We start from the raw sequence: 144,179 nt of genomic DNA, 5'->3' as shown, positions 1-144,179 counted from the left end.
GCTTGGCAATGGTGTTTGCCTTGGAGAAGTTCCGACACTACCTACTATTGATGCACTTCAAATTCTGCATGGATCATGAAGCCGTGTCCTTCTTGATGATGAACAATGTGGATGTGAAGGGAAGAATGATGAGATGGCTCCTTTTGTTCCAAGAGTTTGACTTTGAGGTAGTTACTAAACCCGGTCGCTCCCATGTCCTAGATGATCATTTGTTGCGAATCCCTCAGAGCGATGAAGAAGAGTAGGATGATCTAGACATTCCTGATGCTTCCATTTTTCTAGTCAAAATTTTTACCCCATGGTACATAGAAGCCAACCTCTTGGCAACCCAATAATATCCCCCTAGTATCTTGAGCCGTGAAAAGAAGAAGCTTTTGTTGGAATCAGCCCCCTACACCCTGTTAGGTGGTGCTTTGTAAGAAAGGCAAAGATGAAGTATTGTGTAGATGTGTTACAAGAGAAGAGATTAGAATCATGTTGAAAGCATGCCACGATGAGCCCTATAGCAATGGACACTTTGTAGAAGAAGTGACAGCTAGAAAGGCCTTGCTTGCAGGATATTGGTGGCCGACCCTCCGTAAGGATGCCTATGACTACTGCAAACGTTGTGATGCTTCTCAACGAATGGAAAAGCCTACCAAATCTAGCGCCATGCCACTGTAACCTATCCTTCCCCTAAAGCTGTTTGAGAAATGGAGAATTGACTTCGTGGGCCTCATCGATCCACCAACCAGAAGGAAACAGAATAGATATATTTTTGTCTGTACGGACTATATGTGACAAAGTGATGTGAAGCCAAAGCTCTGAAGTGAGATGATGGCAACAACATGGCCCTATTTCTGTATGAGAATATCATCACCCATTTTGGCAGTCCCCTCGAGCTCTTAAGTGATAGAGGTACTTACTTTCTTAACAAGATTATGGAAGAATTGACAGAGCTGTACAAGACACGCCATCGTAAGTCCACACCCTATTACCCCAGAGCCAACGGCCAAGTTGAAGTTACCAATCGTATCCTTTATTCAATTCTGATGAGAACGAATTCTGTACATCATTGTGATTGGGATGATCGACTTATAGAGGCCCTCTAGGTGTACATAACCTCCCATAAGACTGCTATAGAACAGACCCCTTTCTAGTTGGTGTATGGTACTAAAGCTGTCTTCCCTGTTGAACTCGAGCTACCCTCTTTGCAGGTGGCTATCAAAGAACACTTGGGAGATGACGAGTCCCTACAACTCCATCTCTTGCACCTAAAATGTCTAGATGAGACTGGCAAGATAGCCCTACAATGTATGAAAGCCATGCAAGCTCACAGGAAGGCCTATCATGATAGCTTCATCAAGCAGAAGAAGTTCAATGAAGGTGACTTAGTCTTAGTCTATGATTCCTAATTTGGTAAGTTTCTAGGCAAGCTTCAACAATGATGGATGGACCCCTATAAGGTACTTGCTGTCAACCCTAATGGCTCTATCCAAGTTCAAACAGTTGATGCTTCTAATGATCCCTTCCTAATAATGGCTATCACCTCAAGAAGTATTACCCTCCCTGGGGATCTTGACAATTACCGCCAATATTTCTTTCATTCCTTGCGTGTTGGTCAATAAGGCTTTACCTATTGCTCTTGATAGCCCTCCTGCTTATCTTGATGAGGTGGTCTTGTTCTCCTAACCCCTCATAGCCACCTTCCATCCTAACGTGGCTTCCCTTCCATCTAATCCAATAGAGGTTGTGAGGATGGTTCTGATACATGGTGTTCCTACAATTCTCCTCTTTCAAAAGAAAAAATAAAATAAATAAACATATATCGGTTATGGGAGAAAAGGACTTTGGTCCCTGTCATGCCGCGAGAAAAGGTGGAAATACCCTTGGGAGTAGGGCAAAAGAATAGAAAAATAAAAAGAAAAAAACAATTAAAATCAAAACTGTTATGGGAGAAAATGACAAATTTCCACGTCATAACAGGTCTTGTTCCAAGAAAAGGTGACAAACACCCTTGGACGGGAAGTTGGTTGTGGAAAAGGTGGTAATACCTTGCAGTCCAAGACAGCTGAATTACTAGCAAACCTCTTCTATAAGCAATTCCAAAGCCACCTCCCTTGGTGCATTGAATCCTGCAACTCCGTTATAGTGCTTCTGACTCCTACAACAACAGACGCTATCTTTAAGATGCAATCCAAGTATCGGACTTGTTGGCTACCTCCCTGGATATGCCTCTTCATCAACTAATGCAAATTGACATCATCAACCAGACGAAGCCAATCTTCATCGACAAACATAGAGCAATGTGAGGTTTTATCCTAACTGGATGGGGATGTGAGTATGGGCTACCCTCTGTAATCATCAATAGAGCGAGAGATAGAGGGTGGGGTGAGTGACCACTCCTTGCCCTTTATATCCAATAGAGAGGTGAGATGTGTCAATGTAGTGTTGCATGCAGCACGGGATGGGCCCCTCAATGTATAGAGCCAAAATTTGTTCCTGTGCATGGCACTATAAGGCTCCTTAGCCTCCCTTCTCGTACCGTATACTAGCATAGGGCAGGATGCACTATTACACTATCAATTGCGCACAAGGCATACAACCTTTGCACAAGTGGTAGTAAAGGATTTAATCCACGGGATGTGAGTAACTCGATTGCTCTCCTGTAATGATCAAGAGAGCATGAGACAGAGGGGGGGCTGAGCGTGAATGATTTTTCCTTCATCAACTAAGAGGTGCAAATTGAGGGGCATTACAACAATTGGAGATATGTACGTTCTCATTTTCCTATACATGCATGGGACAAGCCTCCTCCGCCATCACTGTACACCTCATTCTGTTTGGTGCACTACACTACAAGGCTCCCTGGCCTTCCTTCTTGCACCTATGCCAAATGGGTTGGGTCGCACTGATGCACCATCAACTATGCACATTGGCATACTTCCTTTGAATCATTCCTCTTACCGATCTCTCAACCAGATGTGAGTTATGGGTTTCCAACATTCTTTCTCGAGTGATATGTATCATTGGGCAAGTGACCGCCGATCTATCATTTCAACATGAGTGACTGTCGAGACCAAGTGATAGATACCTTGCCACCGACAAACTAACCAATGCTCCATCAACAAAGCTATTGGGTGCTACTTTGTGGCCCTTTCCATGCTAGATGAGTGTGATGTGGCATGCCCCGGTACCTCCTGCCAATGACTACGATCCTTCATGTGACAACGACATTTTCCCTCGACTATCGACAAATCGGGCCAAGTTTTTCTAACCCTACTTCTTTTAATTTCACAAGTCAATCATGCTTTAAGTGTGGGACATACGTGTATGGGTTATGATCAATTGTAGACCCTTGTTGCATCATTAATCTAATCTATTAAGGTCTTAAGTGTGGGGATGTGCCCCTGCGTGTCTATTGTGCATACCCTCACGGACACATCCCTATCAGATGATTTAAGCATACCAAGTCCTGATCTTGCCCTAATGGGGTTCCTTCCGCACCCACCCATCGTCTTTTCAACCTGTCTTGGGGTTGTTCCTTGACCATTTGCCTTTCTCCTTTGTTTTGTCGCTTTTCTATGTGAATGCATCCTACGTTCACCAAAATTACAACCTGACCCTTATAGCCATGTTTATTCCTTTGAACTGGCCACTTTTCCTTTTTAGAATCCTCAGTTCTGAGCCACAATCATGAGTTATTAATTGTTAAAGGGTTTTTTGCCCATTTCACGTGTTTCCATGTGAACATATCTTTTTCACTTTGGAACAACGATATGCTGATTTGCACAAATATTCTCATATTAATTTTTGACTTCGTTTTTGTGTGTGTTTTTGTTGTTTTTCCCATGTGAACGCACACGCACTTTACCACCCCCAGAACTGCATTCTACCTTACCCATCATGTCCAATCCCTCACTGCACACCTTTTTTGTTTTCACCTCGCCGAGTTTCGCCCTATGGATCTCTCCGTATTAATTTTTATTTCCTGCTTCGAATGCGTTTTTTTTGTTCTTCCCATGTGAATAAGTCCTATCCTTGTCGGACCTTACCTCTCAGTCCCCCAGTAACGTAATTTTTTTTACCATCACCTGCACACACGTGGGATGAGGGGGATGAAAATCATTTAAACACAAACAACTAAACAAAATTTTTAAAAAAAACAAAACAAAACAAAAAACCACCTAATTCCTTAATTCATATTTAACAAATAAAAAACAAAACAAACAAATGGACAAAAAAACAAAAAAAACAAACAAACCAACAAACCCCAGCCCGTAACCACCCCTCTACCCCTTTTCCCTCCTCTCTCTTCTCTCTCCCTTTCTTTCTCTCTCCCCATGACCTCCTTCCTTCTTTCCTTCTCCCTCACCCTCCCTTCTTCTTCCCATTCCTCCTCCTTCCCCTTCCCTCTCTCCATCTCCCTCCTCTCCTCCATATTCGCTCCCAACACCATCGTCAGCAGCAGTGTCATTAACATTGTAGCCATCCACGTCATCCTTGTCGCCGCTGTCAACATCACAGTCGGCCATCTACCGGCCATCTACCCGTCGCCTCCCTCTCCTACATCGTTGCCTCCCACTCCTCCACCTCACATCCCCTGCCATTGGCCACCCTACCCTCGGGCCTCCTTCTCCCCACCCCGCCATCCTACCTTGCCACCCTACCCGGCCCCCTACCTACCTACCCACCATTCCCCCCCCCCCCCGGCCCACCATTTCCCCCCACCCACACTGTCCCACCCTACAACCCGCCCACCCCGAACTACCCCCCGCCCACCTTTTCCCCCCACCCACACTCTCCCACCCTACAACCCACTGGGCCACCCCTCGAGATCCCCCACACCCACCCAAACCCCCCCCCCCCTCCAACAGTAACCCCCCTACCCCTTAATTTTTTTTTAAACTTACATTTAAATTATACTTAAATTTTTTTTAAAAACAACAAACAACCAGAAAACACACCTCTATATAAGTCTATACACACACACACACAAACATTCTTAATAACATTATTATTTTAAAAAACCATCTAACACAATATTAGTGAGTTTGGGAATCTCCCGATTCCCATTTTTTAAATACTAAAAAGGTGGCACTGGGATAACATACTCATAAGTTTCTCAAAACTATATGATGTGACCTACCATTGGAAAGCGCTTGAAAAATGGAATCTATTGAGCTATAGAGTGCTCAATTTGGAGTTATAGTGTTTAAGTTATGAAAAATCCAAAGATTTTACCACGTGTCCCAAACTTACGGGAAATTCCCATGTTCCCCAATATGGTTCCTACTAATAATACACACAACAAAATTTCATCTTCCCCCACCTCTTGCTTTACGGCCCCCAGTACATATCATTTCTTCTTCCACGCATGACCACCCCCTTTCCCCACGTCTCATGTGTGTGTGTCCCCTTCCTTAGATTTGTTCGCATGCATGGTTTTGGACCACGTTACACGTGTTCGGGATTGCGATCGTTCATGCGTGAGGACGCACGTGTGGTTTTGTTTATGTGGCGACGAGCTTGCAGCTATTCACGCACAATCCACGTCGTTGGTGATCGGATACTATATTTCTCGCCTTTTTTATTTTCGATAAAAAACCATAAATACATTTATAAATTTGTCTAAAATCCATAGAAATTCAAATAATATGCAAAAAAGTACAAAAAAATCATAGAAAAAATATGTATTTTTTTGAGAAAATTGGAATACTTCATTTTGATGGAAAACGACAATAAAAAATTAAAAAATATTATAATATTAAAAAATACTAAAAAAAACAAAACTTCAATATGCCACATAAATTTCCTAAAAATATGAAAAAATAAAAATAGAAAAAATCAATTCTTCTATAGAAAAGTACAACTAAATTTACATTATGATTATGATCTTTTAAAAATACATAACAATTAACAAACATATTTGAAATGATTTATTGCGAAAATTTCAAAACATGGTTGTTTTCATGCCTTACAATATTCTAACCAAATTATTTTTATGTTCTTAATGCCATGTGGTACTCACATTCATTTATAAGATCTTGTCAGTCTATATCTATTGATGGTCGGAGTCTATGGTGATTTAGTCTTGATTTCTCTATGGTGTCTGGGATACGGTGTGAGAAATGCGGGATCTAGAGCATGGCAAAGACGGAAGCTATGGAGGATGGAAGGAGAAGTGTGGACTCATAATGGAAAAGACATTGTTTGTTACACAAGTGAATTAGGTTCCAAGATTGAGACTTGGACTCATAAACACAATCTTGTGTATGTGGACAATGACACTGACACTTCACTGAAAAGAAAAGAGTTCTATCATTGCATTAAGAAAAGGAAGCAAGTACAATGCTTTATAGGAAAGTAGGAAACTGCAGTAGGCACCATTGTGCATATGGGATAGGTTAGCTTGCATATCCTTGATCCTGAAGCTCCATACAAAGAGGCTGTTTGAGTGAGTGTGATTGCTGATTCTCAACACCCCTCCTCAATCACAACTAGAAAGGCACAAAATGTGTAGAGGCTGTAATGAGAACCACCTGCAAAGTGTGGGCATACCACAAACATGGCAAAACACCAGAGGCTGTCGCAGAAAAGGCTAAGTGTGGGTACCATAACATGGTGGACATCCATAGGCTATAACACGGGCCTCACAAAGTGTACATGGACTATAATGCCAAGTTACATAAGGAATTTTACAAAGCTTATGGCAGGAAGCATTAGGGCAAGGAAGTACAAGGCTTTTTAAAACAGTCTTATCAGAATTATGAGAGTAAAAGGACTGATGAGTCTTGTCCTTCCGATCCTGGTGGTCTTCATCTTCATCTTCATCTTCATCTTTTGGTCCATGGTCTTCTTCTTCTTTCACAGCTGCAAGATAGGCCTTTTGGGACCTCTTTCTAGCATGACAAAACTTCTCAGTATGTCCGGTCCTTTTGCAGAAGTCACAGAAGAGCGGTTCCTTTTTACCTTTGTATCTGTTGTTTACATATAACATTTGTTGATCCTTTGAAGTGATGGGCTCTTCTTTGCTTTTAAGTTTCTTTTCTTCTTCTAACAGTGATTCCTGGATATCAACAAGTTCAGGATTTGGCATGTTGATTAAAGTTGTTGATACATTATTATATTCAGGAGGCAAACTCTTAAGTAGAACACCGATGTAAACATCTTCATCCATTTTAATGTTGATTCCTGCAAGTTGGGTTAGGAGTCCTTCCATGTAATTGAGATGTGTGGCAAGTGATGTGCTGGACTTCATTTCGAGCTTGAAGAACTCAATCAGGAGACCATACTTTGATGATTTAGATTGTGCACCGAACAGGGTGTCAAGTCTTTTCCATGTATCCTGTGAGGTCACACAGTTATCCACATGGTGGATATAACTGTCGTCTAGCTCCAGTTTGATAATGGCCTGGGCTTTGTCATCATTCTTTTGCCAAGTAGTTGCAAGGTCTGCGTCCTGAGATTTCTTCTCTTTGCCATTTGTGATGGCCCAGAGACCCTTTTTCATCAAGATGAGCTTGATGCGGGTTTGCCAGGTGTGAAACCCGACTCCTTTGAATCGAGCATTCGGAGAGTCTTTTCCCATGTTGAGGTTGCAAGATCAGTAGCAAATCAACACCAAAATTCTGAGATTTTATCAGTAGAAGAGCAGAATGCAGTGTGTCAAGAGACATAGTTAGTGACAGTGTGAAAACACACTATGTCAGTGTTGATGTTGAGCTTGATTCTTGATTCTTCTTGTTCGGGATCGTTCGGTCGTTCTTCAATCTTCTCAGGTCCTTCCCCTCCTTGATTTGATGCTAGGTCAATGGATTAGAGTGACAGAGACTTGGGTTGTGTCAGGAGAAAGAAAAACTGAGAAAAAAAAGCTTGAGAAATTTTGGCTATGGTGGAATTAGGGTTTCTGAGACAGGGGCCTGGTTTTTTCAACATTGCAGGAGCTATACTTGATCATTTTCAAAAATTTTTACATGCCTAGGAAGCTGACTTCATGGGCTATCAAAGCCCCATGATAATCATCAAGATCGCTCGCTGTATGAAGCACGCAGAGGATGTGAACAGATTCGGCGTAGTTCAGGACAGGTTTCCACGATTTCTGTAATGCCAGGGTCAGGGTGCAGGAATGTCGTCGATTTACATGCCAGGATGAAGCGCCTTAAGTAGAGGAACAACTCCCTAGAAGAAATCAAGAGCTGAAATGGCCTGGTTGAGAAGTTATTGAAGCTCCAAGTGAGGTAGGTCCTGTCTGGCTATGGCAGACACAGAGCAGAGATTGAGAATTTTCACAATGCTGAGCTCCAGATGGTCAAATGTCTTGGATTGATGTGATACAGGGAGGCTTTGTGAGTTGGGGAATACTTTTCCAGAAGGAAGCTCCAAGAGATTTGACCCGTGGAGTGAGATATAAGCAGCTCAATCTGACAGGGTGCTGCTGGCTATGGCTACCATGGAAGCTTTAGTGAGAGTAGAGTTGGGAGATGAATCATGAGCTAACATTGAGCTAGATTGAGGTTGAAAGGAATCAAGAGAGGCTGGAGAAGCAATGCCATGTCCAGCTGGGCTCTGATACCATGTGAGAAATGCAGGATCTAGAGCATGGCAAAGACGGAAGCTATGGAGGATGGAAGGAGAAGTGTGGACTCATAATGGAAAAGACATTGTTTGTTACACAAGTGAATTAGGTTCCAAGATTGAGACTTGGACTCATAAACACAATCTTGTGTATGTGGACAATGACACTGACACTTCACTGAAAAGAAAAGAGTTCTATCATTGCATTAAGAAAAGGAAGCAAGTACAATGCTTTATAGGAAAGTAGGAAACTGCAGTAGGCACCATTGTGCATATGGGATAGGTTAGCCTGCATATCCTTGACCCTGAAGCTCCATACAAAGAGGCTGTTTGAGTGAGTGTGATTGCTGATTCTCAACATACGGAATGTATGGAATTTTATTTCCTCTTGAGTGAGTGATACGAGGTTTATGGGTGCCTGAATGTATGCATCACATGAAGCTTTTGGTCGCATATGTGCATAGGTCATGTCAAATTTTTCATAGGATGTGAAATGCTTGGGGAGGTCTAGTCGAGTCCAGTCAATGTGTTGTTATTGCTATTTTTTTTCCCCTATTATTTATCTCAATGGTGTTATGTGTGGGTTTTGCAAGAATCATTCCTCTTTTCCTGGTTTTGTGTGTGTGTGGATACTCTAGTGAGGTCTAAATGGTATCTTCTTCCACTCCCCCACTTATTATCCAGCATGTACCATTACCGGTTCATGACTATAGTTCTCTTGTTTTGAATGATGAATGTATCCACAAGGCTGGCCTTCATCTTTTTGTGGCCTTGAAATTCCCTCTAGTGGATGCAAAGCTTTGTCATTCTTTCCTGGAGACTTACAAGAAGCAATCAGGCTTGGTTTATGGCCGCGTCGGTTTTGCCTATCCCCTGTTACTGTCAATGAGGCCTTGTGCCTACCTTTTGTAGCTTTTCCTATGCCTATTGGTAATCAATTATTATCCACTATAGAGATCCTTGCCTTGTTGCAGAAGGAAACCTCTACTCCTTTGGTAGCACATAAAGTTATCACTAGTTGAGGAGTATCCGTGTCACATATTACCTCTTCTTTATGGAAGCAATTATGCCAATTCCTTTGGGACCATGCAAGCCTGCTTCAAAGTGTTTGTCTAGAGAACTCTTCACAGCCTCTATCAAGACCTTGGAAGGGGTTAAACTTAATTGGAAAACCTTTATGTTGGCCAAGATGGATCAACGTTTTCAACGAGTCATGAAAGGTCAACTCAGTAATGTGTCCTATGGAGTTTTTCTACAAAAAATCATTTAGTTGGCACCTCCCCCACGTGGCATTCGAGTGCTTGATCATGTTTCCCTTCCATAGCACTCTCCTCCACCTATTCCTTCTCCTTCTATGGAATTCAATTTTGATTTAGCGGGATGAACCCCCTACCAGATTCATTCGAAAAAAGCACCGCACATAGGGTCCTTCTGATCCTCTACTTGTTCCAACCCCTGTGATACAGATTCTGATCCTCTACCTGTTCCAACCCCTGTGATACAGATTCTGATCCTCTACCTGTTCCAAACCTTGTGATACAGATTCTGATCGTCTACCTGTTCCAACCCCTGTGATACAGATTCCGATCCTCTACCTGTTCCAACCCCTGTGATACAGATTCTGATCCTTGTTCCAACCCCTGTGATACAGATTCCGATCCTCTACCTGTTCCAACCCCTGTGATAAAGATTCTGATCCTCTACTTGTTCCAACCCCTGTGATACAGATTCCAATCCCAGAGTTGTCTGGTAGCTCCCTTCTCTCGTTCTTATCATTCACAAATCTTTTTGTAGCACAAAGGGAAGGCCAAGTGGATCCACATATTCCTTCTTCTTTACAAACAGTATTGTCTGGTCTATGCTATCACGACTAGTTTCAAGTGTTCAGAATGCTTTGGAGACTTCCATGGCTTCATGTCTTCAAACAATTTTTACGGGAGTGTATACTTCATTGCAAGACAAGGTGGATTCTTTGACTAGTTAGCTTAGCAAAGATCTTGCGGATCTAGCTTCAAAAAAGACTACTTTGAGTGATATCCATACCCAAATGGCTGCAGCTATGGCTTTGATGGATTCACATCAAGCCATGATTAAAGAGTTAGAATCTAAGGTTGCTACTTTAGAGGAATTGAATGTGTCCTTAACCAAAGTGAACGATGTCACCCTTGAGGAAATGATTGAATCAGCTCGCAAGCTTGGTGTTTGTGAAGGCCAATTGTAGCATTCTCAAGAGACTATAGAGTCGCAAAAGAAGTTTATTGATGAACTTAATCAAAAAGTTGCCACTCTTTCTGTTCCTCCTCCAGCTCCCATGATGTCTTCTTTGTTGTCTAAGGAAGAACTAGATCATTTGCACCAAAAGGCTAAATTGTAGAAATTTCTGATTTAGCCATCATACAATTTAGCCTTTTGATGATGGATTGTCTAAATTGTGTGAGGCTAATACCCTCACCTACTCCTATTGAAACTACTTCTGTTGTTCAACCTATTCCTTCTGTTTTTCTAGCAAAATCCCTTCAGAAATTTTTACTTTCTTTCCCTTCTTTTCCACCCTCATTATTGTTGAGAGAGAGAGAGAGAGAGAGAGAGAGAAAGAGAAAGAGAGAGAGAGAGAGAGAGAGAGGGGGGGGTTGGAGATAACAGTGAGGAGTTGTATGCTCTCATCTCATTTTATTTATTATTTCATATTACATATAATTGAAGTGAATACAACACTCTAAGGTCTACAGACCATTCACACAGAGCCTAAAGTCACCGACTTATTTAATGTCCCACACTTGTTGATACAGCTAGATATATGACAGAGAGATAGAGTGTTAGTTACACACATACTAAAGATAAAAGAGCTTGAAGTCTTAACACTCCCCCTCAAGCTCAAGACAGCCTCTGTACACCAAGTAGTTGTCGAAAGACACTAAACTTATCTTTACCCAAAGACTTGGTAAAGATATCTGCAACATGTTCATAAGTCTTCACATGCATAAGATCTACTCTCCCTATAAGAACCATCTCCCTGATAAAATGGTAGTGTACCTCAATGTGTTTAGTCCTGGCATGGTATACTAGATTCGTTGCCAGGAGTGCACTACTGAGATTGTCGCATAACAAAGTCACTGGAGCATCCACCTATAAGTCCAAATTAGCCATAAGAGCAGCCATGCAATCTCACATGTGTCCAATGCAGCACCCCTATACTCTACCTCAGTGCTACACAATGCAACAGTTGATTGCTTCTTGCTCCTCCAGCTCATCATTCCACTTCCAAATCCAAAAGCATAACCACTTGTAGATCTACGGTCATATGACATCCTGCCCAATCCACATCTATGTAACCAATGAGTTTCAAAGCCTTATCTTTCACATAAAACAATCCATAATCTACAATGGACTTTACATATCTCATAATCTGCCTAATAGCATCCAAATGTGGCTTTCTGGGCTTTTACATGAACTAACTTATGAGCTCAATAGCATAACTCAAGTCAGGCTTGGTGATGGTCAAGTAGATCAAACTTCCAACCATCTGCTTGTACATAGTCACATCATCAATTTCAGCTCCAGTGCTAATGTCCAACTTGACATTCTGATCAAGAGGTGTATCCAGTGATTTACATTCAGCCATGCCATAATTCTTTAGCATTTCCATAGCATAGTGTTTCTGCATTAGCCATAAATCATTTTCAGCCTTGATCACCTCAATACCCAAGAAATACTTCACTTCACCCAAGTCTTTCATATCAAATTCAGATTTCAACATCCGCATAACATGTTGTATCCCCAAGTCATCATCACCTGTGATTATCAAATCATCAACATAGATAACTAGTACTACCAAACTTTCTGTCTTTTTTGTAAACAGTACTACCAACGTCTTTTTCATAAACAGACTATGATCAACCCTGCCAACAATGATTCCCAAACTCTACAAGTAATTACTTATCCTTGCATTCCAGGCTCTCAGAGCCTTCAGCCCATACAATGCTTTTTTGAGTTTGTATACGCAATGCTGAAAATCAGGGTGTACACACCCTTCAAGCTGATCCATATAAACATCCTCTGCTAAATCACCATTGAGAAATGTTAGAAAATAGGTCAAATAATGTATGCTACATGATGAGGAGACTTGTATCCCATAGGCACAGTGAGGAGAGTGGAGAAGCTAGAAAGCTATAAAGTCATGTACTTGGTTCACTTTTCAATGCAATGCTATTTGTACTTGGTACTACATTCTGTGTCTTTGTCATGGTCAGCTCATGATTGTGTTTATGAATCCAAGCTTACATCTTAGAACTTCATTCACTTGAGCAATAGCTTGTCTTCTTGTCTATGTCATTATGAGTCTTGTTATTGACTTCCGTCCTCCATAGTCAGAGCTATGCTCTAGATCCATGTTCCCTACATGGTATCAGAGCCAGTGGAGCATGGCTTAGTTCTTTTCCCAGCTCCTCATAGCATCTAGTCAATCTAGCTTAAGCATTTAATCCCATCTCTTAGTTTACACTCCTTCTTCCTGTTGTCTTCCATAGCCAAGCTTAACCTACCTACTTTGGAGCTCTTGGATCTCTCTCCACACACCATATTTTTCTGTGATTTCTTCTAGGCAAACATCCTTCTAGTTAGGCCGCACATGTCTGGCATGATAAACTTCGACATTGTCCATCGCAACACCTGGCATTGCTAAAATTCATCGTCATCCATAGATCTACGCATCTCATGGGTCGTACACTCGATTTATGTAGTACGTGAAGCAAAACACTCTATGACGATAGGGCTTTCTTAGCCTATCATATAAGCTACCTTCTCACCGATTCTTGGCATAGATAGACCACTGGTCGTGCAAATACGAGCTGAAGACCAGACGGTTACAGAACCCTAGCAGAGACATCCATAGCTTGTCTCAAATCAAGCTTTCTCTCTCACCTCATTTACTTACTCTTCCTATCCTATTGAAACCTCTGTCATTTAGACCTATATGTTCTCCAGTAAGGGCAATCTTCAAGAAGATTTGGAAGAATCAAGTCAACAATCAAGCTCATCATAACTAGTATCTCTTGATACTCATCTAATGTCAGTTGACAATTATCTTCTTGTGTCTCTTGACACATTGAACCACAACTCTTTTACTGAAGCCGATTAGCATGGTAGAGCTTGAACAAATAGCCAAGTTCAATGGAGAAGGCTTTCATGCTTGGAAGGAGAAGTCCATGTACCACCTCATGCAGAAAGACTTGGGGGACTTGTTTGAAGATGAGAAAGAAGATGCAGATGACAAGAAGGAAGATGCTAAAGATGAAGGTGCTATAGAAGTCCATCCTAAGACAAAGGCATGGAAAAAGATGAACAACAAAGCTCTAGGTATTATCGCATGGGGTCTATCAGATGATGTATTACACCACATCTCTAGCATCAAGGATGCAAAGAAAGCATGGAAAGAGCTTGACAAGATCTTTGGTACACAAGCAAAGAACTCAAAGGTAAAATTACTCATGCATTTTTATAAGTTAGATGTTAAAGAAAGTCTGTCCATGACTATACACATTAATAAGTTCAAGAGCCTTAAAAATGAGCTTGCAACTCTTAAAAAGAACATTGATAAGGATGAGGCAATAGCAATGTTATTTGCTAGTATTAATCATGAACCATATGAGAATCTTATGTCCACACTAAGTAATGTTCCCAGTCTCTCACTCAAAGACATTGAGCACTCACTGGTTGATGGAGAAAGCAAATTTAAAAGCAAGGATGCAAAAGAAACCAGCTCAAGGGATAACCTTTTGTACACTAAGGGTACTTAAATGATGGATGCTTTTGGCAGAAGATAACAAACCTCTTATATCCTTTATAAGTTTTTCATTCTTTTATCTTTCCAAGTTGTGATAATGGATAAACGTGTTTTTCTTTCGTTGCAATTCTTTATTGGATATAGGTTATGAGTTGGGGTCGTGGTTGGATGGTGTTTATTGAAGATGCTAAAGAAGATCGAGATGACCTATATTTTGAACTTATATTCTCTTTTTCCCAGTTCACCAAGACGCTCCCCGATTAAGTGTGGGGATATATGTTGACGATTGAAATTATTGATATTTGGCTGATTTTTGTTGTTTTTGTGGACTGAATGATTGATTTTTTATGGATTTTGAATAATGTTTAGTTGTTTTGGAAGTGTTTTGGATGAGATTCATTAGGTTTGAGAAGATCATGATGTTTTATATGGAGATTTGATGTTCTAACATGTTCTGTTGATGTCGAGTTAGTGTTTAATTGTGTCTGTTTGAGTCTTTTGACCTTCTATTTTGCTCTGTTTTCCTTTTGTATGAGGGGTTAGAGTAAGGATTGATGGAGTTCGAGAGTGTTTGGAAGCTTATTGATTGATTTTTGATGGTTTGGAATGAATTAAGTGAGCTAAAGATGCCTTCTGTTAGCCCTCTATTGAGCATCTATAGAGCCTCTGTTTCTCTTCTGTTCTGTTTTGTATGCCTCTATAAGTGTGATGATGGATGAATGTGTAGCTTGGAAAATTTTTCCAATCTTGGGAAGAGATGAATACAAGTTCAAATTAGCTCAAAGAAGTGGAAGAAGTAGCTGCTAAAGATTTGAAGTAAAGACTGAAGTGACAGTGACAGTAGTGAGCTCTTAAGGGACATTGTAGTGTTCTTGTGGTGACCTTTCTTACTAGTAGACATACCTCTTGGGAGAGGTATCCACGACCTAATAGGAATTATTAATGATTATTCTTAATTATCTCATTGTACAATTGAGAGAGAGTATGTATGAGAGAGAGAGAGAGAGAGACAGAGAGAGAGAGAGAGAGAGAGAGAGAGAGAGAGCCAATTCTATGAAAAACAATGTATCTATATGAGTGAGAGATTGTGAGAGAAAGCAATGGAACTTTTGAAGAAGCATATTATGTGATGATTTCCATTCAAAGTGGTGTATTCTCTTGTGTCTTTGTGGTTTCTTGATGAATTCTATGAAGAATATAAAGAGCATAATCAATTTTGTTCAAGCTAAAGCCGTGGGAGAATTGTTTCTATGAAGCTGCATGAAGATTTCTTGTTCTTGGTATTCAATTCCTTGTTGTGGACATACCAAATATGAAAAATATGTTTGTTGATGATACAAGATAGATTTTGTTTCAGTAGACTCCCCATTTTCTTAGTGTTCCTCTTGGGGCTTCACATATGATTCTTAAACTTCTATATCTACAAAGAAAACCTTGCATGCTTTCACTTTTTAAAGGAATTTCTAGTCTCCTATTCTCATGCACAAGAGATATCTAGTTGGATTGGGAGATGGGCCAAAATCCAAGCAAGCTTGGACTATTGTCTAACACTTGAGGACCCAAACCGTGTATAGATTATGGTGGAATTACCATGTGCATACTCGTTTTCACATAGGCTAGTACATAGTTGGAAGGCATTGCCATTTCGGTTCTTTTTTTTAAATGGTAGTCGATGAAGAAGGGAACTTGGTTGTTGAGGATGGAAAATTTGCTAGACAATGAGGAAAATATATTATTAAATAAAATCATAGAAAGATACCCTTAGCCAAATGGGAAAAAATTAGAGTCAAATGCAAGTAGCTTCTAAAGGGCAAGTAAGTGGGTCAATGACAACTAGTAGTTGAAGTAATTCCTCTCTTTATTCTTTTTAGGACCTTTTCCACCTTTCTTTGATGATGAATATGCTATCACTAGGTTGAAAAGGTGAAAAGGAGAAGAGTGCAAGCGAGTTGGGAAGAATTGGGAGTGTAAGAGACTTTAAGGCTGACAGTAGATTGTAAAATTTTTCTCCCAATATTGGTTTGTGTACCAAAGCTTGTAGAATATTGAATATTGAGGCCAAGAAAATAGAGGTGCAAGCCTCAATATTGATGGAGTTTTTGTTGAAGAAGAACCACATTTATTGGTGAAGCTTTGAGTCACAGATGAAGCAAGTTGCAACTCTTCTTAAGGAAATCAATTGTTATTGAAGTAGAAGAGCGCACCTTGCTTGAAGAAGTTAGGACCTTGATGTTGACGATTCTTGCATTACTTCAAGGATCGTTGAGGTTGGAAGTCTTGTATCTTTGATGCTCCTACCTTTTGGGATGTTTGAGAGGACCTTATTTGTTGATGCGTCCTTTAGGTCAATCTCACATTACTTATCACCTATTCTTAACCTGCCTTCACTTAATCAGAACAATATGCGTTTGCAAAAAAATTCAAATATAAAAATAATTTGAATTTTTTATCACTCTATCTTGCACCATAGCTCGTACCTTGTATCCCCCCCACATAATAAATGTAGCAATGCTTTTGAGCATCGCAAGGGCTAGACTCTTGTGGTGACATGGGTTGTTTCCTATTTTGAAATTTATTTATACACAATTACAAGGATTTCTTATTTTTAACATATGTTGGACTATGGTACATCATCACTCGACTTTGGAACAAGCCATTCATTTGGATTATATTAAAATGTGGCATAGGCATCGTAATTTCTAACATAATATCTAGGAATGTTACATACAAAATCACATCTAATATTATTTCTTAGTCTATTCTTGTTGCAACATGTAGCTCCTCCTCTGTGAGGATTTTTCCAAGTAGAAGGTAGTGTAGGAGTTGTATGGGTAGCTTGAGCCATCCATGAGTACTTGTAAGGAAGTGGAAGCTGCATACATTGGATTATTCACGGAATTCTATATAGCTCATCTTTGCTTTGTGGTAGTCTCATTAGTCAGTTTTCAAACTTGGCTATTGAAGCTTGAATGTTATACCATTCCCTATTGAATAAAGTTTGTTTTTTGCTCTCATTTCTAGTCTTTGCACCTCCTCCATGTTCTTATATTAGTACTCAATTTGGAATGAGAGAATCAAGCAGAGCTTCTTAGGGACATCTTTGAGAAAACGCTCCACAAATTCACCTTCAATCATTGGGTAATGTGTGTAGATGTGGTATTGCTGTTCCCATGTCGCTAGCCATTCTAAAATATTTTTTGCTTAGAATTTTGATGTTGGGTTGAGCATATACTCGAGAAAGTGATGTCAACATTTTGTCAAGTTCTTTAAAGTACTTAGGTACCGAGACATTTTCATTTTGACTTGGACAAAATATGTTCTTAGAAATCCTTTTGATTGTGCTTTTAAATTTGGAGTTCTCTTCTATGTTAATTGTGGTACTAAGGTCTCGTTCCTTGCCTAAGGTGATAGGCTTAGTTTTGATTGGGGGTTGTGAAAATTCGAGTTTCACTTTTGATTTGGAAGTAGCAACTAGCATAGAATCAATGGATTTGGTGGTGTTGGCAGTTAAGGATGACTTCTTACTACTTAGATCCTTGGAGTGATTGGAAAAAATCTTAGGCTTATCGTGCTCTGAGCTGTTGGATGTGGTCATGACAATCCTTTCACATGGTAAGCGGCAATCCTTTGGTGTTTTCTCTTCTTTCCCATTTGGATGCATTTTATTGACTTAGGCAACAACATTATATTGTTGGTATTGCGCTTCATTTCTTTTTTTGTTGATGAAGTTCCTTTGGGTTTGGGAGATTTTAAAACGTTGGGGGATGAAGTAACAAGTACCTTAGACACTTTCTTATTTGTATTGGATGGTTCTATTGCTTCCATTTTTGGATTTTCTCTTTTGGATTGAGTGGCATCTAGGGATGCCACTATTCTGGTCCATTAATGGTTTATTAGATCCCTTCGTTTTCTCTTGTGAAGTAGCAAGCACCTTAGTATTGCACATTGATAATCCTAGGCACTATCTTCCTCTGGTAGGCAAGTACTATCTTTTTGGCAATCAATTTATCTATTTTTGACTCCTCGATTAGATTGGCTTATAGCTTGGATTTGCACTAGGTTTATCTCTCATGCTTCTCATCTTGGATGAAGCATTAGGGATGGTTAGTGGAGATGCTTATACATTTGATTTAGATAAACAAATCCATCAATTTCTTGCATAGTATCCTTGAGCATCTATTATGGGTTTGAAAAGCCATTGTGGCTTCAAGTTAACTCTTCATTTTGGTACCCTCATTAGTAAGCTCTTGGTCTCTCGATTCTTCTTGAAGATACCAAGGGGATACTGTTGGGTTGCCAAGAGGTTGGCTATGTCTGTGTACCATGGGGTAACAATTTTGACTAGAAAAAGGGAAGCATTAGGAAGGTCTAGATAATCTTGCTCTTTTTTTATTGCTCTGAGGGATTCGCGATAGATGATTAGCTAGGACATGGGAGTGACCGGATTTAATAACTACCTCAAAGTCAAAATCCTAGAAAAAAAGGATCCATCTCATCATTCTTCCCTTCACATTGGCCTTATTCATCATGAAGGATAGGGCCTCATGATCTGCATATAATTTGAAGTGTGTCGATAGTAGGTAGTGTCAGAACTTCTCCAAGGCAAACACCATTGCCAAGCACTCAAGCTCAATCATTGTGTAGTTTCATTCTCTATTGGTTACTTGCATAATAGATAGGTTGATCTAACTTCGCGGGACCCTTTTGGCATAAAACTGCACCTAGCCCTTCTACTCATGCATCAATGTGCACATGGAACTCTTTTGTCCAATTAGGAGGTTGCACAATGGGTACTTCAATCAGACATTGGTTCAAGGTGTTGAATGCCTCGTCACAATCAATGGTCTAGTTAAACTCTGCATCTTTTCTTAGGAGCTTATGCAAGGGGGCTATGTTTATTGCAAAGTGTGCAATGAACTTTTTGTAATAGCCCACATGGCTGAGGAATCCCCTCAACTGTTTGAGGTTTGTTGGCATTGTTAAGGTTGCGATCTTCTTAATCTTGGCAGGAACTATTGCTATCTCATGTACAGAGACAATGTGGCCCAAAAGAACTTCTAAAGAGACTCCGAAGACACATTTTTTGGGGTTGGGACAGATCCCATACTCTTGATATCTGTCAAAACACTGCTCTAGGTGTCCCCAATGCTCATGGATTAGGCTATAAACATAGAAGCCATCTAGGTACACCTCAATGAAGTCGTGCAGATGGTTTTGGAAAGTAGCAGGGGCGTTATAGAGCCCAAAATGCATCACTCTGTAAGCATATGTTCTCCGTTCTTTTGTGAAGGTTCTTTTGGGTTGATCTTCTTCTACTATCTAGAATTGATTATATCCACTGAATCCATCCAAGAGGGAATAAAGTTCATGGCATGCCAATGTATCCAACATTTGGTCTGTGAAAGGAATAGGGAAATGATCCTTCTTGGTTTTGGAGTTCAGCTTCGGAGCCTTCTGCATTTTGTTTGAGCTACGGAGCTGGTGGTTGTTGGCACGGTGCATCGTCATCATCTTTTCTTAAGAAGAGTGGATTAGGGTGGCAAGAGCCATTGTTGAAGGAAGGCTTATTCTACTTAATCCATTTCTTATAGAGGTTTTGCATATAACATGACTCATTAGCTAGTCCAAAGGGTATCATAGTCATTCTCTTGAATAGCTTCTGGATTTATACCTTCTCTGAGTAGGATAGACTCTTCTAGCTCACTTTCATAGTCTTTTTCTTCATTGTCATCTTCATCATCTTCAGACTCTATTTTTGCCTCTATGGGAGCTCTATAAGAGAAGAACAGACTCTGCTTCTGCTTCTACATCTGCGTTTGCTTCTATCTCTTTCTCTGCCTCTACGTATATCTCTAGCTCTCCTATCCATATGTTGGTTGGTTTTGATACCCTTGCGGACTATTGTTGTGCTCTTAGTAGCCCAAGTTTTCTCTTTGTCACCACGTGGAGGAAACCTACCGAGTGGTTTTTGTTTTACTCTTGAGATTTGAGTGACTCTTTAAGTACTTTCTTTCCATCCTCACTACCACATGTGATTGATTCTATGATTGGTTTCTTGTCCTTCCCTTAAGAACAACAATATATCAATTTTTTAAGGTTGTGATCATCTTGATGTTGTAAGCTCAAGTATATCCCTTATGCTTCATAATCAACCCTTCTACTTCATAATCGACATTACACTTGGCCACACAATTGAAATTCCTTTTAAGAAGGAATATCTTTGCAATTTAAGAGCATGTAAAACATTATCAGAATGCTTTCAATTTCTACCATTGTGAGAATCTTCCCCTTTCATAGTATAGGGATCCTTAGTAAGGATTGATAGTTGTGCTTGTTGTTACAAGATTAGGCTATCCTCCAACCTTGGTCCCTATGCCATGAGTCAAGGTACTGAAATCCAAATCTTTGTTGATGAGAGCATCTATGATGGGCTCTCTTTGTGGTAGCAACTTGACCATAAGAAATGCTAGTGGTATCAGGCATTAGCTCTTGATTTTTTGGGTCAATATTTGTGTCCTTGTTCTTTAAAATTGAAATATTAGGTCTTGTAGAGAAAAATGAGGTGTTATTGAATTGCTAGACTCTAGCGCACACTCGATCCATATGAGTAATGATGCACTCATTGCATCTTAGGTCTTCTTGGTGAGGTTCCTATTTATTTGGATAGTTTTTGGACATAGGTGCATGTTGATTATAATTCTAGCACTCAATTGTTTCTAATGGTTGCCTCATGCCTCTCCCTTTACTCCTAACATCATCATGATTGGAGTTTGTGTGGTAAACCATGGAAACTACACTACCATAAATTTTATATTAGACATAAGGATTTGTATACTCTTCATTGTATGGTTATTCAATGACGAGGGGTATTGATAGGAGGTTATGTTATGATAGGGCCTAGGGATTTTGGTATTACTAAAGGAATGGTAGGTCCTTGATTAGGTGGGGTTGGCAAGACCAATTGTGGGCTTCTTGGGTAGGAAGAGACTCTATTGGGTTATTCAAACCCAACATCTGCCTTGTGGAGCAGGATGTGGGAGCCTTTTAGGGGCTTGACAATAGGTAGGAACATGGGCAAAGTGGCCAAAATTGGAGCACACTCAAGTGAGTCTAGGACACCTTGAAGGAAAATGGTCTCCATTGTAGTGTATGCAATGTACAAAATATTCTGAAATATCTCTTAGATCGACATAAAAGTTTTTTTGTTTCCTAATTTTGAGGTGACTTAAAAGAATTCCACTTTTAATCATTTACATTAAGATGCTGAAAGTAAGGAAAAGGGAGCCAAAAAAATGTCATTATCAAAGATAGACCTTTTGGCTAGAATTGCCTCGTGAGGATCAATTTAGATATCCCTTTTTATCTTTTTACCAGAGATGAATGAAGTTTGGCCAAATCAGTAGAGTCAAATGTTACATTGGACCACACATGGTAGTATCCTATTGGCCTATTCACTAATCTTGTCAAATCAGTAAATGCTAATTAAAAGGCCCTCTTTTCCTCAAATTTGGTCTTAATAATAGGAGATCATCGTGTGGGAGCAATGGGAGACCCAGGAAATTCAATGGATTTCACTTTCAATTTTCCACGTGGGCTTAGGAAGGTCTTATGACTCAATACAATGCAAAATGTGATTTAAGTGTCCTCATGATTGCGGAAGAGATGGTTTGAGCGAATAACTCAAGTCCTTAGATTGTGGTAGCAAAAGCCAATAGAATACTAGAAGGACAAGGTATTTGAAGTGCCAAGGACAATGAGGGGCTATGAATCTCAATTAGGGTGAAGAATGAACATATTGAATGATAATATGGAAGGTCACATCCTACAATGCTTTACCTTCTAAAAGGGGGAATCCTAATTACATGCCTTATACCAAAAGACAAGAGATTGATTATGATCCTGAAAAGCATGGTAGGTACAACTTCCCTCTTATCTTTATTTAGTATTAACGCTTATAGGCCAGAAGACAACAGTCTTAAGTTTTGTGAAAAGGACTTAATGACCTCTTTCAAGCAATTTGTGAACTACTTTTTAGCTTGCCTTGGCCTTGCTTTCATTACTATTAGCAAGTACTTACAATTACTCCTCTAACTACTTAATCAAAAGAAGGTAGCAGAAGAAGAGGGCTTACATCCACTCCTCTTTGACATAAATGCAGAAATCGATAGATATACCATGGTAAGATTGCTTCTTTGGGTCACCATACTATCAACATATTGTTTAAAGCTACTAGAATATATGAATGCCATCAGGTTCACAAGCTGTAGCCACCCTTTCCTCCTGAATATACCCCTGGTTGCAAGAGCAGTGCCGAAAACTTACATGATGAGCATGTCATGCCTTGAAAGATCATTACAACAACTTCCTTGGGCCAACGCAAAGGAAAAAGAAGAAACCACAATAAAATACCCATTCAAAATAAAATTAAAAAAATAATAGAAAGAAAAAGCTCCACTATAGAATATGTACATCCACATCCACAATCACATCACCTAGGGGCCCTCAAGTTGGGTACCTCTTGTGGCATCCACTTAACGAGCTCCATTTCCAACCCCCTAGCCCTTGTTCACCTCAAAGACTCAGGGCACATCAAGGGCAAAGACATCTCAACAAGGCCATCGACAAACCTATCACCCTAATCTTTGCACCACACCTCCCCTTGCATCAATTGGGTCCTCAACTATGGAACAACACTCCAAGATTGCTTAGGGTCCAACCCATCTCCCAATTGCACTCTCACAACTTAAGGATCCACTCGACCAACCCATTTATACTAACAATCACAACTAAAGGATCTACCTAATCAAGAAGCTAAGCCCATTTATACTAACAATGATCCAAAATTACAATATCTCTATCAATAATCCCCTTCATGATCCACCAACAGTAGCCACACATTAGATTCGAGAGTGCCATGGGATTGTAGGAGGGGGGTAATGTTAACCATTTCTAGAAAGGCAAGACGAAAGCAAGATGTGCAAGAAGAAATGCAAAATTTTAAAACAAAAAGAGAAGCAGAAATGAGAGCATCTCCTCTCGAGCACTTGTAATCCCAGCCAAGTTGTAATATGATTTGAGTGAGACATGAGCATTAAGAGAAGACCAATTGTTTGGGCCAAAGAGATCGAAGGGTGCTCAAAAAGTCAAGGCTATGTATAAGAGCTAACCAAGGAAAGAATAAACTCATGCTTGCGGTGCACAATCTTATGGAGCCCTCTTCTTGCTTATTGCTTGTGTGTTACTAGAAGGCATTAACATAGGATTATAGATTTGAGCCATTGTTTTAATTGATCCAACAAGGAGAATCCAAAAAAAAAGGGGGGGGGGGGGGGGGGGGGGGGGGGGTGGGGTTAAAGAAAAATTGGGGAGATCACATCATTGATACAATAGAACTTTTGATGCGCCACTTAATAATATCAACAATACTACAGGAGAGATTTCGTAAAAAGAAATCTTATTCTTCCAAAAAAAAGAAAAAACTACAAATTAGGTAAATGACATCATTGATACAATAGAACTTTCAGTATACCATTTAGTAATCTCCAAAAAAATAATTGAAGGAAAACATCAAGCAAGTATAACCGCATTAGAATACTTAGAGAAGTAGTGCTTATAAAACACAAGTACAGTGTTTCAAAGAATACTAAATGCAATGCTTGTGAATGAGGGTGGTGCGATTTCATCTATGTTACAGCGATTGGTTTCAACGATTAAGTGGAAGGGAGGGATGGGACCACTTCTGTGTGTGTGTGTGTGTGTGTGTGTAGATGAGAAGGGAGGTAAGCAGTATTAGATGGGTTGGCTAGTAAGTGTATGCGTATTTTGAAATGCTAATAATAAGCTGATAATGATGGAAGTCAGTGAATAACTAAGGGATAGTCATGATGTTGAAGGGTTTCCTAAACAGAGAAACGTGAGCGGGAGAATTCAGTTATGTTAGGGAAATTGTGGTTGAGTATTGGTAAAGGGGTTTAGCCAAGGCTAATCGTACAAACCATTCTGCAAAGTGATTGAGAGTAAGTATGAAAAATTTGGAGTTCTCATTTAATAAAGGATTTAGTTTTTTTTTTTGTTAAGAATTGAGCCCAAGGTATTAAGAGTGTAAGTGGGCAAATTAGATTTCTTTAATAACGTGTTATATGGCAAGAAAAATGAAAAAATGTGTGTAGGGAATTGGCAATGAGTTTTCATTTAACTCATAAAAGGTATAAGCATTTCAATTTTAAGAATTGTGTATCAAGTATGAGTGTAAGCAAGAAGGACTTATAATGTATGTACATGTGTGTGTGTAGATAGCTACATAGCTATATATGCTTGTACGTATATCCTAGGGAAATTATTTGTATTATTAGATGTATTATTTTACAAAGTTAAATAAGGACACTAGTGGTGTCTCACACAAAGACCAACCAATAAAGAGGTGCATGCTTTTACAAGGGGGTCTCAAACTAATCTCAAAAAATGTATAACAAGGATGCTTACATAGGGGTTTGAAAGCACTTGAGACATGTACTTACTTAAATAAATGCCATGTTTATGGTATCTCACATCATATCTACATATCTATAGACAACTCTACATACATGTGGACTAACAAAGGCACATGCACCATTATGCATATATACCCAAGTTTATGCGTGCATGTGCAAATATGTGAATGATTATGTGTGTGTGTGTGTGTATGTTAAGGAAAATGTGTTAAACAAATAAGAACCAAAAACAGAAGAGGCTATTTTAATGGTAAGTGTGGATGTATAAGATGAATGTGTGTGTGTGTGTGTGTGTGTGTGTGTGTGTGTGTGTTATTACTATAAGTTTTAGTTTTTTATAGACATCATTGTTAGTGGCTATCATATTGGATTGTAAAGGATTAAAAATTGTGTTAGTCGTTTTTTCTATTAAAATTAATAACAAGCAATTTTATATAAGATTAAAGAAAAAATGGGGGAAAATAGACTTTATGTGTGAATACAATCTTTTAATCATGATAGCATTATAAGAGCTTAGACAAACCTTAAAGAAGATAACAAGCTTGGTTCACAATTTCATAAGTGTATCTCCAAAAAGGTCCAAACCATAGCTCACATATAATCCACTCGTGGAAAAGAGTGAGTTAGCCCAATAAACAACCAATAAACTTATGAAGTTAGCCCATCGTACATGAGCATGGAGACTTGATAAGGTTGCTTGACCATACATGGGAAAATATTGATTTTTGTCACACTTTAATGTAACATTTAATTCATACTTCAAGGTCTTTTGCAAATATACAACTTGATTTAGAAGCTATATTGTTCAAAGATTCTCAAGCTTGAATTGGTCGAGTGAGCAAGAGCATGAGAAAGAGGAAATGAGTGAAAAATCATGCATGTATGTTTGCACTCCAAAATACCCATTCTCATTTGGACCCAACAATGTGCGTCATGGAAAACTAATATAATATTTAAGGAAACATATATTTTTTAATTGAGATACCTTGAGAAAAGACATCTATGCTTGTTATACTGTTGGAAAATGACAAGCATCCTACCTCCTTGTGAAGCTACACATATTTATCAGATGCTTGATAATATGCACATTAGAGGGGAACTTGAAAATAGTATATGAGAAAGGATCTTAAAAGCTAACAATAAACTATATATATCCTCACTCATCATAAGACTATTATTACCTAAACCTATACTTTAATTTAAGATCCATTGATTTTGATCAATAAAGAAACATAAACTTGAATTCTTCAAATACATCATCATTGATTTCCACCAAGAATGAGGGTTCCCTAAAAAAGAAGAGTATAAGATGAAACTCATCATTAAAATGTAGGACTTTGTATGAATGACTTCCATGATATGCTAGTAGGTGTGCTTTTCATATTCATGTACTAAAGAATCACCTTGATTGGGCCAAAATACCAAAACTGCATATATATAGTTTGTAATCACTTTTTTTGGAAAGCCTTTCGCATTCAATCCGTTAACATATATATCTTACCAAATTAATAATTTACAATGTCAAAATGAAATATATTTAACCATAGAGTCAAATAAGTATGCCTCACAATTATAATACATGTGAATATTATGAGAAGGGATTACATTGTGTACTCTAGATAATAGCAAAAGATATGAGATCCAATTGTCAATCAATCAAGTTTTGTCAATGCTCATCTGCATTCACCAACATATTAGTTCATTAACTCATCATTAGCATGAAAATTAGTCCTTAGTCTAATTTATTTTAACTTGCCTAATAATTACACAACATGGTTGCAATCATTGCTTTGCTCCTTGGAAATGCTTTGCTAGAAAGGGGTCTATTTAGTGTGCCAACACCTCACATCATGTTCAAGGTGTTGATAAATTGGAGCACACCGCATCAAATGGCAATGCATGTACTCTCATTAGTACTTTATGTAGTGGGCATAAAGAACTTATTGTTAGTTCTTGGAATTATCGAAGATAGTTTTAGAGTTATGTTTGTCAACGACAAATATAAGATTCATTATTGCAATAGCAATGAGTTATGTTTGTTGATGGTGGTAGATATAAGATTCATTATTGCAACAACAATGGCATTATTGTTGCTCCATCAACCTTATAACATGAACTTTAGAATATGGAAGCTCATGAGAGGATTGCACATAGTAATGCATGCGTATGTTTTATATATAAGGTCTACTATTCAATGATCTTAGAGAGCTTTCCCATGGTGAATTTGGGAGGCCAAAACTATAAATTTTCTTGAAACTCTCCCTTTCTCATGGTGAGTTTGACAAAGAATTCCATGAAAATAGGAAACTCTATTTCTTTTGTGAAATTTTTGCTAAAGTTATGAAACAAGCATAATAGGTTCACCCTCGTCACTTACAACAGGAGGTTATAAACTTTGTTAAGCATCCCCCTCTCACTCCTACCACACACAAACCACTAGTTGCACTAGTCATCCTAATCACAGAGCAATGTGGTTGTGCTATGTGTTTAAAACTGTCGTGCCCTTTTCATTTCCCTTTTCAAACTCATAGTGGAAAGCCTCTCTTACACTAGAGTAAAATTCATAGAACTATATCTTTGGCTCATTAGCTCTTAATAAATTGGTAGCATTGCAAGTAGAAATTGGCTCTTGACAAATTGGATATTAGAAGCTCTTCCTATCTCTCTCATCATGGGCACATGTGCTGCTTCATTTCTCATCCAATAGAAAAGCTTCTTGTTTGAGCAAATCAAATTTAGGGGCACATATATGGCTTAATTATGCCGAACCCTTCCAACAAGGTATCGGAGAGAGGGGCATATGCCACATAAAGTTTTATTAGGCTAAAAAAAGATGACTTCGAAGAAAACCATTGGCTGTTGGACTTTACTTATCAATTGCTTGATTGTACATGGCAGCATGCTTTGTTAGATGGGGATTATGAGTTCTCTTTCCCTTCTGGGCTGAAAGATACAAGTCAGTGCAACCACATCAATAGCAAGCAGACGGAACAATGTCACACTATACTCATGTGCTCTCTCTCTCTCTCTCTCTCTCTCTCTCTCTCTCTCTCTCTCTCTCTCTCTCTCTCTCTCTCAGCCACATCAGTAGCAAGCAAACGAAACATCTCACACCCTACTCATATGCCAAGCTCTCTCTCTCTCTCTCTCAACCACATTAGTAGCAAGCAAACAGAACATCTCACATCCTACTCATATGCCCAAGCACACACACACACACACACACACACACACACACACACACACACACAGGGAGTACTAATTGATCAAGCCATTCAACTTAGCTCATCCGAGTGGCCTAGGCCTCGACACAAACACCTATGACATCTTCATAGGTGAATACACATTATTATCGCTCTAGGCTCTCCACATCCACATGATATTGTACCATCTAGAGCTCATTGTTACTAGGTAGAGTTCTATGGTTTATACAGCCTTAGTTTCCTTCTTATTTGCTTTGTGCTACATGTTTTGCTCACATAGTTGTCCCATCATACTCATGATTGTGACTCATTGTCTCATAGGCCATTTTGGCCTCTTGTTGCAAATAATATACCATTTCATTTCATTTCTCTCTCCGCCTCGCCCCATCCACCATCACAATTTGTAGCTATGTTTGCTTGTAGCGTCCACCTAGCTTCTCTTCCCTTGAAACCTTATCCCTAAATTTTCATCCCTTATTTTCCAATCATTTGCATCACCTTCACATACAATGGAAGCACGACATCTAATAGAGAGGGTCCACTTACTATAGAGGGTTAGACATGAGCTCTTTCCCTAACAATAGGATATATCCAAAAACTTTCTCAAATGATCCTAATAGCATTGCCCACGCTCCAAGAGCAAGCCCATAGCAAGAATATCTACATCAGTGAGTTCACAACATAGAAGCATCAAATATAGTCTTGAAGGACCCACGTACCAAAGTGCACACATGCGTGACAAAGCTAGAGAAAAAGTTAGTGCGAGAGGAACACGATGTAAAGTGAGTGTAGTGGATAGAGGCAAGACAATCGACACTTGTGAACCTTTTCTTTAGTGTGTTGATGAAGTTGAAAACATGGACCAAGAAAATGCAAGTAGGAGCCTATGAACAAATAAAAAGTGAAAACGATTGCACAGAAGATCAAAATGTCACTATTCAGACAGACTTTTTTAAGCCTTGTATATACTTGCATTAATGCTCCAATCATAAGCCTTGTAACCCTCATGTAACATGTGCACTACAATCTCTGTACACTTAGTGAGGCCTTGTGATAGCCTCTACCTTTATATGATTGGTTTTTCCATGTCTACACTAAGCAAGGTTCTACTCATGACAGCCTATGTATAATCGATGTTTTTTTAATGGTTGTAATTGAGGAGGAGGGGTGTTGAGAAACATTCAATCACACTCCTCATTGTAGGAGGAAAAGTGGTACCATCTTGCAACTATAAAAGAGTGTACTTGACAATCATTATCATCCACCAAAGGAGGCAGCCACCACGGCTACTTTGAGTTGGATACCTTATTTTCTAAATTATAGCATTTGATTTGATGAGAGACTTTTGGATGACATATATCCCATACCAAAATAGCACTCCCTTCCCTTTTTGTTGTGCACCCTAGATATTCATAGGCATCACTTCTAATTTTATTTTTTGTTGTAATTATGTATCACTTGATGAATACATTGACCATAAACATGTATGTAATGCTTTGGGGATCTTTCTTTCTTTGTTTCTAGATGAATTTATTTGAAAAATTAAAGGGACAATTAGGCTATATACGAGAGTCCTTACCTATCTTGGATGCAAGTGATGAGAGAGGAGGCCATAGTCATCGTGGAAGGGCTTGTCAGAGCCTAATGACGGGAGCTCCGTCTGCAGAGCCTCTTTGAGGTTGAGCACCACCTCGCTCATGCAGGGCCTCCGCGAGCTCTCAAACTGAGTGCACTGCATGGCCGCCTCCAGCACGCGCCATACTGACGATGCCTCATAGCTGCTCCCCACCTTCTCATCCACAACATCCTCAATCATGCCTCGCTCGATCAAGGGCCGCGCCTGTCCATTGACACCCCCAACTCTCAGATCAGATCGGCCACAGTAGACTGTTCTAGATAATTTGGTTCATTGATACATAAAGTTAATGCACTGCACATGAATTGATTAACTCTTTGAGGAGATTAATGTGTTACCCATTCTGCTATGTGCACTTGTTTTTCTATATCTCCTGCATTGAGGATCACATTCCGTCCACTTGTCACTTCATACAAGAGCACCCCAAAGCTATAAACATCGACTTTTTCTGTCAGTTTTGTGCTGGATATGTACCTGCATAAAAGGAAGGATTTCCCACATGACAGCTTTATTACATGGATGATCAAAAGTGACATTTCACTAGGATTTGTGCACAGCTATATGTACATACTCTGGATCCATGTAGCCTATGCTCCCCATCATGTTAGTTGTAGGAACATCTTCTGCACTACTCAGACAATTCCTTGAGATGCCAAAATCAGCAATCTTGGCTTCCAAGTTATCATTTAATAGAATGTTTCTGCTTTTGACATCCCTATGAATGATTTGTGGTTTGCATCCATGATGTAAATAATCAAGTCCTGCATTTGTCATTGCCACTTCATAATAAACCAGACCATCATATAATAGAAGAGATGCTTAACTTGAAAAGCCCTCAATCAGCCCCTGAAAGAGTACAAACACTTACTACCTTGCGCAGCATCAACCAATATCATCAATCTTTGTCTCCAAGACAACGGTGTAACTTTTGATATTGGACCTTCATTAGCAATCAAGAGAACTTAATGTACCTTTGACAAAATGGACCAATCAAATGATTTTTTGTAATTGATATTCTTATACCATGGAGGTAGTCGAACAAAGATCCTTTAGGCATTAACTCATAGACAAGCACTAATAGCCCTTGTCTTTCGATACAATACCCCAAGAGTCCTACAAGGTTCTTATGATGCACTCTGGATAGCAGCCCAACCTGAGAAGCAAACACTTGTGATGATTAATCACGAGGTATGCAGAAATAATTCTCATCACGCAGGTGCTCTTGTGGGTCTCACAGAAGAGTGATTCTGTTGAATATGACTTTCAGTTTGAATTACAATCTAATATGAGTACAGAACAAAGACCATACAGGCTCTTTCAAAACTCTTTGCATCATATTCAGTTGAATATTACTTTCGGCTTGAATTTCCACCAATATGCATTAGAACAAAGACCATACACACCTCATTCAAAAACTCTTTGATTCCTTGACTAGAATTCTTGGAAGCTACTTTGACAGCAACACTGCAACCACTAGGAAGCTGTCCTTCATAAACAGGTCCAAAACCACCACGCCCCAGCTCCACTCTGAAATTTTGTGTGGCAGTTACAATGTCCTGGTACGTGAAGGATTCAGCTAAGCTGGAAGCTTTCCTTATTTCAGTGTGTCCCACCACTGCATTAGTATATACAAAGCATTCATGAGAGGACATCATAACTTGAACAGAGCACAAATTACTAAAAGACATGTTGATTGCGGCAACCCTCAGAGCTTCTTTCCATCAGCATTTGTAAATCCTTATTCAGCATGCATTGAAAGCATTAAGGTAATCAGTTGATGTAATTACCAAGCTCTCAATAATTTTACCCACCATAGGTAGGGCTTGTCTGTTGTTGATGCTCTTTCTTGATGAGCTTTCGTCTCTTGGCGAAGATGATCAATCCAATTCCACCAATGGCAAGCAATGCAGCCGCAACCACTCCAATTATCACACCAACATGATTATTCTTGGCCTTTGTGCTAGAATTTGGAAAATAACTATTTGATGGAGATGGGGGAGAATGGCATGGTAAGTTATTATCACGGCAGAGTAATGGATTTCCAGAAAAGCTGCAAGGTAAATAGAGGTTTCTGAGTCAAGCCTTGCTTATCAAATTGCCCCTTTCACACAATTAATAAACAAGCACATACACTAAATGATATACAGAATTTGGGCAACAACTAGTACTGAAGGCAACTTATACACACCCTTATACAGCGGTAAATTCTGGTTCTCAGCCAATTTAGTCATTTGCAGTCCTTGAAGATACATTCCAGCTACTATCAATTTTCATCAGTTGAAGAGGAGTTTGATATATGATGTCACTAGTCTGACTGCATATAGATCTGCTTTGTGCAGTAAAGGTACATTACATGGACCTACTTTGGGTTATGTACTTCCATTTTAGTGTGTTAAAAAGACAATGGACTGATAGCCTATCATTGCTATCTTGCTGCAACCTCTCTTTTTTTTTGTGAAGGATTTTCAATTAAAGAATAGCAAATTAAAATATACACAAAGGGCCTTCTAGGCAACCAGGCAATATAAAAGATAGGGGACAACACCACAAGTAGCCACAACGCTATTGAGTCACTAAAATTAAAGGACTGCATTAACACAAACTAACTACATTTAGTCCTAAATTTTTAGCTCCATAGAAATAGCCCTGAAAATATTCATTACATTAGAAAGGCATTTTATTTGGCAGTAGGATAAATGCCCAAAAATCTCCTATATAAGGACATGTTGTGGGCATTCATCCTGATCCCTATTCATCCGTTATCACATCCACACTATGGCAAGCTCTACATCATCATTCCTAATAATTTGGAGGTTCTGCCCCTGCTGCCATTGCTGCCACCCATCACCCAATGCTGCCGCCAGCCTGTCAATGTTGCTGCCATGTGGCAGTAGATGGTGTGGACTGTGCGATAAAGGCTGGAAACAAGTGCCCAATGGATGTAGACAATGTTGGGAAGCCTCGGCTAAGATGTCCTCCACGAATAGGGTGTGGGCAGCGAAGCTAGAGGGCCTGAAACCTGCAAAAACGAGATTGGGCTGAATGGAGGGCAACTTGCCTATTTATGAAAGTTTTCGGACCTCAAACCTCTCCTCGTTTTAACTCTCTTGAACTACTTCCCATTTTATGGTTTTTCATTACTTAAAAATTTTAGGGGCTGTCCAAGAGGCTATATCAGCATGTAATGCTTAGTTTAGCTCAACAACCACCTCTTGTCATTGTAAAGCTCAAATATGCATGATCCGCTGCTAAACCAATAGGTCTTCTTGAAGAGGTAAAGTCAATTCAATGATATCTGGCAACAAAGAGGGTGACCCTATCAAACAGTCTACAGTACTCAATTCCCCCTTGGGGATCCAACATGTAAGCCCTCCTCAACTTTGCCATCATGACATGCCATTAAAGATGACCATCCCATGTGCATTCCCCAATGGGATGAAATGTCTATCATACTCTGTTATCTCCCTAGTGTCACATGATTATCTTTGCATGTTCATATCCTCTAGGGCAATCTCTCAATACATGGCATCATGTGTGTCATACATCATTGTCTGGGCAGTACCTCTGTATACATAAAAATCTTCGGATAGCTATGTCTCCCACATGATGTGTGGCGCCATTGTCTACTATCCAAACAACCTCATGACCACAAGGATGTGTCGAGTGGGCCTCTACGATAGCCTCATTTGAAGACAACTCGCTCATGGACAAGTATACAACCTCTGATATCCCTCCAAAGATGAGGTGGGCCTCAGGACCTAAGTCCATTGATGGTCCAATCGGCTGGTCAAATATCCCCCTAGATGTTGAACAAGAAGCAGACCGTGATGGTTGTCTTGTAGCGATTTGGCCCAAAGGTCTCTAGTGACATTGTGTGGGTGGATGGTCACCACCCTACCTCCACTAAGGGAGTTACCCACTGCAAGCGGGGCAAGGTCTTGGTTGGGGGATTTAACTTGGGTTTTGTATCTTTGGCCTTTGAGTGACACTTATTGTTGAAATGGCCAACCTTTTTACAATGTTCACAAAACCTATTTTTCTTAGATAAGTTATACCGCCCATTCCAATTGAGATTGGGTGTTCCCTTGTGACTCACTTGACTTTTGATCTTTGTCTTTATCCTTGTTATTGTCTTTCACTTGCTTCCCCTTCTCAAAAGTGGACTACGGCCCACTCTAAAGATGGCAAAGAGGGTTTCTTATGAACTTGATCAAACAGCCATACATAACGCAACAGCTAGCCAACAAACTCATAGAATGTGGACAATCTAGACTATGAGATCACTTGTTCCATAAAATTGAAATACTTCGGTGGCAACTTATTTAAAAACAAAGCGACCTATCGTAATTGAACTTAGGAGGTCTAGTAGTGGCAAACTCAGTTAGTAACCATCCACACTCAAATAACTTGACATTAAGGTAATCCTAATGAGTGATTTTGAACTCTTGGAGCTCATGGTCAAGGTTTATGTGCCACATTCTATCCTAAGCAGCATAGATGAGTATGTGGATAAGTAATACATGAGATGAAAAGTGTTGATGATGTGTTATAGAAGGTGGAGAGGTGGGATTGATGATGATAGTGTCAGAGTGCATAATGAAGAGAAGCACCAACGCAGAGAGAGAGAGAGAGAGAGAGAGAGAGAGAGAGAGAGAGAGAAAAGAAATGTTGTTTAGTACTTAATAAATATAACATCCATTACGAAAAAAAAGAGAGAAAAGAAATCTGCATTGACTGAAAAAGAATGTTGAATACAAAGGAGTGGATTGATCAGTCCCTACATGCAGCCCTAGGTGTCACTGAGGGCATTGGATCAGGCTGAAATGATGACAAATAGGACCGATGATGATGGAGACAAAGACACTGAAGGAGACGAAGAATACCCGGCCTGCTGTCCATGCCAAAGATGGAGGAGACTGCAACTACAACGGATCACTTGCCAAAGGAGAGAAGAAGATAATCTGCCAACCCGGGGAAGGGGGGCTATAAATAGCACAAACCCCCCAAAACTGGCTGACCAGCATTAGAGAGTGACAAAAAATTACACTCTTTCTATTACCCTCAAATCTACCTCTTCTTTGGCCTTCAGCCACATCTAGGATCCGAGAGAGGGTGTTAGTAGTCATGTTTATCATCCCCTGTCATCTCTTGCATGTGAGCCTTAGTTTGAGTCAAACGGGGACATTAGGAGCTTTGACATTTTTGTCATGTGCTTTGATGGAGGAGGTAGCTCATTCTAGAGTCTACATTTCTTCTTTTATTTGGTTTAGAAGAGTTTATGAGTCAGTTTTCAACCACTTTGCTGCCCTTGCCACATTGCGAGTGCTCTAGACTACCACATCAGCATTACTGATGCCACGTGAGCATTTTTAGTATGATCAATTACTATGCAGTTGACCTGATTTTTTGTCACTCTCTAATGCTAGTCAGCCAGTTTTGGGGCTCAAATCCTAGATGTGGCTGAAGGCCAAAGAAGAGGCAGATCTTAGGGTAACAGGAAGAGTGCCAATGCCCATGAAGTCCGTCGATGTAGACCGCCAATGAAGAAGCTCCTCACGATCCTGGAAATCCCCCTCTAAAACAATAGGGGACAAGGAATCCACAGTCGCATCACCAAGACCGAACCCCTCTGAAAGGAATGGGGGGTACAAGGGAACCACCGAAGGAGAGGGTGGGGGATGGGAAAGTACCTATGGAATAGATGGTGCACAAGCAAGAATGGGTGTAGCAATAGACAATTGCCTTGGAGGACCCTACATAAGAGAAGGGGAATGGAGCCTATAGAGCCCACTCTCCTGCCAACCTATTGCTAAAATAGCTCCTAAAGAAGAATCCACAATAAACATGGCCTGCTCGGTGAAGACAACCCGGGTACAAAGTCTAGTAAGACCATAAATGGAGAGGAGTGGAAAGCCCAAGTTTGGAACATATAGGACTTCCAAAATGGAGGGCGACAATAATGGCAAAGTGCCAACACTACTAATAGGCATCGAACAAATGTCACCAACAGTGACAAGACCCTCACATGGACGAAGATGCTGTAGCATATCTCCTCATGGAGTCATATGACTCAAAGCATCACTGTCAATGAGCCAAGGGCTCGCTATAGACAAGTCAAACATTGAAGAAGAATCCTCCAACACATGGATATGAAGGAACACAGACTCATGGGTAACAACTGCTATAGAGAAAGAGGAAGGCTCAGATGATGTAGTTCCATCCTTCGCTCCCAAACGAAGCTGAGGGTACTTCTGCCAACACTTCTTCTCAGGAGGTGTCCCCTTCCCATAATGTGGGCATCGAGGCTTCTCTAAATCTGTGTCAGAGCTTGAAGAATACTCTTATGTCTCCTTCTTGGGCTTGGCCTTTGTTGTCTCCCTCTTCTTCTTTCCCCCTCTTGTACCTACAGTAAAATCTTTCGTGGAGTTGGATCCACTGGCTACCTCTTTCAAATGCTTGTTATGATCCAAGTCAAGTATGGCAAGCTCCTCCCATGAAGAGTTTCGGGTCCTAGATGTAAGAAGGCTAGTGTAGAAGACTATCATATTTCAGAGAGGGTAACTAAGTCAAAAGAATCATGGCCATATCCTCCAAAGAGATGATCTTGCTGAGGAAAGAAAGCTCATCCCTCATATCCTCCAACTTGTTGATGTGATCCTTCATGGAAGGAGAGTCATCAATAGTGACTCTCCAAAGTGATGATCCTGCCGAGGGAAGAAAGCTCATCCCTCATATCCTCCAACTTGTTGATGTGATCCTTCATGGAAGGAGAGTCATCAATAGTGAGCAGCCGTAATTTCTTCTCAAGAGTAATCCAATGGGAAAATGTCTTCTAATTGTACAAAGAAGCAAGCTTTGTCAACGCTTGCGTCGGCTACCGCAACCTACATACATGCACTATGATAAAATCATGTAAGCTCATAAAGAGGAAAGATCAAGCTCTAGAATTGAACCGATCCCATAGGGCCACACGATCCATCGTCGATCCCACTTTGGGATCCTCCACGAGACAAGGAATAGGGAGGGTAACAAACTCCCAAAGATCGAAGGTGTCAAGTATACATTCCACCTTACAAGACCAAAGTGAATAATTTGATCCGCCCAAAGTCTTCTTTGGGAAGAGAAGGAAGAAGAGGAACCTATACTGATGGTGCCATCATACACATCCTGAGGTTAGAAGAACGGGCCCTATGGGAGACATGGAGAGAGAGGGGAGGAGAGGGCTGCTCTGATATGTGTGACTTGTTAGGAGAGGGTTCCTGTTCAGAACGGGGATGGGACCTCCAATCTTCGCGATGATCACACTGCCTTCCAAAGGAGTGACGAGAGACATTCTCGTTAGAGTCATCAAAGCCATTGAACTGGTGATAAGGGATCTTCAACACCTTCAAACACCCACAAAAATCTATGTTTTGCTGCAAATGGTCCCGAACAGTGGAAATCAGCTACACCTTTGCAATAGAATGATTGTAGATGGTCCACTTGTGTCATATGGATCAGTAGAACACAGAAAATCTGCATTCTCAGCAAAGCGCAGATGACTGAAAATCTGTGTTTTCAGCTCGGGGGGTCTCCTCTCAAAGGGGTAAATCTGTGTACTGACTTCGGCGATGATACAATGTGAGAGTACCCAATGGAAGAGAACTACAAACATGGAGAGAGAGAGAGAGAGAGAGAGACAGAGAACAAGAGATGAAGAAAAGAAATTTGCACTGACTGAAAAAGATTGTTGAATACAAAGGAGTGGATTGATCAATCCCTGCATGCAGCCCAAGGAATCAATGAGGGCACCAAATCAGGCTGAAATGATGACAACAGCACCGATGGTGATGGAGGACGGGAATATTCACCCTAGTGTCCATGCCAAAGATAGAGGAGACTGCAGCTACCAATGAACCACCTGCCAAGGGAGAGAGGAAGATAATTTGCCAATTGGGGGTTAGGGGGGAACAAGGGGATGCTGCTATAAATAGCACAAACCCCCAAAAACTGGCCGACCAATATCAGAGAGTGACAAGAAATCAGGCCGGCTTCATTAAATGCATTCAGCAGCAGCTGATCATGCCAAAAATGCTGGCGTTGCATCAGTAATGCTGATGTGGCACTCTTGAACACTCGCAATGCGGCAGTGGCAGCAAAATGACTGGAAACCGACTGACAAATACTCCTAAACCAACTGAAAATTGAAATGCAGACTCTAGAACGAGTTGCCTCCTCTATCAAAGCACATGACAGACATGTTAGAGCTCCTATGTCCCCATCTGACTGAGACTAAGGCTCACACACAAGAGATGATAGTGCATGACAAACATGACTGCTAAGAGATAGAGCAGTTGTAGGTGGGGACATCATAGAGGATGGTAAGTGGCCAGGGAAGCATGGATGACTTATTGATGTTGATGAGAGAGCAGCAACTCTAAGGCTGATGTTGACGAGAAAGCAGCAACTCTTAGGCTGATCAATAGCTTGCAAAAGAGACAAGCACGTGGCAATAGCCTTAGAGGCAGGAACTGGTTTGATGTCAGCTGCTGAGTCAACATGCTGTCTACGAAAGGCAACAGTGTTTGTTGTCTTGAGTGACTTGATGGCACGTGATTGATTGCAGCTGGTGGTCATCCTGCCAATAGCTGATGGTGTTAAAGGTAGTGTTGGAGCGGACTGTGATAATGCAGCAAGACATGACAACAGGAAGATAGGAATTCTAAGACTGCAGTAGTCAAGTAGGAGCCAATCGCTGATGGTGTTAAAGGTAGTGTTGGAGCGGACTGTGATAATGCAGCAAGACATGACAACAGGAAGATAGGAATTCTAAGACTGCAGTAGTCAAGTAGGAGCCACTGTTGCAGAGACAAGACATCTGCAGAAATTACAGCAGCAGGTATGGTATTGCTGATGGCAGGTACAGCAGCATGGATTCGCTGATGGTAGTTGACGTGCTGCTGCTGGAACAAGGTGTTGCAGGCAGACTTAGCAGGTGTCGCAGTCCAGAGCTGGCACGTGCAGCTGACATGGCAATATGGCAGAAGTCTAGAACTGTTCATAAGCTTCTTAGGAGAATAAAGCTAAAATTTTAAGCTATGAAGTATCCCCACCATTAAGTGCTTGATGTAAATCTCTCTCTTTATGATACAAGTTCACATCATGCATTATCTTTCTTTTTGTAAAAAACTTTCCAACAAAGAGTATACTTCAGATTTGTCTCTCTACTATAAAGGCAGCCTACTTTGACATTCTCTTCAATTTGCATCCAATATCAAACTTCCAAACCCTTGTTTGTTCCCAATGGAAATAAATTTGAATTTACGAGACAGATAAACAAAAGAAAAGGGAAATCAATGGATGAAGCTAGATGCAAGCAGCAACTCGACCTACTCAAATTGTAGTGTTGATGCATCTCTTTTTTCCAATAATAGTATTGGTATTTGTCCCGATAGATTATTGTTTTGTAGATACCTGCATAGGATAAGGCATGTAAGGGTTTCTTATCAAGAATCAATTGTGCTCTTTGAGAGAAGGAATGACAAGCTTATGGAAAGAAAAAAATTTGGTTTGCATCATTTCCTCTATTTCCTATGATATCTCCATTCAGTTCATAATAAATTTTTTACAAATAAAAAGTGAGAGAAACAATAAAAAAATCTGCATACCACTTACAAGTATTTCAAATTTGTCAAAGTGGACAATGATTCAGGAAAAGATCCATTGAGCTTGTTGTTGCTTAGATCCCTGTATGAATCATTGGTTTTGTTTTAGTGATATATGGTATAGACATTAGAAAATACTCATTTTACTAAACTTAACATGAGAAAATTTCCATTAACACTACTCTTGTAATTGGCCACAATTGTGGGTATGAGAAACTTTTGTAGCTTAGGCTCTATTTCGATTACTTGAAATAACATGGACCTACAATCTCAAATTTTTGATGTAGCTTTATCGATGATCGAGTGGCCCCTGGCATAGGAGGCCCGCTTCTACCAGTTTACAGAGTCTCACCTCTCAACTTGGTTGATAGATGCCCTGGTGGTACCACCAGGTGCATCCATCAACCCCATGGTCCGAGGGAATGGAGTTCACTGTCCAGGCTGGCAGCGAAGTGTATCCGCATGCCTCATAGCTCCTCTTCCTCTTGTCAGTAGCTTCCACACCAAACAACTGCTTGTTCGATCAGTCACAGGTTTTCCTATGAGTTTACATCTTGCATCCTGGAATGTGAATAGCCTCCACTATAGTGGAGCACGTGGTTCCAGGAAGTTGATTGTTCAGCACGAGCTGCAGCTTGCCCTTGCCAAACGGATCGACATCTTACTTCTACAAGAGCATAAGCTCACTCCTATCTAGGCACAGCGAGTAGGGAAGGTACTCCCGCGCAGTTCACACACCTACCGGAGCATGCCATCGGTGCCCACGGCAGGAGTGGAGGCATATACACCTCTATTGACCCGAGTCTCACTGCCTGTGTACGAGATCACGCGACGATAGTGGCAGGGAAGGTTCTATGGATCAGATTGGATATTGGGGACTCATGCCTTGGAGTCCTCAATGTCTATGCCCCTACTGAGGTTAGGGCATGCACCAGGTTTTGGGTGTGGAGATCGCAGTAGGACTCCCAAAGGTGGACTTTTGGATTATTGAAGGAGACTTCAACAACCTGGAGGCCTTAGAGGACCAGTAGGGCGGAGGAAGAAACTTCCAAGGCATGGCTAGGGAGGAGTAGGAGGCATGGGAGATCTTTCTACTAGCAGTAGGAGCACGTGATGCTTGGAGAGACCCAGCTTCCACAAGAGGGAGAGGTCGCTGGACTTCTCCTGGGAATACAAGCGGCTAGGTGGAGTCCTGTTGGAGCAATTGGACAGGTTCTATGCGGGAGAATGGGGATGCTCTCGCAGAGGCCAGGTAGGGTGGTTGGTGTGCACCACTTTGTCCACTGCCCGATTCTCTTGACACTTGATCCCCCACCATCTACCCTAGACACACGATTCTATCGGATCCCTCACTCAATCGATAGGGGAGGGAGGAGGTGAAGAGACAGATTGAGCAGATTTGGACTAGGGAGTGGGGCAAGAGAGATAGGATCACAGAGGAGGTGGCAGAGGTCCTAGCTGAGTTGAGCAGTATCTACCAGGAGGCAGCCCTACAGATGAGGCAGTAGAGTTGGGAGGAGGAGAGAGCACTCCAATGGGAGCTAGCAGCCACGCAGAGATTGCTACAAGAGGCACCACGGAATCCCATCCTCCACACACAGGAGGTGCACGCGCGAGCTGCCATCATAGGCCTAGAAGAAAGGCGCTTGGAATTCTCATTACGCACCTCAGCAACCTTCTGGACGCGGAAGGGAGACACAATGTGCAGGGAGTTTTTCCAAGTATACCAGCCCCGCACCTCAAGAGAGTAGATACGCAGCCTTTGAGATCAGTATGGGAGGACTCGTTCTAGTCCAGACGAGGTGATGGAGATTGCCACGGACTACTACAAACACCTTTTCCAATAGGAGACAGCCTCAGCTAGAGGACAGCAATGTAGACAGGAGGTCTGGGATCACATCGTGTCCCTTGTCATAGAGGAGATGGGACACTCCCTTCTAGCCCCCTTCACAAAGAAGGAACTAGAGGAGACTTTCCATACACAGGATGAGCAAAAATGCCTGGGAGAGGATGGCCTCTCTAAGGCCTTCTTCACTACCTATTGGGAGGTGGTGAAGGACCCCTTATTGCTCGCCTTCGAGGAGATTTTTACTTCTGGACAGATGCCAGGGAGTTGGTAGGCAACTCCGCCATGTGCTTCCAGACATCATTCATGACACACAGACAGACTTTGTCCAAGATAGGAGCATCCTAGACAATGTCTTTACCTTCTTTGAGGCGACAAAGTGGGCTCAGCACAGTGGTCAGGGACTGGCTGTACTTCTCCTCGACTTTGAGAAAACCTATGACAGGGTGGACTAGGACTTCTTAGAGGGCACCATGGCGAGGTTGCGCTTCCCCTAGACATGGATCCGCGGGGTCTCCGCACTTTACAAATTGGCAACCAATAGGGTTCTTATAGGTGGTAGGTGAGAGTAGTTTCGGCTAGAGAGATCGATCCGGCAGGGCTATCCCCTAGCCCCATACCTGTTCTTACCCTTTGCAAAGGCAATGTCTCACTTCCTCAAATCACATGTGAGCGGATTACATGGCCTCTAACTACCAATGAGAGAGGAGACAGAGCTGTTAGACTCAGAGTATGTAGATGATACAACACTCTGCATAGAGGACGATGAATTGATGCTGGAGAGAGTGAGACTGGCTCTCGAGGTAATCTGTACTGCAGTGGGAGCGAAAATCAACTCGCGAAAGTCGGTTGGTTTCCTTACAGACCTGGACTCTAGCACGAAGTGGAGCGTCCACTTGGGATTTAGATGGGTGAGCAGAGGGCAGACCCCGTCCGTTACCTAGGGTTCCAGGTGGGACTCGACATCACTCCCGCCCAGCAGTTTCTTCGAGTCCTTGACTCTATTCAGAGGAAGCTGACCTATTGGAGTACTGCTTGTCTTTCCCTAGCAGGTTAAGCCCTAGTGGTTAACCAGGTCCTCCTAGCGACGGCATGGCATATCACCTCGTGTTGATGCTTCTCCTCATCCTGTGTAGTTCAACTTCGTCACCTAGTGTGGAATTTCCTTTGGCCAGGTCGGACAGTTCCAAGGATTCCCAGGCCAAGGTGGTGGAACTTCCTTTGGCTGGGTCAGAGAGCTCCAGGGATTTCTAGGCCAAGGTGGCGTGGGCGACTATCATCTGGCATCAGTCATTAGAGGGAGGGCTTGAGATCATAGACCCAAAGTATCAGAGTATGGCCCTCTTAGGCAAGCTAGTAGTCCGCGGCCTCACACTAGGAGGGCGGACCTAGAAGGTCCTAATGTAGGAGGATTATAGATTGAGGCTTGGCGGTGATTGGAGGCCGTCCCTGAGATGGATCTTCATGGCGGCCCAAATCACCCCCCCTCTCCCCCAAAATCCCCCTTCCTACTACACAGCCTGCTTTGTGGACACGCCACATCTTCATCGTGTAGGAGGGGGGGTGTCAGGCCCTTGACAAAGGACAACAGGATGAGGGGATAGCTGTCCTTTCATGGAGGAGGATTGGAGGGGTTGGCCTTCAGGGGAAGACATGGTGGCTGGATCCCTATGTCTTCTAGGAGGAGCTCAAGGAGTGGCGCCTCTGGATTTGGGAGGGCAGGCCACTTGATGAGCTGGAATGGGATTCGGGAGAGTGGATATGGCCGGCCACTACGGTCACCAAGAAGCCACCGAGGTTCCTGGAGTACATAGCTAGGATTGGCAGACACGTACTGACACAAGAGGACATGGATTGGGCGCCGTCACGTAGCAGGTATTGGGCGGAGCACAACATCACAGAGACTTTTTGACGAACCTTCTGGTGCTGTCTATGGGATAGCTGGAGGCTGAGGAGGGTATCGTATTTCTTATGGCTAGTGGCACATGGAGACCTGGCAGTGGAAAATTGGTTGGGCCCAGATGCAAGAGGGTGGTTGTAAACACTACACAGAGCAGCCTTCGGAAACTCCAAAGCACTGCCTTTGGTCGTGTGAGGCGGTGCAACTCGTGTGGAGAGAAGCATGCCGCATCCTCTGTCGTATAGCACCCAACCTTGGATGTATCTCATGGGGAGCTTTCTGCTGCCAGGCAATCAGCTAGGGCCATCACCTTCTATATGACACTGGGATGCAAGACACAATATTCATTATTGAGGCAAGGTCATGCGCAGTGGTCAGTTTGGAGGCTCTACCCATCTGCCAAGTTCTGGAGCCCACAGCAGACCACTCTGAGGTATGGGAGATCATAGGGATTCTTATTGGATGGCATATTTGGAAGGCGCGGTGTCAAGAGGTTTTTGGCGGAGAGAGACTTTCAATACAGGCGACTTAAGCAGAGTTTTAGACCTCCATCATCCACTCCCTATGCGGCCGATGGGACTAGGTGCAGGGCAAGTCTCAAACTCGTCACGAGCTCCGTTTTCATTTCACGTGCTCTTGGGGGGACCAGGACCTGTTTTTCGCAATGCAGGCAAGCAGCCCCAGATGGCGATACACACCCCCCCCCCCCCCCCCAAAACTGCCCTGAGAGGCTTGTACACTTGATATATCTGTGACTTTGTATCAGCTCCAACTATTCTGTTGAGCATGAGCACTTCCTTGTATTCAAGTTTTTTTTTTCTAAAGTAATATAATCAGCCACACTTTATTTGCAAAAAAAAAAAGCATGGCCTACAAATAAAAGTACATTTTGTCAGATATTCAGCCTAATAAACAAAGTTTAGAGGTGCTTTCAATTAAGTGTACTAAAAGTCCTCATCTCACCTCTGGTCTCTAGGAAGGCGTCATCTACACATTCTCTGATACGATCACTTTACAATCTCCAGTTTAGTTTTCACCATAAGTTTCATTTGCACCTTGTCACTCTCCTCTTTCCAGCCCTTGTGGTGGAGTATCACTATCAAATGGAAAACTTCAGATCCCTCTTTGACACCATGCCATTGTCAAAAGTGGATGCAACAATGGAAGCATAAACAAATGCTGAAATAAACAGCTGAACACCAAACAGAAGAGAAAGGAAAGAGAGAATACTGCGAAAAAGGGAACTTAGAAGAATGCTCAGGAAATGAAATCCATATACCAAACATGAGATAGTCTTAGAAGAATGCTCGGGAAATGGAATTCATATGCCAAACATGAGGCAGTCGCATACAACAGTGAGTCATTAGCTGCGTGGGCATTGGCACCAACTCCCTCTCTCCAACAAAACCTCAGGTGATGAATAACTGACTGAGGAGGGAAGCCTAGAATAGATAGGCCAAAATAGTGCCATAAATGATAGTAGGTTGGCCAGCAATAAATGCCTAAATACCCATCATAATGACCACAATAAAATGCCTAGAATACCTAGTAATGTCAAGCATAGCCCAAACTCACCATGAGCTGATTAGGCTGCTAACAGCTACAAGCATGCTTTGTCGGTACAATGATTGGTGCAGGCCGCAACCACTAACATCAAGAGACCATTCACAAAGCTACAAATTGTGTGGCTGAGTAACTCTGCACCGCTTCAAAGCATAGCCCAAACTCACCATGAGTGACTAGGCTGCTAACAGCTACTAGCATGCTTTGTCGGTACAATGACTGGTGCAGGTCGCGACCACTAACATCAAGAGACCATTTACAAAGCTACAAATTGTGTGGCTGAGTAACTCTGCACAGCTTCAAAGCCACGAGTTCAGACATCACACTGCAAAGTATATGTGGTTAGGGGGTAAGTCCACCTAGCAAGAGACCACTTACAAGGCCAAGCCCCGCCTTACAACAAATGATGATGGACTCACAAGAGTCTAACATCGGTGTGGTAGGGCCCAATCATCCCTTGCTGCCCAAGCCAAAAGCAAGAACTTCAGAAGGGGCCATGTCTAGACAGCAGATGCCCTCAAAGCAACAAACCTCTCCTCCTATGAACATCATCCTCTTCTCTGTCCACTCCTTGCCCCATCTCTGCCTTTGAAAACCTGCCCCTCCACCACACAAAGATGACACCCCTACTATGTCCACAGGCTAGTATAGGAGAGTGGAGTTCACCTTCTAATTCGGCATCAAACATCCTTGCATGGCACCCAATTCCCCTCATATTTGACTATGCCAAGCAATAACTTATTTGGTGGACTAAGAGTTTCCGCATGAGCATAAACATTGTATCCTAGAGTGTGAATAGTCTTCAATTTAGTGAAGCACAAGGTTCCAAGAAGCTAATTGTTCCACAGAAGCTCAACCAACCCGTGTTGTATGCATCAACATTTAGTTGCTACAGGACCATAAGCTCTCCTCCTCTCACACCAACAAAGTTGGGAAGGCACTATTGTGAGTCTGTATTCTTGGCATAACTCTCTCCCTCAAGATCCCTTCCATACTTCATCTTCTTTGTATCTCTCTTAAAATGGCTCCTTTAGCTTCTTCTATTGATGACTAGGATGCCGACATTGTTTACTCATCTATGAGTGCTATGTTCGAGACTTGATATGTTCATATTTAGATTTTACTGAGGATACTCTCTCTCAATGCTCTAGATGTTCCAATTTTAGAGAGGGGTGACACGTGGGAAAAGAAGAAGTCTCAATGCTATTATTGTGGCCAGAAGGGACATCTTCGGAAGGACTGCACGACAATAGTAGTTTTGTAGGAGGAGTAGACAAACATACAAGGTGATGACGATGAGTTCCAAGAGCATTGTTCACCTACAGGAAGTACTCAATCGGCACCCATAGTTAGAGTGGGAGTAGTGTGTACTTCCATTGGCTCCATTCTATTGTTCTCTATGAGAAATCACAAGACAATTGTAACAAAGCAAGCCTCAATATCTTTGCACCATCATAGGTTAGATTTTGGTTTGAGGTGGGGCAATGTTGCTTGAGATTGATTCTGAGATTGTTAGAGGAGACTTCAACAATATGGATAGCTTAGAAGATCAACAAGGTAGAGACAGTGCCATAGTCACAAGGAACCACCATTTTTGGGTCCCCAATCCTATGCCCCATGCCTATTCCATGTGATTATATAATCACAAGGAATGGCAATTCATGGCTGTCCTTGTCCCCATTTCCCATTCCACGTGAGTATGAGAGAGACAAATTTCCAAGCCAATGAAAATGGAGAGCAAGAGGTCTGGGAGGCTTTTCTTTTCATAGTTGATGCCAAAGATGTTTCGAGTGACCTAGCATTTCATAGCCAAAACAAATTGCTTGACTTTTCTTAGGGCTATAGCCAATTGGAAGGCTGCTTCTTGGAGTATCTTTAAAGGTTCCATGTGGGTGATTGGGGGCACCTCTCAAGAGGGGAAAATTGGGTAATTACAATGTCCACACAACCAGATCATGCCCTAGTTCTTTTGACTTTGGACATACCCGCTTTGGCTCTATAGCCCTATTCATGTCTGCGACCTATGAGCATGAGGTTGTTGAGAAATGCATTCACTCAATCCATTCAATTCATTTCTCTCCCTTCAGTTTTAGGGTTTCACATAGTGTATAGCCACAAAAAGGGGCTAGGAACCCACATCTAGGGTGCCACCCTAGACTGTCTAGGGAGCCATCCTAGGACCTAGACAATATTTTTCTATTTATGGGCAATCTCTATGATTCTTCCACACACCCATCAAACACTCTCATCACCATCAATCATTCCTCTGAGGCTCTCCATCATTCTTCTCTCTCCTTTCACTATCTCCACCCCTTTCTACTGCCACGTGCCAATCTGCTCCATCTACAGACCTAAGAGTACAAATCTTGCTCACTAAAAGAAGATGATAACCTAAACTCGGCACATAGAGAACTTCTAATGTGTGAGTGTTGGGGGTAAAGGCGCCTCCGCCTAGCTGCCCGTGTATTACTACACTGACAGTCACCACCACCGCACACTGCAGGTGGCGGGCGCCGGCACCATCACTTTATTCTTTATTCTTTTAGTGACAGTTTGAATAAAGGAAGGCCCGGTCACACATTGTGACTGTTGGACTTCCCATTTCTTGTCTCTCTCTTTCTTGCTCTTGCTCCCCCGCCATAGCTCTCGAGTGCAAGCTTCGATCCTTCTCACCTTTCAACCGGTATCAGAGCATGGCTTCCCAACTCTTGAGCTTGGCTCGTGGCATTCTCAGCTTCCCATTGACTCCCCACTCGCATTGGGTCTCCTTCCCAGCAGCCATAGCTCATTCTCTTGAGCTCCCGTCACTTCTCGGCTTCTTGAGTTTCTTCCCGGCCTATTGAGGCACCATCAGGGCATTAACATTGAGGTATTGATTCATTATTTCAAAGATTTATCTCAGTCCACAGGTCTAGGTAAACAGGGTTTTCACAAGTTGTGGGCAGCCATAGCTCACACCTCTTGGAGCTCCCTTCACCTCGATCTTGCTTACAACCTATCAAGGCTTGCTGAGGCTTGGTGTAGGCCTTCTTTAGTCCCAATTTGTGCCCCCTTTGGGCCCATTGTTGACACGTGGGATAGTAGACTCCCCCAGCCAGCTCACGTTTTTTTTTTGCGCCTGTTTAAAAATCTGGCCCAAAAATCACTCTTTCTGTCATATCTCGGGCATTCGGAACCTGATTCAGGCAAGGCAAGAGTCTAAATTGGGGTTTTGGCACGCTCCGGACGTGATGGTGATGTCAAATTTGCCAAATTCTGATGACAGAATATTCTGTAACAGATTTCAGGTCTGAGACAGCATATATTTGTATGTCTATGGCTTATGTGATGCTTCTACTGATGTCTATTGATACCGGATCACTTGTGAATGTTATGCCTCTTATGTGAGATGCATTTGGAGATGATTTAGCTCAGTCATTGACTGTTTTGAACAATCCCAAATCTATCCAAAACAGGGCAACTACCTGTTACTTCAATTTTATGCTTACAGATCTTGGCATTTGATGCCTGATTATGCCCGGTTGGTGCCTATACATACGGAAATGTATGCCTATGGTTTGACTACGGATTTGAGCTTGGATTGAGCACTGATATGCTCAGTTTACAGAGGTTATATGCTGCTGAAAACTTCAGGGCTGAAGCTATTTATACTACAGTTGGGTTATGCCTATTGGTTACGAGGTGCTCCCGGCTACTCGGTATAGTCATGATGTATTTGGACTATGCCACATGTCTTGTTTATGCTCTAGAATGCTTTTGAGCTGAGATTAGAGCTCGATTTGGGTTTGACTGTCACTTCTTCGCAGCTGGCATTTCATCTATGACATGGTTTATGCCTAGGCTACCCAGTACTGGTTATGGTGTCTTGGTGAATGCTTTATGCTTTGACTGTGGATGGCAATTGTTTGAGCTCATCTTGACATTCATTTGAGTATTCCCTTGAGCAGTTGGACATTGACTTGGATTTTTCCGTTATGACTTGGCTTTTTCCATTATGACCTTGGATGCTATTGAGGCATTGTCTTGGTTACTATATTTGGCACTTTGACTTGGTTTGCTTGAGTTGTTGAGCTCGTTTATCCGCCTTTTGAGCTAGTGAGGGTATCTTGTATGCTTGACCGACATTGAGCAGGAGGTTTATACTATTTGAGCATTTTGCAGATACTTGAGACTTTGGGATCTCTTACACTTACATATTGCATGGTTCATACACTGATATCTTGGAATTGCTTTAGACCTGACCTTGGGCTTTGCACTCTTGTGAGCATACACCTACTGGTGTCAGGTCTTGCCAGTGTTATGTATACTTTGCCCTATTGTCCAGGGGGTATGTCTACTCATTGTCGAATGCTTTGGTGACATGTTTGGGTGTTTGCTCAGGGTCTTGATGACTGTTTGGTGCTGATTTATGCCCGTTTATGCCTGGTCATGTCTTGGCTGTCATTTCTTGACTTGGTGCAGTGATTTGGTCAACAATTGACTCTCATAGTACCCTGGTGTCATTTATTACAGCAAGCATATAGCTCCGGACTGACATGGATTTTTCATGCTGAAATATTCTGAAGTGATGTACTTTCACTAGTACTTGGTGGGCAGCAGGTTTGGTTACACTTTTCTCGCCATTTTTCTCTCGATTTTTGGTAAATTTTTGGGCATTTTCTGCAGTAAACAGCAAGCAATTTTAAATTGTCTGCAGTCTTTCAGCCTGCATTATAGCGAGTTTGTCCACTGATCATGCTATTTTCAACATCACTAAGCTTGATGGTACGAATTACTCTTGGAAGAGCCAGATTTGGCAGGTGTTGGTACAGAAATCGTAGATCAAACCTTTGAGGTTGAGCGGGCATCCGCCTGCAACTATGCCAAATGAGGAATGGCTTAAGCTTAATGAGTTATGCAAGTCCAATATTGTATTATCTCTCACAGAAAAGGTTCATTACAATGTATTTGAGGAAGAACAGAGTGCATGGCAGTTGTGGGATAAAATCAAGAATCTCTATGACAAGAAAAGTCTAGCGAGTCAAATGTATTGGCTAAAGCAACTTATGGATCTGCACATGAAGAAGAATGTGACCATGTCTACTCACTTGAGCCAGTTCCATGCTATACTCAAGAACTTGACTTCGCAGAGGATGTCATCCCTCTTTTCTTGCTTGGTACTCTTAATGAGTCATGGGATGTATTTCGCACTGCATTATGTGCCTCTACTGCTACCTTGAAAGTATCTGATGTTAAGAGTGCTCTTCTACAGAAAGAGGCTAACCGTAAGAATTTGGATGCCTCTCGTGTATCGCATACTATGACAGTTAGAGGTAGGAATGATGGATATGGAAAGCATGGCAATGGCAGTGGGCCATGGACAGGATTCTCAGAAATCTTGGTCCAAGTCTCATGGGAAGTCACGTAGCAAATCCCATGGTAGGAATGCAAATGTTACTTATCACCATTGTGAGAAAAAGAGCCATATTAGGCCACAATGCCATGAACTGCACAATGAAAGGCGCAAAGATAAGAGGAAAGACAAAGTGTAGGATAAGTCTTCTGATCGCAACATAGTGCTTGCAAAGTCCAGTGTTAAAATTGACGAGATCAATGTTATGCAGCCTGAGGATGTTGATGATGATGATTATATCCTTGCAGCTTCTTCTAGTGCTTCGTAGATGACAGAGATACACTCTATGTATGCACAGTGTTGGCTCTTGGACTCAGGTGCGTCCTTTCATATGACACCTTGCCGAGAGTGATTTCATTCATACCGTACTGTTTTGGGTTCTGTGCGCTTGGGTGATGACAGCTCTCTTGATATTGTGGGCATTGGTGATGTTAGGCTGCAGTTTTCTTCTGGCAATAGTTTTGTTATGCAGGATGTATGTCATGTACCTGCTTTGACACACAGTCTCCTATCAGCTAGACAGCTTGATGACGTAGGTTATTATGTATCTTTTGGAGACTCTACATGGAAGATCACTCGTGGCAGACTTGAAATTGCGAGAGGTGCCAAGGCTGGCAGCCTCTATCCCTTGATTGTATCCGCTTCTTCCCTTGATCATGTTTTGTCTGTGGGTTCTATTCCACATGTATCTCTTTGGCATGCTCGTTTGGGCCATATGTCTTTGAAAGAAATGAAAATGCTTTCTGATTTGCAGTACTTACCGCCCCTTGATTATGCATGTTTTGATTCATGTGAGCATTGTCTTTATGGCAGGCAGACTAGGTCTACACGTAAGAAGTCTGGTAGGCCATGCATGAGTGAGCCCTTGGCATTGGTACATTCAGATGTCTGTGGGCCCATGCCTTATTAGTCTATGGGTGGTGCCAAGTATTTTGTTACTTTCATAGATGATTTTTCATGGAAAGTTTGGGCATATCCCATTAAGTTGAAATCCGATGTCTTGGCTGTGTTTCACAGATGGCTTGCATTAGTTGAGAACCAGTCTGGGTATAGGCTAAAATACCTAAGAACAGATAATGGGGGTGAGTATGTCTCACGTGTTTTTGAGCAGTTATGTAATGAGAGGGGTATTAAGCGTCAGTTGACCGCCCCCTACACCCTCCCTCCCCCCCTCCCCCCCTCTCCAGAATGGTTTGGCTGAGCGGATGAATAGAACCATCCAGGAGCGTGTACACAGTATGCTTAGCCACGCAGGCCTACCACAAAGCTTTTGGGCTAAGGCAGTTAGTATAGCTGTGCATGTCATAAATAGATCCCCCTCTAGTGGTTTGGATTTCCAGGTTGCAGAGGAGGTATGGACTGGAAAACCTCCCTCTTATACGCATCTCCGTGTCTTTGGATGTGAGGCATTTTGCCATGTGCCCAAGGACAAGAGAAGTAAGCTCGATTCTAAAAGTGTCAAATGCATTTTCCTTGGTTATGGGGATGCAGGCGAGATGGGTTACCGTCTCTGGGATCCGCAGGCGCGGAAAGTCATCCGCAGTCATGATGTAGTCTTCCATGAAGACAAGATGCATCGGTAGCCTGAGAGAGTTGTTGAGATTCGCAAGGTCATATTTCAGGAGGAGGCGAGAGCTCCCGCACAGCCAGTTGGACAACCTACAGCTGCAGCAGATGCTTATGGTCAGGATGTTGGACAGGCAACTGGGCAGGCAGCAAAGCCTACTGTGAGACGGTCTACTAGAGACAGACGTCCACCTGATAGATTTTAGCCCTTGATGCATTATGTCTTGGTTACAGATGCAGGAGAGCCTTTCACTTATGATGAGGCTATGCACAGGGGTGACAGTCATTCCTGGGAGAGGGCTATGCAGTCTGAGATAGACTCCTTGCATAAGAATGACACTTGGGATTTGGTCTCCTTGCCTACGGGCAAAAAGGCTTTGCCATGCAAGTGGGTGTACAAGCTGTAAAGTACCCCTGGATACCCCAAGCCGGCATACAAGGCTAGATTGGTAGCAAAGGATTTTAAGCAGGAGCATGGTGTGGACTTTGATGAGGTCTTTTCTCTTGTGGTTACCATACATCAATTTGAAGGGTGTAAGACCTGTTGTAACCTTATATGCTCTCCTAAAAGCCCACAATGCTGAATCAAGTTTAGCATCCCAATCTTCCCTGTTATCCTCAACAATCTTCTTTAAAATCTGAAGCAAAATCTTATTAGAGCTCTCTGCTTGTCCATTAGCCTGAGGATAATGTGGGGTAGACTTCTTATGTAAAATCAAATGATTGGCAGTCAGTTCGTGAGTAACCTAATTTAAGAAATACTTATCCCTATCACTAATTAACTCAATGAGACATCCAAACCGAGTCTTAATGTTAGAATATAAGAACTTGGCCACATTGGTTGCTTTATTATCCTTCAATGCTTGAGCCGCTACCCATTTGATACAATAATCCGTACAAACCAAAATATATCTGTTACCTGTCCTTTTGGCTACTGTTGGTTTGATTGGCACAACAAAATCAATCCCCCACTTTTAGAATGACTCAAGTGGAAGCACATGATGATCTTGCATTCTCTCCCTTCTTTCAAGCATTGCAAACACTCTTTAGCATGCTCATGTGCATCTTTCAATATAGTAGGCCACCACAAACCTACCTGCAGTATTTTACTACCTGTAATCTAATGAAGAAAATGACCACCTGACAATCTAGAATGGGCTTCATGAAGAATTGTTGACTGCTCATATTCAGGAACACACCTTCTCAAGACATTATCTACTCCCCTTCTATACAAAGTATTCATAATAACCTGAAATGATCTGCTCTTCAATGCCAACTTCCATCTTTGATTAGCTGTAAGGTATGCTGGCGCATAATCCCTTCCTTCAAAAAATGCAACAACTAATCATAATATGAATCAGGATCAAGAACTTGAACTTCAAAGAGTTCAGCATTAGGAAGTTGATCCGGAACTCCTACTTCAGTCTCATTATTCTCCAATCTACTTAAATAATCAACCACTACATGTTCTTTACCAAGAGTGTGAATAACCTTGAAATCAAACTCTTGCAACGACATCCATCTAGCCAACCTACCTATTAACTAAGGTTTGTTAATCAAAAACAAAAGTGCCTGATGATCCAAATGAAAGATTACTTGACTTCCCAACAAATAATGCCTAAATTTTTGCATAGAGAAAACCGTCCCAAGTGCTTCTCTTCCTGTAATTGAATAATTCTTTTCAACAGCACTCAATCTCCTGCTTGCATAATAGATTGATCTATACCAACCAGGTACCTTATCCTACATAAGTATAGCTCCCATAACTAGGTCAAAAGCATCAACAAAGACATAGAAAGGTAAATCCCATGTTGGAGGTTGCAGTATTGGAGCTACAACTAGCATCTTCTTGAGAATATTAAAGGCTCTCTCCTGATCTTCCCTCCGAATAAATTACATCCCTTTCTTGGTTAAAGTTGTAAGAGGAGAACAAATATGCGATAGGTATCTTAAATACCTACTATGCCACTTCACTTGCCCCACAGACCTCATAACTTCCTACACATTAGTTGGAACCTTAGCTTTCTGAACAACTACAATCTTTCTTGGATCTATGCTCATGCCTTCTTCAGACAAGATGTGGCCTAAAAGCACACCACTTTTTGCTGCAAAAACTGACTTGAAAGGGTTCAAGGGCATGCCAAATCTTCTACATCTCTCAAAACATAACCTAAGATGTTTTAAATGCTCTCTCCTGCTACTGCCAAAAACACAAAAGTCATTAATAAATACCCTTATAAAAGTTGTGAGATATGGCTCAAATGTCTTATGAGTAGCTCCTTGAAACTCAAGAGTTCCATTCTTCAGTCCAAAGTTCATGACTATACTAACATATGCTCCCCACTCAATGATAAAGGCTGTCTTATCCATATCTTCTGGATGCATCCTAATTTGATTGTATTCTAAAAACCCATCCAGAAAACTGTACATTTTGTGGCCTGCCACATCATCAAGGAGAGAGCCGGTAAAAGGAATCAATAAGGGATCAGTAATTGTAGCTGCATTTAATTTCCTGTAATCCACACAAACTTTGATCTTCCCATTCTTCTTGGGCACCACCACTATAGGGGGTAACCAAGTAGCTTCATTAACCAATTTGATGAACCCAACCCTGAAAAGTTTGTCAATTTCTTCCTTGACTTGTTTGGCATAGTTAGGATTCATTTTATACCTTTTCTAAATGATTGGCTTAGCATCTTTCTTTAAATTTATCCTGTACTAACACACAGCTGAATCAAAACCTTTCATGTCCGTATAATTCCAAGCAAAAATGTCCTGAAACTCTTTGCACAACTTAATAAAATCTTGCTTTAAGTTTTCTTCCACAAAAATACTGACCTTCATGGGTTTGGCCTCCCCTTCCATATTCAAATTAACCTCTTGAACCTCATCTTCAACCACCCTTGTAGATCTTCTCATTGTGTGATTATATCTCAGCTCAACCTGAATAATGGCTTTCTGTCCTTCTGTATCCAATACATCAGAACTGTCCATAGAATTGTCCATACTAGTTTGCTGATTCTCAGGTGTTTCTTGCTGAGCAAATTTAGGATGACCAATTCCCTAGTCCTGAACCATTTTATATTGCTCATTCCTTGACCTGTCCTGAAAGTCAGACTGATCCCGACCTTCAGGATTCTGTCCAGACTAGTTTTGGACTGCAGTTTAAACAGCTTGGTATTCCAGAACTTCATTTCCTACACTCATAGGATGATCCCAATACTCCTGAATAATATTTTCAACATCTTTTTCAAAGACTGGAACCACATAAGGATTTGCCTGAAAAAATAATTCCTCCTCATCATCTTCCACTTCATCTGCAAGGTTAATAGTTTCAGATACTACAGGTCTAGAGGAACTCTTTAATATTACCTTATTAACTGTTGACAATCTGATCTCCTTGAGTCCTCTGGGGATACATACATAATCATTCCCCCAGCCCTGCTTCAATTTGGCCAATTTAAACCACGGTCTACCCAAGAGCATTGTATAAGAATCCCCAATTTCCAACATTCTTAACACACCAAAACTCACCCTGAATTTTAGGCTAGCCACTCAAATTTGTTGATTCCTAAGAATACCCAAGGGCTGTAACCTCCTTTGATTTGCCATCTTGACCTGAAATGGGGTTGGTAGTAGCTCCTCTTGCTTGGTTGCCAAATATGTATGTTCAGGAAGTATATTAACTCTTGAACCCCCATCCAACAAGACATCATCATGCTTACTTCCTCCATACTCAACTTGAATGGTAGGTACTTGATAATCCACAACTTCTTGTTGGGTTGGTACGAGTGCTTGTCAATCAAGAATTACTTGATCCTAAACTGCTATACATTCAAGAACTTCCTGTTGCTTTTGCTTGATCTTCAACAGCAACTTTTCCTTATCTAGAGCTCCTCATCAACTGTATTTGTTGCCATAACAAACTCCATGGTATATGCATTGTCATGCATACAAGCTTGCCTTCTAGTACGACCAGCCATGGGAGCATCCAAATGACTATCTTTTATAGTCTGTAAATACCATCTAGGCATTTGTCTCGCCTCCTGACTATGCATAAGCTCTTGCTGAATTTCAGATTCAGCATTTTGCTGAATATTCAAATCAGCCATGGGCTGATTTTCTGCATTATCCAATGGACCAATTGGCTGAACATTAAGTTCACTTGCTGAAACTCCAGCTAAATTACCAAATGCAATGGGCAATAGCCCTTCAAATACATCACTTGCAACCTAATATGTGTCAAAACCAGCAAGGGATAATTCTGATTTTTCATCGAAAAGTATATCCCTACTGACAAATACCTTTTAAGAGACAGGATCATATAATCTATATCCTTTGCTCTCATTGCTATACCCCACAAAAATGCATTTGACAGCCTTGTTATCCAACTTTTTTCTAAGTACCTTGGGAATGTGTGCATATGCAAGACACCCAAAGGTACGAAAGTGCCCAACAGAAGGTTTCCAGCTGTTCCAAGCCTCAAAAGGCATGATATTCTTTAATGCTTTGGTGAGGCATCTATTCAGAACATAGCAAGCACACATAGCCGCTTCCATCCAAAAATGTGTGGCAAGCTTTTTGCTTTCAACAGCCATATCCATGAGTGACCGATTCTACCTCTCTGCGACCCCATTTTGCCGTGGAGTATAAGCAATAGTGTACTAATGAACAATGCCCTATATCTTCAAAAAAGAATTCAGCATAGAGGTCATGTCATGAAGTAGATAGACTCTCCGCCATCGCATCGTTGCTGCCCTCCATCCCGGCTCAAATTGCCACCGCGCCAGTCCTCCCCTCCCCCCGCCTGCGCCAATTCCCCCCCCCCCCCCCCCCCGCCCTACGCCAGTCATCCTCCCTCCCATTTGACAACCCTCCCTCCCCTGTTCGACAGTCCCTCTCCCTCCCATTTGCCAGTCCTTCCGTCCTCTCTCGCCAACCCTCCCCCCCGACCTGCGGCCGCCTGCTCGTCCGCCACCTGGCCTGCGCCCCCCCCGCCCGCTCTGTCTGACGTGCCACCCCCAACTGCTCGCCTCTGCCTTGACAGCTCGTGACCGCCCCGTCTAGCCACTACCAGCATGCCCCTCTACCCCGCTCGTCATCCTGGGACACACCTCTTCCATCCGCTGTCAGCGTAACCTGATATCCACAGCGTCCAATATCTCCCCCACCACCAAAACAACTCCCCCCCGCCATTATCCCACCCCCGCCCCCCAGTTGCTCCCTCCATCCGCAACAACTTTCCCCCTCAGGCAGCACCGCAACGTGATTGGTAGCTTTTTAGAAGGGACGCATAATGGAAACCTCTAGTCAGACGCCGGCGCACTCAGCGAGTGTCCCCCAGTCAAACACCTTGTGCGTCGTCCTCTCTAAGGAGCAACTCCTAGCCGTCCGGGCTAAAGAGCTAGAGCTAAAGGAAAGAGCAATTTATGGTCAGGTAGTAGAGCGTTCCCCAACCAAGGCCCAGCTTCAGGACTGGCTTCACTCCACGTTGTGCATTGGCACAGCACAGATCGTGGAGGCGGTTCTAATGGGCCAAGGGATCTTCATGATTCAACTCAGCTCGGCAAACGTAGCTTGGGAGTTACTTGCCAGCTCACCCTATGCGTCCACGAAGGGGGTCATTCACATGGTACCTTGGAACAGTTGCTTCCCTGTGGAGGTATTTGCACTTCACAACAGGTTTCTTCGGCACCCGGTCACCCTTCTCTTTCCCGGCTTGGCGATAGAGTATCGTCAGTTGGGTGGAAGACTTTGGATGGCTCTTTGGCACAGTCCTTCCCACGTCCTTCGCTGACACAATGACTGCCGTAGGAGTCCCCACGATACGGGTGGCAGTAAAAGAGGTTAAGAATATCCCACAGTTCCTAGAGATTGAGGCAGGCGGACACTCCTTTAGGCAGTAGGTCATTGTGACTGGGTAGCCAAGGCAGTACCTGCATTGCCATGACTTTGGGCACCAGGCAACAAAGCGTACGTGCTTCGGTGCTAGGGTGGCTCCACCGACAGGCCCACAAGTGGATGCGGACGATTTCACATGAGTACAAAGACGACAGAGAGGGAGACAGCAGGGGGGAGCAATGCAGGGAGCAAGTGGGCGAGGGATGCCCCCTCGGCAGAGCACTCCACAGCCCCCCTTGCCCGCCCCACCTGGCAGGACTGCAAGCCTCCACATCCACCACCCGTGCCAAAAACTGCCTTGCCTAAGTTCCCACAGCCCCCACACCCACCCCCCTCTACATCCCATGCCCCCCCCCCCACAAACCCTGGCCCACAGCCCCCCCTTTCTAGGGCCACCAATCCCCCCATACACCCGCCATGCTTTCTTGTCCATCCCTCGATCCTCTTCCCCCCCACCACCTTCCCTATCGAGCACCCCCCCGATCCACACCCGGTTCAGGTGGTCCCCCCCAATCCCACCCCCCATCCTCCCACAGGAGGTGATGAGCCACACACACCTACTTCCTCCTCGCACCAGCAGTCTTCCCCCTCCCATACAGCCACCAGCTCATCCACCCCTACCGCCCGTCACACCTTTCCGAGATAGGCACAGTTATTGCCACAGGAGTTCTTCCGCACTGGCCCAAGGTCCTACCTGAGAGTTGCGGAGAGTGGAGAGTTCCCACTACCTCTAGAGGTGGGGTTCCAGGAAGTTGATTGTTCGGCAGGAGCTGCGGCCTGCCCTACTAGGAGTACGCCATAGGTGCCCACGGTAGGAGTGGAGGCGTATGTACCTCTATTGGCCCAAGTCTCACCGCTTGTGTACGAGACCACAAGACGATAGTGGCAGGGAGGGTTCTATGGGTAAGACTAAATATTGGGGACTCGTGCCTTGGAGTCCTCAATGTCTATGCCCCTACAGAGGTTAGGGCATGCAGCAGGTTCTGGGTGGAGATCGTGGATGGATTCCCAGAGGTAGACTCCTGGATCGTTGGAGGAGACTTCAACAATCTGGAGGCTCTGGAGGACCAACAGGGCAGAGGCAGTAACTACCAGGGCATGGCTAGGGAGGGGCAGGAGGCATGGGAGGTCTTTAAAACAGTCTATTTCACATTGGAACTATATTGCATGTACCAATGTCTTCACAAAACCCAAAATCCCCAAAATTCTTGACTTATTTGCCAATAAATTTCTGCATTAATTTTGTCTCAGGCACATATCGACACTGTTTGTGCCTGCCCGGGCAAAAGCCCCTTCCCCAAAGATGAATCTGGAATAAAAAAGTAATGTTTACTTTTAAAATTTTGTACCTGGTGCAGGAACCAGTCAAGCTGGTGACCGGAGCAGCTGGTCGCAGTCGAGCTAGTGGCGGGCGGCACTGGTGCAGGGGAGCTGCACAGGTGGGCAGCACAGGGCAGAGGTGGGCGATGCAAGGCGCAAGGGAGCTGCACAGGCGGGCGGCTCAGGCGCAGAGGAGCTGTGCAGGTGGGCGGCACAAGGCAGAGGCGGGCACAGGAGCAGCGAGCGAGCGCTGGTCAAGGGGCAGCGGCGCAGCACCACAGGAGCAGGCACAGCTCAAGGGCAGCAGTCAGGTGCAGCTGGCAGGGCAGCTGGCGCTGGTGCTGGTACAGGCAGGAGCTGCAGGGTGATGGCTGCTGGCTAGCAGCTCGCTGGCTGTTCCAGTTGAAGGGACGGTTCCAGCTGAGAGGGACAGTTCCAGCTGACAGGGACTGAACTGAGCTGTACTCAGAAAGCAGACTGAGTTGTACTCTGCTCTGATACAAAATGTGAGAGTTGGAGTGGATCGAAGCTCAGCTGAGAGTGGAGTAGATAGTGTTAAGAGTGAAAGCATGACACCCAATGCAATAGACTGAAAGTGTAAGATGAAAGTAGTACCAACCCTTATACTTTAGGGTTGTAAGAAGGTGTTCACACCCGAAGTGTGTGAACCACGATAAGTGCCCAAAACTGTGTAACATAGGCACATAAAATAAAGAGAATAAATCTGGGGGGAAAAACCTCTCATATGGAGAGTAAAAAGTGCCCTGGTGTCCTACTGAAGATCACCGACACTCCTCTGTGAGCATAGGTATGAGTAAAACCCAACAACACAGCTTAGATCCTAGTGTATAGAGATAAAGATTGGGAAGAAAGAAGCAAATCTTGATAATAAGTATACTGCAAAGGTCTGAGTGACTGCAAGCTAGTGGGAACATGCCCATAGAAGTGCTCAAAGAGCTCTCCTCCTGGACCTGGAATATACGGACTTGGTAGGGATATATTGATAGTTATAGTTGCATAGCTGATCCTTCACAGATGCACGGATGCACATAATGCAATCTTACCAGCCTAACTTATTAATGTAACTTTTAATTTATTATATAGAAGTTTGTCCAAATCATCAAGCTTGGAGGGTATTCAAAAGGTGTCTATATACTTAAGATCAAATAGGTAACTTACAATGTTTCCAAGCTACTTAATGCACTTAGATCAGGAATTGAGCCTGTGAGGTTATTTCCAGCTAACCATCTGCAAACAAGAAGTACATGACACATCAATCCAAAAAATGATTTGAAAATCAAAGGAAAAGGATCAAAACATCAAAATTGAATAACAAACAAGAACTTACAGCATTGTGAGTTCACTGAGGGTGCCAATAGTTTCAGGAATGTGGCCATCTAGGCTATGATTAGACAAAGATCTACAAAAGGCATCCACAAGAATCATGAGGTCTATATGAAAGTCTGTGTTAACCTTATGTCTGTACAACTTCATTGGTGTTCCTATATCAAATAAATTATGTAAAATGGAGTCATCAATAGCTCACAAGGATGTTATTCTGACAGGTGCATCTGCAGTACATTGTACCCAAGGGAACCTGTAGTCATCAGGTAGACATGGATCACCTGTATAACTGATCAAACCCATGCTGCTTTTGATGTCATCGATAGCAGAAACTATAAAATCCACACAAACCAACCCACCAATGTAGGTACAATAAGTGTAATGACGTAAACAGACTCCAATGTAAAAACTAAGGGAAATGTGATAGCAACATTCTACCTGTCCAAATGTCCTTTACATGCTACAAGAATGGAGGACAAAAAATTCATTGAGAGACAGTGGTTTGTATTTTCCTCCCTTCAAATTCACAGAGTCATTCATTCACCCTATACTCTTATGTTTGTGTTTTTTGAGTTTTTCTCTAAGTTTAGTTGTTAGTCCTGTTAGTACGCATTTTGTGTTTTCTCTACAAACCTGACAGTGTTCTCTTCACAGGTATCAAAGCCATCATGAGACTAGAGCTTGCACAAGCAAACTACACTAGCTTTTGATGTCTCAGCATGATACTCTAAAACCCTCCTTAGAGCCTTCTCTTCTGAGTCCATCAGTTCAGGCTCTAAGGGAGTCCTCCTCATCTTCAACAATGAACTCGGTCTTTTGAGCTTTGACTTTAACAAACCATCTAGAAGTGCACACAATCGGACAAGACAGTTCAAGAAAATCCAGAATCTTCTTCAGTAAGAAAACAGATCACCATGGACCAAGAAGGATATCCTAGGCCTACTCCAATCTAGTCAGAAATGTTTCCTATACATAACATCTCTTTCATCTTGATTTGATATGTGCAGCCTAAAATGAGTTACCACCAGAAAACTATGTCAACTAGAACAAGGGAGGTGTCCATACTAGACCAGGTATTTCTCTTGATTCACAAGTTACTTCCATCAAATTTTTGTTAATTGATGCATCACATATTGTGAGCACTATACATATTCTCACTACTAGAGTGTATATTGTGGGTGCCAAGACCCACAACCAGTGTGTGCTCTATTTTTATGACAATGCCATTTTGGCTGGCTGATTGCATTTATTGCACCTATGTGTTGGCTGACTGGTCATTTTATGTATTGTTGGGTTTCACTCACGCCTACACTCCCAAAGGACTGTTGATGATTTCAATAGGACATTGGGGCACTTTTTACTCTCCATAAGAGAGGTTTTTTCCCCCAAATTTTTCTCTTTATTTTATGTGCCTATGTTACACATTTTTGGGCACTTATCGTGTTGCACACACTTTGGGTGTGAACACCCTCTTACAACCCTAAGGTTTAAGGGTTGTATCTTGTACTTTCATCTTACACTTTCAGTCTATTGCATTGGGTGTCATGCTTCCACTCTCCACACTGTCTACACCACTCTCAGCTAAGCTTCGATCCACTCCAACTCTCACATTTGGTATCTGAGCAGAGAACAGCTCAGTCTACTCTCTGAGTACAGCTCAGTTCAGTCCCTGTGGAGCCGCCCCTTCAGCTGGAACTGTCAGCTCCCACTAGCCAACAACGTGCAGCTCCAAACAGCGCCAGCGCCTGCAGCTTTGCTCTATGCCAGCTGTGCCAGACTGCCGCCGCCTATGTCCACCGCCGCCCCTGTGCCTGAGAAGTCTGCCTGTGCAGCTTCCCTATGCCTGAACCGCCTCTACCCTACGTTGTGCCCGCTAGCGCCCTATGCCCACCTGTGCTCCTGTGCCTAGCGCCGCCCACTTGTGTCCAGTGCCGCCAATCCCTAGTGCTGCTCCCGCCTGTATAAGCACCACTGCAAGCGCCCGCAGCTGTGAGCTGTGTCGCTACCCCTGACCAGCGCCCGACAACTTCCGCTTGTTCCCTGCGACGCCCAATGCGCCACCTGCCCAGGCAGCCGGCCACCAACTCGATTCATTCCTGCGCCAGGTACAAATTTTTTTCCAGGTTAAACTTACTTTTTTATTCCAGATTCATCTCTAGGAAAGAGGCTTTTGCCCAAGCAGGCACAAGCAATCTTGATACATGTCTAGGATACGATTTATACAGAAATTTCTTGGCAAATAAGTCAAGAATTTTGGGGCTCTTGGGTTTTGTGAAGACATTGCTACATGCAGTACAATTCCAGTGTGAAATAGACTGTTTGTGACCATTTTGGGGCTTTTGCTTCTACAAGGTTGCTGAGCATTTATTGCACCTTCGACAGCATGCATTACAGACAGTTTTAACAAAGTGTGCTTCAGTTCGCTAATTGCAGCAAATTACTTGCTGTAATTTCTGGAAATTTTGAGATTTCCAAGTTTATCCACCTAGGACATTCCTCTTTTGCTCTATTTTTTGGCATTGTTTATCATGGCAAATCGGGGAGGTGATGTATTTACCTATGTATCCAAGGAGGAGAGGTTGGATGGTAACAACTATTCACTCTAGTCCTTCATGATGAAGAATGTGCTGATTGCAAATAATCTTTGGGAATATGTCAACGGTGAAGAAGTTAGGCCCGGAGTTGTGGCTCCTGCTACTCCTCCAGGAGGACGTGGACAACGGGCAACTCAGCTTGTTCAACCTGCTCCACCTCAACCACTTTCACAAAGATCAGCAACACAAAAGACATGGGATACACGAGATGCATAGGCCTTGTCGCTGATTGCATTGGTAGTTCAAGAGTCTATCATCCCTCACATTCGATCTGTAGCTTCTTCACGAGAAGCTTAGCTCACCTTGGAGCAGATGTTTGCTGGTAAGAATGAGACCCACATATCTTTCTTGAAGAAAGAGCTTGAGACACTGAAGATGTATGAGGGTGATTCTATGCAAGATCACCTAAACAAAATTCAGGAGTTGCATGAGTAGCTTATGAATGTTGATGAGTATTACTCAGATGCACACATGATATCTACTACATTGAATTCATTGCCGCCCTCGTACTTAGCCTTTCATACGGCCTTGAACCTCACCATGAGGATTACCCCATAGCCACTTACATTTCTTTAGGTGGTCAGTTTGTCTTAGAGTAGGAGCAGACAAGAAGAAACAGTGGTGGGGATGTTATAGTCTTTGAGCAGGCTTTTATGGCACAACGGAAGGGCAAGGGCAGCCAAGCAAAGAATGCTCCGCAGAGCTCTGGGACTTCAGCCACTTCACAAGGCAATAAGAAACAAGGGGTTATGCAAGCCAAGAAGGGCAAATGCCATTATTGCAAGAAGCCAGGCCACTACATCACTGAGTGTAGAAAGCACATAGCCAAGGAGAAGGAGGAGTCAGGGATATCTGTTTCTAACGCTCCTTCCACTGTTACTGAGTCAGCGTCCTTTGTTGCAGATAGTGACTATTGTTTTTATACATGCAGTTAGGAATCTTATTGGGCTGATAGAGCTCTACCGAGAATGCAAGCACATGGTTTTTTGACAGTGGTGTTTCTACGCACATCACATCTTGCAAAGATTTGTTTGCTTCTATTAGTGTGGCTCCAATTGGCAAGTCTGTACAGTGTACCAACAATGCATCATACCCTTAGGGAGATTGTACTCACAGCCATTGATGGCTCTATTCCCCGCCTACAAGAAACTTTGTTTGTGCCAGGTATAAAGAAGAATTTGTTATCTATTTCTTCTTTGGCACGGTGTGGTTTGTAGGTCACCTTCGATGATGACAGATGTATGGTGCGAGATAAGAAACACATTACTTTGGAATTGATTGGCACTCTATGTCATGGGTTATATGAGTTGGATGCTCTTTCAGTTGATCAATCGGCCTATTTAGCATCCACTTTTACTCCTACTATGTTACAGACGGAGTTATGGCATGCTCGCATGGGGCATATAAACTATAGTAGCTTGATGCTTTTACAACGTACACAGATGCTTGATGGATTACCTCTCTTGGAGAGACCTCCTAAGCACTTATGCGAGGGATGTATTTTGGGAAAAATGCATCAATTTTCATTTCCCCGTGATGTTGCTTTTAGAGCCACAACCAAGTTACAATTAGTGCACTTAAATGTATGTGGCCCTATACAGACAAAGTCATTGGATGGATGTTACTATTTTGTGACTTTTATTGATAAATTTACTCACTTCCGTTGGGTCTATTCTTTAGTGAAAAAGTCAGAAATGTATGATGCATTTTTGGCTTTTGTAGCACTTGTTGAGAACCGATTTGGCTATAGGGTGAAGACTCTCCGTTCAGACCGAGGGGGGGAACATATGTCCTCTATGCTGAATTCCTTTTTGAAGCAGAAGGGCATTTTTCATCAGATCACTACTACTTATACTCCACAGCAAAATGGGGTTGCAGAGAGGTAGAATCGGTCACTCATGGATATGGCCAGGTGTATGTTGAAAGCAAAAATCTTGCCACACATTTTTGGATGGAAGCCATTACCTGTGCTTTCCATGTTCTGAATAGATGCCCCACCAAAGCATTAAAGAATATCACGCCTTTTGAGGCTTGGGACAGCCGGAAATCTTCTGTTGGGCACTTTCCTACCTTTGGGTGTCTTGCATATGCACACATTCCCAAGGTACTTAGAAAAAAGTTGGATAACAAGGCTGTCAAATGCATTTTTGTGGGGTATAGCAATGAGAGCAAAGGATATAGATTATATGATCCTGTCTCTTAAAAGGTATTTGCCAATAGGGGTGTACTTTTCGATGAAAAATCAGAATTATCCCTTGCTGGTTTTAACACATATCAGGTTACAAGTGATGTATTTGAAGGGTTGCTGCCCATTGCATTTGGTGATTTAGCTGGAGTTTCAACAAGTGAACTAATGTTCAGCCAACTGCTCCATTGGATAATGCAGAAAATCAGCCCATGGCTGATCTGAATATTCAGCAAAGTGCTGAATCTGAAATTCAGCAAGAGCTTGTGCACAATCAGGAGGCTAGACAAATGCCTAGATGGTATTTACAGACTATTAAAGATAGTCATTTGGATGCTTACATGGCTAGTTGTACTAGAAGGCAAGCTCGTATGCATAATAATGCGCATACCATGGAGTTTGTTATGGCAATAAATACAATTGATGATAAGGACCCTGAATGTTTTGAGGATGGACAACATAGTGTGCATTCGATGGCAGCAATGCAAGTTGAGTTTGATTCCATCATGAAGAATCAAACATGGAATTTAGTGTCTTTGCCTATTGGGATGGATGGATTGTGCATCAATTAGATATAAAGATTATATTTTTACATGGGAAACTTCATGAAGAAGTATATGTACAGCAGCCCATTGGTTTTCCAGTTGAGGGATCCGAACACTTGGTTTGTAAGCTGGAAAAGGCTTTATATGGCTTGAAACAAGCTCCTTGAGCTTGGTACAGAAAGATTGATGCTTTTTTAGTCAGTCAAGGGTTCATAAACAGCTCATCAAAGTCTACTCTTTATGTATGTAAAGAGGGGGGATCCATGCTGATCATTTGTCTATATGTTGATGACCTTTTGCTTACAGAGACACATGCTGATCAGATTTCAGCATTTAAACAAAATTTGCAGCAAACTTTTAAGATGTTAGACTTGTGGTCTTTGCACTATTACTTGGGCATTCAATTCATTCATGATGCTAGAGGTATCGGTTTATCACAGTCAAGATACATTGGTAAACTTCTTGAGAGGTTTGGCTTATAAGATTGCAAGCCAGTCTCTACACCAATGGAATCTAGACTGCACGGACTGCAGCTCTCATTGCATTATGACAGTGACCTATTTGATATACACACATATACTCCAGCAATTAGATGCCTTATCTACCTATACAACACTAGGCCGGACATACAGTTTGCAGTTTCAGCCCTGAGTAAATATATGCATCAGCCACACATGTCACGTTGACAAGTTGTCAAGCATGTTTTCCGTTACTTGCAGGATACTAAATCTCTTGGCTTGCTTTATGCCAAGGGGGGACCACTGCGCTTATATGCTTACAGTGATTCTGATTGGGCTGGTGATTATGATTCTCGTCACTCCACTAGTGGCAATTATTTCTTCCTTGGCTCATCTTGCATATCTTGGCTTAGCAAGAAATAATCCACTGTTGCCATATCGTCATGTGAAGTTGAATAGAAGGCTGCTTTCACTATCACAGTTGAATGTGTATGGCTTAGACGCTTGCTAGTTGATCTGGATGTATCTGTCACGGAGCCTACTCATTTGTTCACTGACAGTCAGAGTGCCATTGCAGTGGTACGGAACCCGGTGTTTCATGCACATACGAAACACATTGAGATTTATTATCACTTTGTCAAAGAGAGCCTATGTTGCATTAACGAATATAACTTATGGGGAAACAACACGAGAGATGACTGTCCGGGGGACTTGGGCGCCCGTACGAGGTTCGGGGGGCTTAGGAAGTGAGTTATAAATTAGTATAACTTGCTAGGAATTGACGGCTAGCAAGAGGAGACACGTTGAGTTCTTCCGGCATCTTCCTGAGCGTGGCTGGGTGGCGAATTGAGAGCTCTCGTGCTTCCTTTCTGGGGCGACTGCAGAATGACAGTACCGCAACAGCCTACATGCCGGAGATATCAGCCTTGTCTATCGTCCTACCACCAATAATGTGGCAGACATCTCCACCAAAGCTCTTCCTCGTTACAAATTTGAAGCATTTTGCAATGCTTTAAATTTGATCTCCTTTGGTGGTGGATGACCCTTGTATTTTGATCACTCCACTCCAGGGGGGTTTGTTGGGTTTCACTCAAGCCTACGCTCACAGAGGAGTATCGGTGATCTCATTAGAACATTGGGGCACTTTTTACGCTCCATACGAGAGGTTTTTTCCCACAAATTTATTCTCTTTATTTTATGTGCCTATGTTACACATTTTCGGGCATTTATTGTGTTGCACACACTTCGGATGTGAACACCCTCTTACAACCCTAAGGTTTAAGGGTTCTACCTTGTACTTTCATCTTACACTTTCAGTCTATTGCATTGGGTGTTGTGCTTCCACTCTCCACACTGTCTACTCTACTCTCAGCTGAGCTTCGATCCACTCCAACTCTCACATGTATTTATTCTAGACTATTTATAGACTACTGCTTGTCCACTACTTATCAATCGTCAAGTACTCATCCTACTACACGCCTGCTTCCTGGTGAAGAAAGGGAGTCTACTGCACTCTGCTAGCTGCACACTCAACCCATGCCATTGTATTGTTCTTATCCTTGGTATATGGCTCCATTTACAGTCTATTCTCTCTGAGTTCTTGTATTCTTCTATGTCCTTTGTGTTCATCACAGTTTTTGTCAACACTATGTCTTTGCTTCTATTGCTCCACACTTTTTTGAAATGGTATCAAAGCCTCTGTCTCTTGGTTTTGGTGCTGCCTGCTGTGTTTGACTGCTGTTTTCAGGTCTATTGACACATAGATTACTCCAGCTGCTGATCAGAAGCGGGTAGCTCCAGGTCACAGCATCTCATTGTGTTTGTAGTAGTTTCTATGAGCAATGTCTCTTTGTTTCCATTGCTCCAAACTTTTCTCACATGGTATCAAAGCCTGTATCTCTTGGCTCTGGTGCTTTCTGCTGTGTTTGAATGCTGTTTCAGTTTGCATGTAGACTATTCCAGAAACTTGTCTTTGCTGCTGATCTGATCCAGGTAGCTCCAGCGACAATGTCAACTGCTAGGCAGCAGTCTTTCAGCCCCAAGAGGCCTGTTGCAGCCTGTTTTTTTGCTTCCAGCCTTGCAATTTTGCTGTCCAGCCTGCATTTTTACTAGATCTGCTACCAATTGTGCTTCTACAATTGATGATTTCATTGTTATGTAGTCATTTTTTATTTTCTTTTTCTCAGGCTTGCTCTTCCTCAATCATCTTCAGCCTGTGTTCTCAGCAAGTTTGCATTTTCAGTCTGATCTGGACCCACTCAAAGGACAGATCACACATGTTGATCGTTGTGCTTCTATCATTACACTCTTTCACATCTATTTCCTCTCTTTGTGTTTTATTCTATATTGCTTGAACTATTTAACCCATGGTACTAGGTTGTGCATCAAAAAGTGCCTCTCTCTCTCTCTCTCTCTCTCTCAGAATTGAGACAGGCAGATGGGAGGGTATACAGACAGAGGAATGCATATGCCCACTATGCGAAGAGAGCCAGAGACAGAGGAACATTACATCTGCCGATGCACTATATATTATGATATACGAGGTAGATACCACTGTCTGTTTCGAGAGGGTTTTGGACCCCTGAGATGGATCATGTAGTTTGAGGATCAGAGATGCTTGGGATTCTTCCTCTTGCTCCAGAGGCGCAGAGCAACAATTCTACGGAGTAGGAGGCCCCCACAGCTGGCTCACATAGACAAAAGTCACTGACTTTTTCACTGATACACAACAGAGTATGGCAGATACTACTACTACTGCCACACAAACTACAGGAGTACATCATCATTGGACCTCATCTTCTGTTACTCTCTATTATGACTCCAGCCCCCCTGATATCTTGAAGTCTCTATCTCTATATATGGGTTGGCATCTCTTGAAAGGCAAACAAACCACTCCCCCACTGTAGAAGCTACATGTGCTGAGAACCTCCCCCAAGATAGAAGGGTCATCTCCCCAAGGGTGTGGTCTCTCTCTATCTTGAGTAGCTGATTAAAAAGGAGTGGTTGCCACAATTTCTCTTCAACACTTGCTGGGTCAATCTGATGAAGTCGTGTAGATACTGATCTCCATGCCCATATAATAGATGCAGTAAATCCAACCTCAAAATTATTCACAAGCCCTATAGCTTGGATATGCTGAAATAACCAGTGTGTGCTAGGCTCCCATGGCCTTCCATGAGTGAGAACAATGGTCTCTAATCTCCATAATAGTAGCTTCTTCCATGGCTCCTCACCCAAAAGAAGGCCACACAAGCTACCTTAGCCCTCGCAGGACTACCATCTCCACCTGACCAAATAGAATTCCTAATGAATCACTTCACTTGGCCAATGCATGACCTGCCAACAAGAAGTTATGTATCACATGGTGGCTAACATAACCCAATCTGCAACTACCACCCTACCTGCTAGTGACAGTCTTGTGCTCCAATATAGTAGCTTTTGTCTTATGCTAAGTAATAAGGATGCCAGCTGATGCTCTGAAGAAATATCAATGCCTACATGGCATCCTGAATATCTCACAGAAGTGCCATGGGGGACCCAAGTGAAACTGTCATGTGGTTTCCAATCTATCTGCTTAGTATCGCAAACCCAAAATCCATACGATTTGAGCTAGTTAATAAGAACTCCTGAGGCTCTGCAGAAGACCTCCATCGCAGCTTACAAAGGCCCTAAAATTCTCCGCATCCCCATCCAAGTAAACAGATGTGTCACTTGCAAACTCCACATCCAACAACTCCTCAAACTCTAGAATTTATGACACGTGGTTTATGGTTTACTAGCTTGTAATTCAGTTTAAGGTAATGTCTTTAAATTTAGATTTTTACTTGTTTTTTTAATGCCATTCCTGTCCACCTGTCCCCGTTCCATGGGTTTGGCATCCCCATCGCCATTCCCCACTCCCGTTTCCCATCTCATGTTTCTATGCGTTGTACTGTTCTTGAGCCTTGGTATATGGATTCCGTTTTCTGAGTCTATTCTCTCAGAGTTCTTGTGTTCTTTTCTGTTCCTTATGTTCATTGCAGTGTCTGGCAACAATATCTCAACTCTCTTTGCTTCCATTCCTCTGCACTTTCCTAATGTATATTGCACCCACCTATCCTTCTGCAACCATCTACTCTAATTTTCATGTCCCTCTCTCCCATCCCGTTACCTTGGGATACCCTACTAAGACTATCAATCACACTCTCACAATTCCATTAAACTTTGCACTCGGCCATGTCCCAAGCTCTAACTCTATTAGTCATCCAATTCCTTTGGACACGACTAGAAGCCAAAGTTTCTTATGTTGCATCAAGTGGACGTAACCCCTGTGAATGTGACTTATGGTTCCATTACAAGTCTTCCAATTTCAAGATTTTCCCATTTGTGCCATGCTATAGCTATTGTACCAAGTGAAACAAGGAGTTGTGTGGTAGGAACTCCTTTGACTCAAAGTCCATACACCCTTCTAGCCACATGAGTCCTAGACTCTCTATTCCTACACCTAGCACACTGCCAGTCTCACAAATGGTGAGTTTAGTCAATTACAAATTTTTGGCCCCTGCCCTCTATGCAAACAATCGCTAGACCAAGCATTCATGAAACGCTCAAGATTTCACATGCCGTTCAACCAAGTAATTTCTACCCTTAGGGGGGCTTGTGTCCCTCTATTATGAATATTCCTTCGTGTTAGAAGCATAGCATGAGAACCCTATGTAAGCAAGGGTGTATGGAGCACCAATTGTGGGGCCAATGGGGTATCTACTATCCAAGAATTTTAAGGTATAAAGTGTGCATTTCAATTTGTAATTATTTACTGATTGTTGTAATCAAGTGCTTCATCAAGAATTACCATCCTATCCGAGAAGCAAGGCTAGTTTCCGGACAGGTACAAATAGGAGAGTCCTCCTTCCGATGTTATTCGCAATAATAATCACATCTTCGCTTAGAAGAGTGTCGAGAATGACAATCCCCATTTGAGTCATGAGAGCGTGTAAATGGGAAAGACGTCTTCCTCTTCAACAATCATCCGCTAAAGAAAACTTGCATTTGGCTATGGACAGCCCCAAAACTGAAGGACTCGGCTACAAGATACCAAGATCTCGATGTAGAAGGTCCGCTTGAGGAGAGAAGATTGTCGCTTGCACACAGAAGGATGCACAAGCACAAAGCGCTGATCAATATGTTGTAATCTGCTCCACAAATGTTGCGTTTGACTATGAAGGACTGTCGCCACCACCCAAAGGGTTGCATTTATGCAGAACGCTGATGGAGATGTGTCCCTTATGCCTCGAAGCAGTTGCCTACACCTGGATGATGTTGCTTGGCCTCCTAATGATGTCGCAATCCACCGGATGTTGACGCTTGGCCACTAGATGATGTCGCCCTCACACAAAAGCTAGCATTTTCAGCAAACACAAGGATGTATGCATGCGTTTTGGATGTGGATGGTCTCCTCACCTTTGTGTCTCTCTCTAATAATGATACCATGCTCTGATACCATGTGAGCATGCGCAACACAAAGAAACGGAAACACAGAGACAAAGGAAGAGAGAGAGACTACAAGAAAAGAAGAATGAAATCTACACTAAACAAGGAAGAATGTTGATACAAAACCAAAAAAATCGTGTTCCGCCTACACGTCGCGCTGCTGTCCCCCCGCCCGATACACGCCATCCGACTGCCCGACTGTCTGACTGGCCTGCACGCTGTCCGACTGTCCTGCACGCTGCCCGACTGATCGTGGCAGTCCTAGCACTACTCGTGCCTCTCTGTTCGGCTCGAGCGCCCTCGCCCAAGGTGTGTAACGGCCACCTGTTCCCCCTCTTGCCTAGCTATCCCCCGGGTTGACTGTTTCCGCCCCCCCGCCCCCCCCGCCAGGCCGCTGTCAGTTACTTGTGCGCGCTGTCACCCTTAAACCCCCCCCCCCCCCCCCCGAGTGCCACCTTAACAAGAGGCCTGGCCCGCGATCAGTCTGCAACACCACCGCCATTGAAAAGAGAAACCCCCCCCCCCCTCTTTTCTTCTTCCCTTCCCCTCTAGTTGCTCCCTCCCCCTGTAGCAACTCCCCATTCAGCGACACAGCAGTGCGATAGATAGGTTCTCCCAGTAGGGACGGGCAATGGAAACCTTTGGTCAGACACCGGCGCACTCACCGAGTGCCCCACAGTCGAACACCTTGCGCGTAATCCTCTCTGAGGAGCAACTCTTAGCCGTCTGAGCTAAGGAGCTAGAACTAATGGAAACAACAATCTATGGTCAGGTAGTAGGACATTTCCCAGCCCAGCTTCGGAACTGGCTCCACTCCACGCTGAGCATTGGCTCGGCGCAGATCATGGAGGCGGTCCTGTTGGGCCAAGGGATCTTCATGGTCCGCCTCAGTTCGGCAGACGTAGCTCACGAGCTACTCGCCAGTTCACCTTATGCATCCACGAAGGGGGTCATATACATGGTTCCTTGGTACAGTGGCTTCACGGTGGAGGCGTTTGCACTCCACAACAGGTTTCTTCAGCACCCAGTCACCCTCCTCTTCCCCCGCCTGGCAATTGAGTACCGCCAGTTAGTGGAAGACTTCGGGAGGCTCTTTGGCACTGTCCTTCCAGTGTCCTTCGCGGATGCAGTGACAGCGAGCAGGGGTCCCAAAGGTATGGGTGGCAGTGAAGGAGGTTAAGAATATCCCACAGTTCCTAGAGATTGAGGCAGGCGGGCATTCCTTCAGGCAGCAGGTCATTGTGACTGGGCAACCAGGGCAGTGCTTGCGCTGCGACGACTTTGGGCATCATGTAGCAATTTGCACAGGGTTTGGAGCCAAGGCAGCTCCGCCTACAGGTCCGCAGGTGGATGCCGACGGTTTCACAAGGGTCCAAAGGCGACAGAGAGGGAGACGGCAAGGGCGGGTGTAGCCAGCCCCTCAAGCCCAGCCTTGTCAGCAAGGTGATGGCGGACAAGCGCCCCCCTCTCGGCAGAGCACTCCACAGCCCCCCCTGCCCGCCCCACCCAGCAAGACCTATCCCCCCATTTTATCCACATGAGCCACAGACTGCCTCACCGAAGCCCCCACAAGTCCCTCACCCCCCCCCCCCCCCCACATCCCATCCCCCCCTCCCTCCACTGACCATGGCCCACAGCCCCCCCTTGCCAGGGCTTCCACCCCCTCCCCACACCCACCATGCATCTTTAGCCACTCCACCATAGCGCGATCCAATCCACCCCCATCCCCCCCCCCTACCGAGCACCCCCCCTGATCCGCACCCACGTCAGGTGAGCCCCCCCAGACCCACCCCCCCCCCTCCCCCCACAGGAGGTGATGATCCACACACACCTACCTCCTCTGCACACCAGCAGTCCCCCCCTGTCCACACAACCACCAGCTCATCTGCCCCTGTCACCCGCCTTACTTTCCCGAGACAGGCACAGCTACTGCCACGAGTTTTTTCGTAGTGGCCCATGGTCTTACTTGTGAGTTGCGGAGCGCGGAGAGTTCCCACTACCTCTAGAGGTGGGGATCTTCGTGGTTCGTAAGTCAAGGAGGGGCAAGGTCCACCTACTAGCACCATCGGATGGACCAAACTACACTTTCTTTTTCCACTCATCCTTCTCAGAGAAGTGGACGACTACACAAATTAAGGAGGAATTGAAGAGTCGGGTGGCAGATCACATCTCCCAATGGATGGGAGAGGAAGGACTAGCACTGTTCGCACAACAGTGTCCAGGCTGCATGATGGACATTAACTGGTGGGCTAGCGCTGACATCCCGCATTTGAGCATTATCTTTCAAGCCCCCCCACAGTGGGGAGCACCGAGGGATGTGATTGCGCGGCCCTCGGCAATGGCGGCCCGCTTCTACCAGTGTACAGAGTCACGGCTTTCAGCATGGCTAATAGATGCATTGATAGTACCACCTGGAGCATCTATCACCCCTATGATCCGGCCGAGGGCCACCATGGGGGACTAGAGCTCACCATCCAGACCAATGGCAAAACGTACCTGCACGCCTCGCAGTCTCTCTTCCTCATCTGCAGTTTCCACACCGAATAGATGCGTGTTTGGTCAGTCACAAGTTTCCCCATGAGCCTATACCTTGCATCCTCGAATGTGAACAGTCTCCTCTACAGTGGGACGCGTGGCTCGAGGAAGTTAATTGTCCGACGAGAGCTACAGCCTGCCCTCGCCAGACGGATAGACATCTTGCTACTACTACAGGAGCACAAGCTCACCCTCGCCCAGGCTCAGCGGGTTGGGAAGGTACTACCAGGCAGCTCGCATACTTATTGGGAGCAAGCCATAGGTGCCCACGGCAAGAGCGGAGGCGTATGCACATCTATTGGTCCGAGTCTCACCACCTGTGTACGAGACCAAGGGACAATAGTGGTAGGAAGGGCTCTATGGATCAGACTGGATATTGGGGACTCGTGTGTTGGAGTCCTCAATGTCTATGCCCCTATGGAGGTTAGGGCACGCAGCAGGTTTTGGGGGGAAATTGTAAATGGACTCCCTGAGGTGGACTCCTGGATTGTGGGAGGAGATTTCAACAACCTGGAGGCTTTGGAGGACCAGCAGGGCAAAGGAAGAAACTACCAAGGCATGGCTAGGGAGGGGCAGGAGGCATGGGAGGTCTTTTTGCTTGCAGTCGGAGCACGAGATGCCTGGAAAGACCCTGCCTTCCACACGAGGGAGAGGTCGTTGGACTTTTCTTGGGGATACAGGCGACTAGGCGGAGCCTTGCTGGAGCGGTTGGATAGGTTTTATGTGGGAGAGTAGGGAGGTTCTCGCGGAGGCCAGACTGAGCAGTTGGCAGGTACCACACTATTCACTACCCGGTTCTCCTGGCACTTGATTCCCCAGCATCCGCCCTAGATACACGATCCTGCCGGATCCCTGACTCGATCTATAGGAGGGAGGAGGTGTCGAGACAGATAGAGGAGATCTGGACTAGAGAGTGGGTGAGGAGGGACAGGATAGCAGAGGAGGTCGCAGAGGTCCTAGCCGAGTCAAGTAGAATTTGCCAAGAGGCAGCCCTACAGGCCAGGCAGCAGTGCTGGAAGGAGGAGAAAGCACTCCGGCGAGACTTGGCAGCTACGCAGAGGTTGTTACAGGAGGCACCAAGGGACCCCATTCTCCACGCACACGAGGTGCGCGCTCGTGCAACCATTGCTGACCTAGAGGATAGGGGCTTGGAGTTCTCTTTCCGCAATTTAGCAGCCTTTTGGGCGCGGAAGGGAGACACAATGTGCAAGAAACTCTTCCAGGTGCACCAGCCCCGCACCGCGAGAGAGCAGATACGCAGCCTTAGGAATCAGTATGGGAGGACTCATTCTAGCGCTGATGAGGGGATGGAGATTGCCACCGACTATTATACACGACTCTTCCAACAAGAGACAGCTTCAATTAGAGGAAAGAGATGCAGACAACAGGTATGGGATCACATCCCGTCCCTTGTCACAGAGAGGAGATAGGACACGCCCTCCTAGTCCCCTTCACAGAGAAGGAACTAGAGGAGACGTTCCATACACAGGATGAGCAAAAATGCCCGGGGGAGGATGGCCTCTCTAAGGCCTTCTTCACTACATACTGGGAGGTGGTGAAGGATCCCCTACTGAGGACTTTCCAGGAGATATTCTCCTCAGGACAAATGCCAGGGAGGCTATCGGCAGGTCTTATCAGTCTCCTCCCCAAAGGGGGAGACCGGTTGGAGCTATCCCAGTGGAGACCGATCACCTTATTGTCAGTGGCCTATAAGGCTCTGGCAAAGATGATTGGTAGACGATTACGCCATGTGCTTCCAGACATCATTCATGACACACAGACATGCTTTGTCCAGGATAGGAGCATCCTAGGCAATGTATTTACATTCTTTGAGGCGACAAAGTGGGCTCAACACAGTGGGCAAAGACTGGCAATACTACCATTGGACTTCGAGAAAGCCTACGACAGGGTGGACTGGGATTTCCTAGAGGGTACCATGGTGAAGTTAGGATTTCCCCACGCTTGGATTCGGGGGGTCTCCGGCCTGTACAGATCAGCCACCAGCAGGGTTCTCATAGGCAGAAGGCGAGGGGAGGAGGTCCGAATGGAGAGATCAGTCCGACAAGGCTGCCCCCTGGCCCCATACCTGTTCCTATTTGTCGCAGAGGCGATGTCCCACTTCCTCAGGTCACGTGTGAGTGGACTACGCGGCCTCCAACTTCCAGTGAGAGAGGAGACTGAGTTGTTAGACTCAGAGTATGCAGATGACACAGGACTCTACATAGAGGACGATGAGGTGATGCTGGGAAGAATGAGGTTGGCTCTTGAGGTGTTCTGTGCTGCAGCGGGTGCGAAAATCAACTGGCAAAAGTCGGTTGGCTTCCTCACAGACCCGGAATCCAGCACGGAGTGGGAAGTCCACTTGGAATTTAGATGGGTGAGCAGAGGGCAGACCGTCCGATACCTAGGGTTCCAGGTGGGACTTGATATCACTCCTGCCTAGCAGTTTCTTCCGGTTCTAGAGTCTATTAGGAGGAAACTGACCTATTGGAGCACGGCTCGCCTCTCACTAGCCAGTCGAGCCCTGGTGGTTAACCAGGTCCTCCTAGCGACAACCTGGTACATCGCCTCATGTTGGTGTTTCTCCTCATCATGCGCAGGGCAGCTTCGCCGCCTGGTGCGGAACTTCCTTTGGTCAGGGTCTGATGGCTCCAGAGACTCCAGGGCCAAGGTGGCGTGGGCGACCATCATACGACATCGATCAGAGGGAGGGCATGGGATCATAGACCCAGAATATCAGAGTAGGGCCCTCTTGGGCAAGTTAGTTGTCCGCGGTCTCACACCAGGTGGGCAAACCTGGAAGGTCTTACTACAGGAGGGCCTCCAGGATTGTAAACCGAGGCTTGGCGGGGAATGGAGGCCATCCTTGCGATAGATCTTCACTTCAGCCTAGATTACCCCGCCCATATCACCTTTCCTGCGGAGCCTACTCTGCGTGTGGCAGGGCCTCCGTAAGGCCCTAATCCAGAGCCCCTCGAGCTGCCAGGAGGAAATAGCCTGTTAGCCGGTGATTTGAAACCTCCAGGCCAAAGACAGGGAAGGGGTACAGTTAGGTGAGCGCCCCCACATCCAGTGGGCTGGGTGGGAGGCCGGCCCGGCTCGCTCCATCAGGACATGGCGGGAGGTGTACAGGATGGCAGACAAGGAGGTGCTACAGCGAGTATCAAGGTGCTTGAGAGGAGTGGAGTTGAGGAGAAGAGAGATAGACGCAACAATACCTCCGGAGTGGCTTGCCCCCCTAATACGAGAACCGATAGAGACCGGGGAGGTATGGGCAGCCAGGTTCTCTCCAGCAGGCATCCCTCTTCAGGTGGCAGGTAGAGTGGGCGGCGCCCCCCAGGGGACCTTCTTTACTGTTCAGGAGGGGGGACGTCTGGCCCTTGACAGAGGGCAATAGGATGAGGGGATTGCCACCCTTTCATGGAGGAGGATTCGGGTGGGGGTCTTCAAGGGAAGACCTGGCGACTGGACCCCTATGTCATCTAGATGGAGTTCAAGGAGTGGCGCCTTTGGATCTGGGAGGGTAGACCACTTGATGAGCTGGAGTGGGACCCAGGAGAGTGGCTATGGCCGGCCTCTGCGGTTGCAAAAAAGCCACCCAGGCTCCTAGAATACACAGCCAGGATTGGCAAACATGTATTGATGTAAGAGGATATGGATTGGGCATTGTCACGCAGCAGACACTGGGTGGAGCACAGCATCACGGAGCCCTTCCGACGGACCTTCTGGCGCGCCTGTGGGATAGCTGGAGGCCGAGGAGGGTATCGTATTTTTTATGGCTGGTGGCACATGGAGGTTTGGTGGTGGGAAGCTGGCTTGCCCAGATGTAGAAGGAAGGAGGGTGTAAGCGCTGCACACAGCAGCCTCTAGAAACCCCAAAGCATTGCCTTTGGTCTTGTGAGGAGGCGCAGCTTGTATGGAGAGGAGCATGCCGTATCTTTTGACGTATAGCCCCCAGCCTTGGGTGTATTTCATGGGGAGCTTTCTACTGGCAGTCAGTTAGCCAGGGCCGTCACCTTTTGTATGAGGCCGGGATGCAAAACACGATTTTCATGATCGAGGCAGGGTCATGTGTAGTGGTTGGTCTGGAGGCTTTACCCATCCGCCAGGTACTAGAGCCCACAGCAAACCGCTCAGAGATATGGGAGATCATAGGGAGTCTTACTGGATGGCATATTTGGAAGGCGTGATGCCAGGAGGCTTTCGGCAGAGAGAGGCTTTCAGCACTTGCGACCTTGGCAAAGCTATGGACCTCCATCATTCACTCCCTCCGCGGTCGATGGGAGCAGGTGCAGGGTGAGTCCAAGGCTCATCAGGAGCTCCGTGGTCACTTCATGCGTACCTGGGGCGGCCAGGGCCTATTCTTTGTGCTGCAGGCAGGCAGTCTCCCCCACGGCTCCTTGCCCCCATCCCCCCTAGACCACCGTGAGAGGCTTGTATACATGATGTAGTGGTGACTTTGCATCAGGTCCAGTTTATTCTGTTGAGCTTGAGCACTTCGTTGTAATCAGCTTTTTGAGTAATATAATCAGCCACATTTTCTTGGAAAAAAAAAAGAATATTGATACAAACAAGACAGCGAAAGGAGACCGATCAGTCCCTACACACAGACGGAGTGTTGGAGTGTGCACCTGCCAAGGAGGACAACAAACTAGAGAGGATAAATAACTACCAAGTGGGGGGCTGGCTATATATAGCCATAAATGCCCAAAATTGACCGACCTACCCCTGAGGTGTCATAAATCCTGGCCTACCAACATTTAATGCTGGTTGCACTGCACAAAAGGCCAGAAAAATATCAAGTGGCTCCAAGAAAATCCGGACTTGCATGGACAATGTCTGACAGGTGGAGGCAGACTGGGAAATGTAGAAACTAACCTAGAAGTGCACATGGGAAGCCGACAATTGAGGGGAATGCAAAGAAAGGCATGCTCAAATAGAGCTATCCCTTGTCAAAGCTCCTAATGTCCTTGTCTTGCTCAAACTAAGGCTCACAGGCAACAGGAGATGACAAGGCATGATAGTCATGACTGCTAACAGATTTTCCATATCAAGTACAAGGCAAATGGTGGCTTGCTTAGTAGTGCAAAGTTTCTATCCAAAAGAGGGTATTGACTTCGAGGAGACTCTTGCACCTACTACACACTCCACCTCCTTTTGAGCTTGAATGCCCATCATAAGCGGCCATTGTTTCAAACGAAAAGGAGGCCTACAAGGCTTAACCATCTAGCCTCACTATTCTTGGCCATGAGAATAAGGTGTTTTCTTTGCAGAAAGCTCTTTATAGGCTGAAGCAAGCCCCATGGGCCTCATTTCATCGGATTGATCAATTCTTCAAGGAGGACCGGTCTTTCCAACCCTCTTCTTTTGAACTCAATGTGTACATATTCAAGGATTCCAAGGGGATTTGCCACATTGTGCTCTATGTGGATGATCCTATCATCATAGGTTTTCATTCTTCAAAAATTCAATCTATTCAGGCACCGTTGCTTCTACCTTTGGGATACCTAACCTCAATTGGTTGTCTTACTTTTTGGGCGTGGAGGTTGTCCAACATATAAGAGTGCTTTTGTGTCAATAGCAAAAGTATGCTTTACTGCTGGTTGCTCAGTATTTTCCTAATCGTATCAATTTAGTGCCTGCTTCATTAGATCAGAGACTTAAACTAACCAAGAATTTGGATGCTATACCCCATGATGAGACTTCTTACCAAGTAATTTCCACCCTTAGGGGGGCTTGTGTCCCTCTGTTATGAATGTTCCTTCGTGTTAGAAGTATAACAATGTTCCTTCGTGTTAGAAGTAAAGCATGAGAATCCTATGTAAGCAAGGGTGTATGGGGCGCCGGTTTTGGGGCTAATAGGGTGTTTGCTATCCAAGAATTTTAAGGTATAAAGTGTGCATTTCAATTTGTAATGATTTTCTGATTATTGTAATCAAGTGCTTCATCAAGAATTACCATCCTCTCCGAGAAGCAAGGCTAGTTTCAAGACAAGTACAAATAGGAGAGTCCTCCCTCCGATGATATTCGCAATAATAATCACATCTCCGCTCAGAAGAGTGTCGAGAATGACAATCCCCATTTGAGTCATCAAAGCATGTAAATAGGAAAGACGTCTTCCTCTTTGCACATAGAAGGATTCACAAGCACAAAGCGCTAATCAATATATTGTAATCTCCTCGACAAATGTTGTGTTTGACTGTGAAGGCCATTGCCACCACCCAAAGGGTTGCATGATGGAGATGCCTAATGCCTGGAAGCAATCACCTACACTTGCATGATGTCACTTGGCCTCCTAATGATGTCACAATCCACTGGATGTTGACACTTGGCCACCAGATGATGTTGCCCACACACAATATAGCTGGCATTTTCAGCAAACGCAAGGATGTATGCCTACATTTTGGATGTGAATGGTCTCCTCACCTTTGTATCTCTCTCAGATAATGATACCATGCTCTGATACCATGTGAGCGTGCGCGACGGAAAGAAACGGAAATACAAAGACAAAGGAAGAGAGAGAGAGACTGCAAGAAAAGAAGAATGAAATCTGCACTAAACAAGGAAGAATGTTGATACAAACGGGACAACGGAAGGAGACTGATCAGTCCCTGCACGCAGCCCACAACATCAGTGAGAGCACCAGATCAAATTGATGATGATGGTGGCACCAAGCACAAAGGAGACGGAGTGTTGGAGTGTGCACAGCCAAGGAGGACAAAAGACTAGAGAGGATAAATAACTACCAAGTGGGGGGACTGACTATATATAGCCATACCGACCTACCTCTGAGGTGTCATAAATGCTGGCCAACCAACATTTAATGCTGGTTACACTGCACAAAAAGGCCAAAAAAATATCAAGTGGCCGCCGCAGAAAAATCCCAACTAGCATAGACAATGTCCGATAGGTGGAGACAGATCGGGAAATGCAAAAACTAATCTAGAAGTGCACATGGGAAGCCGACAATTGAGGGGAATGCATATCCTCAAATAGGGCCATCTCTTTCGCCAGACATGTCAAAGCTCCTAATGTCCTCGTCTTACTCAGACTGAGGCTCAGAGGCAGGCAGTCACAAGCAGCAACAGGAGATGACAAGGCATGACAAATAGGTTTTCTTCAAGGAAAACTGGTCTTTCCAAGCCTCTATGTTTGAACTCAATTTGTACATATTCAAGGATTCCAAGGGGATTTACCACATTGTGCTCTGGGTGGATGATCCTATCATCATAGGTTATCATTCTTCAAAAATTCAATCCATTCAAGCACGATTGCTTCTAATCTTTGGGATAACTAACCTCAATCGATTGTCTTACTTTTTTGGGTGTGGAGATTGTCCAACATATAATAGTGCTTTTGTGTCAATGCAAAAGTATGCCTTACTGCTGGTTGCTCGATATTTTCCCAATCGTATCATTTTAGTAGCCACTTCATTTGATCAGAGACTTAAACTGACCAAGAATTTGGATGCTATGCTCCATGATGAGACTTCTTACAAATAGGTCATGAGTAAGTTGCTTTGGCTCACCTATTCCTAACTCGACCTTGCTTATTGCACATCCATACTTTCATAATGCTTCGTTAAAGATCATGTATCTCATTGGAAGAGTACTTTGTGTGCCTTGAGATATTCCAATGATACTTATGCATATCATGTGCACTCTAGCTCTCGATTTAGCTTGTAGGGATTCACAAATTCACACTTGGCTCAAGTTAGGATACTACAAGTCCCATGCTAGTTATACCTTCTCCCTCGAATCAGCTCCAGTTTCTACACCATTCTGCTTGTCCATCAAAACTCACAACAATCGAAGATTTTTGCTATGCCTTGCTTCCGGTGCCTCCATAAGCATTATTCAAGGCAAAGAGTGAGGGAATGGGAGAGCTTTGTCCTCCTTCACTTCAACCTCCACAACCAGCCTCTATCAAAATGGTGCAACTCTAATAGCATGTCATAAATTGTATGGTGTGAGCCTTCAACCAATAGATTGGCAGAGCAACTAAGACGAAAATAAATTGTCAAAGCATAGATGTCAAGATAGAAACTCAAAGGATGTACAAGCAGCTATCACAGGTAGAGACATCTATAGAATGAAGGGTTAGGAAAGATGTTTGATGCTGAGAAAGGGTGAAAGCACGGTAACAACAACAAGGCAAAGGGTTGGAGAGGATGGTGGGGCAAACAACTAGAGAGTAGGGCGAAGGGCTATAGGCTGTAAACACATCTATGGCAAGAGAGGGAGAAGCCGCTGAAGATGTGCAGCATGCTCGCAGTAAACAGGTAATGATACCATGTGAGAGATGACAGCCAAAGAGTGAATTTACAAGCGAAATAGCGATACACACTCTCTCTCTACCTAAGATTGCAGCGATAGGCCCCCTTACCCTCCACGCACTTCAATCTTCTTCTATTGCTACAAGTGAGAAGCAAGCAAGGAAGCGACAGCGACCAACTGACAAGTGTGCTGTAAATAGGTAAGAAACCCTAAAAATACTCTCAAGTGGAAGGTGAACAAACCCCAGATATAGTCACTAACTTCAATCACTTGAAGATAACTAGATTTTTTAGTAAAGCAAGTTCATATCCTGCTACTAATATGCTTTTTGCCTTTCATGTGTTGCTCTTCCGTTCTTCCTCTTCACCTAGCATAATCTTTAAAGAAAAACCCACAAGATGGCAATGCTCCAATTATGTTTTCAACATTCTTAGATCGTCTTTACAAGAGGCTCAACCTCCATGTACATATATGAACAAGAATGGCGGATCTCTTTAGGGGACCGCTGCTGCTTAGGTTGCAGTTTCAAGTGAGAGAAGTGACACACGATCCTCTATATTTCCCTTACTCCAGTACTTTTAGTTTCATTCACAAAGGCCGTATGCTTCCTTCAACAATGTCCAAACTTGTATTAGGTGTGGCATGAAGAGACACGCAATGTCTTTGAAGAGAGATGGTTATGTATGTATGCATAAGTCCCTTTATCAACCCCCCCTCTCTCTCTCTCTCTCTCTCTCTCTCTGGGCTTTGATATTGTTCTGTGCTAATGTAAGTTTTGAAAAGAACATCAGTGAACACACAAGTTAACTAATCCCTTTACCTCCCAACCCATCCTTGTGAAAAGTTGTCTACAAGAGAAAACACGTTTGTTTTATATCACTTTGTATTGAAGGAAAGAGTCATCCGCACAAACCACGCGACTCAACATTTTTTGAAATCGGCTTTCCGTGCCTATGAAGCGAACATTCTCTTACGAAATTCAACTAGCGAGGGAGAAAAGGGTTATTTGATGCATACCATCCTGGGGAGAAGTTCCGCTTGACACAACGTTGTGAAAAACTCGAAATACCTCTAGAGCCGCTACAAACGGGGGAAATAGGGAATCGGGAGACCTTGAGAACTTGATGGTCATATTGGATCCTTCATTCATGAAAGTGAAACATAGCTCAAGCACTCCTCGTGAACCAGTCTCAGCGAAAACATCCGTCTGGTTATTAATGAAATTCGAGTTGACAAAGATGTCGAACACCCTTTGGCCTGATGCATTCACCCTCGAATCGATCTCCGAAAAGTAGAAGTTGATGCGGTATGTGGTGCTAGGCCGTGCTGCAAAGTTAAATACGAATCCCGTAGGCCACTTGCTCACATAGGATGATTGAAGTACCTTCATTGGCGGTTCATCTGAAATATTATTCCCCACCAATGACAAGGTTTCAAGGTTTGGTTGGCCACTATTGGGGGTCCAAATTCGATCAAAAGTGTCGTCAGGATACCTGAAACAAACTTCGACATCAATGAGTGAATATATGCACAAATTTCTTGTGTTCTATATGTATGACGTGGCTGTTTGTAAGCCATGCACTCTTTGCATCTACAAAGTAGGAGTAGAAAATAGCCCATGCATGCCTATATTAGAGTTTTAAGGCATCGTAACCTAAATAAACATTGAGATGTCTTATTTTCTAAATGCGTACATCTATTTGTAAAACATGCACTCTTTGCACATGATCTTTATGGAAGATATACACAATAGTGTAACATTGCATTTTAACTCCTAGTTTTAGTATGAGTTTAGGGTACCTATTTTAGTGATTAAGGAGACTTTTGTTTCTCTTGCAAATTTTCATTCTGTTTCAAACTCAAGTGGGGCATAAAGAATCTATTGGCTTTTCTCATAAATACACTCTCATTGAGTAATTATCACAAGTGGGTGCTTTTGATGTGAGCTTGCTAGGTAGTAAGGATAGCTAAACATCAAGGTTGTTGCAAAGGCCCAATGCATTGCCTTGCCCGGTATTGTGCTAGAAGGTGTTGGTGAGTGATGGACTCCACATGGCTAGCAAAAGATATGAATGAACTTGCTAGGCATTAAAAGGACCACTTCTCAATATAGATTTGCATCCTCAAACCATGAATCTCTAAAACTTTCTCAAGTTTCGCCACAAATACGGAAACATCATGCCCTTGTTCGAGGATTGATGTTTTGACATGGATAACAAGGATTGCTCGGCCTCTATGTTGTGAGTTACGTACTTCAACACATGAACATACATCGCACCTTGTCCTTGTGTAATGGGGGCAGATCTGTCCATGATGTGTGACGTAATGGTGTGTGGGTGGGGGTGGCTGACGGTGTGTGAGGAGCCTTATTGTAATCGTTCATACGCACCAACTATATCAATGGATGTTGGTAAAGCGATAGAGGTTTATATAGAGATACGACCTGACGTCTTCTTCGGTTGGGGCAACGCCATAATTGACGCGCCGAGAGAGGACGAGGGCCTTCGTGGTATTGACGATGTACTCCACGGGCAGCAGGGTGGCGGGGAGGGGTCGGAGCTCCAGGCTGGAGATGAAAGGGGGGTCGCGGGTAGCGCTATCGGGGGCGACGCAGACGTCGAGGCGACTGGACAAGGCGGGCACGTAAATCTCCGAGAGCAAGTGCATGCTCTGAGGGAAGTCGATGATGACGTCGTCCCAGAAGTCCGCCCCGGCCAGGAGCTTGAAGCTGATGCGGCTGGAGTTGAGCACGCTGTACAGCGGCCTCTCGCCCATCCAGAAGGTGGCCCGCACCAGATACGTGGTGCCCTGGCTCACAGCCAGCGAGTAGCAGTACTTGCTGTGGTTGGTGGTTTCCGGGAAATAGCGCATCGTGCTGTACATCGGCCAGTTGCTTTGCCCTCCCACCGAGGCCGTCCTGCTGATATTCCCCAGGGAGGGGCCGCCCGCTCCCATCGCACCACTGCTGAATAGCATCCCATCCGGCGTCCACTCAATCCCCAGCACATCCTGGTAGCTTGTGGTCGCGTTCGAGCCGCAGTCGATGCTCACAAAGCCTGCATCGAAACAGCACTGATATTACGCCGAAAGTCTAAGTAGTAAGATCATCATCTTCCTCGTTGAGGATTATGCTGAGAGTGTAGTCAATATTAAGGAGCCCCGCCCGCACACTTGCCTGCGGTCGTTTGTGCTGTGACGCCCGAGCCGGAGGACCATGAAGATCCAGCTAAGACCAGCTGCAGTAGCAGAATGCTGTAGAAGCAATGCATGGTCACGATCACACGGCAGCTAGTGCTGTCGAAGCGACCACCGCGACTGTGCATTAACAAATATCAAGCTCCCTCTGGGGAGCGAGGAAGCTTTCTATTGAGGTTTACGGCCATGCCACACTTGGGTCCATCTGAACAGGTCAACGGAGTGAGGTCACTACGAGCATGGCTGAGTTACTTTACTTGATTTCCTAGAAAAAAAAATGGGACTTCAGCAAGTAAATTAGTGCTACTTTATCTACTTGAAGAAGTGGGGGGGAAGCCGGTGCATGTGAGTGCATGTGAGTGCATGTGAGTGGGTGAATGAATCTAATTGACTTGAATTGTGTCGATGGTCATGCCTTGAGTCTTGATCAAGCACTCCATATGACATCACTCTCACATTTCACTTTCACATTTGAAAAGATAGGTACTAGTTTTTCAAATGCAACTTGCAAAAGTGGATGAGGCCTTTAATTCATTGGCTTGCAAGTACTATTAACAATCAGTCTTGGTGTTTCAACCCAAAACCCCTTCTCTATTATGGGGAAAAAGCAAGGCTATGGGTCTTTTGGAGTGGGTCCTTTCTACAAGACTATTTCTGTGAGAAAAACCCCACAAAAACAGTTGTCTAGTCTTCCACCTAATTAGCATTAATAGAATTCCTTTCCTACCCTTCCACAATGTAGGACATGTTTACCTCCCTTTCCTCTTCCTAGTCTTCTTCACAGAGAGCTTCCACTAATGTGAAGAGAAGTTTATGCATGGTAGTCATGAATGCTAAATCCAAATGGAAGATTTTTTGGCATTGGTGTAAGACATGTTTAGCTCCCTTTCCTCTTCGTAGTCTTCTTCATGGAGAGCTTCCACTAACGTGGAGAGAAGTTTATGCATGGTAGTCATGAATGTTAAATCCAAATGGAAGTTTTTCTAGCATTGGTTGCATGCTGCCAATTATGATTTGTTTACATGTTGTTCCAAGCTATAATTTTAATACAACGTCCAAGAAAAGTGAATAGGATTCTAATATTTTGGCTCAATGGAAAATGTATAGTATTTCATCATATCACTTTGGAACATAGGGACACAGTAGATTGATTAGACCTATAAGAATTGGGTTGCACCTAGGACTAGTTGGGGAATGGAACCTCACTCCCCCTACTAGCCATTGGTCACATCGAGGGCTACTAGTGCTTGCTTCCCCCATAGTCACCCCTCAAACCCAAGCAAAAATGGGTGTGCTAAAGGGAAGCTTAAGGTGGTAAAGAATGAGTAATCGTGTCTTTCAAACTATGCAAATTGACACGGAGACCAAAATGTTAGTACTAGGGGAGGAAAATGTTGCTATTAAAATTGAGAGCATTGGCGCGAGCATGATGGGGCTCTTACATTAGCTTTGGGCATGTTGATGGTATAACTTGTAAGTATTGTTTAATGTGGTCTATTATGGATATGTTGATTTTTTTAAAAACACATACATAACTTTTAAATTTTCTTTTGTATCAAAACAAAGAAAAGAGAAAAGGTTTTCAGTCTATTGTACTAACATCCCCTTAATTTTAAAGGGAGACTTTTTGTCCGATTGATTTAAACCCTTCTAAAAAGTGATGATGTGTACATGTTAGTATATTGAAGGTGACATTTATATGTTTTTGAGGAAAATACAAGAAAGTATCAAAGCTTGAGTATGTGGTGCTTGTTAGCTCTACCATCAAGTAAGTAATCTTGACTTCATTAGCATGGTATATTAATAAATGATCACACATGCTTACAAAAAGTGGAGATTGGTCAACCAAGTCAAATATATATAACCAATTTCAAATTATACATGACATGTATCCATAATGCTTTCTCTTTTCACTACAAGGGAATGGGGCAATAGCGACGCCGATTAGCGACGGCGGATATCGGCGTCGCTATAGGCGTCGCAATTGGCGTCGCTATATGCGTCACATTTGCGACGCCAATTGCGACGCCGCAGGGAAAAAAAGCGCGGCCGAAACCAGAGCGCCGTTTTCATTTTCTTTTCTTCGCCTTTTGAGAGCGAGAGCGAGGGAGAGAGCCAAGGCTTTGTGAGAGAAGAGGAGGAAGAGACTTGCTGCCGCCGCCGCTGCCGCCGCCGCCGCCGTTGTTCGCGAAGGAGAGGAGGAGCCCTCGTTGCAAAGAAAAGCCGCCCACGCTCGCTATATCTCATTGGTGAGTCTCCCTCTCTCTTTCTTTTACTTGTTGAAGGTTTAAATCGTTCTCTTTTGTTTGTTTAGGAGAGGAAAAGAAAGAGAAGGAGAGGGAGAGGGAGAGAGAGGGGGAGAAAGAGAGGGAGAGGGAGAGAAAGAGAGGGAGAGTGCATTCTCTCTCTCTCTCTCCCTTTTGCTTGTTTAATGTTTAAATTACTTTCTTCTTTTCTTGTTTAGGAGAGGAAACGAGAGAGTAAGAGAGAAAGAGAGGGAGAGGGAGAGGGAGAGGGAGAGGGAGAGGGAAAGAAAGAGAAAGAAAGAGAAAGAGAAATAGAGGGAGAGGGAGAGGGAGGGGGAGGAAATAGGAGAGGGAGAGAAAGAGAAAGAGAGGGAGAAGGAGGGAGAGTGCATTCTCTCTCTCCCTCCCTCTCCCTTTTGCTTGTTTAATGTTTGAATCACTTTATTTTTTGCTTGTTTAGGAGAGGAAATGAGAGAGAAAGAGAGTGAGAGGGAGAGGAAGGGGAAGGAAATGAGAGAGGGATAGAAAGAGAAAGAGAGGGAGAGTGCATTGTATCTCTCCCTCTCCCTTTTGCTTGGAGGATGTTTAAATCACTTTATTTTTTGCTTGTTTAGGAAATGAGAGAGAAAGAGAGATAGAGAGGGAGAGGGAGAAAAAAAGAAAGAGAGGGAGAGGGAGAGGGAGAGGGAGAGGGAGGGGGAGGGGGAGGAAATGAGAGAGGGAGAGAAAGAGGGAGGGGGAGGGAGAGGGAGCGAGGGAGAGGGAGAGGGAGAGGGAGAAAGAGGGAGAAAGAGGGAGGGAGAGGGAGAGGGAGGAAGAGGGAGGAAATGAGAGAGGGAGAGAAAGAGAACGAGAGGGTGAGGGAGAGGGTGAGAGAAAGAGAGGAAGAGAGGGAGAGTGAGAGAAAGAGAGGGAGAGGGAAGGGAAGGAAATTTAAGATAATATACGTATTGATAATGGTATGCAATGTGCTTTGCATACGGCCACGTACTTCATCAAAATGAACCCAAAATTATTGTTATAGAAGAAGAAACCCTTAAATTGAGTATAGGATAATTTCTCTCAGGTCTTATGACAATGAGTAGAATTGATTGAAATAAATTTTATTACTATAGTTATAAAATTTCATAGATGGCGCGCATTAATTTTAAAATGGATTACTTATACTCAAAGCCGAGATATAACAAAAAATTATCTACCGGGACAAACAAATCGTTGAGCATGATACAAGGCCGAGATATAACATCGGAAAATCTCTCGACTACTATATACAATGCAAGGTTTATGGTCAACTTGCAACTTGACGTACATCTCCATAAAGCTATCCATTTAAGCCTCGTTTGTTGTAATGTAGATAAGATGGCAAACGAAGAAGGTCCTATTGTTCAAGACCGTGAGTCGTATCTTAATCAGCGTGTCCCATGTCCTTGCTCTCAATGCAAGTTGGCAATTAGACGAAAACGCCGATTGTCTATAGAACACGTACGACGATTTGGCGAGTTTCAATCTGAGATCATTGATCAGACGATTGCAGATTTTCAGCAAACGGTAATTTAAAGTTAGCATTTTTCATGCATTGTACTCTCAAGCTAATTGAAAACCATACACAATAAGATTGGGCCTTGTTGGCAAATTTTGTATCCAGGGGGGTGATGTCTCGACCCAAGGGGGAGTGCACCCTTTGCGGCCAATTAGAAGAGTTCGTGGACGTGCAATGGATGGATTGCAGGAGCCAATCGACCACTCGCAAGGCCCATCTATATCGTCAATGCCAGAGGAGATAGACAACCTTCCCGACTTGCCTACAATCTTGGAGCCTGAGATGGAGGCAATGATCGATGCATTGATTCCCATGGATGTTGAGACATCCGACCCGCTTAGAGAGGAAGCATCCATACCATTATATGATGGGTGCCGAGTATCTCGGTTGAAGACATTGCTTGCACTCTTAAGTGTGCAAGCAAAATACGGTTGGAGCGATACGAGTATGACTGAGTTATTCAAGTACCTTGCACACAGACTTCATTGTTTTTTTTTTTAACAGTATTATTGCAAACATGGATGGATTTTTCAAGGTGTTTTATGATTTTTTAAGGTTATTGAAATATTATATATTGCCACCTGCAAACACCATGCCTGAGTCTCGTGATGATGCACGACATGTTTTACGAAAGCTTGGCATGGACTACAATAACATCCATGCATGTATCAACGGCTGCATATTGTTTCGAGATGAATACGAGACTATGGAGACATGACCAAAGTGTGGTGCTCACAGGTATCGACAGGACTTGCAAGGGCAGACCATCCCTCAAAAAGTCCTCAGACACTTTCCGCTCATCCCCCGCATAAACCACATGTTTCGCACGTCTGCCATGGCAAGCTTGACAACGTGGCATGTGCAGAATAGGTCTACGGATGGAGTGCAACGAATATCAGTAGATTCGCGCGCATGGAGCCACATTGACTCTACCTTCCCAGGCTTTGCGCGAGAGCCAAGGAATCTTCGGCTCGGTCTCGCCATGGATGGTGTGAACCCATTCGGTCAGCGCTCGACTTCTTACAGTGTGTGGCCTATAGTGCTTGTCAACTACAACATTCCTCCATGGCTTTCTACCAAGAAAGGACATCTCATCCTTAGCTTGCTCGTCCCGGGCCGCTACAAAGTAAAAAATATGGACGTGTATCTTCGTCCATTAGTCGATGAGCTTAAGATTTTGTGGGAGGAGGGGGTCACGGTGCAAGATATGAGCAGGCGCGATGGTCGGCGGTCAGCCAACATTCGAGCCATTCTCATGTGGACGATGCATGACTTTCCGGGATTGGGAGAGTGCTCAGGTGAGCAGACCTTTGTTCACGCCAGTAATATCTATATTTTATTTCATTCAATCAAGTATTCACTAGGTCGTGGATCGCCTTGCAGGTCTCGTTACCTCAGGTTATCATGCATGTCCATTGTGTGGGCCACAGTTAGACTCCCGAAGGTCACGAACCATGAAGAAGATAGTATATCAAGGACACGCCGCTTTCTTGCCGGAGGATCATGAACTCAGGGAAGGTTTTCTTGGACGATCTCCAGCACGTATGAACGCTGCAAGCTGGTACGAGCTGAAAATGGTAAACCCGGAATCACATCCAAATGGAATGCGACGGTTCTCAGTTTTCTACGAGTTGCCATATTGGACCCACTTACAGGTCAACCACTTGTTGGATCCGATGCATATTTTCAAAAATGTGGGCAGCTTGCTATGGGACCACATCACAGGAAAGAGAGACACTATAGGGTCACGAATGGATTTAAAGGAGGTAGGTAAGATGGAGGCGCTTTGGCCGCAGTCGAGTGCTGAAGGGAGAGTGCAGCTTCCTCGCGCTCCCTAGGTTTTGTCTACCAAAGAAGAGCGCATTGTGAAGCAAGTAATCAAGTCTATCCGCACTCCGATGGGTATGATGCGTTCTCTCAGGTCCGCATTTTCTAAAGATGACCAAATGTCTGGGCTAAAATCCCATGATTGGCATAAGATATATCAGGTTTGTGAACAGAATGGATTTTAATTAGCGTGGACATTTTGAAATTTGAAAAGTGACCATTATTCTTAATGCTTTCTCATTTGTGGCAGTTTGTCCTACCGATCGCGATCGCGGGATGCCTAACTCCAGAAATTCGCGGGGCCATTTACAAGCTGTCGGCTTTGGTGCAATGGATCTCACAGAAAGAGATTAAGACGTCCTCTATTGAATCCGCAAGGCGGGGAGCAGTTGAGATGGTCTGTCTCTTTGAGAAATACCTGCCCACTAGCATGCTCACGATACAAGTTCACCTTCTTGTGCATCTTGTGGACGAAGTGGAGATTGCTGGACCTGTCCATACGCGATGGATGTTCTTCCTGGAGCGCTTCATGAAAACCCTGAAAGGCTTTGTGCGACAACGAGCTCGTCCGGAAGGTAGCATGGTGGAAGGTTGGTTGGTGTCAGAGGCGTTAGTGCATATCTCACAATGGCTACCAACGGTGGAACCAGACAATGAAATGCTATGGACGCTCAAGGACAATGACAGGCTGACTGGAGATGTGGTGGTTGGAAATGGGGTAGAAAAAAGAATGGATGCCTCAATGGAAGAGAAGGTGAATCGCTTTTGTATGTTGCACCATGCCTCCATGGAGACGTGGCTCACTAAGTACCAGATTGCAAGGCAAGATCGAGAGGAAGCGCGAGCTGAATTCCGACGCAGTACGCGTCACCGACCGATTCGATATCCCGAAGGCATGGAGGAGATACCGCGGTTTATGTCAACACGATGGTTGCATGGAGCCTTGATCGCAGCATCCAGCGAAGGGACAGAGGTCTCAATGGAGGAGTGGGAGTTCTCGAGGGGATGTAGTCCAAAGGTAATGAGAGGTTTAGAATGTGTCGTATCTGAATTTGTTTGCTACATCTAATTTGAGTGTTTCAATGTGCAGTACAAAATATATAGTGCAGCGTGGTCGCGCGGACGGCATTTTCGGGTGGAGCGTATTGACAAAATGCGCTCCACAATGGACTGTGGTGTCATGGCAAGGTTTGAGCAAGAGAGCCAGCGACGAGCAATGGATCCGAACACGGTTGTGGATGAGATGGAGTATTTTGGGAATTTGCAAAGTATTATTACGGTGGATTACCGTAGCTTCTCCATGATAACATTCGATGTGCAGTGGTTCAAAGTGGTACTTGGAGGAGCTGGCGCAACAGTTCGACGAGGTCCATCTGGATTTCTCGAAATAGATTCCGAAAAAAAATGGATGGATTTGCGCGACACCTTTGGGTTGCCGACACATTGTGAACAGGTACAACTAGTCATTTGCTTGCTAATTTTAATACGACATGGTTTATGTCACAATGGTTTGAAGACGGTTTGTAAGTGTTTGTGAACAGGTAATCTTCTATCCAAATCCCCGACAACCTCGATGGTGGTATGTTATACCTTCAACTCCTCGAGGTGCGAGAGTATACGATCAAAGCGATGTTCCAGGCATAGATGAAGAAAATATGCAAATAGAGGGATCGAAATTACAAGGGGTGGAGGCCACCGCAAGCTTGGAGCCCGCATCGGCTAACAATGATGGAAATACAGAAGTCGTAGAATTTTTTGAGAACGAGGCAGACTCGTTCTTTTGTGGTGACATGTCTATCGACCTTCCAGTGTATGCAGAGTTGTGTCAGGAGATTAACATGGGACCATAGAATACTTCATTCTTGGAGAATTGTATTACTCAATTCGTTGTTTAGATCTTCCATAAAGGTAGATAAGATATGCATTTTAAGAGGGATTTTTCAAAAATGATTTATATTAATGTGCTTTGTATAGTTTAAATTGATTATTCTAACATTATTTTTTATCTGTGCAGGTATCGACATTTTCAGGATGAGTCAAGGGATGAGCGATGAGGAGTTTCAGGAGATGATGGCACGTATGTCTCCAGATCAGCTCGCGAGATTCAGAGAGATAGCAGATCAGGAGCTGTCTCGTTCTTCGTCAGGGCGCTCTGCTAGATCAGCTTCAGTGCGATCAGATGCTTCAGCTTCGAGCAGACGATCTCGACGCTCGCGACTTGGGCCAGAGGGAGGGACTGCGACTACAGGAGGATCAGGGGGGTGCTGCTGTGGAGACACGGACGCGGTGTCTCCGTCTCGTCATTCAGCTGGAGCTCGATCACCTCCAGGATTTGTCACACCTGTGGGGACGTCCACTCCAGTTACTCCGGCTTTTGCGCAGCCGTCGGCAGATGTCACGCCTTTTGGTGGCACTCCTTTTGGTGGCACCCCCTCTGGTAGCACCCCTTTGAGTGGCACTCCGGGAGAGGGTACCCCCGTCGGTACACCGGATGTTCAGGGGTCTCCTGGATATGCCCAGGAGCATGGACGGAGATGGGAGAGGGCCCATACGAGGCACACTCCTAGGGATTATGGATACCTAGTGGATGGTAGGTCAGGAGCCATCATCACGAATGATGAGGGGAGGAGGGTGATGGCTCGCATGAGGGAGTTGTGCCAACAAGTTTTTCGGCACAACGTCCTGGATCATTGGAGGAACATACCGGAGGGGAGCAAGGAGTACATAGTAGTATCCTTGCACGAGGAGTTCACGGTGCCAGCCGCAGTGGATAGATTCTCTACGGGCTGGATGATGGATTGCATGCGTGCATACATGTCACATAGACGATCCGACGCACGCAAGGCAATCAAGAGTGGGGCTCCAAAGCCCGAGTGGTTAGATGCAGACGACTGGCGCCAACTGAGGGAGGAGGCTACAAATTCGCCAGGACGTTGGAGTCAGCAACGGGATGCGGCGAGGGCACGAATCGAGGCCGGATCGGTACATCATCTTGGGAGTGGCGGCCACAGGACATATTTGGAGGACTTTGTAAGTTTCTCTTTTGTTTTGCTTATTTGTTTTTTTGAGATATTCTTTGTACTGACAATCATGTTTCTAACAGTTAGCATTTTGTTTTCTTTGCAGCACTCCATTACAAATCGCGATCCGCAGGACCTTGAGACTCGATATGCAGAGAGGCACGGTCTCAGATCATTGATCGACCGATTGTACAGACGCGGCGGCCCAGTAAGTCACTCATCTTTCTTGTTCGTAGTTACCATGAGATATTTGAATGCATTATTGTATGGTGGATTGATATGTTGTTTCTTTTTCTGCAGAATCCGTTTGATGCTCCTTTACAGCAGGAAGAGCTTTCGGGGGACGACGATTTGTAGCTCGCCCTTGGATCCTTAGAGCTCAAATACCTTTAGTTTTTAGTCGCCCGATCTATGTAGACATTTTCTATGTATTAGTGATATTGTTTTATGATTGTACCAATCTCATTTTATGCGATATCATGTATTTATTTCATCTATCAGTTTTATGATTTCAGTATACATTCTTTTTGTTTGCAAACGCTTTGTATGCAGCAGTGCAGAAACTATTTTGTATGGCTCTCATACAGCACATAGTGCAAGCTGCCCTGCCACAAATTTTTTTTTTCTCTGTTACCGTCGCTATTTGCGTCGCAAATTTACTGCACGCGTCGCTATTGTCGTCGCTATCAGCGTCGCAAATTCTCTGTAACCGTCGCTATATGCGTCGCTATATGCATCGCATTTGCGACGTAAATAGCGACGCATATAGCGATGGATATAGTGACGATTCTATGGCGTCGTCAATAACGACGCTTTTTGCGACAATGGGGGCAAATTTTGTTGTTTGTATTTTCGTCGCTTTAAACGTCGCTATAAGGTCTATATCTTGTAGTGTTTCCAAAAAGTTCTACCTTTTAGTAGACTCCAAGACCAATGTCAAAATCACCTAAAGCAAGCACTCCTACTCTCTGAGCAATATAGTAAAGAATGACCAATAGCAATTGCAATACATGTCCGTTGTTAGGGCTAACCCATGTGTAGGGACAATTTCTAGAGAGTATGATGCTCTGGGCTTTAGTAATCATTTTTGTCAATTGGTGCATTTGGATGGTCTCTAATTATGACATTGATGAAGATAAGAATCTGAAGTACTAGGTTGTGAGAAAGTGTAAGATCTTAACAAATTAAGAATTGTGTTATTTGTAGTGAGGGAATCTAATTGACTTGAATTGCATCAATGGTCATGTAAAGAGAGAGAGAGAGAGAGAGAGAGAGAGAGAGTGAGTGAGTGTGAGTGAGTGAGTGTGTGTGTGTGTGTGTGTGTGTGTGTGTGTGTGTGTGTGTGTGTGTGTGTGTGTGTGTGTGTGTGTGTGTGTGTGTGTGTGTGTGTGTGTGTGTGTGTGTGTGTGTGTGTGTGTGTGTGTGTGTGTGTGTGTGTGTGTTGTGTCAATGGTCATGTCTTGAGTGTTGACCATGTGCTTCATATGATGTCACTCTCACCGATTTGAAAATATATGTACCCCTCTCACTTTCTCATTGAAAAGTTATACGTGTTAGGTTGGACTCCAGTTCCAATCCATTGTCCTATCCTTAAAAGCTCAATAGTCATTGTTTCCCATTGTTGTAACTTGCAAGACAAAGCAAAGTGAACGAGGACTTTGATTTGTTGGCTTGCAAGTACTACTAATCATCATTCTTCTCCCACACACTTGTTCTCTTGGGGGATTTTGAGGGGGGTTATCAAAAGGTTTTCAAGAAAAAGTAGAAATTGGTCTATGGACTGGTTTTTGGTTTTTCTTGAAAACCCTTGAACTCTTTAGAAAACCCCTTATTGTACCATTTCAACCAAACACCCTTTCTCTATTATGGGAAAAAAGCAATGCTATGGGCTCATTGTGGGTCTTTCTTCCCTAAAGAAGAGGAATAAGCAAACCTTTGAATTCAAGGAAGTCCTTTTTTAATTTATTTTTTATCGTTAGGGATTTCATAAAACTCCCCATGTGGCTTGAATTTAGAATTGAAAACCCCTTTTGGGATGGGTCCTAGAAGACCATTTCTGTGATGAGAAAACCCCCACAAAAGTTGCTCCCTAGTCTTCCACATGATTAGCATTCCTCTCCTAGCGTTCCACCAATGCGAGACAAGTTTAGCTCATGCATAGCCCTTTTCATGGAGAGCTTTTACTAACATGGAGAGAACATGCATGGTGATGATGAATGGTAAGTCCAAATGGAAGATTTTATGGCATTTTTGAACATGTTGTTCTGAGCTATAGTTGTAAGGGAGTTTTAATGCGACGTCCAAGAAAAGTATATAGGATTCTAATATTTTGGTTAAATGGAAAATGTACACTATTTCTCATATCACTTTGGAACATAGGGATAAAATATATTGATTAGATCCATAAGAGTTAGGTTACACCTAGGGCTAGTTGAGTAATGGAACCTCACTCCCCCTACTTCAATGAATGCATGCATGGAAGCAATAAATCATGGTTCATAGCACAATTCAACATCGGAATGCATGACGAGAATGGAGGGGAAAAATGGTTCAAGGAGCATGCCAAATGGAATATGGAGATAAAAGTTTTGAGAGTCAAGCACGTACAAATGATCATGCTACTGATTAGAGAAGACTATGGATCAAATTACATTTGCAACCTTAAATACCCAAAGACTAATGGAGAGATGAAAAGAGTTTTGTTCTAGTAATTGTTGGGTAATTGTTGTCTAAAGATAGCTTTGATATTGTACTTTTGTTGACGAGCACAAGCTTAACAAATGGATTGGCTTTGATTTTCAACAAAAAGACTATGCTTGCTTCCTTAGTGGGATACAAGATTTGAAAGGGTGAGCAGGAGCGAGAGTGAGAAGAAGCTCAAGTGGAAGCAAGAGAGCAATGGCTATGGATATTTGTGCATTCCCTTTATTATTCCATAGTAAAGAATAAAGAATAAATATGACAATGTTTGGTGGCTGCCACTTGCAATGTATAGGTGTGTGGGTAGTAAGTACAATATAAATATAGGTGGCTAGGTATATGCAACCTTTAACCCCCAACAAGCTCCCACTTAAAGATGAATTTGTCGGGAGTGAGGAGAATAAAATACAAAATGTACATATGAATATAACTAGATTAGGAAAAACGGCATCTCATCCTACACCCATAATCTTCCTAAGGAAGGCATAACGTTTCATTGGGAGACTTCTAGTGAGTAGATCACCAAGATTCTCATTTATGGATATCTTGACAAGCTCCTTAATTATCTCTCTGATAAAGTGATAATGGACCCTTGGTCTTCACATAAAAGACTAAATTATATGCCAATTGAATAGTACTCATAGAGTTTGAATGAAGTGTAGGAGCCATAGTGATACCGATGTCTGCAACTAGATGGCCAAACCACAGGACCTCCTTGCAAGCCTCAATGGTAGTTGCAATGTATCGAGCCTTAGTAGTAGACAAGGCAGTGCATTTCTCAACCCTACATATCTAAGAAACATTACCTCTAGCAAAGGTGAAGACATAGCTAGAGGTGGACTTCCTACTACTACATGTGATGCATAATTTGAGTTAATGTAGCCCACATCTCTAGTATCCTGGTTGCCATAGCAAAGGCACAAGTCTATAGTGCCCTTAATGTATCTCATGATGCCCTAGGCATCTCAATGTTGCCTACTAGGTGTCTCCATATGAGGAGCCACAACTCCCACTACAAATGCTATGTTAGGTTTAGTGGGGCTATCATGGTATACATCAAGCTACTCATAGTGGATACATATAGGATCTTGGCCATCTCAACTCTCTCCTCATCATAAATCCAGATCCATCGTCTCTTCTATGGTCATCTTAACCACGGGAGAGAAGATCTCATCAAAGTTAACTCCTGTCTCACACATAAAATCCTTTGCAACCAATCAGGCCTTATATATTGGCTTAGGGTGACCAGGGGTGCTGCATGGTAGTGCACATTTACCATTAGGTAAGGGAACTAAATCCAAAGATGATTCTTTTCCAGTGAGTCAAACTCAGACTACATATCTCTTTTTCAAGAGGAACTATCACCTTTGCACATAGCCTTAAGTAAAAGGCTCATTAAAATCAGTCACCATGCCATAATGCATACTAGGCTCATAATGATTAGAAGGATGCAAGGCTCTAGTAGAGCATCTCAAGATTGGCTATGGAGTTGGTACATCCTATCTTCTCTGCTCATCATCAATATAATCTTGCACAATAGACTGATTTGAGGCCACTAGAGCATCAACAATAAGTACAAGCTATCTAACTAGGGCTAATTGTACGATAATATGAGGCTCCTCTTGAAAGATCACATTGCACACCTCAATGACTTGCTCATGTTACCTATTCATCTTTTTCTCATGAAACACAACACCATGGCTATGGATAACTTTCCTAGCCTATGGATACCAAAGGCGATTAGCCCATCTCACATATATCACCATATCTAAGAAAGATGGATTTTATAAACTTTGGATCCAACTTGTTGCACTTGTCTTTGGGAATATGGCAAAAAGCCTCATATCCAAAGACTCACAAGTGTGCATATGAGGCAGTAATGTATTTGGGATCTATTAATCAATTGAACTATAGTGGTAACTGCCTCAGCCCAAAATAAATGAGGTAAGCCTACATGACTAAGCATAATGTGACCCTTTCTTTAATGGTCATATTCATGTGCTCTGCAACACCATTCTAGGGTGGTGCCTTGACGCTTAACATCTCAATCATCACAAAACTGCTCAAAGGCATGTGAGACATATTCACTCCCATTATCAAATTGTAGGAATTTTAGCCTATATAGCTTCTCAACCAAGGCAACAAAACACTAGAACGTGGCTAAAGCCTCTGACTTCTACTTTATAGGATATGCCTAGAATTTATGCAAAAAGCCATTAATAAATGTTACAAAGTACTTAGCACCACCCAAGGACTAATAGGATATGGGACCACAAATATTCGAATGAACAAGAGTTAGGGGCTCACCCATGCACGTAGAACTACACTTCTTATGTATGTTATGTGTTTGCCTACCATGTAAACAATGATTACAAATAATCAAAACATGAATACCCCAAGGGGGGAAATATTGCAAATGGGTCAAAACTTTCATTCCTTTGAGTGACATATACCTAAGGAGGTAGTGATGCCACAAAGATACATGAGGGAGATTAGTAACAACCAATACATGATCAGTGGACACTACAACATATACATGCTATAACGATGTTTATAACGACGTTTTCTTTATATATGAAAAATATCCCCGTCGTCGCTATTAGCGTCACTATTTGCATCGCTATTTTCATCGTTGATTTCGTTCGTATTTAGCGATGCTAATACCGACGAAATTAGCAACGAAAATAGCGACGGTTACAAAGGAATTTTCGACGCTAATACCGACGGTTGTATATTTTTTTTTTGGGTGGCAAAGCTGCAGATGCAGCCCTACCACAGTTAGAGCTACACAGGGCTAAGAGACAATTCCTGATGTCAAAGAAGTTACACAATCGATCCCAAATAATGACAAGACTTTGCAAACAAGTACTTTCATGACATTAATTAACACAAATGTGCACTGCATTGATAAAGAAAATAACAGAACTTAAATTGAAAAGTGCTACTGCGACAAAGCAAATATGTATACACCTGTACATCAATATGTGGTGAATAACATGGAGATGTGTATATGGAGTCATGCTACAACATAGAAGTTTGAATCATATACACTTAGCTATTACATATGGAGGATAGAGGCCATAAGGCCTTACATAATACAAAATGGGGAGTAATCCTATGTAGCCTAATCTGCTCTCTACAACTCCTCTCACTGTAGTGGCATATCGAAGGGAGCATGCAACATCAAATACATATATAATTGTGAGTACCAAATACAAACTGGCATATAATGACAGATTTCTCAAATTAGGAATGATATTTATTACTACTTACCGGTCCTCCACAAGCATAGAGCTTCTCGATCAGGGCACTCAAGCCATGCTTCTCCCCGTATGTCACCTCTAGTGCAGTCGGGTTGCGATTCGTAAAACCTTGCTGTGGCACACAAACATTGAAAAACAACGTACTTAAGTTTCATGTTCGAAATACATACATCAACATGGATGTCATTAAATTAGAGTACTCTACTCTATTAATACTTACGAAATCTACTAGGAATATTGCGTAGCCGCCGCTACCAAGGTGATGCACCGATCCTGCGTCCAAGCGCGCCTTTGCTGCATCCTTCTACTACTTCCACTTGTCTAGAGTGGATGTCGCCTCATCCTGGAGATTACTCCAGTCCTTTGTATCCAGCCACTCCGGCTTCGATTTTCCCTGCTTGACTGCTTCGCGTGCATCAGACCTCCTATGCGACTGATAGTCATGCACACACATCATCATCCACCCTCTCGAAAATCTATCATTGCTAGAGGGCTGAGGGAACTCTCGATACTATGTATCAATTATGTACTCCTTGCTGGCATCTGGGATCTGCTTCCACTTGTCTGTAATGTTGTGTGGAAATACTTGTTGGCACAACTCATGCATCCTAGAGATGACAGCTTTTCCCTCATCATTCATGTATAAATGGCTAGTGGCCTTATCTATGAGATACGAGTAACTTGCAAGATTTTGCAAACGGGTACTTTCATGACATTAATACAAATATGTCAAACACAACTCGAATTGATAAGTGCTACTGTGAAAAAGGATGTGAAAATACATACCTGGAGGAGTGGGTTTCGTGTACTTCTTGTCGGCCCTAAGAGTGATCGGTGGGGTGCGTGAAGGAGTGGGAGCAGTTAGATGTCTGCCCGCCACTGCTAGTGAAAGATGGTGTCGACTCCCTGGTGGCAGTGCGAGTGGAAGAGACTGCATCTGTATCCCCACAATAGGAGCTGCCTCCTCCTCGACTACGTGACTCTGAAGTAAAGCGAGACTTGCGACTATGTCTACTCGAGACCGAAGCATCGGACCGTCCAGAGTCTGCCGATCGTGCTGAGGTGGAACGGGAAAGCTATGCATCAGCTCTATCTCTGACCCGTGCTAGCTGCTCCGGTGAGAAATGCGCTAGCATCGCGTCAATGTCGTCATCTGTAAAATCACGACTCATCTTGGCGTCCATGCCCAAATCCTAAACTTGCACATACAAGGAAAACTAATAATATTAGATAATGAATTGCAAGACATAATAAAAGTAAGACTTAATTTGCAAGACTTCATTTTAAAATAATTAAAAAATTTAGATAATACAAAACACCATACTCCAAAAACAAACAAACTGTCCTAACCGATTTGCAAAAAGTGGCATTGCTGTAGTGGGAGGAACGTTTTGATCGAGTCACTTTTGTTTAGGGTTCCACAATCTCATCTTGACATAGCTTAGTATACACCGGGAGATCTATACAAAATTCTCCACAAAATGAGGACTCTGCTTCATTTTCAAAAAACCCATCCTCTATCTCCTCTATCTCTATAGGTGAGATGTCTTGGTCCTCCAGGCAATTCATCCTAGTTTTTTGTATGCCTTTTGTCATTGCCACTATTAAAGGTGTCTCTTCTACGATCGGTACGGGGGTTCTGGCAAACATGGGGATACTCCTAGATGTCATGGGAATGACATACCACCATTGAGATTGTTGCAGATTAGGGAAAAAGACGACCTGATCCATATTACGATTAGTATAAAAGTCCACTTTGAGATTGCTAAAGCACGTCAAGTATTAGGGACTCTTACCTGCTCACAGTGATTTGGCAAAACAAATGTATCACTCAAATTGGTCCACTTCTTCGTTGAGTCAATCTCAACAAAGCCACTTGGCCGAACAGTTGCACTGCTCCTTCGAGAGTAACCTTAAACCATTGCACATCAAATATGGTTAGGGAGAAACTTCGATAGTCCACTGCAAGGATACTCTGTAAACATTTGAAATACTCCATCTCTGCAACTACACGGTTTGGATCTGTGGCACATCGTTGGCTTTCCTGCTCAAACATTGCCATCACTCCACAGTCCATTGTCGAGTGTAACTTGTCGATGTGCTCTACTCTGAAATGTCGTCCACGTGACTATGCTGCACTATGGACCTTATACTGGGAGAAGAACAAGTATATTAGTTGCAATTTGCAGTATTGATTGTAATTTCTTGGGATTGCATACCTTGGGATTGCATCCATACCTTGGGATTGCATCCACATGAGAAGTCCCACTCTTCTTCAGTAACTGTTTCTCCATCTTGAGATGCTTTGGTTAGGGCCTCATGTAGCCATCTAGTGGACATGAGTAGAGGCATCTCCTCTAAGCCCTTTGGATATCGAATGGGCTGTTGCCGCGTACTCCGTCGAAAGCCAGATCTTGTAGACTCTCGCTCAGCTCGAGCATCCTCATACCGTTGCAGCCACTTCTCCATCGTAGCGCTATGCAGCATACAAAATTGGTTCACCTTGGACTCCATGGATGCGTCCATCTTCTTCTCTATTCTGTTTCCCACTAGGACATCTCCATTCAGACAATCATCCTCCTTAAGTGACCATATCAAGCCTTTGTCCGGGTCCACAGTGGACAACCACTCAGAAATGTACACCAAGGCCTCCGACACTAATCAACCTTCAGCCATGCTACCCTCAGGACGAGCCCATTGTCGCACAAATCCCTTTAAGGTCTTCATGAACCGTTCAAGGAAAAACATCCATCGACTATGGACTGGACCTGCAACCTGCAATTCATCTACAATATGCACTAGAAGATGGGTTTGTATCGTGAGTATGCTAGTGGGAAGATACTTCTCCAAAAGACAAGCAATCTCTACTGCCATGCATTTCGCGGATTCAATCAATGATGTGTGAATCTCTTTTTGGGAGACAAACTGAACCAACTCGAACAATTTGTAAATGGTTGTCCATACCTCAGATGTCAGAGACACGGGATTGCGATCGGCAATACGAAATGTGAAAACCACGTAATTAATATTGTGCATAAACAAACGGAGATTCTGAAATCTAATATGCAGAATCATGCCATACGCAGCCTCATACCGTACATACTTGACACATCTTATGCCAATCATGGGATTTGAGTCCTGTCAGTTGGTCATCCTTTGTGAATGTTGTCTTGAGAGAATGCATTAGGCTAGTCGGCGTGTGAAAGGACTTGATGTTTTCCTTTACTCGTCGCACTTCATTGCCAGACAAAACCCAAGGAGCGCATAGCAATTGCACTCGACCATCGACGCCACTTACAGGCCAATATGGTTCCATTTTTCCCACTACTTTCAAATTCATCCTCACTCCTAGTGTGTCTCGCTACCCAGTGAGATGGTCCCATAGCAAGCTACCCACATTCTTAAAAATGTGCATGGGATCTAAAAGGTGGTTAATTTTTAGTTTTTTCTAATAAGTCAGCTCATAGAAAATTGAGAAGCATAGCATTCCACTGGGAAGCGAGTCTTGGTCCACCATCCTCTGCGATCAAACCAGCTTAGTGCGCTCATTCTCGTAGGAGGGTGACCAAGAAATCCTTCTCTCATGACATGACCCTCTGGCAAAAAAGCCCAATGTCCCTCAAATACCATCTTCTTCATAGATTTTGACATACGAGAATCCAACCTTGATCCACACAGAGGACATGCATGGTAACCTGACGTGACTAGCCCTGCAGAACACACATGTACAATGAGGCATGTCATAACACCAACATCACTCAAAGAAAACTAGAAAAATAAGAAAACACGCTTTACCAGAGCATTCTCCATAACCTGGAAAGTCATGCATGGTCCACATAAGAATTGCCCTTATAGTTGTGGATTGCCTACCAATATGTTTGCTCATGTCCTCCACTACAATTCCCTCCCACAACTCCTTTAGCTCATCAATTAGTGGAGAGAGGTAGACATCCATATTCTTGACTTTGTATCATCCAGGCACAAGCAAGCTGAGCAAAAGGTGTCCTTTCTTGGTGGAAAGCCATGGCGGTATATTGTAGTTAACAAGGACCACGGGCCATACACTATAGGAGGTGGAATGTAAACCAAAAGGATTTACCCCATCCATGGCAAGACCGAATCGTAGATTCCTCGCCTCCTTTGCAAAGTCAGGGAAAGTCTCGTCAATGTGATGCCATGCTTCTGAGTCAGCTGGTGTACGCTGTACACCATCAGTGGATCGATTTTCCGCATGCCATGTAGTCAACTTTGCAAAACTCTTGGTCCGAAAAATGTGACGAACACGCGGTATCAGCGAAAAGTGCCTCAAAACCTTATGCGGAACAGTTTGTCCTTGGAAGTCATTTCGATACTTGTCCGCACCGCACTTGGGACATGTGGCCAACAATTCAAACTCTCCCCGGAAGAGAACACAATCATTGGGGCAAGCATGAATGCAATTATAATCCATGCCTAGCTTTCGCAGCACTTGTCTTGCATCATCACGAGACTCAGGCATCGTGTTTTGGGTAGGCAAAATGTAAGATTTCAACATTCTACAAATTGCAATGAAGCACGTTATTAGAGTACTACATAGCACATTTTAATGGCTTTCAATAAAGAATCATACACATCATAATATACCTGAATAGCTCTGTCACACTCGCATCACTCCATCCATACTTTGTTTGTATGCTCAACAATGCAAGAAGTGTCTTCAAACGGGATACCCGACTCCCATCATATAATGGAATGGCAGCCTCCGCAATTGAAGGATCTTGGGATTCCGAGTCCATCGAAAGTAATGATTCGATCATGTCCTCTAACTCGGGCTCCAAAAAAGCAGGAGGATCGTCTATGTCTCCAGCATTCTCACCCATAGAAGGGGGTTGAGAGTTATCACCTTCTATGTGATAGTTAGTTATTTCAGACGGCATTTGTATAGAGCGCGGACGAACTACAGACTGCAATGTATCGACATGGCCTTGATCCTGTAAAGGACGTTAAGGAGCTAACTTCTAAGATAACCCCAAACTGTTATACTTAAATCAAGTACATGTCATATAGTAATGAGAGAGAACTTACCGCAATCTCGTAATTCAAGACTGCTTGGTCGATTATCTCAACTCAAAACTCTCCATACCATTGCACATGCTCTATGGACAAACGACGTTTCCGACGAATGGCCAATTTGCATTGCGTGCATGAACAGGGGACACGTTGATTGAGACAAGCCTCACGATACCCACCATGTTGGTCGTGAGTGCTAGACATCTTGACTGCGATGTAATGGAATGATAATTTAATAACGATTCTATATTGTATATTGGGACCACTCCACTATATATATTTCAGGTATTTTTTTAAAAAAAATTGTATCTATCTCTTTGAGTTCGGCTCTAAACTTATCTATCTTTGAGGTTGGCTCTAAACTATGCTCACATACATACATTTTTATAATAGTTAATAGGTCTTCAACTATGCCTTGAAAGGCACAACTCCTTTTGAAGCCTTTATTGGTCAAACGCTAGTAGTGAGTTGTTTGAAAGTTTTTGGAAGCATTACTTATGCTCATAGAAAGAAATTAGACTCTAAATCTCTCAAACGTATTCTCATGAGTAATAGTAACATCACCAAAGCATTTTACTTTTATGATCCTAGAAAAAGAACTATTTCTACATCTAGAAATATCATTGTGGATAAATATGTAGTTTAGAAAGATCTTGCAAAAGATACAATCCAAACAAAACAAGCATCTCATTTCTCTTTCTCTACATCTCTATCTCTCTCACTCTCTCTCTAAAATTATAATCAAGCAAAACAAGCATCCCCCTTTACACTCCTTTCCATTTCTCTTTCTTTCAACACTTCCTACCCTATATACATTGCAAAGATTGAAGAGAACCAACACAAGAAAAAATATAAAAACACTCTCTTCCATTTCTCTCTTTCAACACTTCCTAATCTACATTGCAAATTAAAGCAACACAAAGATTGAAGAAAAACCAACACTTTCTAACCTACATTGCAAAGAATAAAAACCAACACGAAAAAATTTGAAAACACTCACTTCCATTTCTCTCCCTTTCAACACTTCCTAACCTACATTGCAAAGTAACACAAAGCAACACAAAGATCGAAGAGAAACCAACACTTTCTAACCTACATTGCAAAGCAAAACAAAGATTGTAAAGAAACCAAAACAGGGCATACCGTCATGCTCTCTTCTTCTTCCACGACCTCTTCGTATGGGCGACACTCCTCTCCTCGGGTGCGGCTCGCGGCTTGCTTCCTTGCTCACCTCCCTCTCTTGCTCACCTCCCTTTCTCTTTCTCTCCGCCTTCGCCTTGCTTTTGCAATTCGCGCGCGCGTTTGAAAGAAACATTCGGATTTCCGCGAAATGTTACCAGAGTAAGTCGTCGCTATTAGCGTCGTTTTTAGCGACACAGATAGAGACGCTAATACCGACGCATTTTTTGACTTAAAATATTTTAAGGATTAGCGACGTAAATAGCGATGCTGAAAAAAAAAGTCGCTACTTAGTGTCGCTATATGTGTGTACCCTTGTAGTGGGAGCCAGAGATAAGAAAATGATAAAAAATACCAATCTTGGTACCTCTACCAAAAAGGAGGTTGCTACGAGTGGTTTTTCATCTAGAATCGGCAAAAGAGATATGATACCCATCATCATCTAACTGTCTTGCAAAGATAAGGCTTTTGGTCAAAGGTAGTACATGACATACACTATGGAGAACAAAGGAAGTACCAAAGGAAAACTATACCATATATCACCAATGCATAGAATATCATAGACATGGTCATTCGCTAGGCATACTAAACCAAAAATCATGTATGGTAAGTATAGAACCAACTATGATGCGGGGTCACATGAAAGGAAGTACACAAATTGAGTAACCAAAACTAAGAGAAATAAGACTAACCATTAGTCAACTGTATGGCACCAAGTGAAGAAGCATCCAAAATAGCTGCATCCAATGCATTTTTTCTCCTTAATCGTAATTATAGAATTTGTAGTACGCTAATCATTAGATTTCTTAGCATTATCCCACACTTTTCCTTTGTCTTTTTCATGCCTATCCTACCACATCTTATAGCATTGTGGCCATACATGTCCTTACTACCCACAATAATGACAAGTAAGAGATGACTTAGGACCATAGGATTTACTTTGACCCTGCCCCCATGAGGTTTAAGACCTATTTTGTAGTGGGTCTCTACCATGGTGGTCATAATTGCCTCTAGTATCAATCTTGCCTCTAACTGTAAGAGGATGAGAGGCATAGGTCCCATCGTCATTCTTTCTATTCACTTCCATAGTAAGCAAGGCTCTCTCTACATATAAGTATTTAAAACCATCCTTAGGAGCATTAGTTTCACTCGGTCAATTTTGAGGTCTACAGGTTAAAATTTGAAAAAATCCAAATTCGGCCCAATAGGTCCGAATTGCAGGGGCTGAGTGACCGATTCGGCCTGTTCGAGGGCGGAGGGCCGAATAAGAAAGGGCCGAATGTAATTGGTCCGAATGTCAAATTCGGCCAGTTCGAGTATGGTTGTTCGAGGGCCAAGTGGGCAGAGGGCCGAGTCAGATGGGCCGAGGGCTGAGTGGTGAATTTGGCCGGGCTGAATGTTAACTTGTCCGAGTGGGGTATGGCCGAGTCGGTAGGGCCGAGGGTCAAATTTTGAAGTTGGTTCGAATGCTTCCCTCGAATGAGTTGAGTGTAGTCGGTCAAGGGACAAATACTAAAGGGCCAAATAACTCCTAGATGACCAGATCGAAGCAAGTCCATGCCATGAAGCTCTCTCCTACTCTCTTGAAACCCTGCAATGCAAAATGTGGCCTTTCTTGCCACTCCTGGCCCCTTATCACCCTGCGCAAGCTTGCACTCACCTTAGTCTTGCTCCCTTCACCAACATTTAACCCAAAAATTCATTTTTTGCCCTTCTTTTTCCTGTTTCAGCGTATTATACATCAACAGAAAACCCTACTGTTTGCTCTAATGTTTTGCTCCTACCCTTCCTAAATGCACGAAAAAATCATAAGAGAAATACCTACACTACTCCATCATGCTTTTCCAAGTCCAAAAACCAAAAACCTACTTGCTAAGGAGATCAAATACCTCTTCAAACTCCCTCGCTTCCTACCTATCTACTTCAAGCATTGGTTCAGGGAAAACCCTACTTCGATGCTCAATTCGAAGTGCGCAAGCGCTCAAGGCTTGAATCTGCTAGTCCTAGCAACAGAACCAAACTGTGAGAGCTTTCGCTCAACTGCCAAGACCCACGGACCGCTTATTGTTTCAAGTGTTCCAAGTTGAGCACTAATGGCTACCTCTCACATAGTAGATGCACCATCCACATCTATGGGTGTAGTGAGCTTACCTCCATGCCGATCGAGTTACCTTCTCTCCCGCGCACTCCGATAGCTCCACAATCCAAGTGCAAGCTTCAAGCAAGCTCCATGCTCCAAGCTCCATTGCCACGAGCAAGAGAAGAGAAGAGAAGAGAAGAGAAGAGAAGAGAAGAAGAGAGGAGAAGATGGAGATCTTCTTCTCCCCGGTCCCTCACCCTCACACACTCACTCCCTCACACTCTCACACTCCCTCTCTCAAGCACAAGCTCAAGATAGCAAGAACAAGAAGAAAAAGAAGAAGAGGGAAGCCACTTTTGGCCACACACAAGAATGAGCTTCTCATTCACTTTTCAACTTTATATACAAAACCCTAAATCCCTTTTGGGCGGTCATCCCCTTATCCTAGTCCCATTCCGTTCCCCTAAAACATCGTAAATCGGGTAAGACATAACTCTAGGTCATCGCTTTCGTTGTTCGTGTCTACCCTTACAAATTGCACGGGTGAGAGCCTATTGCTCTTTAAATTAAACCATGATGTGCTTGCGCTCTTTTACAAAAGTATTGACTTGCGCTTTTTCTTGTGCACCTTTTTTCTTTATTTAAGACTTTTCTACACTTCTTGTGCTTCCATATTTTTCTTGGCGCGCCTTCGTCTTCCATTTCACTTTTTCCTTGGCCTTTGTCTTCTTCTTTAGATTTTTCAGATTTTCCACCTTGTTTGTTTGACGGTTAACACACCTTCAATCTCAATGACATCAAAGTATACATGTGAAGCATGACTTTGCTTATCATAAAGGTTGCATATTTTCTCCCATAACTGCTATGCACCACTCTTAGTCTCAATGACATCAGAGTATACCTGCTTAAACAAAGATAACATTATAGTGGACTTGCATAGCTCATCAAGATCATCTGAAATGTCAGCATCCATATCCTTAGGCTTTCAGCCTTTGCATTTCAATGGTCTAACCAGCTCTTTTTGCACCAAAACCTACCATACTATGAGAAAGTCGAATGTAGAGCATGGCAGGAGCTATGGAGGTTAGAAGGTGAAGACTAAATTCATGTTGACATGGACAATGAGTAGGTAACTATTACACAAGTAAATTAGATTTCAAGATGGAAGCTTGGACTCATAAATAAAATTTTGTGTATTAGACTAACAATGATAATGACACTAATTGAAAGAGGAAAGCATCATGATATTGCATTCATCATTATGAAAGTGATAGTCAAGTACAATACTTTATAGAAGTTGGGTTGTTCCACTCTCCTCACTCTGCATATGAGATTCAAGACATCTCTTTTTGGAGAGTATACATCAATTGTCATTTCTCAACACACCCCCTCAAATGATGAGTTCCTACATCTGCTGGCATTTGCCCCCCCTACATGCAAACATGAACCAGGAGCCTAGCTCTTTGGCAGCCTTAGTCAGGTCAAGCTTAAAACTTTACATTTTCGGTAGGGTTTGTTACATCCACTATGGGAAGAAGATCCACTAAGGGAATTCAAAATGTACTATGGGAAAAAAATATAAAAGATACAATGAAAATTCTTTAGAACAATTTGTCAGAGTTGTTGATGGTAGCGGAAGCATATTTTTCTTCTTCTTCTTCTTCTTCTTCTTCTTTCATGAAGTGATTTTGGTGGTGATCATTTTGCATTTGATGTGCTCTTTTCTTATGGAAACATTCACTGGCTATATGGCCAGTCTTGCCACCGTAATGACATATAATTTGATTGAAGGGGAGCTACGGAGCTCTACCCCGAGACCTACGGACCACTTATTGATCAAGCGTTTCAAGCCGAGCGGCCATGGTTACCTCTCACATAGCCGAAGCGCAATGCCTACCTTATGGGTGTAGTGAGCTTACCTTGATGCTCAATCAAGTTCCCTCCTCTCTCTTGCACTCCGGTAGCTCTAGATCCTTGCGAAAAGCTCAAGCAACCTCAAGCCCTCTCCGTCAAGCTCCATCATCCATAGCCGTGCGAGGAAAGAGAAGAGAAGAGAAGAAGAGAAGATGAAGAGAGAAGATGGGGAGCTTCTTCTCCACGATCCCTCACTCTCACACACTCACTCCCTCACTCCCTCACACTCCCTCAATCCCTCACTCAAGCACAAACAAGAAGGCAAGAAACAAGAGAAGAAGAAGAAGAAACTTTGGCCACACACAAGAATGATCTTCTCATTCACTTTTGAACTTTATATACATGCCCTACTTTTTAGGCGGTTATCCCCACTTTTTACATGGCTCGCCATTAGCCTAGGCCCTCTTTTCCTATTTCCCATCGTTCTAACTTATCCCATTCAAAACGAGTGTATACAATTTGCACAGGAGTGAGCCTGGTACTCTTTTACAAGGATTCGGGAGCGCTTTTACAATTAATGGTGCGCTTTTACTCTTTTCTTTTCTCAAGGAGACATTGGGGCCTTCTGGAGAGGTCGTCATTCAAATTTTTCAGGGTCTGACTTCCATCCGGGGCGCCTTTTCCTTCCTTTGTCCTATGCCCTTTCGGTTATCTCCATTTTCCATTTTCCCACTCCTTTGCTCCATTTTCCCGCTCCTTTGTGCTACGGTAAACATTACCCCCCTCCTAGCTAAGTGCCAGTCCCATGGTGCTATGGTGGGGAGTAGTGAGATAGTTGGGGTTGTTGCTAAGTGGAATTGGTGGGTAGTTGTGAATGAGAGGTGATGGAGTTTGATTAACGATGACCGGGAGAGATTCCGGTGTGCTTAGACTTCATGAAGATGCTCGGCATTTCTCACACAGTTGTAGCTCCAATCCTATTCATTGCTAACAGCTGTTGAGAACCATGTAGCCGTGCATCCCGTGCTGATCCGAAAGCACTTAATCAATAAGCAATCCGCAAGGCTAGGGGTTTGAACATACATTTGGAGAATATGAGGTTCAAAAATCTATGCCAATGGTGGGTCCATCACTGAGTTTTCCTTCTGCTTGATTTGGTTCAGTCATGGTAGCCATCAACAGGCAGATGGTCGACTACATCAAGCATATTGGTTCATCCAAGCATCGGAGTAGGCAAAAGCTCCTGAAGCTGCTATAGTCATGTCCTGTCCGACTCAGGGAAAAATTCCTGGTCATTAGCGGACCATGTGGATGATCTTCTTTAGTTGGGTAGCCATTCACTGAGTCACGATCATAACCTGTAAGAGAAAGTTGTGCACTCCCTAAGGGGTGCGTCTATCTCATAGTGTGGTGTAAGTGCATGTGTAGTGGAACTGGGAGATGGGTCTAACCTTGGGTAAGCCCTTGGTAATGTCCCACACTTAAGGACCCAGTTCGTGTGTTGTTGGAGGTGCAGTGCAAAACTTAGGGTGACATGTCTGGAGGTCTTGCCCTTGATGTGCCCTAAGCATGAAGTGGGGGAGGGGCTAGGTGGAAAAAGAAGGCTTCAATGTTGACTAGTGAAGGTGCCCATACTTGGGGAAAGAGGATGGAGGTGAGATTGGAGTGAAAGAGCAATTGGACAAAAGCAAAATCAATAACATAAATGCACTACAATTTTCGGGGTAGCATCCTGGTGGTGGTCTACATGGCTTGAACATTAAAAAGATGTTGTAGGCTTGCTCCAAATCACCGAGAAAATGCTTTTTGAAGGTCCCTTGTAGAGGGGGAGTGAAGATCAAGAAGAGAAATCAATATTTCTTCTTGAGAATCTATGGTAGCTTCACAAGAAGAAGAGATAGAAGGTCTTTTTGAAAAAGTAGCAATGGTTTTACCTTCTCTTAACTCCTCTAGTGGGCTTCTTTATCAAGAACCCCTAAACCCTAGGTGTAGTGAGTGAAGTGAGACCTCGTGCTTTTTTCTTTTCTTTATTTCTTTTTCTTCTTCTTTTTTTGAATAATTGCATACAAGGAAGATGTCCTGGCTAATGCCTATCACCTTCAGCTGGATTACGAGGCTGTCGCAAGCATTGGGATAGGAATGCATGATTTTGTAGATATTCTTTAATACCGGCCCGGACCTTCAGAGGTGTGGATAATAAGAAAGGATGATTGCACCTCGTGAAGCAGGTATCACTCATATCCTCTAAGATTTCCAGGCAAAAGGAGGGAAGCAGGGTTGCCCTAATCATTAGACTAGTCATGGCTCTACTATCTATCCCTAGGTTGATGTCAAAAAAGAGTGGAGGGAGGTGGGCTTCCTCGATTGTGGGTCTCTGCATTAGTAGGAACTTGATAAGCCTAAGATAGTTACAGGTAGTTAAGAAGGTTGGATCTGGGCAAGAAGAAAAATCTGTGAGGAAGCGGTTGATAGATGGGAGGAGATCCTCTAACCTAAAGACTAGGCATTCCTTGAGGCTTTGGGCATTAACATTATATATCTTAAGAAAGTCAAAATCCCCATGAATATTTCTATAATAGTCAACTCCATGCCTGTGGGGGTAGGGCATGTATATGGGGTCGTTGCATTCTTCAGGGAGCAAGCTGCAGAAGGCAGTCCACGCGTCAAAATTGGTATCCCAAATCCTCCTCCGCCACTTCGGCTGTGCCTCGTAGCCTTGGACGGTTTTGGGAACCCTGTTTACCTTGTCTTGCCAGTAGTCTTCAGGCTCTTGCCTCCATCTGGTTATTATGAGGCTTCTTTTCTCTATCCACTTGTTTGCAAGATCATTAGCTAGATCCTTGATCTTGGCTAGAATACCTAGAGGCAAAGCATAGTCCAGAGAGCATGGATAAGCAAATGAAAGTTCAAACGGCCTCATCTGGAACTCCTGTTGATGCCATATGACCAATTCCTGAGGCCAATCGATAGGATGGGGATCCCCTCGTAGTGGCACAGGCTCTTCAAGGAATTGTCTTGGCAGTGATCGTGCTCTGAGTTGGGCTTTCTTTGCTAGTTCTTGTCTTCTTCTTCTGGCTGCCACAATGCGCTTGGGCATATGGGCATCTTCGGGCTCTTCAGGCGGGAGGCCTGGTAGAGACAGACTGGGCATTCTTTGTTGCTCTTCTTCAGCATCCTGCTCAAAGTTCGGACCCTCTTCAACACTCTACTCGATGATGAACCGCTTGTGGTGGTGGTGGTGGTTGCTCATGCTCTTCAAACCCAAGTTCCTTAAGCTCAACAGTGGATAGGCCGGCACGACATAGGTAGTGAAATTGCTGCTCTTTTGTGATTCCTGTGCTTGTTGGAAGCTCCCATTCTTGAAGGCCATACTTTAGTGCTCGGGTGGTCAGTTCTAGCTTCCTTCTTACCTTCTCCACTGAATCATTTCCCTCCACCTGGGTGACATGTAGTACTGTGCTGAGGAAGGCTTTCCTTTGTGTGTTGGCACATACATCAGCAGTTTCTGTGGTCCTAGACTCCGCAAGCACTCTCTCGCACTCAACCACCGCCAAGCGTTTTGTTAAATCCCTAAATCTTTCAAAATTGTTTCTTTTCCACTCAGTGGCTCTCTCATCCATCTTCTTTCTTCCCTCCTCCAGCTCACTTGCGAAGGTTGTCACAACCTGCTGTTGCTCATTCGTTAAGAACTAGAGTTGGTTCCTTTCCCTAGATTTTTGAGCCAGCTGTGCTTCAGCAATTTCTTTTGCCTGATTTGCAATGCTGAATCTTTTTTCTGCCTCAACAAATAGCTCTGAATTTTCTTGCATAAGTTGCTTGTGACTTTGGATCTCTGCGAAGTGCAATCTTCTTTGGGTGAAGGCCATGGTCATTAGGGCATCTATGTCTCCCTTGGTAGTCTCCAATGCATCTTGCAATCGTTGTGCCTCATTCTGCAGCCTTTGTGGTTCTGTTGCGGGAACTCTCGGCCTTTCCTATTCTAGAAACTCTATTTCTCTCTCCAATATGTCTTGTTCTTCAAGTTCATAACATAGCTGAAAAGCTATGGCATCTTCTTGTTGCTCACTTGGCTCGCCCTCTTGAGCTTCTATTTGTCTGTACCTTTCCAGTTCGGCAGTTCTTTGTTGCAAGTTAGCATACTGCTGCACTAGTAACTTCAAGCTTCGGTGTTCTGCCACCCAGATTATTCTCTTCATCTTCCAGCCTTTGTCTTAGGTGGCTCTCATTGTCTTGGGCTTCCTTGGTCTTTGCTTCCAGCTGATCTTGTAGAGTTTTCACTTATCTTCTTCGATTGGCTCCTTGCTTTGAAACCTCTAGCCTTAAGGCTGCCAAAGTTTTCTTTTCTTTCTCTAACTCCACCAGGGTTATCTTCTTTTCTTCTTTTGCCTTGTCCGATTGTGCTAGAAGCTCATCCACATAAGCATCATAGTCGGCACCAGATGGCATGGGAGTAGGGGTTGTAATGGTTGATGCCTCTAGCTTTTGTCGTTTTGAATCTTGCCTAAACTCGGCATCTGCGGCAGTGGGCCTTTTTGCTCCGACTTCTGGTACAATTTCAGCCACTTTATTGACAAGTAGCTGCATCATGTTCATCAATTGGGATGTGCCTAGAGAGGGCGTGGGTTGCGGGGTGGTTGTGGTTGTGGTGTCGGTTGGTACTAGCAGAGAGGAGGAAGGCAGGGGGTGCAGCAGGGACTTGCCCTTGCCTATAACCACTGGGGCTGTTTCCACACTGCCACATGCTTCAGCTTCATGGCAGGGACTCAAAGGATCAATTTCTCCTCCCCCATGAGTTTCTTCAACAAATCTATGAGTGGCCTCTGCCAACTCAGCAAGTTCTTTCATTCTTAGTTCTTCGGCTTCCTCCTCTGCCCTTCTTTGCCTCTCTTCTTCTGCCCTCTTTGATTCTTCTCTAATTTTTTCGAGTTCTTTCTCTTCTTTTTTCCTTCGTTCCTCCTCCACCCTTCTTGACTCTCTTTGAGCCCTCTTCATCTCGACTCACTCTTCTTTGCTCAGTCTTTCTTTCTTCTCCTTCTAGCTCTTGTCACTCTTCTTTTGCTCCCGTGGTTTAGTCGCTTGAGTAGGTGGTACCTCCGGCTCTCCTTTGTCGCTTATTGTCCTTACACTCGAGCCTTCTTCCTCTCGGTGAGGTGAGCTTCGATGCACAGCTTGCTCTTCACCTACACCAGCATCCTTGATAGCCTCATGGATGATTGCCGTTAGGACATTGCCATATCTAATTGTGGAGGCTTTCGAGGCAGGCTTTTTCCTTGTGGATCGTGCAGTAGAAGCAGGAGACTCCCCACAACCTGGTGCTGTGGCTAGAGCCAGGAGCGCGGCTAAACTCTTGATATTTTTCTGCACAAAACCGTTCCAATCCACCTCCTCTCGAACTCCTGTAGCGATGCTCTCTAGTAATGGCACCTCGATTTTGTTCATTAAAGCATTGTATCTCTATCCTGAGAAAAGGGCGTGGACCATTTTAGCTTGCATCTTTGTTGCGGGATTTGGAATATCAACCAAATTGATTCCATCCACTGTGTGGACGTCATCTTTTTTGACTCCCATCATGGTATATACATCTCTTCTTGAGCACTTCTCCTTCTTGGACACAAGCCCCAGGGTTTTCTCGATGATAGTTGCATTAAGGGGCACTTGCATCCTTCTTTCTTGGTCACCAGTCCTTACTGTGACTGTGCCACAGCTCCTACCTTCATCAAAGCTCTTTAAAAAGTCAGCGCACATGCTGTAATCTACAACTTATCCGACCTTTTAGACATACTTTCGGAGGTTGCATTTATCCACCAACTCCTTCACTGCTGGCTCTTGCAGGATGGCATCGTCTAAATTCAGGGTATGTTTGAAAGTGAACTGGCTAAATCCACGTGTTTCAACACTGATCCCATACTTTGCCAGCTCCTCTTCAGTGAATGGAAGTTTACCCCCTTTTTCTTGTCCTGCCATGGTAGGTGCTTGCCATTACACCATGTCAATATTAGTGTTATGAATTGACTCATCACAAACAAAAACCCAAGAAAGAATGCGTGTGACAATATGCCGTGCTGCTTCAGAGGTATGAAACTTGAAAATAATTCAAAAGAAACATCCATTTCCTTCTTGCATTCTTTCCTATTTAAATTCAGTTGATCATTTTCATCCATCACTACACCTTGCTACATCACTTGGCTCTCACTTTGCTCCACTCTCCCCCCCTTCCTTAAGTTTTAAAGGAATCCTTTCTAGGATTAGCAAGGGAAGAAGGAGGACTCACATGGACTTTGTGGGGCGAGTTACTTGGCCACTAGCCAAGTATAGAGGTTAGGGTTATATTCAAGCTGGGCATGACAATCAAGTTCACATGGTCGTATGGAAGCTTGGGTGATATAGGTCAAGACATCATGAAAGATGTCCCTGGAGTTGAGGCGGCTAGCAACGTGCAGTTCCTCTTCTGTAAGGAATTGGTCAATGCAAGGGTGGGCTAACACATGGTCGTCTAAGTGTATGTTGCGTGTAATGGCCAAAACCCTAAAGGAAAGAGGTGCCACATAAGTAGGGTCGTGTTCAATTGTTTTGATTGCCCTTCTTTGCTTGGCATTGGTCATGATGCGGCAACCTTTTTTTCTCCCATTGGAGTCGCAAGGCATACCACAATTGTAAGAATGAAGAATCAGGGCTGGCAAGATGTGTGAGCTCCTCCCGTTCTTGTTTAGGTGTAGAGCGAGCAGGCTTGCGGTACGAGGTAATTAGTCTTTTGAGAATGGCTTGCTTCTTTGAGATTTCTCCATTAGCGATTAATTTGGCGGCAATTTTGGGGGATTTGACGGTCATTAATTTGTAGTCTTCCCAAGTACATGACAACACACGAACATCAGAAGCAAGGGGTTCATCGATAAGTCCTAGGTCAAGCCTCTCATAGCTCCTAGCGAATGTGGTGAAGTGTTATCTAACACCTTGATGCATGTCACTATGTCATCTCCCGAGGTCTCAGCAAGATCCTTGGCCATTGAAAGGAAAGATCGTCTTTCATACGAAGGCCTAAGACCTGATGGTGGTGATGGTGCAATTGGACTGGACAATGGTGACTCCATTGATGGCGTCATAGATGGGACTTTGCGCTTAGAAGCACTTTGAGATGCTGCAGGGGGCTCCAGTGGCATAGGTGGTGTGCTGCATTCTGTCTGAGTAGGCATGGGGGTGCTCAACTCCTCTGACTTGGATAATTCTGGGGCATCTAGCTTTGGACGATAAATGTGTTGGGATTCATTAATCACAACCAGTGCTGGTCTAGCTTGCTTTGCAGCCTAGGCTCCGTATGTGCAAGCCTCTCTAGCTAGAGTGAGGTTGCTTAGAGTTGAGCCTCTTCAATGTCCACTCTTAGGCACCCATATTCAGGGGTTGCCCTTATAGTATCCTTGTGCTCGCAAGAGATCTTTGGGATCCATCACGGCATGGTTGTGCACCTACGTCGATAGCGTTTGAGCTGCCTCTTAGGCTGTGACTGATAGTTTTTGCATTTAGAAGCATGTTTCTGCAATTTATAAGGAGGTTTCCCTTGTTGTTTTGGCACCCATATGAGCATGGACTCCTTGACCTTGTGAATGGCCTTGGTGGGCTTGGTTCTAGCAGTTTGAGCATGGAGTCAGATATCACAGCCCTTCTTCCTAGGCTTGGTCATAGGCGTGGTCATAGGGGTCTCTATCGGTGGATTGGAAATTGTAGAAGGATCAAGATAACCCTTGTTGAAAGTAGTCACTATGCGCACATTGCCTATAGCAAGATGGATGCGATCTAGGTTATAGTCCACATTGTAGTTCGTTTTCTTTTTAAAAGTGTGACCTAGTAGTGACTTGTTATGGGCCCCTTTCGTGTTTGGCAACACATAAAAGAAGACTGGTATACTTTTAGACTCGATAGAGACAACCACTTTGCATTTTCCTAAGAGTGAGTAAGTGTTGCCCCCAAATGGTTTGAGTTTAGCATTTGTGGGCTGTAATTTAGGTTGACCAATGCTTGTCCAATGGTCATGCATCAAGATATTATAGTTGGCACCTTCGTCGATCAAGGCATCAAAAGAATACGTCCATTCTGCAGTGACCATGATTCGTAGGTAGGCGGGTGCCACTGTTTCTTCATCTTGATCTGTCAGTTTGGTAATAGTGGCCACGCAGACGTTGACAGGGGCTTCAAGCATAGGTGGCTCTGCAACAACGGATGGGAAGGAGGATAGTACTTTTTCATGTGACTACCATTGAAAAATCCTATTCCTTCACCTTCGAGCATCTCCAATTCAACATTGCCTTCTCTACTAATTGTACGTACTTGGAAAGGTCCTAGTCCTTGAAATTTCATTTTCTATTTGTGACCCTTCATAGAGTATAGTAGAACGAGGTCCCCTTGATCAAAGTTGTGTTGTTTGACATGCTTGTCAAACCACATCTTTCTTCGTGCCTTCTCACAAATCAGAGCATGGATGGCTAAGAGTCGAGTCTTCGTGAGACGCTCTAACTCGACTAAGCAGTTGGTCCAAGCCTCTCTTCCCTCCCAATGCTCCTGGGCTGCTATCCTTAAGCTAGGGACAAAGAACTCTAAGGGTAGAATGGCCTCCATTCCATAAGTCAGCCTAAAGGGCGTCTGTCCTACAATCGCCTTATAAGTTGTACGATAGGCCCACAAGGCCACCATTAATTTGTTATCCCAGTCACTTCATGATGTGGATACCACCTTCGTAATAAGCACATTGACTAGGATTTAATTCGTGGATTCTGCTTGGCCATTTGCTTGAGGGTAGTAGGGCGAGGACCTTCTATGAATGATTAGGAATGTTGAGAGCAGGTGGGATATTACTGCATTAATGAAGTGCGTGGCCTAATCACTTACTAGTTCAATTGGACAACCAAAACGTGAAAGGACCTGCTCCCACAAGAACTTTGCAGTGGTTCTAACGTCATTCTTCCTAGCGGCTCTTGCCTCTGCCCACTTCGTCAGGTAATCAATTTGCCACAATGATGTAACGTGCCTGGGAGTACTGTGCCACAGGACTGATAGGTCCAATGAAGTCAATGCCCAATTTTTTGAAGTGCTGTCGTGCTATTACGGGGGTCAACTCCATCTTATCCTTGCACACAAGCACCTTAGGCCTCTGGCACTCATCGCAGTGTTTTTCTAATTTAGCAGCATCACGGAATAGGGTGGGCCACCATAGTTGGGATTGTAGCACCTTACGGGCTGTTGTATTCCCACTAAAGTGTCCTCCAACTATTCCACTATGCGCTTCTCTCAATACATTGTGCATCTTGTGCTCACACACACATCTACACAACAAGCTGTCTTGTCCTAGCATATAGAGTTGGCCGACAATCAGTTGGTATGGCTGGACCTTTAAGATAAGTCTCCTTAGCCTGGCTTTCTCAATAGGTCTCTTAGGTAGACCGTTCTTTAGTACTTCAACTACATCATTGGCCCAATATGGCGTCAAATTGGCTCTAAATAAGTCTCTTTTGCTAGACAGGCCAAAGAGATGAGTGTCTGGTAGGTCGTCAGATATGCCTTTTCCAGCAGCTTCTCTTGTGGGTATGCGGGACATGTGATCAGTCATGTAGTGCTGCTTTCCCTTACGTACAACCACAAAGAAATTGAATTCCAACAAGAGAAGTAACCATCTAGCTATGCGACCTGTAGCGCATAGCTTGTTCACGAGATAAAGCAAGGCTTGATGTGGTCAACGAAAAAGACGAAGGGGGTGCCCAACAGATAATGCCTAAATTTCTTTACAGCAAACACCATGGTTAACCCTTCCCTTTCTGTAGTGGAATAGTTCATCTCCATTTCAGTGAGCTGCCTCCTAGTAGAAATCAGGTTATGCTTACTAGACTGGCATAGAACAACTCCAATAGCAAACTTAGAGGCATCTATGTATACATGAAATGTTATGCTCCAGTCCGGGGCTTGTAAGATTGGTGCAGTGGTGAGAGCCTTCTTCAACTCTTCATATGCACATTGGCTTTCCTCAGTCCACTCGAATACGATCAACAGCTTGTACAATGGTCTAGCAATCAGTGCATAATTCAGTACAAAGCATCGATAGTATCCCATATGGCCTAAGAAACACTGAACGCCCTTGTAGTTAATGGGTGGTGGTAGGCCGATAATGACCTTGACTTTTGAGAAGTCAGTGGCAATGCCGTTCCTTGATACTACGTGCCCTAGGATACATCTATGCTTCACCCAGAACTAGAACTTTAAGGGGTTCAATGAGAGGTTGTATAACTGACACCGTTCAAAGATAGCTCTTAACTTTTCTAAGTGTTCGGCCCAACTAGAGTGTACGCATAAGTCATCTACAAACACCTCTAGCTCACGTCTAAGCATATAATTGAAATTGGTGCACATTAATCGTTGAAAGGTTGCAGGCGCATTCATTAGCCCAAAGGGCATAATGATGTAGGCGAATACACTCCACTCCGTGGCGAAGGTAGTCTTGTGCCTGTCGTTAGGGTGCACTTGTACTTCATTATAGCCAAATAAGCCATCTAGGAAGTTGTAGGCTTCTTTGACTGCTACCCTCTCTAGCATGTGCTCAGCATATGGTAAGGGGTAGTTGTCCCTCTTTGTAGCGACATTAACTTTCTTGTAATTCACTCACTTGAATTTTACCATTCTTTTTCATAACGATCACTATAGGTGATACCCAATCCGTGTGCTCAATCTCATATATAAATTCCTCCTTCATGAGCTTATCGATTTCCTCCTTCACTGCATAGGCGTGTTTGGGATTCATAGGGTAAGGTCATTGCTTTGTTGGCACTGCATCTGGAACCATTGGGATATCATGGGTCACAACCCTAGGATCAACTCCTTTAAGTTCCTCCAAGGACCAAGCAAACACGTCGACATACTCTCGTAGGAGAGCAATAAGTTTAGCCTCCTCATCCTTGGTCAAGTCATCAATGAATGCAGGTCGAGGCTTCTCACCTTCCCCTGCCAAGTTGACTTCCTTGACCTTGGCCGGTCCCTTAATTGGCTCACTGGTTTGCCCTTGTCTCTTTGCTACTAGCAGAATCACCACTCTATCACCCTTCTTAAACTTTATGAAGCGTTTGGAGAGATCCTGCGGCTTCTTTTGCCTCTCTGCTTCTGAGTTCTTAGTTTGCTTCCTGGCCTCCTCCTTTTTAGCCATTAGAGCTCACTTGAAACGCTTGAAGAAATAAGCAGTCTGTGGGTCTTGGCTCTAATGGCTATCTCTCACCTAGCCGACGCGCCATCGATCCTATGAGTGTCATGAGCTTACCTTGATGCCGATATGAGTTGCCTCCTCTCTTGCACACCCCGGTATCTCCACAATCCTAGATGCGAGAAGAGAAGAAGAGAAGAGGAGATGGTGAAGAGCTTCATCCTCTTGATCCCTCACTCTCACACACTCACTTCCTCACACTCTCACACTCCCTCTCTCAAGAGCACACACAAGCAAGAAGATGAGGAGAAGAGAGCTCTTGTTAGCCACACACCAAAGAATGAGCTTTCATTTATTCTTTGAACTTTATATACAAGACCTAAAATCCCATGGGCACCCATCCCTTTTTTACATGACCGGCCATTATGGCAAGGTCCTTTTTCCATTTCCCTCTTCTAGCCTTATGCCTCTAGCCTATACCCATCTAATATTTTACAATTGGCACAAGAGGGAGCCTGACGCTCTTTTACAAGAGTTTTCCAAGTTTTTTGAGGCGCCTTTCATTTAAAATTGTGTTTTTTGCCCCGGCTTAGCTTTGGAGGTCGCCTGCGTGTCTTTGCTCTTTTTCCATGTTTTTTTCTACTTTTTCCTTCATTTTTCCGCCATCTTGACTTGGGGTTAACATTACCCCCCTCCTAGACGGGTGCCAGTCCCATGGAACTTCTGTGCTATTGTAGGTTGGCAGGCAATTGGCCAAGTGGTGTAAAGGTGAGGGCCACTTGGAGACTCAGGTGCTTGTGGAAGCTGTGAAATGATTTTTGTCAGAGAAGCCAAATGGATATTGCATGGTTGACGGGGGCCTTCGAAGTTGGTGGTTTGTTGCTTTTTGTGATGCCTGAAGAAAGGAGAAGGTGCGGTGCTGTTCCTAAGGGGAGTGCCTACCTCATTGTATTAGTGCATTGTGCTCGTGCTAGGGAATGGGGAGGTGGGTCTAACCGTAGGCAAGCTTGGGTGATGTTCCACACTTGAGGACCCCATTTGTGCCAAGGGAGGTGCGGTGCAAGTGGCTTAGGGTGGCAGGTCTAACCATAGGCGAGTGTTACCTCCCTAGGTATGTCCTGCCCTTGATGTGACCTAAGCCTGAAGTGGGGGAGCAAAAGGGCTAAGGGGTTAGGAGTGGAGCCGGCTGACCGAAGCCACCGGGCATGCCTAACTTGAGAACCCCTAGGTGCAGTGATCATGCTTTATGTGGTGGTAAGTGCTTTTGCAAGTGGGCTATGTTGTTCAGTCACAGTGGAGAGTGTTTTTCGTGCTTTTCGTTTCATGCTGTTCTTTTCTTCACTTTTACTTTTCTTTTCTCTTTATATATATATATATATATATAAAATAGTTACAATAATGGAATGACAGCCATGGCCTAATTCTCTTCATCTGAATGAGGAGGGGAGGGGAAGGGGGTCGGATGGATTTGCTAAAAAATTGATAGCTTTGCATGTATCCTTTCAGATTCATGCGGACGTGGAGAGAGGTGGTGAAGAGGAAAGGGTGATTGCATCTAGTAAACTGGCTGTCATTCATGTCTTTTAGGAGGGCTAGGCAAAAAGAGGGGAGGAGACTAGTCCTCATCATTAGACGAGCCATGGCACAACTGTCAATGGCGTTAGGGTCGAAGAAGAGGGGAGGTAGGCCGCGCTCTTATGGAGTCAGGTCCTGCTTAAGCAATAGCTTAAGTAATCTAAGGTAGTTATATGTAGTTACAAAATCTAGATCAGGGCATGAAGAGAAATCTGCGAGGAAGCGTGTCATAGAGTCATCTAGGCTTTCTGAGTTAAAGAGGAGGGCATGTTCGAAGGATACTACATTGGAGTTATAGACAATGAGAAATTTGTAATGCCCATGGAGGGTGGCATTAAAGTCCACACCTACCCTTCGAGGGTATGCCATGTATGTGGGGTTGTTCCTCTCGAAGGGCTGCGTGTTACAAAACGCCATCCAGGCGAGCATACTAATGTCGCATACTCACCTCCTCCATAGGGGTTGGCTTTTATAGCCATGTACTGTATGTGGAACTTCAAAAACTTTGTTTTGCCAGTATTCAGCCTCTTCAATTTCCCAAGAGGTGGGGGTCTTCTCTCTCTCTTCTAGCCACTTTTTCCCTAGTCGGCCACCAATCGCGATCACCTCCTCCATCACCTTAAGCGGAAAGACCCTTCGTAGGCTGTTGGGCAGGAGAAAGCTAAAGGTGAATGGATCCTTTTCTTTTTCTTGTCTCTCCCAAACCACTAGCTCTGCATGGAATCTAGTTGGGATGTCATTAGGGCAAGGTGGGAGGGGTGTGGAGGACGGCTGCATGGCTCGCTTGGCCCTTAACTACTTCCTGGCTTCTTCGACTAACTTCCTGCGTCTCTCTTTAAGTGCGGCTTGTCTCTCTGCAGATGGGTCCTCCTGTTGTTGCTCTTGAGACTGCGGTGAGGGGGGTTGTGGGATCACATCCTCTTTGAATCTACCCATGTTGAATTTGAGTTCTGCTTCCTCCCCTTGCCAGTCTCCTTGTTGTGCTTCCTCTTCAAATCCTATGGCATCTATTTCCTAGGGGTTTAGGCCGGCCAGCAATAGGTATTTCCTTTGCTCTTCCAGGCTCAGTCTAACCTCCGCAGGTTGGGGTGGCATCTGCAGTCTTGCATGCAGGGCTCTGCGTGCAATGTTAAGCTTTTTTTGTGCCACCTCCAATGATTCTCCCTCCTCTGGGCGGGTGGTGTCCATGATTGTGTTGAGGAAGGCCTTTTGTTGGGCACCGAAGGCCACCTGGGTGGCTTCTGCATTGTTCTATGCGATGATCTTCTCTTTTTCCACCAGAGCAAGGCGCCGTGCTAGTGTCTTCACCCTTTTTTCATTCTACATGGCCCACTCCTCTACTCTCTTGTTCATCTCTTCTAGGCTCTCTCCTTGCCTTAGAGCCAGGGTAGTGAGCCTTTGTTCTTGGTCTTCTCGTTCTCTGACCAGTTTCTCCTATTCTTCTTTTTTGGAGTTCAGTTGATTAGTCAGGGACTCCATCTCGTTCTATTGCTGCTCCATGTTCTGTTTTCTTTTCTCATCCCTGGCATTGAGCTCAGCCATAAGTGCTTTGACTTTGGCAGTTTTTGCAATGAGCTCCTCATACTGCATGATCAGGAGCTTGTGTTCTCTCTACATTTTCACAAGTTTCTGTGTTTCATTGTCTAGTAGCCTCCGGTGCTTTTCCCTATCGTCCTTAGCCTTCACTTCTTGCTTGAGATCCGAGATCTCTCTTTGCTACATGGCTATCATTCTAGTTTTGTCGAGTTGGAAGGCTGCTACTGACTCCTTTTCAGCCGCCAACTCACCCACCCACGGCTATCTTTCATTCCTCCTTAGCTTTCTCTAATTGGGAGAGTAGCTCGATGAAGTACTCGTCGTAGTTAGATAATGGCGTCATCGTTGTATGGATTGGTGATGTCGAGGCTTCCACCTTTTATCGTTTAGGGTCTTGCCTTGATTCTGCATCAGTGGCTGGCCTCTTTTGCCTTGTGGCCATAGTTTCGGTGCTTTGTCCCTGGGCCATTTCTTTGTTGATGAAGTATTGCATCCATGCCACGAAATTTGAAACATCAGCATTGGTCGGGATGCTGGGGGTGATAGTGGTTAGGTCGATGGGAGGCACCATGAGGAGAGGAATCGAGTGAATTGGGGCTTTGCCCTTGCCCTCAATGACAACGGGCGGCCTGATTTTCGATGCTTGTGTGCTAGAACCAGGCCCTTCTTCTCTTTGCAGGCTTAGATTCCCCAATTTATCTGCCCTGCTTTGTTGTTTGATAGACCGGCGTGTAGGCTCAGCTAGGTCTTCTTCCTCCTTTCTTCCTAGTTCCTCTTCTTCCTCAGTGGCTTTTCTTTGCCTTTTTGCTTCTGTTTTTCAGCGTTCTCCCTCCTTTTTGTCTTTTTCTTCCTTTTCCTTCTTTTTTCTCTCCTCAGCCTCCTGTTTTGATGCCTTCTTTGCCTTCTATAATTTCTCATTTTCCTTTTCTTCTTCCTATTTCTTCTTCTTCTCCCTCTCCTTGGCCTCCTTAAGGGATTCTTTTTTGACCCTTTCCAAGTCCTCTTTCTCCTTCTTGTGGCCTTCGTCAGCCTTTTTCTTCCTTTGGGCTATTTTCTTCTTGGGTTTCTTGGTCATCTTCTTGCTTTTCTGTTCTTCCCCTTTTTCCTCAGTCTCGGTTCTGTCGGTGGACCCTTCTTTGTCTTGGTGGGGGGGCAACCTATCCGGTATTTCTCCTTCTTCTTCTTCTTCTTCTGCATTCTATGTCTCTTTTATTGCCTCCTAGATGAGCGCAATCAAAATGCTTCTGTAGCCGATAAACGAGGCCTTGGACAAGGGCTTCTTCCTTTTTGTAGCCTTGGAAGCTGGAGACTCTCCACCTGCTAGCGTACTTCCCAAAGCCAATGCTTTAGCCGCTTGATCGATGGTTTTGCGGACATACCCATTCCAGTCGACTTAATCTAAGGTGTGGGCTGCTACATTCTCCAGCATAGGCACACTGATTCGATGCATTAAGGCATTGTAGCGCTGGCTAAAGAAGAGCATGTGCACTAGCTTTGCCTATAGCTTGGCTTCAGCATCAGGGATGGCGTGGATGCTGATACCGTCAGTGGTTAGCACCTGCTCTCTTTTCATTTTCAGCATGGTGTAGACATCACTTTTCTGTTTTTTCTCTATCTTTGGTTCCAATCCCAATGCCTTCTCCACCAAGGCTGGGTTCAAGTGCACTTGTACCTGTTTAGCATTTTCTCCCCTTCCCATCGTCATGGTGCCGCACTCCTCGTCGGGGTCGTATGTCCTGGGAAACTCCACAGACTTTGTGTGGTTAGGCTCTTACGCAAATTTCTCCAGGTACTTGGTGAGGTTGCACTGCTCGATGACTCTCTTGGCTGCTTCCTCCTTTGACACTACTTCTTCAATGTTCCGGATGGTTCGAAACTTCAGTTGATTGTAGGCGTGGTTTTCTAGGGATATGCCATACTGCGCTCTTTCCTCCTCCGTGAATGGGAGTCGGTAGGCACGATCTTGTTGCAACATTTTATGTTCCTGTCATAAGCTGTAATTTTTGTTAGTGCTTTCCACATAGTAATTTGTTGATTGCTGAAAAAGAAAAAATCTATGATTTTTGAATGAATTCATTAAGAACCAATGTAGGTTTTCCTTTTCAGACTTTGACTTTTTGCCCTTTACTTCAAAGTTTCCATGCCCTTTTTCCTACCCCATCCCTTTTTCATAACATATGTTTATGTGTTTCACTAATTTTGATTTGATTGACCTGATTTGATTCACCTTAACCCCTCCCTGATTTGATTCACCTTACCCCCCTCCCCTTCCAGCTTGAGAAGAATCCTTCCTAGGATTTAGGGTCAAAAAAGGGCAAGGGTGTTCGGCATGGTGGTGTAGGAGTTACTTGTGAAGGAGCCAATCATAGAACTGGGGGTTGTATTCTAAGTAAGCTTCGCGGTCCAGATCAAAGGGTCGAATCCCCACTTGTGTGATGTGTTGAGATGACAAGCTCAACACATGCGGACATTGATGATGGACTGCCTAGTTAGATGGGTCCACATGTCTACACTTAGCACGTCGGTGGTCATTATGACTCTCACATGGCCACTGGCTCATTACTTATTATATTCAGGTTGTTACACCTATTTATAGTTGGTATAGTTATAGTGCCAGTCGACTAGTGTAGTCAGTTATGCATTGTTTGACTTAGTAGGCCACTTTCCTTTATGTTGTATCTTATCTATACTTTGTGTACATTGTAAAGTGTGTGGAAGAAGAAGAAGAAGAAATCAACAAGAAAACGTTTTGGCCTCCATCTCTCTTCTTGTCTCTTGAGTGAGCTTCTCCTTGTGCATTCTGTGTGTGTTCGGCGCAGCATCTTGAGCAAGTCCCCCCACCACACGATTCTTGACATGGTATCAGAGCCGTGCCATTGAGAGAGACTGATTTCAAAGGCTGAAGCGAAGGAGAAGAAGCAAGGTTCGAGCAAGCAAGCCATGGGTAAGAAGCTCTCCCATTCTTCCACTCTCTCTCTTGGATAGTGCCTTTGGTGGCACCGGAAGTAGGGTCGAGTAAAAATCTTAGATTGCAGTCGAAATTACAGTTATTTTGGGCATCTGAGGCTGTTTCAGGCCCTGTTTTAGAGCCGCAAGGTTGCAGACAGTAGTTTCAGGGTACACTGTGACTTCCACTGTATTGACCGAAAGTGGGTGCACAGGTTATAGATTTTAGATCTGTTAGTTCAAAGGGGTTTACCAGCCAGTAAACACAAGGTTTATCTGTAAACTAGTTGCAGATTGCATGTATTGTTGAGCAAACAGTGAAAAAGACTGTCTGGTGTATTGCTCTGTACTAGAGGTCGAGGGTTGCAGAAAATTTGCTTGCTGTTGGTATTAATTTTGTGATAATGGCAGAGAACAGTGGAAGCCCCATCATTGAGAAGCTCAACAAGAACAATTGCCCTTCATGGAAGTTCCGTGTCACGAACTTCCTTATTGGAAAAGGCCTCTACGAGTTTGTTTCAGGTGAAGAAAAGGAGCCGGAGATGAGTGATCCTCCAACTGCAGAAGAGACAAAGGCATGGAAGGAATGGAATGCAAAAGATAAAAAGCTCATGTATTGGTTGTCTGCAGTAATTGACAATAATATGCTGGGACATATTAGAAATGCAGAGAATTCATATTTAGCTTGGACCATACTTGAAAGTATGTTTTCTGTAAATACAAAGGCACGAAAGATTCAACTGAAGCAAGAGTTGAATACATTGAAGAAAGGAAATATGTCTATCAATGAGTATGCACTGAAGGTAAGGAGCATTGCATATGCATTGGTAGCGATTGATGCAATGCCCGATGATGATGATTTGGTGTCGTCTACTTTGGGTGGAATTAACAATGAAAAGGCTTGGAAGTCTTTTGTAACTTTCGTATATGTCAGAAAGCCATTTCCAGATTTTGATGAGTTGGTCTCCCTTATGATCACACTGAAGAGATCAACATGCAGAGTGAGACATTTGAAAGAAGTGGTGAACAGGTCCAGGCTTTCTACTTCAGTTCAGGAAGGGGACATGGCGAGTTCTCCTCAAGAGGTCGTGATACAGGACGTGGTAGTGACAACCAGCAAAACAGATTGAATCAACAATTTGGAGATATGCAGGTTTCAGGAGGTCATGGTAACCTTAGAGGCAGGGGGAGCTTTAGAGGAAGAGGTGGATGGCAGAACAGAGGTTCTAATAACTCTAGTATTGTGTGTCACTACTGTGGCAAAACAGGTCATATTGCAGCCCAATGTTATCCTAAGAAAGATGATATCCGCAGTGGTAAGTTGCCGCAAGGAAACTATGCATCGTCTTCACGACAGAATGAAGACAAAAATGAACGTTTGTTTGTTATGCAGCATATGCTGAATGCTATTACAGGAAAGGGAACACATGATGATGTTTGGTATGTTGATTTAGGTGCATCCAAACATATGACCAACCATGCAGAATGGTTTGGAGAGATGCAAGATTTGCAAAATGCAGGTTATGTGCAAACGGGTGATGATTCATGCCACCCAATTTCATATGTTGGAAAAGTTCTCTTGTCCTTGCATGATGGTAAGATAAAGAGTCTTTCAGATGTATTACATGTGCCATCTATTACAAATAACTTGATGTCAGTTGGTCAGATGGTAGAGCAAGGGTTGCAAGTCAGGTTTAATGCAAAGGGTTGGTTTGTAGAAGACTTCAATGACAAGTGCAGGTTAGTTGCAAAGGGAAGTAGAGTTGGACGTATGTTTACTCTGGATGCTAGAATTCCTACTATGAATGCTGCTATGTATGCCAAAGGAAAAGGTGTTGTTGCAGACATTGAAATTTGGCACAAACGCATTGGACATGCAAATGTACAAAGGCTGAAATTAATGCAGTCCAAAGGGTTGGTTACAGGTTTGCCTATATTTAGAGTTGCAGAATTTCATAAGGTATGCAAAGCATGTCAGTTTGGTAAGCAGGCAAGACAACCCTTTTCGCATGACAGAGATGTAAGTAGAAATATCCTTGATGTTGTACATACAGACATTTGGGGGCCTACACAAAATGTATCTCTTGGAGGCAGTTCATACTTTGTCACATTCATTGATGATTGTTCTAGAAAGCTGTGGGTATATTTTATGAAGGAAAAGAGTGAAGCGTTTGAGCACTTTAGAACTTTCAAGGCTGCAGTTGAAAGAGAAATAGGCTTGAAAGTAAAGTGCTTGAGGTCAGGTGGAGGGGGAGAGTACCTCTCAAATGAGTTCATTGATTTTCTGAGGTCTCATGGGATAAAGAGACAGTTCACATTGATGGCTGAAAAGAATATGCCTAAGCATTTCTGGTGTGAGGCTGTTCATATTACTATTTATATTATGAACAGAACTCCCACAGCTGCAGTTCATGGTATGACCCCCGAAGAATGTTTTACAGGTAAGAAGCGTGATGTCTCACACTTGAAAGTGTTTGAATGCATTGCGTATGTTCATGTGCCAAATGAGTTGTGAAAGAAATTAGATCCAAAGGCTGAAAAGTGTGTCTTTATTGGACACTCTTTAGAGCAGAAAGAGTATCGCTGTTATAACCCTGTCACATGTAAGTTCAGAGTGAGTAGGGATGTTATCTTTGATGAAATGAGCAGTTTGTATGTATCTAGTGGTGATGTATTGGATGATGATGATGATCATGACACTTATGTGTAGGCTGAAAAGCAAGAATCATGGATTGTTAGTGGACCAGAGACATCATCTGGTAGTCCTTGGTCTGGGAGACTAAGGAGTACCTCTATATCTTCAGGTGCATCTAGTAGCACTACAGGTAAAGACAAAGGAAAGAATAAAGTGTCAAATGACATTGATGCAGTTCTTGATGGAGACTCCAGTGGCTCAAAGAGCTTGGATGATGAGCTTGGCATTCCTTCAGTGAGGACTCTAGGTGTGCAGAGTTCACGCGTCAATGCAAAGACTCCACTGAGTGATCCAGTGGTACGCAGGTCTAGCAAGGTGAGATACTCTGTTAAAAGATTTGGTTTTGAAGGTTATGCAGCTCACCATTATGCTTATATGGTGAAACTAGTTGAGGATGTTGAGCCCACTTGTTTTGAGGATGTTGTTGGTCATACTCATTGGGATGCAGCAATGGATGAGGAGATGGCTGCATTAGAGGCCAATAAGACTTGGAATCTAGTATCATTGCCGAAAGGCAAGAAAGCTATTGGATGTAAGTGGGTTTATAAGATTAAGAACAATGCAGATGGTTCTATTAGTAGGTACAAAGCTAGGCTAGTTGCAAAAGGCATGGATTATGATGAAACCTTCAGTCCAGTTGCTAGGATGGCAACTGTTAGATGTGTGATTGCTTTGGCAGCAGCCAAAGGTTGGAGGTTGCAGCAAATGGATGTGAAGAATGCCTTCTTGGATGGTGATTTGTAGGAAGAAGTGTATATGATCAACCAGCAGGTTATGAAGATTTAGAGCATCCCACGTATGTGTGCAGGCTAAAGAAGGCGCTTTATGGGCTCAAACAAGCACCTAGAGCATGGTCTGACAAGATCAGAGAGTATATTGTCAATATTGGCTTTTATGTTTCTGATGCTGATCACTCACTTTATGTGAGAAAGGGAGATGCAAGTTTGGTCATCATAGTCATCTATGTGGATGACTTGATTATTACAGGTGATAGTGATAGTGGGATTGCTGAAGTCAAGGATTTTTTGAAGAAGAAGTTTGAGATGAAGGATTTAGGTGAGCTAAGATACTTTCTTGGCATTGAGGTGATCAGATGTGATGATGGTATATGGCTCTCCCAAAGACAGTATGGCTTGGATATGTTGTCCAAGTATGGTATGACAGCATGCAAACCACTTTCAGTCCCGTTGGAGTAGAATGTAAAGTTGAGTGCTGATGTTGGGGATGAGATAGAAGACCCTACTATGTTCAGGAGGATAGTGGGGAGTTTGATCTACATGACCATTACAAGGCCAGACTTGAGCTACACTGTTGGTCTTGTGAGTCAGTTTATGCAAGTACCTAGAAAGCCACATTTGGATGCAGTCAGATGCATATTGAGATATGTGAAGTCCACATTACATTATGGACTTTTCTATGAGACAGGTACAGATGTACAGGTATTTGGATACACAAATGTAGATTGGGCTGGTAGTATGTCTGATAGAAGATCTACCAGTGGATACATGTTCTCTCTTGGTAGTGCAGCAGTTGCTTGGAGTAGCAAAAAGCAATCTACAGTTGCTTTGTCGAGTACAAAGGCTGAGTATAGAGGTGCTGTTGTTGCAGCATGTGAGGTAGTATGGCTAAAAAAGTTAATGGATGATTTGGATGTGCAGGTGGAAGGTCCATTTGTCATTTATTGTGACAACATGAGCAGTTTACAGTTGGCTAGGAACCCTGTGTTCCATGCCAGGACAAAATATATTGAGGTACACTACCACTTTGTGAGAGAGAAGGTACTAGCAGGTGAGATTGACTTGGTGTATGTCCGCACACAGGATCAGATAGTTGACATCTTCACGAAGGCATTGGGTATAGAGAAGCTTCAAAAGTTTCGAAGCTTACTTGGAGTTGCAAAGATGCAGTTGAGCTTGAGGGGGAGTGTTGAGATGACAAGCTCAACACATGCGGACATTGATGATGGACCGCCTGGTTAGATGGGTCCAGATGTCTACACTTCGCACGTTGGTGGTCATTATGACTCTCACATGGCCACTGACTCATTACTTATTATATTCAGGTTGTTACACCTATTTATAGTTGGCATAGTTATAGCGCCAGTCGACTAGTGTAGTTGGTTATGCATTGTTTGACTTAGTAGGCCACTTTCCTTTATGTTGTATCTTATCTATACTTTGTGTACATTGTAAAGTGTGTGGAAGAAGAAGATGAAATCATCAAGAAAATGTTTTGGCCTCCATCTCTCTTCTTGTCTCTTGAGTGAGCTTCTCCTTGTGCATTCTGTGTGTGTTCGGCGTAGTATCTTGAGCAAGTCCCCCCACCACGCGATTCTTGACATGACATATGTGAGAACATCTGTTAGGAAGTCACCAGTGTTGATGCAGCTAGCAATGTGTAACTCTTCCTCAGTTAACAAGCGATCGAGGTAGGGGTGTCCTTTGATGTGTTCTTCCATGGGTCGGCTCCGAAAAGTGGTTAACACTCTATACGAGGTTGGCACGACATATGTGGAGTCGTATTCTGCTGTTTTGATAGCACAGCGCTACTCAGCATTGGTCATTATGCGGCACCCTTTAACTTCCCATTGCAGCCTAAGAGTGTACCAATACCTCAAGAACGGGGAGTCAGTATCAGGGAGCTTTGATAACACTGTGATTTCTTGATCAGTGATAGCAGAAGTGGTTCGCTGATCATATGACATGATGAGGCGCTGTTTGATGGCTTGCTCCTTAGAGATCTTGCTGTTGAGCAATTCAGCAGCGGAGCGAGAAGCTTTTGCAAATGCGAATTCAAAGGTCTCCCAGGAGCATGGCATCGTTTTAACTTTAGTTGCAAAGGGTTTCTCCAATAGTCCTAAGTCCAAGCGGTTGTAGCTTAGTGCTAGCGACATGAAGGTGGTGTCTAGTCGTTTAATGCATTCCACCATCTCATTCCTGGTGTCCTCAGCGAGGTTGGAGGCTAGCATTAAAAAGGATTTGCATTCATAGGAGGGCATAAGGACGATGGGTGGTCAAGGTTTGCTAGAACTAGAGCTTGTGACAACGAAGAGTTGTGGTTGGGAGTGTTCTTGAGTATGTGGTTGGGGTGCTTGGATTATGGGTGGATTAGGAGCAGCCACGACGGATGGTCTGCTGCATTCAGGTTGGATTTGGGGAGTCAGATTGACTTGGTCGGATGATGACTTTTTTGACAGAGTCTGTTGTTTGGGCCGATAGGCTTGTGTGACTCTCTTGGGTTTAGGTGTGGATAAGTCGGATGGCTGTGGTTTTGGAGAGCACTGCGGCTTATGGTTTGGAGGGTTTATGGGACTTGGGTTGATCAAGCTTGAGGGCGGCATATGAGTAGTGCCTTTGACCGTGTAGGCCTTAGGGATCCACAACCAGGTGTTGCCCATGTAGTAGCCTTGCACATGCAAGAGGGCTTTAGGGACCCATCTTTGCTTGATCATGCAGTGCTTTCTGTGACTCCATCTTGGCCTCCTAGGTTTAGAGTTTTTGGTTTTATGAGGGTAGGAGCATTGACTCCTAGGCAGCGGTTGTGGCTGCTTCGACTACCATTGAAATTTGGGCTGTTGGGCCTTAGGTTTTGCTGTTGTGGGCTGTGATTCATGAAATCTGGGAGGTGGCGGCTGCGCACTACCTCCCTCCTTGAACTTGGTTACGGATATTTCTACCTGTGGCATTGCGGACAGTGATGAGGTCGCGCAGCCCTTGCTGAAAGTTGTGACAATGCGAATGTTGCCTATTGTGAGGTCGATGCGCTATGACTCATAATCAACATTGCAATGAGTCTGCTTTTTGAAAGTTTGCCTCAGTAGCGACTCCGTGCCTGCGTTTGAAGTCTGATCACGATCATTGGACTCAACTTGGCAGATCAATCATCGTGAGTTAAGACATTGAAGTCTGCTCCCTCGTCGATCAAAGCATTGAAAGCACATGTTTGTTTCACAGTGACCGTGATATGGAGGTATGCGGGCTCTACGGCTTCCTCATCCTCATCATCAATCTCAGTGATTGTGGGCACTTGTATCTTGACAGGCGGTTCTAACATCGGGGGCTCGTGCAAAGGATGGGTGGGAGGGTAGTATCTCTTGACACGACTGCCATTGAAGAAGCCTATGCCCTCACCGTCTAGGGTCTCAAGCTCGACATTGCCTGTGCGGCTTATCGCATGAACTTTGAAAGGTCCAAGACCTCTAAATTTCATTTTTTGCTTATGTCCCTTCACTGAGTAGAGGAGCACTAAGTTGCCATGTTCAAAGTCGCGCTGCTTGACATGCTTGTCAAACCAACTTTGGCGTCGGACCTTCTCACATATAAGCGCATGGGTGGCTAGAAGGCGAGTCTTTGAGAGGCATTCGAGTTCGACCAGGAGTTGCCTCTATGCCTCCTTCCCTTCCCATCCTTTTTGAAGTGCTATTCTCAGTCTAGGAACAAATAATTCTAAGGGTAGAACCGCTTTAGTTCCATAGGTCAGCCTGAAGGGGATATGACCGACAATCGTTTTATAAGTTGTGCGGTAAGCCCACAAAGCTGCCATCAGCTTGTTGTCCCAGTCGTTGTGTGAGGCTGAGACCACCTTGGTCAGGACATTGACAAGAATCTTATTCATGGATTCTGCCTAATCGTTTGTCTGACGGTAGTATGACGAGGATTTGCGATGGATGATGAGAAAGTGGACATGAGATACGCTATCACTTCGTTGATGAAGTGCGTGCCTTGGTGACCAGTTCGATGGGGCAGCAGAATCGTGAGATCACTTGCTCCCATAAGAACTTGGCAGTCGTCCTAGCATCCTTTTTTCGTGTCGCTCTTGCCTCTATCCATTTCGTAAGGTAGTCCCTGGCCACAATGATGTACTTGGCCTGTGAATACTGTGTCGTAGGACTGACGGGACCTATGAAGTCAATTCCCCATTTTTCGAAGGGTTGTTGTGCAATAACTGGGGTCAACTCCATCTGATTCTTGTGAATAGGGACTTTTGTCCATTGGCACTCGTCACAATGCTTGACGAATCACGCTGCATCGCAGAAAAGCGTGGGCTACCACAGTTGAGATTGCAACACCTTTCGTGCTGTCATATCTCCACTAAAGTGCCCTCCAGCAATGCCGTTGTGTGCCTCTGAGAGCACATCGTGCATCTCATGTTCGCATACATATCTGCACAACAATCCGTCTTTCCCCAACCTATAGAGTTGGCCTGCAATCAGTTGATAGGGCTGGATCTTAAGGATTTATCGCCTAAGTCAGGATTTTTCTATTGGTCGATTTGGCTGTCCATGTTCAAGCACTTGGACCATGTCATCTGCCCAATATGGCGTTAGGTCAGCCTTGAATAAATCTCTCTTGTTGCTGGACAAGTTAAATAGATGGGCGTCAAGTAATTCGTCAACAATGCCTTGTCTGGTGGCTTCTCCCGTGGGAATGCATTACATATGGTCAGCCATGTAGTGCTGTTTTCCTTTTCGTACAACCACAGAGAAGTTAAATTCCAACCCGAGCTATGCGTCCTGTAGCGCAAGGCTTGTTTACTAGATAGAGTAGGGCTTGATGGTCCACAAAAAAGGTAAAAGGTGTGGCCAATAGATAGTGCCAGGTTTTCTTCACAGCCAACACCATGGCTAATCCTTCTCTTTCTCTCATCGAGTAGTTCATTTCCGTCTCAGTGAGTTGTCTGCTAGCAAAGCTCACTGGATAGTCTAAGTTGTGTTCGCCAGGTTGGCACAACACTACCTCCACGACAAACTTAGAAGCATCGATATGCACGTGGAAAGTAATGGTCCAATCTAGAGCTCGTAGAATTGGTGTTGTGGTTAGAGCCTTTTTCAACTCTTCATATGCTCGTTGACATGCCTCGGTCCATTCAAAGACGATCAATAGCTTGTACAAAGGTCGGGCAATCAATGCATAGTTCAGTACAAATCGCCGATAGTACCCTGTATGGCCTAGGAAGCATTGAACTCCCTTGTAGTTGATTGGGGATGAAAGGTCAACAATAACCTCGACTTTCGAGAAGTCAGTGGAAATGCCGTTCTTCGATACCATGTGCCCTAAGATGCATCCATGCTTTACCCAAAACTGGCACTTTAAGGGGTTCAAGAAGAGACGATATAAGCGACACCACTCAAAGACTGCGCAGAGTTTGTCTAAGTGTTCGATCTAGGTCGAGTGGACACAGAGGTCATCGACAAAGACTTCCAACTCCTTACAAAGCATGTCTTTAAAGATGGTGCACATGAGGCATTGGAAGGTGGCAGGAGCATTAGTCAACTTGAAGGGCATGACTATGTAAGCAAAGATGCCCCACTTAGTGGCAAAGACACCCTTGTGCTTGTCCGCAGGATGCACTTGCACCTGGTTGTACCCTGAGAAGCCATCCAGAAAACTGTAGGCTTTCTTGCCTGCCACTCTCTCAAGCATGTGCTCGGTGTATGACAATGGATAGTTGTCCCTCTTAGTAGCAGCGTTCCTCGAATTTTTCCATTCTTCTTCATCACGATGACTATGGGCGATACCCAGTCTGTGTGTTTAATTTCGTAAATGAATCACGCTCTCATCAGCTTATCAATCTCCTCTTTGATAGCATGAGCGTATTTTGGATTCATAGGGTACGGTCGCTGCTTGATCGGCGTTGCGTCTGGCGTCATGGGTATGTTGTGAGTCACGACACTCGGATCTACCCCCTTAAGCTCTTTTAAGGACCAGGCAAGCATGTCTATGTACTCTTGCAAGAGAGCGAAAAGACTTGTTTCTTCTTCCTCAGTCAAGTCATTAGCAATGAAGATTGGTCGGGGTGTTTCCCCTTCCAGGGCTAGGTTCACCTCCTTGACCTTGGTTGGTCCCTCGATCGGTTCGCTTGTTTGCCCTTGATTCTTGGCACCTAACAGAACTACTACCCTATCCCCTTTTTTGAATTTCGTAAATTGTTTAGGGAGGTCCTGTGATTTTTTTTGTTCTTCCATTCATGTATCCGTGGGTTGTTTTGCCTTTTTCTGCCTTAATCCTCTGCGCCTCAGGTGGATGGGTAGGTCCCCCTTGGTGCGTCTGGCCATGGAAGCCTAGGGATTTTTGAATCACTATCTGAACTAACCTCTGACTTAGAGTCAAACTCCCTGTCGCTAGAAGAGGTGGTCTCCCTTGGTGGGCGCAGTTCGGACGACGACTCTGTCCTAAGCATTGATGTCGGTCTATGGCTCCTACATGTTCCAACCAGGCACGATCACATTCCATGCGCATGATTCCTTGCTCTATCCTGAAGATACTCTTTTTTTGCGGCTTGGAGTCTGCTCGTATTTGCTCTATTTCTTGTCCTTCAGTGTCGTATTCCATGGTATCTACCTCACCCTCACTTTCGTCACTGAAGGATTGGCAGTCTTCGTATTCGTTGTTAGAATCCTCTTCCTCAGACTACTCATCGTCTCCTAGGGCTTGGTATATCTCTTGTCGTTTGATAGGAACTAGGGCCCAGTTATACATGAGGTTTAAGTCATGCACTCTGGTCCATTGCCACTTGGTTTCATCTAAGCAATCCTGGAGTGGTTTGCCAGCTAGCTTGTCCGTTAAGTATTCCAGTATCTCCTGGAGTTCCCTTTTGTTGGTTGGGACTTGGAAGTTGACAGGCTTAGGTTTCCCATGAAGGGTTCCTGCCATCATGCAGACTTGTACAGAGGGTGTGTCGTTAGACTTGCCAATTGTTTTGATGGCTTGCTCATACGCCTCATGATCTGAGAACGACAGGACGATTGTAGCAAGGATGTGCATCCAATCCTGCTCGTCCTCTAGGCATGGGATATACTTGGTCAAGGGCCCATAGGACTTCTTGACTTGGGTGTTACCGTTGAGCATAGCAAAGATGGCATCTAAGTCGACTGGTGAGGTCTTCCAAGTGTCCATATCTATTCTCACGGCATCCGTTCTATTGCCAAGGAAGATCAAGCCGTTACCCCAACCTTCGATGACTCTAGCGTTGCGTATCCAGGATCGGCCTAATAGGATATCGTAGTCCACTCCCTTCATGACTATAAAGTTCACAGAGAATTGGACACCTGCAATCTTCACTGGCCAATTCTTAAGCACCCCGAATGGCTTGACTCTCATACTATTTGCTAATGTGACATTAAACCTAGCAGTTTCGATAGGCGGGTTTCCCCAAGTCTGAAGCACTGCGTGGCTAAGCACACTAACCCCAGCTCCCGTGTCCATGATTCCCTTTCTCGTTGTATCGCCTAGGGCTAGAACCGGTAAGATCGCATGCATCTCGGATTCTTCCCAGAAGGTATTAACGTGTAAGGATTTAGGCATAGAGTGCAACGTCAAGCTCGGTATTTGCATCTTTGCATCATGGTCATGAAGGTCTGCCCGCGACCTGCTCTCGTGACCCTTCAACCCACTGCTTAAGATCTTGCCATAGGGTGGGATGCTGCTTAAGCAGATCTCCCAGGCTAAGTGTTATAGGGGTAGTCACCAACACGGTCAGGAGATCGTTGGGTGCTCGTCTTAACCTGGATTGTCCTGGCCAATGGCCGTGACTGATCTACGGTCTTGTAGCATCAAGGCTTGGCCTTAGTGGCATTGCTTGTGGTGCAGTTGCTTCTCCTGACTTTGGTTGAGGAGGTGAGATTGGCGTGCTTATGCTGGAGAGATCATCGATCTTGTCCTCTATGATGGGCTCAGCGTCTTTTAGATGCTCATGAGTCTCCTTCACCCATTCCTTCACTTTTTCTATGGCCTCTAACCATCGCTTCAAATGTGGGTATTCCCCTATCTTAGCACTTCCCTTTTCGGCCGTCTTAGGGGCTGAAGTCTCTGCCTCTACATCAGAGACCTTCTTTCTAGTAGGCAGAGTTGTAGCACTCTCCGTTTTTATTGCGATTTTAGCTTCCGAACTCTTCTTCTTCCGCCTGCAACTTTTCTTCCCTATCGAACTTGCGTCAAGGTTGCTAGGTCCTGGTAGTGATATGCCAGCCTGCTTTATTTGGGCATGGGTCATGACCCGCAATGGGATAGGTGTAGCCTCCCTATCGAGGTTCTTGACACCAAATATCCCCAATGGGAAATATGGTACATTGGCTAAGCTAAAAGACGGCTTTTGCTTTGGGCAATCGACGAAGAGATGAGTGATTCCGCACTCAGCACACTTTGGTTAGCCTTGTCTCTATTTTGCTGCTCCCTTTCAGGGTAGCGTGATGAGACATGACTTGGGTGTGACCACAAGTCCAACAGGTGATTGGATCCTGCTTCTGCCATCCTAGGCCTCTACCTCATCCTCTTCCTAATGCCATCACCGACATGGGGCGATAATCCATGAGGACAGCGTTGCCCTCATCATCATGCGAGACGTAAGGGCATATGTAAGTTTCTTTCTTATTGGGTTCTTTCACGTAGTGGACTGGAGCATCGCTCGGTGGATGGGTCATGTAAGGACTAGGTGGTCTGGGTATGCCAGTACGGTTTATGTCCATCCTAGGAACATCTGGCTTAATGTCGTTAGGTGCAGGAAGGGCCAATGGGGCTCCCCTTCCGAAGAATGGTTGCGGCCTGTTCGCTAGGTAAGGCTGGCCGTAGGGTTGCGAGTACAGAAGTCTTCTTGGTAATCTACAATGTGCGACGTCATAACCGAACCTACCGCAGTTAGCACAAGGTCTTGACCTAGGGTCTTGACACTCGGTTGGCAAGTGGTTTCCGCCATAGTACACGCATTGGACATGTGGGCGCATTGGTCGTCTCAACATGTCTTGCAACTTGGCTAACTCCATCTTTACATCAGCCAAGTCTTGGTTCGTCTCGGTGGCCTTCCCCTTATCTTGGGATGATGGGATTAATTGCTCACTAGAGGCTGACGCTCTCTCTGAGCTTTGCCAGTTGGTTTCTTCTAGGTTCGAGCTCCTGGAGCTTTGCTCTTTTAGCTAATCATCGACTCTGATATCTTCCTCAAACACTCTAGCTAGTGCGTCTCACTGCAAGCTCGAATTGCTTGCCAAAGCCTTATATAACTCCTTGTCTCAAATTTCGCTGATGAATACAGTCAAAACTGCTCTTTCAGTCGGTCGCTCGCCCATAGGGATTCTCTTGAAGAGACTCCTCACGTGGGTTACGTAGTCGCGAATGTCCTCCTTCTCTTTCTTCTTGACGTTCATCAAGTGTACTAGCAAATTATTGGAGTATCTAGGCTCGGCAAATCTCTTAATGAAGAGATCCTTGAGACCACTGAAGTTGGCTCGTTCTGCGGCATCTAGGCTTGTATACCAAGTCCTTCCCTTGTCACCTAAGCAGAGCCCGAATGCTTGAGAGCGTTGAATCAGGTCATTGAGGCCATTGGCTTCGCAGACTTGCTCGAACTGCTCTATAAAGCTATATGGATCGTCGTGGGGTTGGTATTTGTCGAGTTGCTTGGCAACAATAGGGATTTTAGACTGGCTCTTTGAGCCTTGGTTTGCTCCTAATCTTGCGAGCAGTGATGTCGCTAGTGCCGTGGCACTTTGCTCTGCTGCCGTGTTATCTAACAATTGCTTCATGAGAAGCTCGCTCAATGTCAAGTCTCCTTCTAGGGCCCTCTCGTAATCTGTTCGGTTTCTACCTACTAAGTTCAGCACTCGTTGTACCTCACGCAACTTCGTGCTTTGCCTTTGGCTCCTAGCCTACTGGTTCCTATTGTATTCGACTATGCTTTGCAAAGCCTTGTGGGCTAGTTTTCTCTCTTCCTCTAGGTCTGCAATGATAGCATCTGCTGTCTTGCCACGGTGCTCATACCGAGCGTGTTCATCGTAGCTACTCACCGGTTGCTGAATAGCCTTCGGGAAGACGTTCAAGTCGAGTTCCTCATTAGAACTATGGTCTGAGCCTTCTTTTGCCATAGTCGTGTTGTTGTGCTCCACCAAGCTGTCGATCAGGTTGAGTAGATTTGTCAAATCCACGTCGTTGACGCCACCTGCTTGTCCTACTTTGTGCGTTGATGGTTTGTCTATATCTTGGGTCCTCTCCTACTGGTGGGTTCCTTGAGTGGTTTATCTGAGTGAGTTCCTTTAGTTATTGAATACAATCCTCAATTTATGGTCATTCAGTGTGTGTGTCACTTCTTGTGCACTTGTACTCAATCAGGGTTTCAATTTTCTTAAGTGCATTCAAGTGCGGAAATTCAAGGTGAGTGTAGCAAACAATCTCGATGCGTCTTACATACTCTCGCTTTGTTTCGGGCCTGATAGGCTTGTTGGTCAATTTTCTAGCCGCCTTGATAGGGTTCAGGGTTTTTCTAATATATTGCCTCATTTGGTTTTGGCCAATTAGGTTTTTACTGCTCAGCGCTTTGCGTTTAGGTCATTGGGTCTTGCTACTGCCTACTTTAAGTTGCTAGGCGGTTGCTCCCTACGATTTCGTCTATTCCGCGTGTGATGGGACCTGAAATGGGCCGGCACTGGCTATGACACTAGTCCTCCTCATGCTCATGACACAAACACCCTCACGGCCTCGCTTACTAGAAGCGTTTATCAAATGCTAGAGGACAACCTGCCCTAAAGCTTAATTCATGCGTTTATAGTTTATAGTCCAACGTTTCCCTTAAACTCTTCAGAGGGAGGATCCTTACACATTGGCAATGCCACGATCACACACACATAAGAGGCACTCCACCGACTGATAGTCGGAGCTCCACTGCAGCTCTTTTACATTGTAGGGATTGGCCCTTTGATGCGCTGCTAAACATATAACACATAGGAGCACAAACTCCTCTCAAGGTACCAATATTTTACGTTCCAGGATGTACCATTCCTCACTATAATTTCCCCTTAGGAACCAATGACTAACCTATAGCTTAGGACATCCTCTCATGCTCATCGTTGGTCTCAACCTAAGGAAGACAGGTGCCATGTATCCAGGAGGTTTTTCTGATACCTTTTAATTATTATGCTTAATGCAAATCGTGTATAGCTATGTGCTCAGACAAAAGAAAGATCAGCATCGTTCATAGTGCATAAAACATTCTTTCCATGAATTTTACTAGCGCGTGTTGCATTGAAAGGAGGCACCGAGCCATATACTCATGCTACCATCCTCTTTATTTAAACCATTTCCTATATGCCAAGTGCAATACATAAATCAAATCTTTTCTTTATCTTTTAGTGTTTCAGCCCCTCTTCATCCAACTCTTAGAATTTTGCATCATTGATCAGTTAAATAGGGTTTCTATGCATTTTTCCCTTTTAAAAGAATGATAAATACACACAAAACATAGAAACGGGGACAAACCAAGGCCAACCTCATGCTTTTCCATCGTTATACATTGCACAAACATAGATATAATTTTCCCTAATTTTCCACAGTCCATTTCCTATTTTTCCCTAATTTTAAACCCATTTTTGGGCATTTTTTCTATTTTCTTTAATAAATAATGACTGAAAATCAAAGTTGATTGTGGGCTGTGGCCCTTAGGTTCATTGACAGCAAAAACTCAGATTTAGTTGGTGTGACATATCATATTTCTCATTTCTATAGCAAAAACCCCAATTTTACCCTTGAAACGCGTGTTTTTATGTATTTTGACATTAATTCCGGCCATGTAGCCTTATATTTTCTGATTTTCAGATTGCAAACAGTTGAGACTCATGGAAAAAAAATATTATAATGAACTTTCATCCCATATGAACAAGATGTCATAAAGCAAATAGCATAAAAAGATCATTACCGCTTATTTTCAGGTCTCGGTTTCTTGGTCTTGATTACGGGACTGATTTCTAGCACGCATTTAATGCTCAGCATCTTCAAGAACAACACTCTTCATATCTTCATCCATCCGGAAGCAATCCGGTCTCATCCGAACAAGCTTTCCTCCACCATTCTTCATTGTCTTCTTCCACACAAGAACAACCCCTTAAGGGAGAGAGAGGGAGGAGAGAGAAAGACTAAAATCAGAGATCTTCATCCAAGCCACCATTGTGCAAGTGAAGGGCGGTGATAGAGTCAGCATACAAGAAGGAATCAAGCCCCATGATCACTTGGGGGGGTTGCTCACAGGTAGAAGGATGCATAATCAACAAATGGACTCATTTTTCGGCGCATTCTCGGCGTGTTCTTCTCCACATTTTGTTGCCTCTTCTCTCTCCACGATTTGCTCATCTACATTTCATGTGACATTTAACATTTGGGGCTCCCAAAGGTCACTTGCCCATTTGGCCAAAAAGAAGTCTACCTCTTTAAATCGTGCCCATTTGTTGGCCATTTCCCCGTCCGGTGTCCAAATCGAGTGCTGTAAATTTCTGCGCGTTCAGCTTGACGTCCCGCATTGGTCGATAACTCTTGATAACCCGCATGTCAGTCTGAAAAATTATAAAAAATCAACAAGTGTCACTCGGGTGCCTTTTAAGCACTTAACGCTTAAAATCGTCCTAGCTGGAGCCACCGCCTTCGACGTTTAATATTTTTCCCTTGATATTCGTAATTTTTGGCTTGATATTCGTAATTTAAGCACTTCTCGGCATCAAAACTCTGCTCTCAGTGTGCCAGAATCAAGTTCTAAGCGTCAGAAGGACTTTTGACAGTTTGCGCTGCTGAGCTCTAGCCGGGTCAGATCAAATTTCTAAGAATTTAATAAAAATTTATACTCGGCCTAGCTGGTTCAAATTGTAGGGTCCGAGTGGGTTACTCGGACGGGCCGAGGTACATGGACCGAGGGCCGAATTTGTGACTCGGACAGCGTAGAATCGGATGGGCTGAATGGTCATTCGGACGAGGTCACTCGGATGGGCCGAGGGCCGAATTTGTTTCTCGGACAGGGTAGACTCGGAGGGGCCGAATGGTCAATTTAGACGAGGTCACTCAGACAGGCCAAGGCACTTGGACCGAGGGCGAAATATGACACGTGGCTAAGGGCCGAATCCTATGGCTCAGACGGGCCGAATCAGTCGATGGTCCGAATGGTCGACTTGGACGGGCCGAGTAGGTTTGGGCCGAGGGTTGATTAGGGTTTCGGGCCGAGTGGGCCGAACGAAAGAGGGTCGAGGGCCGATTCTGGGACTCAGCCCAGAAGCGACCACTCGGACGGGCCGAACGTGGCGCGACGACAATAGCGAGAGGTCGATTTTGCTCGATTCTTGCGATTTAATCAAT

At 43.9% G+C, this 144,179-nt stretch overlaps 1 protein-coding gene and 1 pseudogene across 7 annotated transcripts; both read right to left on the bottom strand.

Annotated features, from left to right (window-relative positions):
• Positions 1-26,230: 26,230 nt before the first annotated feature.
• On the bottom strand, positions 26,231-85,506 carry LOC148030807 (putative LRR receptor-like serine/threonine-protein kinase At1g67720). Of its 7 annotated transcripts, none has more exons than XM_087684338.1 (16): positions 85,381-85,506; positions 84,649-85,261; positions 83,223-83,698; positions 60,346-60,475; positions 60,148-60,219; positions 59,979-60,047; positions 39,322-39,393; positions 39,040-39,120; positions 31,479-31,717; positions 31,071-31,282; positions 30,691-30,820; positions 30,536-30,607; positions 30,239-30,428; positions 30,006-30,141; positions 29,611-29,871; positions 26,232-26,505 (listed from the first exon to the last, which is right to left on the bottom strand). In XM_087684338.1, the coding sequence occupies exons 1-15, from the start codon at positions 85,472-85,474 to the stop codon at positions 29,611-29,613; spliced, it is 2,847 nt and encodes a 948-aa protein (XP_087540464.1). In that variant the 5' UTR covers positions 85,475-85,506; the 3' UTR covers positions 26,232-26,505. The 7 variants fall into 7 exon arrangements, with proteins under 7 accessions (XP_087540469.1, XP_087540470.1, XP_087540464.1 ...); XM_087684342.1 differs by having other exon boundaries at positions 26,234-26,505; positions 30,539-30,607; XM_087684339.1 differs by lacking the exon at positions 26,232-26,505 and adding an exon at positions 26,540-27,771.
• A 13,566-nt stretch (positions 85,507-99,072) lies between these two features.
• On the bottom strand, positions 99,073-114,354 carry LOC148030806 (uncharacterized; annotated as a pseudogene).
• Positions 114,355-144,179: the final 29,825 nt, after the last annotated feature.

Source organism: Lygodium microphyllum, chromosome 9 (assembly GCF_053477565.2).
Source record: "Lygodium microphyllum isolate KBCC chromosome 9, Lygodium_microphyllum_v1.1.10, whole genome shotgun sequence".
NCBI lineage: Eukaryota > Viridiplantae > Streptophyta > Polypodiopsida > Schizaeales > Lygodiaceae > Lygodium > Lygodium microphyllum.
This window is presented reverse-complemented; position numbering and strand designations above follow the sequence as displayed.

Excerpts from the sequence above, each read along its gene's own strand:
- LOC148030807 (XM_087684338.1), bottom strand. The coding sequence starts at position 85,474 with ATGCATTGCTTCTACAGCATTCTGCTACTGCAGCTGGTCTTAGCTGGA. Across the intron at positions 39,394-59,978 it reads TTAAGTAGCTTGGAAACATT|GGATCTAAGCAACAACAAGC; the intron begins GTAAGTTACCTA and ends TGATTCATACAG. Across the intron at positions 31,718-39,039 it reads GCATCAACACTACAATTTGA|CTTTTCTGGAAATCCATTAC; the intron begins GTAGGTCGAGTT and ends TTTACCTTGCAG.